A 144,179-nucleotide genomic window follows, 5' to 3' on the forward strand; every position below is an offset into this window, starting at 1 on the left:
CCTGAGCCGAAGTCTGACACTTAACCGACTGAGCCACCCAGGCGCCCCTAAAAATTTGTTTAAAAAACATTAAAAAAATTAAAACTTACCAGCTCAAAATGTACCATCAATTCAAACTTTTAGTAAGTTTCTTCTGTGTATAGCAATCATTAAAATCACTACTAAATTTAGGGATATATAGAAAATATAGTCAGGCCCACAGTGAGGTATACATACACCTTGTATTGAAAACACACACACACACACACACACACACACATTTAACTTTTAAAATAATTTCTGAGATCTACTTCCAGGTGAATAAGTCATGAGAAAAATGAATAATTATGCCTGAGGACATCTGAAAAGATAAACTTATATTAAGCAGTTAAGCTCTAATAGGATTATACAAAGTAGTGATGGGAAAAAGAGGTATTTCAAGTAGAAAGATAATGTGTAAAAAGACCTGACAGTCTAGAAGTTCATGTTCTTTTGCAGAACAGGGAGTTTCCTAGTATGGCTAGATCTTATGGCTTATAATAGGAATGAGAAAAAAATAAAAAGCCTTCCTTAATGCCCCTAGTCAGTCAGACATTTTCTCTTCTGTAATTCCACAGAAATTGTATGTGGATTTTCACTGCATTTATCATATGACATGAAAAAGTATTTGTTGAAATATGTTTCTCCCTTTTAACTATGAGCTTAGTATATGGATATTTGCTGTTAATAATATATCTGATATGTTATAGAAATTCAAAGAACATCTCTTGAGTCAAAGAGTCTGGAAAATTAAAGTTAGAACCAGATTCAGAACGCTCTGTCTCATATGACTAATGAAAAAGTTTAGGGTTGGGTCATTTTTGCTTTCAAAATTTTTTGCTTTTTTGTCATTTTGTTACGAGGAGGTTCCTCCGAACAATCTGAATTTTCACCTTCTCGTCAAAATCGGAAACACTTGGCCCCCCGTGAGGTGGTAACACGCAGCTGAAGTTGAGTGGCGGCTGCCACCTTTCACGGAACTGTCTCTGCACATGCCACAGTCCCCACCTCTCCCTCTTGTCCTCCACTCAGCCCATTTCATCACTTTATGTTATCTGCTTGGCTGCTGCAGACTCGTCCGTTCTTCCCTCTCCTTTGCTGCAGTGCAGGGGACTACCAGTAAACAGCGCATCCTCAGGTATGTGTTTTAGAAATATGTTTTGGCAGCTCTTGGAACTATTTAACTGTAGAAGTAGGTCAGGTGGTAGCATATTCTAATGTCAAGTGTTTAGCAGGATTCTAAACTAGCTTTATATGCTTGATAAAAAACATGTATGTATATTATTGTTCTATAATGTCCTTAGGAGAATAAAATGGGTTTTATTGTTAAAGACAGAAAGAAATTTGGCCCCAAGGTGAAGGCCAGCTTCTTATGTCATGGCAGGGAAGAAAATATTGCAAGTTGTCCATAGGAAATAGACTTAATTGTAAAACTGAGAAGTATGATTTTACTAAAAACTATGCTCAGCTTAGAGGTGATGAAAATCATTTTGCAGGAAGCAGGAGAGATAGAATAGACCAACATGTATTTACAAGCAAACAAGTGTTTATGATACAATGCAGATGATCCTCGAATACGCAACATACATTACACTTTGCCCTTCTTTATGGATTTGGGATATTTTTGGCAGATTGTTTTTTTTTTTTACATTATTCTCCGAATATAAAAATCACATAGTACAGGCTAAGTAGGAAAGATGATTGTTTACCACTCCCTTTTTTTCAGAGGTATTTTTATCATGTCTTACCAGCATATATTTATATATCTAATCCTTTCTCCAGGATGCTACATAGAGTTTTGCGGACAAGTGTTTTTTCCTTCCTTTCCTTAACAACACCTCTGGTTGAAAGGTGTGTTTGCAGTGCCAAAATTAAATATTCGGGTTCGTCAAGTACTATAATCTGTGGTACAGAAATGGGTAGGTGGGAAAATACTGAAATCTCAGCTTTTTCTTGTTATCAGGTTATGAAAAATGTTGACAAACATTTGGAAGAAGTGAGAGCTGGCAGGAGTGGGTTAGGAACTGGTAGCTGCAGAAAGACCAAAGAAAATTGTCAGCTTCTCTCTCTCCTGACATTTTGCTTATGTATAGAGGAAGGGTTTATATCCCTCCTATTTTTTTTAACATCCCTGCATAATTCGAATGGAGTGCCTGATGAGGACGTACCTGCGTTTTGAAAATTTATGGGGAAAGCAGCATTTTTGCATTTCTGCTAAATGAAATGACAGGATTGGCTCCAGGTTTCTATTCCCAGCAAAAGCCTCAGGTTCGTCTGTGACAGGACTCTCCATAGAGGTTATTTTTACCTGGCATGGCTGTGCTGTTACTGATGCTGCTGCTCTCGCTGGCAGAAATAACTTCTCCTGTGGGTGTCTCGGGCAGAATGAAAGCTGGGTCAAGGTGGAGAGGTGAAAAGAATCGTGAGTAACCAGGAATTTTTACTCTTGGTGCATTTCTTTCTCCTTTATATTTTAGAATGTATCGGATCTGCCTAGCTTTGCAGTTCACAGCATTTCCAAGAGGTTGTTTTAAGACTTAAAAATAATTTTACACATTAAATATGCATGCAGAATAAATGGGCTCCACCTTCCATAGGCTCCACACATCTGCAATATTGTTCTGTATTTCATTGCAAGACTTTTGCTTGGCTTTCTTCATTAACTCTTACAATTCCTGACACTTGTAAAGACTGAGCAGATAGATCCAAAGGCCATGTATGTAAATTAACATTACCTCTTCTACATAAAGTTCAAATATGTTGCTGACATTTGTTGATATTCAAGTACTAGTTGTCTAATACGATTCCTACATCTAAGCATCCTGTTTTGAGGGTAATAAGGAAGGAAAGTTAAAAATAGCAAATGTCGTAGGAACTCTGATTTGAATAACTTAAGAGTTGAAGCTTTACAGTCGGGAGTTGCAGGTCGATACATGGATCACTCTGTAGAGTCAGTAAGTCCTTTATTCTGTGCCTATGAAAATGCAAGACCTCCACAGTTTCACCATTACATTTGTTTATGTACTTAAGGCATATAGAGTTTACATTACTGTTATAGTTTTATAACTGAATCTGTTTCTGGTATCATTGGAAGAGAGGGAAATGCATTTGACATTTGTTTCCCTCTGAGCTAATTGGCCAAATTCAGCCACTGTCCTTTCTCCTTTTTACCATCCTATCAGCCACCACAGACCCCACTTCTGTGTGTGTGTGTGTGTGTGTGTGTGTGTATGTGTGTAGAAAGCTTACACATAGATTTATTCATCTTATCCAATTTTAGAAGTAGAAGTATTCCTCTTCTCTAAGTCTCTTGTCAAAAAAGAGATGTAGAAACAGACCCAGAAATCTGGAGGATTACTTCTTTTACATGTCATTGAATGCTCGTTGGAGGCATGCCGATGAGCCTATTTCACTGGAACTTACCCCAGAAGATTCTAAGTAACCTTAAAGCTAATTGCTAAGCTGTGTCTTTTGCTTCAGTCGTGTCTTTGGCCAATTTGTGGTTCTGTTTTACTGACTTGAGTAGGACCTGGAATGTTCCGATCGAATGATCAATGAAAACCGGAAGCTACACACAAGCTGGAAAAGTTACAAATTTAACCACTTAGCTTCCAGTCAAATTTCACAGTAATCAGTTATTACTGGCATTTTGTCTTCCTTTCTCTTTTTTCCTTTAATCTGTCTCTTTTTTTTGCCTCTTGTGATTTATAAAAGGCTTACCTAAGTGTCCGATATTTACAAATAGGTTATTGGTCTTATTGATGATTTCTTCTCTGGTAATGTTCTCCCTCGATGTTCTAAGGTGGGACCGTGAAGTTTAAATTTTGTATCCCCACTGGAGAATTCTAAAGGAGGAATTCACTTTTCCCCAAAGTCCAAGACACATCTGTTTTACTTTATACCTTGGACTTAAATCTAATCTATTCCATAATATTTGTTATAATTTTTACCTGTCTAGCCTGATAGGTTTATAACATTTTCATATCCATTATATGGTAGTATATCTACAGTAATCTCATGATTAGCAAGGATACATATGAATACTTCCATTTAAAAAAGAGGAAACTGCTATACCAAAAAGTTAAATGACTGACTCCAGAACATTGACCCAGTTAACTTACAGACATAGCTTTATAACAGAAGTGTTTAGACCTCTAATTCAGCACGCTTTCCACTGTGTACAGCTCCTTAAGTAAACCAGTTGACACTGGAAAGCCCATATACCAATTCCTGACAGAGCTTTCTGTCCATTTTTAAAACAATATCCTCAAAATGAATCAGAGGATATGCAATATGTTACTTTTTCTTGGAGGCACTCTCAAAGTCTTCTTTCTGGTTGGACAAGAAAAAGATCTTTATGGGACCAGTAGCAAGCTACAAATAGCAATTTTGAGAATTTCTAAAATTAAAAAAAAATTTAGGAAATAATGTTGGAAAATATTGAGGATGAGGCTATGGTCAGAAAAAAAATGGGGATGGAATTATGATGTACTAATTACTGTTAATATAGAGGTACACTTTTCTGTTTTTGGATTATATGACATCTCAAGAGGCTATTAAGCTATAATTTCCTGTATTATGATTGCTATGGTAGTTTCCAATGCAAAAAAAAAAAAAAATCAAAACCAAACCAAAACCCCAAACAAAACAAAAACCAGAGGAAAATACAAAATCTTAAACTCTTGTCTTCAACACTTTACTTTTTAGATAAACCTCTGGGAAACACAAAATTGAGTAATCTAACCACACCCTTGCTTTGCATAGTTTGGATGAGGAGAACAGAGGCATTTCACTGAGAATTTCTCAGCTAAGAGAATACCTGTGAAGTTACAGGCCAATTGATTCCCAATATGAGTAAATTATGATAGAAAGCTTATATTCAACTTAATCTCTTTCAAGGCAATTTGTGACATATATTTAAAGGGATATTACACTCAATGAGCATTTACTTAAGTAAATGGACTCTTCAAAAATACCTATCAAATTTGAGAGTATAGATCAGTATGTGTGTTTGTATGTGTGTGTGTGTGCACATACATGCGTATATATATATATATATATATGCACATAAATATATATATACACAACCATATATATTCAATTCTTTAGAATATGTACAATTACTGAATATGGTCTTATTCTTTGACAGAAAGTATTTATCTTCCAAAATATCCATCAAACTATTATTGCAACTAATATATAAATGTAAGCTATAGGAAGAAAGGTATATAAATATAGTAGATCCTGTAAAACATAATCATTTTCACCATTAAAAGTGAGTTTTGGGTGACTGGCTGCTCAGATGGTTAAGCTTCTGTCTCTGGATTTTGGCTCAAGTCATGGTCGAGCCCTGTGACAGACTGCACGCTGACAGCTGGAGCGTGTGTAGGATTCTCTCTCTCCCTCTCTCCCTGCCCCTCACTGGCTCCTGCTCTCTCTTTCAAAATAAATAAACTTAAAAAAAAGAAATCCTCAAAGTTTTTGTTTTTTTTTTTTTTTTTTTTTCAACGTTTATTTATTTTTGGGACAGAGAGAGACAGAGCATGAACGGGGGAGGGGCAGAGAGAGAGGGAGACACAGAATCAGAAACAGGCTCCAGGCTCTGAGCCATCAGCCCAGAGCCCGACGCGGGGCTCGAACTCACGGACCGCAAGATCGTGACCTGGCTGAAGTCGGACGCTTAACCGACTGCGCCACCCAGGCGCCCTAAGAAATCCTCAAAGTTAAAAAGAGTTTTCCTTAAGTATTATTATTATGTAAAATATTGACCTTTTTTTTTTTTTTTTTTTGTTTTGTTTTTAATTTTTTTTTTTCAACGTTTATTTATTTTTGGGACAGAGAGAGACAGAGCATGAACGGGGGAGGGGCAGAGAGAGAGGGAGACACAGAATCGGAAACAGGCTCCAGGCTCCGAGCCATCAGCCCAGAGCCCGACGCGGGGCTCGAACTCACGGACCGCGAGATCGTGACCTGGCTGAAGTCGGACGCTTAACCGACTGCGCCACCCAGGCGCCCCAATATTGACCTGTTTTTAAAACGCTTCTGAAAGCTTTTCTCTGAGACAAATTTTAAAATAAACATATTCACTATTTTTTTAAAGCTGCCATATCACCCATGGAAAAGACTGGCTCATAGTCATAGTAGAATAGATAGATAGATAGATAGATTTGAACCTTTTTTTTTTTCACTGCAAAAATGTGATTTTAGTAAAGCACAGGGACATGACCTGTGGGCAGAAAGAGCTGCCCCATAGATGTGATCCTTTAGATTAATTTAGCAAATATTATATATAAAGAAAAAAATAAATCTCTACTTTACAGAACTTCAACAACAATATGACAAGGAAAAGAAACAGAACATTTCACTATACATCAATGGTTAATGATATATATACCCATCACCCATTTAACCCACCCCTAACACCCAATGCCATCAATCATCAGTGTGTTCTCTGTATTTAAGAGTCTCTAATGGTTTGCCTCCCTCTCTGTTTTATCTTATTTTTCCTTCTCTTCCCCTATTTTCCTTTCCTTCCCCTATTTTCATTTGGAAGTTTCTCAAATTCCACATATGAGTGAAATCATATGACATATGTCTTTCTCTGACTGACTTATTTTGCTTAGCATAATACACTGCAGTTTCATCCATGTTGTTGCAAATGGCAAGATTTCATTCCTTTTCATCACTGAGTAGTATTCTGTTGTATATATATATATATATATATATATATATATACACACACACACACACACACACATATATATACACACATACGTATGTGTGTGTATATATGTGTGTGTGTATATATACATATACATATACATATACATATACATATACATATATATATATACACACACACATATATACACACACATATGTGTGTATATATGTGTGTGTGTGTGTATATATATATATATATATATACACACACACATATATATGTATACATACACATCACATCTTCTCAATCCATTTGTCAGTTGATAGACATTTGGGCACTTTCCATAATTTAGCTATTGTTGATAGCACTGCTATAAATATTGGGGTGCATGTGCCCCTTCAAATCAGGATTTTTTTATCCCTTGGATAAATTCCTAGTAGTGCAATTGCAGGTCATAGGGTAGTTCTATTTTTAAGTTTTTGAGGAACCCCCCACACTGTTTTCCAGAGTGGCTGCACCATTTTGCATTCCTACCAACTGTACAATAGGGGTCTTATTGATATACATATTTTTTTAACCTACCACATCAATATTTTCAAATGAACTCTCTACAGTTATTTTTAACCATCTACTCCTTTTCTTCTATCAGTAGGCACAGGTCAAATGTTTCTTATAGTATTTCAGAGTTGCAAAATTTGTGAAATACTATGATTATTCAGGGCAGCATCCTTCAGAGGTGCTTTGAAATCATTTAAAATAAATTTTTAAAAGCTTAACACAAAACTTGATACTATTATTCTGTCTCCAATTTTATGTTCATCTTTGCCACTTTATTGAAAATATCATACACTACACAACCCCATAACTGCTTATTACTACAAACAGTTCTTTTTTATTTTTTCATTTTTTTAACTTTTATTTATTTTTGAGACAGAGAGAGACAGAGCATGAACTGGGGAGGAGCAGAGAGAGAGGGAGGCACAGAATCGGAAACAGGCTCCAGGCTCTGAGCTGTCAGCACAGAGCCCGACGCGGGGCTCAAACTCACAGACCGTGAGATCATGACCTGAGCCGAAGTCGGACGCCCAACCGACCAAGCCACCCAGGCGCCCCACTACAAACAGTTCTTAACTCTTCTTTGAGAGTACCAGTTTTGTAACACTATGAGCCATTCAAATAGGCTTACAATTTTTTTTTTTACCGACAAACGATGTTTCACCATTTATTCTTTGTCTCTTTTCTTCCCCAACTCTTCACATTTTATGAATTTTTGAGAAAAACCTCTTGTAAATAAGTACCATGTTCAATGATTTAAAATGGCCTATAGCTGTAATCCACAATACAAAGTGACAGAAGAGAGTCTTCGCTATTTCTCGTTCCCCTTTTATAGTCAAAGAGAAGATATTCTTGCAATGTGGATCGGGCCATGAGGTTGATCCCCCCAAATCAATAGACTTATGGTGAACTAAAGTATAAGTAGTAAGTTACCTCCAGTCAAAGATTAGTATCCAAGATAAGCTCAAGCAGCCTGAAGCTGACAGCACAATGCAGGCAACTGGGAAACCTGAGAAGCTGATAGGATTTGCCAGGGAGTAGCCACAGGGGTGACTGGGGCCTATCAGAGAAAGAGCATAATGTGCTTCCTGGAAGATGAAAAGGCCCATATGTCATAACATACACCTGACACTTTGCAGAACAGATCTTCCTTTCTGCAACCATGTGAGTTGCCAGTTGCAGTCCTAGGGTAGAAATCACATGCACTATGTTAACAGAGTTCATGGTACTCAAGAGGATTATCTTTTATTGTGATGCTTTAAAAATATACCGTGTGCCATACTGAAACTCTGGAAAATATACCGCCTTTCATTTTTATGGAGAACAATATACCGTTGCCTATCCACGGTCATCTGTGGTATGGCATTTTTGGAGGAACTAGTGTCTTTCCTACCATTAATTAGTTGTAAATTATAGCTGAAATCAATAATCATAATTTCAGTGGGACAATTCAGACACTCCGTTCAACGCAAGGTGATAAAGAATCATTTGGATATGTAAGCTATTATTTTTTAATAGAAGAAAGGCACAGTAAGTCTTCTTTAATAATTATAGCAAGAGCAGAACTGGAATAAAGTGGATTTGACTACACATATCTGTTTTGTAATTTTTTTTTAAGATAAGATACATTTGAGCTGAAGCCATTCATCATTTAGTAAAATAATATTTTGCAAAAATACCACAAATTTCATTGACCTCTAGTTTTATTAAATGGTCATGGTAAGTACACACCTTATAGATGACAAAACTCCTAATGTAGCAACACAGGTCTGTTCGACCTTTGTACTTTCCCATTTGGTCAATACTTGATTGTTCAGAAAATCAAGTTTAACTGGCGCTGACATATGACCTGCGTTCATTGGCTGACACCACATCATTGTATCTACCCCCAAGGAACTCGGAGACTGTAGCAACATAAAAACAACCTTGTTTCATCCCATTTCTCCAGATTGCTTGCCTCTTGTCTGAAGAGGAATGCAAATACTAGATGACGGATAAGGGTTTTTACCCTTAGCTAAGTTTGGAAGACTGATGTGTCCACTTGGAGCTTATTATTTTCTAGTTTGTATTGCACTGAGCCTCTAACACACAGTGAGGGTGGATATGGTTGTTAATATATATGTAGACAAGGTAGAGGAGGCAACGCTTATAGAAGATGATTTTGCCCATAGTTGTATCGCAGAGGTCAATAACTTACAGCCGTAGCATATGAAGGGAAAGTAAATGCCTTGATTGTATGCATTCCGATGAACTTTGTCGCCTACAGGTCCTTTAGTCTCAAATCTGGGGACTGGGAGAAAGTGCTCAGCTGTTCCATAGATGCTTAAGAAAACAGCTGAACTCAGCTGTCACACACACAAATAGAAAAGCAGTTTTCCAGGTAATCCATTCTCAAACAGTTACACATTGAAGGAAGCAGGATTTCGAAGTAAACAACACCTTGGACTTCATTTTGATAAAACTAATAGAAATTAAATGTGTACAGGGGCGCCGGGGTGGCTCAGTCGGTTAAGCGTCCGACTTCGGCTCCGGTCATGATCTCGCGGTCCGTGAGTTCGAGCCCCGCGTCGGGCTCTGTGCTGACAGCTCAGAGCCTGGAGCCTGTTTCGGATTCTGTGTCGCCCTCTCTCTCTGACCCTTCCCCGTTCATGATTTGTCTTTCTCTGTCTCAAAAATAAATAAACGTTAAAAAATTAAAAATAAATAAATTAAATAAATAAATAAATAAATAAATAAATAAATAAATGTGTACAGATACTATAAAATGGTGAGTAATCCAACAGAATGAACAGGATGAGTACAACCTCAGTTTTGGTAAGTCCAGTGTCCATCCCAGCTTTTGCTCTAGAGAAATGATCCTCAGGTATTCCACCATGATGATTTTAACGAACTCCTCTGTAATTATTTCAGATAAAATGTTTTGGTCCTAACAAATTTATGAACAATTTTGAAGAGACTAAAAGAAGGGAAGGCTATAAGATCCCCCCCCCCTCGTCTTATGGTACAAATGTGAGCCAACAAATTGGGCTATGTACCTTATTTCTGTCAGTTGACTACTATTTTCCAACTGACTTTGATTTTAAAATTAAAGATTTGAAATCATAAAAATTTAGCCCAAGGGTATCATAAAGCCACACCTAAAAATATAATGTCTTTGAAAACTTATTTTGAAAAAGAGACAAGTTAAAATTTTTACTATTCACTAGTCCTCCTAGAAACTACCTATTATTTGCCATTTGAAATTGTTCTTAGGTTACAGAAGTGTTAAAAATTTTTATGTGCTAGAGCTCAGTTAGTTTTGGACAGGGTAATGAAGTAGAACAGTGTGCCTAAGGAAATGTGGTGATGAATATATCATTGCTGTAACTTGTCCAAAATCCCTGCCAATGTAGCCACATTTTTTTCTATGAATCTGTTTAACACTCTCACCATTAAGATTTTCACACTATATGTCACGGTGGTGGTGTTTAATTAATGTAAGAAAATGCTGAGCAGACTCAAAAGCAACATGGTGTTGGTTCCTCTCTCATTTTTCCCATGAAGAAAATAATCCCCTAAATTATTAGCATTAACATCTCTAGCAGAGACAAAGACAGGGGGAAAGAATGGCGGTTCTTTATAATAAGAGATAACTGAAAAGTGGGTTGAAAGAGAGTGAGCAATAATCTGAAGACAATTAGGCAGCTCATTAACCTGAACCATTCAATGGTTAAGTCATCATAGAGTGACATTGTAACCTGAACAAAGTTTATAGGCTCTACCTGAAAGTTCCTCAGTCCCTGCCATGGCAATTTCTTCTTGGATAAATGCGGTCATTATGAAAATAATGATCAAAATCATTTACCATGAGAAGAAATACATGAGTTAAAGTAAAACAATGGTCGGTCCAAACCCAAATTTAATTTTGGGGAAAGCACTTAAATCTCCACTATGGGGGTGCCAGGGTGGCTCAGTCAGTTAAGTGTCAGACTTCACAGCTCAGGTCATGATCTCTTCACGGTTTGCGAGTTCCAGCCCCTCATTGGGCCCTGCGCTGACAGTGTGGAGTCCGCTTTGGAGCCTCTATCTCCCTCTCTCTCTGCCCTTCCCCCCTACTTGTGCTCTCGCTCTCTCTCAAAAAATAAACAATAAATAAACATTTAAAAAAACATTAAAATAAAACACATTTAAAAAAAAAGGAATCTCCAGTATGTTTCAAAGTCATTGTCATATGGAGTCTACAAGAGCAGGTACCCTGGAGTTAGACATACCAAAGTCCAAAACCATCCTTCTACCTCGATGTTGTGAGAACTGACATGATCTCTCTGTGTCTCTCTTTCTGTTAAGTGGAGATTACCATATGTTCTCTCCAACACGTTGTGAAAATCTACCCCACTGGTTGGGACGTTTTGGAACATAAATATTCTAAAAATGGTGAATCTGATTGTTGTGATTATAATTGCTTATTGGTATTGTGATTATTAATTTAAAATTTTTATTTCCTCCGAATGCCTCTTTATCTGTTGCACATTCATCTCTGTAACATTTATCAGCGGGAAGATAGCACTTTGCTGAGAGCATATTGCTTGATTGGTACAGAACCTGTATCACTATATGCCATGGGAAAATGTAACATAAAGATGGCGGTGAAAGAAAGGGTGATATCTCTCTATTCCAGTCTGTAGCATCGAAAGATGTTAGGGAAAGGACAAAAGAGAAAAATAATTAGGGTATATTTTTTTTTTAATTTTTTTTTCAACGCTTATTTATTTTTGGGACAGAGAGAGACAGAGCATGAACGGGGGAGGGGCAGAGAGAGAGGCAGACACAGAATCGGAAGCAGGCTCCAGGCTCTGAGCCATCAGCCCAGAGCCTGATGCGGGGCTTGAACTCACGGACCACGATATCGTGACCTGGCTGAAGTCGGACGCTTAACCGACTGCGCCACCCAGGCGCCCCATGGGTATATTTCAACGTAATAAGAAATTTTCTCCGGAAGAAAAATAAAATTCAAGTCCAACTACAAATTTCATCTTTTTTATGTTTACTTTCTCTAATTCTCACATAAATTCATACGGTACTGTGGCATAAGTGCTGAGAAAAACAATTATCTTGTATTTTGAGATTTATACTCTCAAAACTTAATATAAAACACACTGACAAGGGGCGCCTGGGTGGCTCACTTGGTTAAACATCAGACTTCGGCTCCTGATCATCAGTTTTGTGGGTTCAAGCCCCATGTCAGGCTTTGTGCTGACAGCTCGGAGCCTGGAGCCTGCTTCGGATTCTGTGTCTCCCTCTCTCTCGGCCCCTCCCCTACTTGTTCTCTGTCTCTGTCTCTGTCTTTCTGTCTCTCAAAAATAAACGTTAAAAAAAAAATTTGAGGACGACACTGACAAATCGGTGATATTTCGTATCAAATGATTGTAAAAATCAAAAAGAGTCAAGATGTGGTTAACAAATACAAATTGGTAATCAGTTAAACAATATGTTATACACATTGCACGCACATACCCACCCGCATGTACACACACATACATATATAAAATCTGAGTATAACTATGGTTTATCTCCTGAAGAGTTACTTGAAACATCACATAAGGTTCTCATAAATGATGCCAGGATTAAATGTGGAAGAAAATTAGCGAAATTTGTATGTTCTGTTTTGCCAAAAATTCATTTTATTTTTATTGCTAAGTAATATATTTTCATTTTATATGCTAGAAAGTATTGAAGATGTTTTGGTTTTATTTGCAGAGTATCCATATTTATCACCCCCTCTTTTTTCTGACATTCATGATTAAGTACTAGGATGTGCTTCAGTGATCCTTGATTCAGCAGGGATTATGTTTGTGTTTACAAATACAGGTTGAATGGGTGTGAGTATTCAAAGTCACTTAAATTCTTTCAGGAACTTAATTAATTAAAATACCTCAAACTTAAGGGATCCTGTCTCTTTCTCTTCATCATCTGAAATGTTCATCTATGTAGGGGTACCTGGGTGGCTCAGTCGGTTAAGTGTCCGACTTCGGCTCAGGTCATGATCTTGCGGTCCGTGAGTTCGAGCCCCGCGCCAGGCTCTGTGCTGACAGCTCAGAGCCTGGAGCCTGCTTCAGATTCTGTGTCTCCCTCTCTCTCTGCCCCTCCCCCGTTCATGCTCTGTCTCTCTCTGTCTCAAAAATAAATAAACGTTAAAAAAAAATTAAAGGTTCATCTATGCAACATTAGACATTTTCTAAAGACCTTAATTTTCCTTCCTCTGTTGTTAAACATTCCTTATGAGGAACAAAGTAGACCCAACTCACATTTATAGTATCACTCTCAGGAAATTTTGAGGGGCATGTAGAACACTGAGGGGCATGTAGAAGGAAAATAAATCCATTCTTATACCTTTTAGCCTTTAAATTATAGCTAACTGTGGCATCTTCATATTAAAACCCAATTTAGCAACACAGTTTAGAGACTGGTCTATAATAAGTAAATAAATAATGAATTAATGGATACTAGGGCATTTGCTTTTTTTTAAAAAAAATCATTGATTCATAAAAACTAACCACTAAATAAAAAATATAATTTACAAATGATTAACTTTTAACAAAATAAAACAAAGCAAATGATTAACTTTTGACTAGAAACCCATTTTGAATTTTCTTCATTATCTCAAATTTTAAAATGAGTATATATATTTCCTCAGCTTTTAATCTGGGTTCTGGTAAGAATTCAATACATATTCATCAAGTAATAATTGATAACAGTGATATTTCTTCTCTTTTTGTCAAATTGTATTTCTAAAATTAAAATTATTTATTACAAGATGAGTGGGTTCAGAAAAATCTAAGGAAACTAAGGAAAACTAAGAGGATAACTTAGAACTATCTTTACCAAATCATCGACTTACTAAATAAACCTCAGTCACTTAGACACCAATTAGCCAAAATTCTAATATTGATTAAAGAAAAACAAATACTTTATGTCTTTATCTACTATAGTATCCTTATTTGTAGAAACATTTACTTAGAATATACATTTTGAGAATTTACATATTTTTGCCCATATGAGACCCATACTGTATAAATTGGCATATAGTATTCTAATATAAATGCTTGGAAATCAAGTTCTCATTCTTGGGGCACCTGGGTGGCTCAATCAGCTATGCATCTCACTTTTTTTTTTTTTCCAACGTTTATTTATTTTTGGGACAGAGAGAGACAGAGCATGAACGGGGGAGGGGCAGAGAGAGAGGGAGACACAGAATCGGAAACAGGCTCCAGGCTCTGAGCCATCAGCCCAGAGCCTGACGCGGGGCTCGAACTCACAGACCGCGAGATCGTGACCTGGCTGAAGTCGGACGCTTAACCGACTGCGCCACCCAGGCGCCCCTCATCTCACTTTTGATCTCAGGTTTGTGAGATCAGGTCATGGCCTCACGGTTTGTGAGATCAGGTGCCACATGGGGCTCAGCACTGACAGCACAGAGCCTGCTTGAGATTCTCTGTCTCCCTCTCTCTCTGCCCCTCCCCTGCACTCATTCTTAAATACTAACTTGTTATCAAACTTGAGAATAACTGAAAATTACTCTTGTTATGAAAGTTTGCCCTGAGGTTTGTAAAGTGAAGTAGCAGTAAATTAATAAAATAGAAGTGCAGAAAGTTTTAGTGTGTTAAAGGGAGTTGAGTTAAATGTGTTCACATAATAATTTTTACAAAACCTAAAATGTGAGGGTGGCTTGGGGGATTCATATACAAAATTTTATCAGATGTTGTGTCAAAAGAAATGCAATTAGAACATATGTTTCCCTGATATTATCAGTTGTTAAATATGCAGCCTGGGGTGTGTGTGTGTTTGTGTGTGTATGTGTGTGTGTGCGCGCGCGCGCACGCGCGCGTGTGTGTGCGCGTGCGCGCTGGGGGGGTTGTGATAGATCTATTTCTCATAGAGTGGTTCAGGAAATTCATAGAAAAACTTGGAAAAATATTTTAACACTTTGGTTCGTATGTATAGGAAATAATGTAAACTGTTGAATTTATTTTAACTGATTGCAGTATTTTTATAATTTAATAGTTTGGCTGAGAACTCACATTTACCATATTTTGACATAAATTTACATTTGGTGACATAATTTGGAGAACTGATCAGCACACACCAAGCTTTTCTGAATAAGTAGTTAAATATATAACCAGGGTAAATGTACACCCAATAAACTTAAGTATTATGAGTCTGCTTGGCAACACAAGGATCCAGTGTGAGTGAATCAGCAACGTAGGTCTTTAATATCATTTTTGGATCATGTTTGGAAAACACCTGTAAAAATTCTATCACAATTTCAAGAATAAAGGACAATGTCAGTGTGTTTCACAGTCACATTCATGTAATGTTCTATAAACAGAAAATGAAAATATCTACAGGTGGAAAAATATGAAACACCTTTTCATTTATGCTCAATGCAGTGAGCCCATGCTCTTCTGTCAACCTGAAATCATCAGGGGTTTTTTTCCTATTAAAAACAATCTTGATGATTTAAGGTAAGTTTTATAGAGTGTTAGATATGTGGTCATTTTCAGCTTGTAAGTATTTTGAGGTATTCTGGCAGTTCTCAGAGTGAACGTGCATATGCTAGAATGTGCATAATCAATCATCTTTGATTCCAAAATATGGGTTTAATCGGGATAGATTCACTCATTGAATAAATTAATAGACCTGGAAGAAGTAATAAGCATGTAAGCTCTGTTCCTATCAGAGGAAAGAATGTTCCAAAATTAGGGCACAGTAAATGCAAAGCGTTGACTATTTTTTTTTTTTATGAAATTTATTGACAAATTGGTTTCCATACAACACCCAGTGCTCATCCCAAAAGGTGCCCTCCTCAATACCCATCACCCACCCTCCCCTCCCTCCCACCCCCCATCAACCCTCAGTTTGTTCTCAAAGCGTTGACTATTAAGAGCGTGCGTGGCTTATTTGTGGGAGTGTGCCCGGAAGTCACTGTGCCTGGAGATGAGAGGGAGAGTAAAGGAGGAAGCCATCATGTAGGGCTGGATAGGCCAATGTAAAGATTTGAGATTTTACTCTAAATGGAATGAGAAGGCCCTGGAAGGGTTTCAACAAAAGAATGAAACCATCTGATACTATCATAGAACCGTTCTGGTTATGTATGCGCACAAAATTACAGCATCTCACATTTCTCTATTTAATATTATGTCAGAGGAGCTACCAGCCTGTATAATCACACATCTGGGAATGTGTTATTGATCAGAAGACCCCAGTGGGCAGGCCTGACTGGACTCTGGCACCATGACCTACACTCTTTCTTAGCATGAGCGATGGTTCTCAGTGGGGGGTGCTCTAGTCCTCTTAAGACAGATATTCTCCATGGAGAAAACTTTGACCACAAGAGTGAGAACATTTGATCATATGATGTAAAAAAAATCACGCTTTTATATGTATAGAGCACATCTATGTTAAAATGTCATTGAGAAAGCACCATTAGGATAAAGGTATTTAAAAGGTTCTTTGGGGGGTGGGTGATAACAACAAATGAAAAAATGGGAATCACTGCTCTTAGGGATGGTTCAGAAATCTGCATGGACATTTGTTTTTTGTAATTATCAAAGAGGATTGGTGTCAGCATTTAGTCAGTAGAAACCAGAGATGCTACGTGTCCTGCAATGCTTAGGGTGGATCTCCCAAATGAAAAATTTTCAAATAGCCCACTAAGAGTCCATGTAGGCAAAATTCTGGTTTTAATTATCCAAGTATAAAAGTTAATTCTTTTTTTTTTCCTTCCATAGTCATTCTTACTATACAACTACCTTATGGAAGGAGGGAAGATTTATTTATTTTGCTCAGATCATTACATCACAAAGGTTTCATTTTTTTTTTGCATTGGATTCAATAACTGTCACATCCACAGTGTTTATATAGGCACAAACATCTGATTATTTCACTTCTTCAATATATGACTTTTATGTATATTTAAATCCACATGATTTTACTAAAATTCATTTAAAATTTTTTTTCACTACATGAGAGCTTATCACATACTTATTTTCAGGACAGTAAAAAGTATACTTAATAGGGTGTACTGAACGGAAGGAAGAAGCAGAACAGGGGAGACAACTCTTGATTCTTCAAATTGTAGAAATGAAATGTTTAAGAAAAAACGTTTAATCTTATTCTTGCACTATCAGATAGAAATTTGGCAGAGGATAATAATAATTAAAAACTAATATGGAAAAGTAAAAATTGTTTCCTTTCTAAATACTAACCAACTGGTAATTGCTAACTATGATTTTTTTTCTTTAATTTATTAAATGGACCAGTCCTATTATAAATACTTAATCCATTTTAATTTATTTAAATTTTTCAGTACCCAGAAGGTTTTCCTGTTTTACAGACGAAGAGTATGAGGCACAGAGATTAGGTAACATAGTCCAAAGCACATTGCTAGGAAGTGCTGGCATTTAACTAGAACGCCCTTGGTTCAAGTTATATCGTTGTCATTTGACTGGTATCGGGCTTCCCCAGTTTCTGAACGCTTGTTCGGTTTTATGGAATATTCCAGTGCACAGTATCTCAGGCTTCCTGATGTTGCATGGGTCATGCTTAATTTGTCCAACTGCTTGCCTACTTGTTCATTTGGCTGCTCGTTTTGAATTTAAGGTGAAGTTGTTCATTTTTGTTTCATAAACACGTAAGGATTTTTTTGTCAAATTGATGTGTCTGATCACTTAAAGTTGGTCTTAGTGACTCTTTTCTGTCCAATACGCTGACCCTTTTCTGATGTTTCTCCAAAACTAGAGTACCCTGGGAGAGTTTTGTGTAATATCACAGATGGTAAAATATTTACCAACTGAAAAATAGTATTGATCGTTGCAGCAACACAGCTAATGAATGTGTCTAGTTTCTGAACAGCATGTTTGGCTGCAGTCTTTGGAGTCTATTGATTAAAATCATAGCAAACCCAACGAATGTGTATATGCCTTAAGACTTCCAAAATGCTTCTAAAGTTTTATAAACTAGAAGTATTCTTGCATAATATATTTGAAGAAATTACTGTTTCATTCAATATATTTTTAGTCTATTTTTCACAGAGAACTTTTTTTCCCTCTTTGGTCATCAGCGAATATGTTGAATGAATGACAGATGGACTGATATCTAATGACAGAGGGTTAGTTAAATAAATTGGAACATAGTCCTAGTAGAGTCCTACAGCAAGTAAAGTGATGTTATGAAGGTTTCTCCTTTATTAATAATATAAAAACTCATACTGTGATATGCAAGAAATAGGATGTAAATTTTTTATTTAGTGTACTTTCCAGCATATAAATAAAAGTGGATGCCTGCGACAAGAAAAATATTAGAAGGAAATGTATGTAGATGTTAACACTGATCGGAATTGTAAGAATATTACTTCCTTCTTCATATTTTGAGAATTTATTTTTTTTTAATTTTTTTTTCAATGTTTATTTATTTTTGGGACAGAGAGAGACAGAGCATGAACAGGGGAGGGGCAGAGAGAGAGGGAGACACAGAATCGGAAACAGGCTCCAGGCTCTGAGCCATCAGCCCAGAGCCTGACGCGGGGCTCGAACTCAAGGACCGCAAGATCGTGACCTGGCTGAAGTCGGACGCTTAACTGACTGCGCCACCCAGGCGCCCCATATTTTGAGAATTTATACAGTGTACATATTATATTGAAGGAAATAATACTTTGTAATTGTTTTTTTTTTTTTTTCCCACGTTTATTTATTTTTGGGACAGAGAGAGACAGAGCATGAACGGGGGAGGGGCAGAGAGAGAGGGAGACACAGAATCGGAAACAGGCTCCAGGCTCTGAGCCATCAGCCCAGAGCCCGACGCGGGGCTCGAACTCACGGACCGTGAGATCGTGACCTGGCTGAAGTCAGACGCTTAACCGACTGCGCCACCCAGGCGCCCCAGGAAATAATACTTTGAATGTATTTCTTCATATGTATTTCTTTTCATCTGCCCTCTCACCAAACCAGAGAATTTTTATCCAATGGGGTCCTGAAACGTGGAGATTGATGATGCAAAACATTGAAACGGTTCTGCTCTAAAACACTAATACAAGACACTATCATGTTGTTTCTTATTATTTTATATTATTTAAGTTTATTTATTTTGAGAGAGAGAGAGAGAGAGAGAGGCAGGGAGGGAAGAGAGAGAGGGAGAGAGAATCCCAAGCAGGCTTTACACTGTCAGCATAGAGCCGGTTGTGGGGCTAGAACTCACAAACCATGAAATCATGACCTGAGCCAAACCCAAGAGTCAGACACTTAACTGACTGAGCCACCCAGGCACCCCTCTAATTTTAACTATTAAAAATAGAAATGATATTCTACTGATGCAGATCCCATAAGTTCTAATAGGAATAGTTAATATAGGTAGAATTGCATTTTGTGTCACCATAAGACATGCATTTTGCACTAACAAAATAGAATTTATATATCAGAAAATACATACAGAAAGATCTATTAAGATAACTAATTATGATCATGATTCCAATTTTAAAATATTTTATTTTGTTTTAATGCTTACTAGCACCTGCCTATTAATATCCTTAAAGATGATAATAAGTTTAATTTTCATAGAAACATTTCTATCAGGAATAGGAGGTCCAATAATAATTTCACTTACTCCATTTCACCAAGAAAGAATATTACGGTTATTAAATTGTATCCATCAACAATATTAAAAATGCATTATGAATAAAATGTAATACTTTATATATCTTCATATATAGTTTTCTTATTTCCAGAATGTTTTGTCAAAGAATATATGAATATATTTTTGACATACATACGTAAATATACATGTATACATGCATATAGCACAGATATAAAATAGAAAGTATATACAGTGAATTATTTCATTTAATGTGTTTTATTCTTACATTTTATTAACTTTGATTTATTTTTGAGAGAAAGAGACAGAGCATGAGCAGGAGAGGGGCAGACACAGAATCGGAATCAGACTCCAGGCTCTGAGCTATCAGCACAGAGCCCAATGTGCGGCTCGCACTCATGAGCGGTGAGATCATGACCTGACCTGAAGTCAGACTCTTACCCGACTGAACCACCCAGGCACCTGTTAATGTGTCTGATTCTTAAAGAGCCCTGTAAATAGCAACTAGATATTTAGCAATTTGCTAAAGTTTACTTAGTTTATTTGTGCTTTCTATCAAAATTAATTCATCTTACTGCATTGTTTTTTTTATGTGAATAGGAAGATCAAATGGTGAGGGCATTTTAACTGGACATATACACATCCTTAGCTCCTCCTTAAATACAAGCTACATTACTCTTTTCTGACCTGAAATTTTCTCTTTTGTGCCAGCTCTCTTCCAAAAATTTTAATTAAACAATAACAACAACAAATTCAAGCCCACAGTTTGTTCTCTATAGGTAAGAGTCTGTTTTGTGCTTTGACTCTCTCTCTTCCCCCCCATGTTAATTTTTTTTCTTAAATTCCACATAGGAGTGAAATCATAGGTATTTTTCTTTGACTTATTTCACTTAGGATAATAGTCTCTAGCTCTATCCACATCATTGCAAATGGCAAGATTTCATTCCTTTTTAAGACTGAGTAATATTACCTTGTATATATATACCACAACTTTTTTATCCATCCAACAGACAATGGGCATCTGGGCTCTTTCCATAATTTGGCTATTGTTGATAATACCAGTTATAAACATCAGGGTGCATGTGCCCCTTCAAATCAGCATTTTTTGTATCCTCTGGGTAAATACCTAGTAGTTAGTAGTGCAATTGCTAGGTCATAGGGTAGTTCTATTTTTAACTTTTTGAGGCACCTCCATACTGTTTTCCAATGGCTGCACCAGTTTGCGTTCCCACAAACAGTGTAAGAGGGTTCCCCTTTCCCCACATCTGCTGATTCCTGTGTTGTTAATTTTAGCCATTCTGACAGGTGTGACGTGATACCTCATCGTAGTTTTGTTTTATTTTTCTATTCACTTAAGTTTGCATCATAACCATGGCAGCATCTTCAGAGTTCCTCCACTTTATCCCGATGGTCAGGTTTTATTGACCTTCCCAGTACAACTGGAATTAGTTACCCATCCCTTCAAAGCTGACATTTGGCATTTCCCTTCCCTTGCTTGTTGATTATATAACGTTTTGTCAGACACATCTACTTGTTAAATGTTTGTTTGTTTATTTATTTATTTATTTATTTTGAGAGAGACAGAATGAGAGTGGGCGAGGGGCAGAGGAAGAAGGAGAGAGAGATTCTTAAGCAGGCTTCATGTTCGCAGGCTCAGGATAGAGCCTGACTCAGGGCTTGATCCTGCAACCATGAGATCATGACATAAGGCAAAATCAAGAGTCAGATGCTTAACAGACTGAGCCACCCAGGTGCCTCCAGACACATCTATTGCCTGTTAAAAAGGTATCCTGTTGGGGCGCCTGGGTGGCTCAGTCAGTTAAGAGGCCGACTTCAGCTCAGGTCATGATCTCGCGGTCCGTGAGTTCGAGCCCCGCGTCGGGCTCTGTGCTGACAGCTCAGAGCCTGGAGCCTGTTTCAGATTCTGTGTCTCCCTCTCTCTCACCCTCCCCTGTTCATGCTCTGTCTCTCTCTGTCTCAAAAATAAATAAACGTTAAAAAAAATTAAAAAAAAAAAAGGTATCCTGTTGATAAGACTCCACTTAAGCATAGCCCCCTTTGCATTGATACATTCCTTTCCCATCAGTTCTCCCATGTCTGCCATTTGTGATGGAAGTCTTGGCAGGTTATTGTAACAATCACTTTCTTTAGGGTACACCTACTCCATTGTAATTTTCAGTAATGCCCAAGATTTTAATTATGTTCTGTTATAAAGATTCCCAGATTTGCTTTTTAGTTCTCACCTCTATTTAATACCAAACTAATAGTTTCCAAGAACCCAAATATGCTTATTTTTGTTTTATTTTCCTTCGCTTCTCTGCACATCTCTCTTCCGTGTCAAGTGGCTTTAAACTAATTAAATAGTGTTTGCATTATATTCCACATTAGGCCTTGTTCCTGTGTTCTCTCTGTTAGGTTTATAGATTTTAGAATATCCTTCTCTTGACCTCCCTAAAAACTCTTTTCACATTCCTTTCTGGCTTTTGTTCCCGTTTTCTTAACAGCAGTGGCCGATATCCATTGTTTCTTTAGCCACAATATTTTCTTTTGTCTTAATTATTTTCTAATTATACATAAGTAGAGATTTAATAGGTTTTCCAGGTTTGCCAACATTTACTCCATACTTTCTGGTTCCTCTCCTCTCTCACCAGCGACATGGCCAATCCTCTGCTGTGTTGACTGCACTCAGGTAAAATGATTTACTATGATTTTGGGGATACTTTCATTTGTTCCTCTTACCATAATGTCACCTAGAAAACCTTAAGCCAATTCAAAACTACTCCTAGATAGTATTGAGAATTGTTAACCAGGATGGCTGGGTGGCTCAGTCGATTAAATGTTTGACTCTTGGTTTAGGTTCAGGTCATGATCTCACCGTTTGTGAGTTCGAGCCCCTCATCATACTCTGTGCTGACAGTTCAGAGCCTGCTTAGGATTCTCTCTCTCCCTCTCTCACTACCCCTCCCCTGCTCATCCTGTCTCTTTCTCTCCCTCGCTCTATCTCAAAAATAAACTTTAAATGAATTAAAAAGAATTTTTAACCCTTTATCTTTCATTATAAGAGAAAGAAAATATACATAAGATATATTTTGAGCCCATCTTAGAAAACTAAGTGCTGCTATAGATCATTTAATGCCATGTTTCAGTGTTACTGTAAAATTCCAAATTACTTTAGGTAGTGAAATCTTTGAGAAATTCTGATTGAGAAATTCTTCATAGATTAAAATTTCAAACAGTATTAGGAATTCATTGAATTGTCAAAATGATTTTTAACTATTGAAACTAGAATGACTGTTCTTTTGAACGTTTGGCATTCTAAAAAATTTTGAATGAAGTTTATTTACATGTAACTCTTTGCTCTGAGTAAATAAATCCATGAATTCCATGATAAGACCTACAATGGAATTTTCTTTCTTTAGATAAAGTTTTAGAACTAGTCATTGCCTTAGAATGGTGCTGTGTATATTGGTATAATGAGTTGAAAACCAAACATTTTATTTTTATTTTTTTAGTTTTTTTAAATTTATTTACTTTTGAGAGACAGAGCGAGACAGACCATGAGCAGGGGAGGGCCAAAGAGACGGGTGAAGGGGACACAGAATCCGAAGCAGGCTCCAGGCTCTGACCTGTCAGCACGATTTTATTTTTATTTTTTATTAATTGTTTAAAATTTGTTCAAACTTGCCATATGCTGAGATAATAATAACTAGCATCTAAAAAGACCAGATTCTTATTCATTTTCCATCCATAGTCTTATATAGCTACATATACTGTGGGTTATATGAAAACAGTTTTCAAAATAATTTTAATTGTCAAACTGTTAATTTGCCATAACTCTGTTTTCTCAAAGTATCAGTAGGGTTTACCTTGCACATTAAAGTGCATAAAGGGCTATTCTCATGGGTAATTTCTTTGTCAATGTAATAAACTCATAGATATGTGTCACTATTAAAATCTGCATATTCAGATAAGGAAACTAAAGTATAAAAGTTTAAATATAATCTATATTCATACACCATATTTACCTACAGTAAATAATTGAGCTTGACCTTAAAGCTATGTCTTGTCACTTTTAATTTAATGTTGTTTTCTCTAAAACTCTTTGCTGAAGATACATGCAGCTACTACATTGCATAACTGGTTCTACACAGCAGTAAGCTACAGAAGCTGTAAGACTTCAGAGAGACATGGCTTGATGGCAAATGTAGAATTATCATAGGACTAACAAATCACACAGAAAGGGTTATCCAAAAAATTAAGTCTCTTCTTTGAAATAAGAAAAGTATTTGGAGAATGAGAACATTACTACAGAAGTCCTATAATCTTACTCGTAAACCTCCATATATATATGTATATGTCCATATATATATACATATGTGTATATATATATATATATATATATATATATATATATATAATGTCAAGCTAGCTAACATACAGTGTATATAGTGTGCTCTTGGCTTCAGAAGTAGAGTCCCGTGATTCATCACTTATATGCAACACCCAGTGCTCATCCAACAAGTGCCCTCCTCAATGCCCATCACCCATTTTCCCTGTGCTCCTGCCCCCCGCCATTTATCCTCAGTTTGTTCACTGTATTTAAGAATCTCTTATGGTGTGCCTCTCTCTCTGTTTGTAATTATTATGTTTTTCCTTCCCTTCCCCCAGGGTCTTCTGGTAAGTTTCTCAAATTCCACATATGAGTGAAAACATATGAGATATGTCTTTCTCTGACCGACTTATTTCACTTAGCATAACGCCCTCCAGTTCCATCCATGTTGTTGCGAATGGGAAGATTTCATTCTTTTTCATTGCCAAGTAGTATTCCATAGTATATATGTATGCCGCATCTTCTTTATCCATTCATCTAAACTCCACCCTTTAAAAATCAGACTACTGTCCTGGGCTCTGAAAAGGAAGTTCAGTATTGGCAACAGACACTTACAGTGATGGCAGACTCTCATCTGTCAATGCACTCTCTCGCCATGAAAGGTTTCAGTGAGATGATGCTACTTTCTAAAAGGTGCCAAAGGTATTAGGTTCAATGTGACCTCCTCAAATTATGTGTCTGCACTATTTTCTCTAAAAAATTCAAAACATAAGTATAAATAAAACATTAAGCCCTTTAAGCTATGCATGAAAAGTGATATGTCCATATAAGACCAATATAATCAGTTAAAAAATAAATCCAGTCATTAAGAGAATTTATGATTGACGTTGAAGAATTATTCTATTACTTTGGCTTGTATATATCTATTTATATATATGTACCATATTGATATATATTTATACATATTGTATAAATAATACATTAATATGTTCATTATCATGTATACTTATATAATATATATTATATATTAATATAATATTTATATATTATTTATGTATAATATATTATTATATATATTTATATACCATCACCCCACCAATTGTCCTTTCAAAGCCACGGTGTTGTCATTTGTAGTCATCCCTTGGGTCTGTCTACTTCATTACACAGCACTTATCTTACACAGTCAATTTCCTGTCAACAGATTATGTTCTAAATGTACTACAGGATCCAAAGCAAATATGTTTTTGGTTATAGATCAGTTAGTTACTTTTTATCTTTTCTTTTTCTTCAGCTTCCTAATGATTACTCCAATGTCCAAATAACTATATTAAGTCATTTGACCTCAGTTTCTTCATTTATGAAATAAAGGGCTTTGGACCACTTGCTGACTGTTTAGATCTCTTTTAGCCCGACATTTTCATTCCTTTCTTTCTTTTACAACTGGAGATGCCACAAAATTGATTAACACTGAATATGAAAGGAGTTCCCAGTTTGTTGTCTCTGAAATGATTCTACTTTTCTTCCTAAAACATAACAATGTAATTGAATGTTTCAAATTATTTACTTAAATTTAAGCCTAATTCTAAATTACAAAATTATTAATTTTAAATGGCCTTATATTACAGTCTGTCTCAACATTAAAAAATGTATGTATCATACATGAAATGAACATGAATATTAACATTATAACATCAAGATAGGGCGCCTGGGATGCTTGCATTTCAGTCGGTTACATGTCTGACTCTTGATGTTGGCTCAGGTCATGATGTCACAGTTCATGAGTTCGAGCCCTGCATCGGGCTCTGCACTGACAGTGCAGAGCCTCCTTGGGATTGTCTCTCTCTTCCTCTCTGTCTGTTCCTCCCCTGCTCTTTCTGTCTCTCAAAATAGATGAATAAACTTAAAAAAATTATAGCATAAAGAAATAATACTGTTATATTCTCCAATTATGTACTCCCAGTTAAATATTATATGAGTTTCTTTATCCTTAAAATGGATTTCTCCTGGATTATTATTTAAAGTATGCACAAGTTATTCTAATTGTGAATAAAAGTATTTTATTTTTTATTGAGATGTAATTGACCTATAACAGTATCGTAGTTTCGTGTGTACAACATAATGATTTGATGTTTGTATATATTGCATAATGATGACCACAGTAAGTCCAGTTAGCACCCATCACCAAACATAGTTACAAATATCTTGTGTGTGTGATGAGAATGTTTAAGAATTACCTTCTTAGGAACTTTCAAATACGCAGTAGAGTATTATTACTATATTCACCATGTTGTACATTACATCCCCATGATTTATTTATTTTAGAACTGGAATTTATTTTAGTACCTCTTGACCCTTTTCAACATTTTGCCCCACCCTCTGCCACTTGCAACTAATTTCTTTTTTTTCCTTAGGTTCCATATATAAGTGAGATCATATTGGATTTCTTTGACTTCTTTCACTTAGCATAATGCCTTCAGGATCCATCCATGTGGTCACAAATGGCAAGATTTCCTTCTTTTTTTTGCTGAAATATATATATATATATATATGTATATATATATGTATATGTACATATATATATGCACACAAACATATATGTGCACATGCACACATACACACATACATATACACACACATACAATGGAATAAAAAAGAGATGTGGTGTATCCATTGTATTTACCTACTTATCCATTGATAAATACGTAGATTGCTTCCATGTCTTAGATGTTATAAATATACTTGCACTGAACATGGGGGCACATGTATCTTTTCAAATTAGTGATTTTGTTTCCTTTGGATAAATACCCACAGATGGAATTACTGGATCATATGGTAGTTCTATTTTTACTTTTTTGAGGAACCTCCAAACTCTTTTCCACAATGGCTGCGCTAATTTACATTCCTAGCAACAGTGAATGAGGGTTTCCTTTTCTCCACATCCTTGCCAACACTTGTTGTTTCTTGTCTTTTGGATAATAATCACCCTAACAGGTGTGAGATATCATCTCGTGGTTTTGATTTGCATTTCCCTGATGATTAGTCATGTTGAGAATCTTTTTGTGAACCTGTTAACCATCTATATGTTTTCTTTGGAAAAATGTCTATTCAGATCCTCTGCCTATTTTTTAATTGGATTATTTTGGGGTTTTTTTGTTTGTTGTTGTGTGAGTTTTTTTATGTATTTTGAGTATTAACTCCTTATCAGATTTATGATTTGCAAATTTTTCTCCCAGTCAGTAGTTTTCTTTCTTTCTTTCTTTTTTGATGTTTACTTTGCTATACAAAAGTTTCTTAGTCTCATCTAGCCACACGTTTATTTTTGCTTTTGTTGCCTTTACTTCCTAAAAGCTATTGCCAAGATCAATATGAAGCTTACTACCTATTTTTTTCTTCTAGGAATTTTATGGTTTTAGATCTTATGTTCAAGTCTTTAACCCATTTTGAGTTAGTTTTTTTGTGTGGTATAAGATAGTGTTCGAGTTCCATTTTTACCATGTGACTATTCAGTTTTTCCAGTGCCATTTGTTGAAGAGACTGTCCTTTCCTCATTGTATATTCTCAGCTCCTTTGTCATAAATTAATTGACTGTATATGCACAAGTAATGCATATTAAATTCTCATAGCCAGTCCTCATTTGCTGTTAGATTGAACCATAGGAAAATGTTGATATTCAGCTAAACTTTTTTAAAAAGGCAATTTTGTATGGTTCAACCTAAGTCATGCACAAGCACCTGGTCGGTAATGCCTAAAATCCCTTAACTTATGTATATAAGTTACATATAATTTATAACTAAGTACTTAAAAGGGAAGAATACAAGATAAAAATATTCACATTTATATTTTGGAGTATGGAATTAATGTATATGTACACATATGTTTTACTGACTCTGCATTTCTAGTATTTTTATTGGTCTTGGTGTCTTCTGCTTATGTGCATCCCTAGTCCTGTATTGTAAATGCTAGAGTGTAAGGACTGCACTTAATATGCACATGTATTGCTCTCTAGAGATAATGATGATTAAGTTTAGACATATGTTTAATGACATATTGACTTACCCAAAGATAGTTTTAGAAACAGACTCTTAACCATAGAGAACAAACTGATGGATAGCAGAAGGGAGATGGGTGGAGATTAAAGAGGCACTTGCTGTGATGAGCACAAAGTGTATGGAAGTTTTTTTTTTTAATTTTTTTAACGTTTATTTATTTTTGAGACAGAGAGAGACAGAGCATGAACGAGGGAGGGTCAGAGAGAGAGGGAGACACAGAATCTGAAACAGGCTTCAGGCTCTGAGCGGTCAGCACAGAGCCCGATGCGGGGCTCGAACTCATGGACCACGAGATCACGACCTGAGCCGAAGTCAGACTCTTAACCTACTGAGCCACCCAGGCGCCCCTGGAAGTTTTGAATGACTATATTGTACACATGAAACTAACGTTATACTGTATGTTAACTAACTGGAATTTAAGTAAAACTTCTCAACAATCAGGAAACTAAGTACACCGTCTATAAATTTGTAAAATGTCAAAAATCAGAAAGATTGTATTAAATTTTACAGTCAAAGAAATGATTTCGGTTGCTATTAAAAGTTGAGAAATTGCAAGTCCTAAATATATAGTTTTATATCAAAGAAAGAAAATTTTAATAATGGAATTCTCACAAAATTTATTTTTTAGAGAGTATAGTTTCTCCCCCTTTGGGTAGCAGAGAAACTCTTCAATATTTCTAGCTTTGACCAAAACATTTCTTAATAGTAAACTATAGTGAATTAATTAGGCATGAGAGAGAGAAATAAATATCAGTAACTAAAACAATAGTCATGTACCTTCTATGGTGATCTAAACATGCCCACATATCACATTTGAATTTTACAGTTGCCTTAATGAAATGTGTAATATGTACTATCAAGAAATGCTGTAGTCCACTAGCATTTATTCCATCAGTATTATTGTAGAAAACCAATACTGTACGTCTACTCTTTATTTAACTTATATTCTCTAATGTAAGATCGTCACCCTACTTTAATCTAAAAGTAGCAGGGAAGGGGGATGAACAAATGGAAAATAGAAGAGTGCAGGACTCTGTCTTGTAAGAAACTGAGAAAGAATGAAAATCTTTATGAAGGTGAATAACAATATTAGACTTGTTTTTAGGAAGATCATTTTAGTGGCCTTATGGAGACTATAGTAACCAGAAATATATTGGTAGCAATGACCCTTAGAAAGGCTGTTAATATTTTCCCGAAAGAAAAAAAAAAAAAAAACCCTACACTATAGAGGTTGGAAAGAAATACCAAGACTGATGACAACTGTGAGATAGACTGGATGCCTAACATGATTATGATAATCATATAATTTGTTATCCACATCATAACATTTTTGAGAGTAAAAGAGATTTCTATTAATAGTGAAGATGAAATGGCAGGTATGAATTGGAACTATCCCAAGCAAACAGGGATGATTTGTCATTCGAGTCATGCTGGAAAGAAGAATGAGAGGAACCTTTGGGAATTTCAGTGGCATAGATGGAGATAGAATTTCTGAAGATAGGAAATTCAGGGAAGTTAGTTCCAGGAAACTTTCCTGAGTTCTGTTTTCTGATCTCATGCATTAAAATAAAAATATACAGCAGGCAGCTTGAAATTAGGTCTGTATCTATCTCTGGAATTAGATAAATAGTAGAAATGTACATCAGAGTCCCTGGCATACTGGGATGGTTGTGAGCTTTGAAGTAAATAACATCATCAGGGGAAAAAAGGTAGAGAGGGCAGAGACCAATGGTCTAATATATAAAGTGCTGGGAAGAGTGGGGGTTCACAGAAGTCAAAAGACGATAGAATTTGAGGACACACACAGAAATAAACAGTGTCAAGTGTTGTGTTGATATAGAACGGGTACTAAAAATGGGCCACTGAATTTGTCATTTAGTTGATCATTAGTGACCTTTCAAGAGCAGTTCAGTGAATGACACAGAAGCAGCTAGATTTCAACAGGATGACAACAAATTGAGGAGTTGAGTAATTCCCAGTAGATACAGTATCGACAACCTAAAATGTAGCTTTTGCTATGTGCGTATTTTTATTGTAAGTGCTTTACATTAAATATTTTAATGCAATCCTCAAACTGTCCTTATGAAGAAGTAGTTGCGTAAAATGACTACTAATAAAACGTGGAACATAAATTCAAATCACACAGACTATTTTAGAGCCTGTTCTTTTAATCCACTGAAGATTGGCTATTTTCTCATCTATTAAGAATAACCAACACAGCACTTAAGATTGTGCTCAAAATTGCCACAGTTCTTTTGAGTTGTTAGGGAGTGATCATCTGCTCAAAAGGGGATTGCCAAAATTCCCACATCCTTCAAAGTGGAAAGCTATGTTGTTCTACATCAGCATCTCTGAGTTTCCAGTATACTGTACCAGAGAGGTACAATGACATCGGAAAGGCATATTAATTCTACCTGTAACCAATGATTTATGAGGCAAGGATGGAAGACAGGCCAAGTGGGGCAGTGACTTCTGGACAGAGAAGAAAGGTCTTGAGTAATTTGTCACAGGTAGACACGGAAAGGGTAGGGAAGAGAAACAGTCTACTAGGAAGAGTGGAGAGGATTATGTTTCAAAGGGAAAAGACGAGACTTTTTCACATTTGACTAGGTTAGGCCTGATGTTGACAGCTGTTCACAATTTGTGACCTTGAGCAAGTCACTTAATTTTTCAGTCTCTATTGTTTTGTTTGTAAAATGAGAAGTTTGATCCGTAATGTTTCTTCCAGTTGTAACTTTAAAAAATAGGTTTAAATATTTGCTTAGGCTTTGCATTATTCTATTGGATGATATACTGTCTCTGAGAAAAAACCAAAGTCCTATTATTGCCTTGGGGAAAAACCACATGAAAATATTGAGGGGGTAATGAAATGGGTCATAGTGTTTGAAGTTTCATATGAGATCTTTTCTTTGGTCATGCTGTAGAAATACATTTCTCCTTTTGATAACCAGACAGGCCACTAATACATTGCCTGTTGTAAAACAATGCCACCCACTTTTGGAATAATTTTCTCCCTGAAGTTAAAATCCATTCAAATAATTTCCTGCATATCATTCCTATCCTTCCTACTTTAATGTCTTTCTCCTGAAGTGCTGTTAAGAGAAGTTTAAGGCAGTAACCGATTCATCTGACCTTATAATTATGCGGCTTACAGCATTCTCTCCAAAACTGTAATTATTTCCTACTGAAAGTAACTTGTTCTGCAAGCTTTATTCTTCTAGTAAAACACAAAATGGTTTCTTTGGCCGAGATCTGTTTGTCCAACCGATATGGCAAAGCCTTGAGGGGAAGATAAAAGTTACCTGTTTCGATAGTTGGTAGGCCTGTGCCACGTTTTTGGATGCTCATTCTGGGATTGCTTCTTTGATACTTTCTCAGAGAATCTGAGAATTCTTTGGGTGATAAGCAATAAATGGACCACTTTGCGGGGGGTGCTTTACTTCATTTTCCCCCTTTCAGGGGGAATGCTGAATGAAAGCTATCTGGGCTGCTGGTGCAGTTGTGCATGATTGCTTTGTAGTGATTCAGCCTTAAAATAGGAGGTGACACATCTTCATGTGGGGACACACTAACTAAGGAGCCAATTTGGATAAAGATTAAGCGGAAAATTATGCATGTTGGTTTGCCTTTTGGAAGCCGCAGTTTCATTTTATTGGTGATTTCCCTCTCCGTTTATCATAACTTTGTTTAAACCCAAACGGAAACATCAGTTTGCAAACATGATAGTTAAGTATAGAAAACAATTACGGTAACTCTCACTAACTGATTCTCAGTTACGTCTTATGGCCGTAATGACATATCTCTCTGTCCCTCTTATGCACCTAGGGATAACATCAGCAATGAACCCCACTCATCAAAAGTTCATACCTCAGATTAATTTAGAAGGATATCATATATGGTTTCTATAGGTAAGTATCATTGCAAATTATAGTGAACATTTCAGCTCTGTGCATTACTAGGAGAAACTATGACAATGGGCTGTTATACTGGGGTAAGAATGGGGGAGTGGGACATTCTGGAAAGTTGCTGACTGAAAACATTAGTATATGGTCAAAAAACATGTTACTCCTCACTTTATAATTTGATTGGGGATGAATGTAAGACCTTTGCTGTGGTCTGTTGCTGTTATTTTTAATAATGAGAACTATGCTATCTCATTAAAATGGTGCTTTGGGGTATCCTTAAAAATGTCTTCCTCCTTTTCCATCTTTGAATGTGTCCTTTCAGGTCTTCAGAACACAGCTGTCCAGATATGATACTATCATCCATTCCCTGAAAGTACCAAAACTAAAAGTATTGCTTTGTGAAGAGGGCAAATATATACTGAAACTGACTGCCAGTCCTACTGCATTTTGTCCTGGTCACATTTCCCACATTCCCTATCTCCTCAGGCTTCCAAAACCTCCCTTCATCATTGCCCCAGCCTGAGGCATGTATGTGATGATATATACACTCTCCTACTTTACTCTGGAAAGTAATCAGTAGTAATCATTTTCATCTTGTCTTTGCCAAATCTGCCAAAGTGTATTCATCTAGATCTCAGCTGTATCTGTATTTTATCCATGCTTCTATCTCCCTTCTTTCCTGGTGCAACAGAAAACAACTATTTGTACCGTACAACTATTTGCATTAAAAGTTACTTTTGCTCTGAATTGATCATCTCTCACTTGAATGGGAATATGTTTTCTTCAGTCATTTTTCTTTTCAACATCATTAATATCTCTCTTTCAAAAGGATCATTCATGCCATGCTCTAGGATCCTTTCTTTAAAAGGGAGGGAGACATGTCTCTCCTTAGAATAATGTCTCTTTTCATCGTCCCCTTTTCAGCAAAACTTCTTAAGAGCTATTTATGCTTCCCCTGTCCCATCCTCACTACAGTCTCTCCTCATCATATGTGATAGGCACCCGCACTAAGCAGGGCATTGAAACCAATTCTACTCAGAACATCAGCTGTCTACATATTGTCAAATACGATACTTACCTCTCATCTTACCATGACATTTTAGCATCATTTGACAATTGTCCATTTCTTTTTAAAACATTTGCATCTCAGGGCACCTGGGTGGCTCAGTCGGTTACGTGTCCAACTCTTGACTTCAGCTCAGGTCATGACCTCATGGTTCATGAGTTCGAGCCCTGCATCAGGCTCTGCGCTGACAGCATGGAGCCTGCTTGGGATTCTGTCTCCTTCCTCTCTGCCTCTCACCGGCTTGATCTCTGTATCTTTCTCAAAATAAACAAAAATAAACTTAAAAAAAAAGAAACATGAAGGCATTTGGGTGGCTCAGACAGTTAAGCATCCGAGTTCAGCTCAGGTCATGATCTCACGTCTCATGGGTTCAAGCCCTGCATTGGGCTCTGTGCTGACAGCTCAGAGCCTGGAGCCTGCTTCATATTCTGTGTCTCCCTCTCTGTGCCTCTCTCCACTTGCACTGTGTCTCTCTCTCAAAAATAAATAAACATTAAAAAAAAAAGAAACATGGCTTCCACTACACCATACACACCTGGTTGTCTTACCTTGTCCACTACTCTCACTCAGTCTCCTTTTTATGTTCCTTCTCTTCCTGGATCTAAATGTTGGAGTAACCATGGGCTTGGAGCTTATTTCCTCTTGTTTACAACCTTTCTCTAAAAGATCTCTTATAGTTGCCTGCTTATAAATATCACTGTGTGTGTGTGTGTGTGTGTGTGTGTGTGTGTGTGTGTGTGTAATTCCCAGTTTTGTATTTCTAACTCTGGACTTCCTTCCTTCCTTCCTTCCTGCCTTCCTGCCTTCCTGCCTTCCTGCCTTCCTGCCTTCCTTTTTCTATTTAAGCTCTCCATAATCCTATATCCAACTATTTTTGAGATATTTCCAATTGAATATAAAGTAGGCATTACAAACACTATGTGGCCACAATAAAATGTTTAATTCTTCTGCCTCTCCATTGCAACCTGGCCCTTCCTCTATCTCTGCCATGCCAGTGTTCAGCACTTCCATTCACCCAGAAGCTTATAATAAAAGTATGGAATTTATCATTTATACCTCTTCTTCTCTCTCATCCAATCATTTGACTCTATTTCCAAAATATATCCTAAATTAATGGACCTCTCTCCATCTCCACTATTATCATTCTGATCCATGGTTCTACCCTTACAATCCATTTCTCACACAAAAACAAATCAATTTTATAAAACCTAAATAGAATCACATCACTCCACTACTTAAAGCTGTCCAATGGAACACTTGTTTCATTCAGACAGAAATTCAAATGCCTCATTTGGCCTCAGGATTCTTTCTAACCTGGACCACACCTATTGCTCTAAATCCAGCTTCCACTAGTATCGTGCACTACTGTTTTTCAAGGTGACCATTCCTGGTGGTAATATTGCCTCACTTATTATCATATGACTCTGTTTTGTTTTTACATTAGATACGATCACTATTGGAAATCAAATTATGCATTTCTGTGTTGTCTTACTTATTTTCTGTATTCCCTAACCTCAGTTCCGTATTTGCAGCTCCATTTTCCATAGTGGGAATGCTGGCCCCGAACCGTATCAATATATGCATTTATTAGTTCTACACTACAACATACATACAAAATATCTACTACTAACAAAAAAACATACTAAGTGCATTTCGGATTCCTTTGTAGTTCTTTTTGTCCTTAGAATCTATGCTGCTGAAGTCCAGTCAGGACCCTATAATCAGAGTCGCATAAATTCTTTTTCTCTGGGATTATATTACTTGCTTGATACAGAGTTGATATTTCAGTTCAAGGTTAGCTTTTCATTCCTTTTTATTGAATATTGTTTTTGAATATTGAAAACATTTATATAATACACATGTCAAAAGTTATGCTCTAATAAAACTTGCTCCCATTCAAATTTTAATGCATTAGAAATCATGGCAAACATATAATTATTAATTTTTATTTAATCATTTAATGAAAACCTGCCAATTCTTTCATTGTTGTACTTTTAGAAGTTTCTTGTTCTTTTTAAATTATGCCGACATCAACAAAAGTGTCTTTTTAAATATTTATTTATTTATTTATTTATTTATTTATTTATTTATTTATGTATGTATGTATGTTTATTAATCAGAGGGAGAAGACAGAGCATGAGCAGAGGAGGGGGAGAGGGAACAGGAGACACAGAATTCAAAGCAGGCTCCAGGCTCTGATCTGTTAGCACAGAGCCTGACGCGGGGCTCAAACCCATAAACTGTAAGATCATGACATGAGCCGAAGTTGGAGACTTAACCAACTGAGCTACCCAGGCACCCCCAAATGTGTCTTTAAAAAAGTATCGATACTCTAATCTTTTACTCTAACTGTGGTACAGAATATTTGCCATTATGAACATAGTTTCTGCTATTTATTGTTCCTCTATATCAGATAACTTCACCTGTAATTAGTATATTAGGATTAGTCCAAATTTAGGGGAATATCAGCTCTCCAGATGATAGAGTTTCTCTCCACATATACACATAACATGAAACATAACAAATTCCAAGCTTGGACTTAGGTTCCTTTCCCCCCGTTTTATCTGTGCATGTGGATCTTGTTTAGCTCAGTCTAAAGTGGGCTTAAATAGTACCTCCCTTTTGGAGTATACTACAGAGCCATTTATTCACCTGACCAGAGTGATTTTTCCAGAAGTAGCCTATATTCTAATTTATTAATGGTCCATTTTTTAGATTCTTTCAAACACACAATCTTAGGAGATACTCTATTTTCTTTCACAGAGTTGTCTTGTGAGTGAAGATATTCTGGCAGACACATTTTCCTCTCCACTTGCCCCTCTCACTCATTCCCCCAGAGAAGCTGATTAGGGGTTTGGGAGGGAGAGAGAGCTACCGATGGACTGGAGAGAGTCCCCGGATCTATCTCTATAGATATCTCTATCCCTGTTTAATCATACAAACACATAAAGTCTCATTTAAGTAGTTAGATAAATACTGTGTATTCCCCTCTTAAAGACTTTACATTCTAAGTGTATCTAAAACTTATTCGTGTGTTGCATGGATAGTTATAGCATAAGGCAGAACAGTACATGGACTGTAGCAGAAATGCCAAATGTTCTGGAAAAGATATGGAAGGTGTTAATTTCAGTATGAAGGATCAGTCAAAAGATGCTGTTAACAGTGTTTTTTTTAAGAGATTAACCAAGAAATTAGTTGTGAATGTTTCATTCAATTTAACAAGGATGTATCAGCCATGCCTATATGCCTATACATACCACATAGCATAGGTATATGGCACTATGGGAATCACTGGGTAGACAAATATTAGGCAAAACAGCATCAACTTGCAAAGAACTGTAAGGTCACATCGACTCTGCTTTGATATCATCTTCCAAAGCCATTATCCTACTCCTAATTTATCCTATACAAGGCAACCAGAATAATGTGGCTAAAGCAAAGGTTTGAATATTTGGTCCTTTTACTCTAAAAGTTTTAATGGCTTTCCAACTTCTCATTGCACTTCTGTTTTTCATTTATAAAATACCTATATGCATCATTGTGCTGGTGGGCATAGTAAAATATACAAAAATAGACAATAGAGAATAAAAAACAAATGAGATAAAAAATGACATCAGGGGCACCTGGGTGGCTCAGTCGGTTAATCATCCAACTTCAGCTCAGGTCGATAGTAAGTCCACCATCAGGTTATGATCACACAGATGTTGAGTTTGAACCCACATCAGTCTCTCTGCTCTCAGCTCAGAGCCTGGAACCTGCTTCCGATTCTGTGTCTCCTGCTTTCTCTGCCCATCCCCCGCTCATACCCCAGCATGCTCGTCTTCTCTCTCTCTCTCTCTCTCTCTCTCTCTCTCTCTCTCTCAATCTCTCAAAAAGAAATAAACATTATTATTATTTTTTAATAAGGGTAGCCTGGGTGGCTCAGTCAGTTAGGTGTCCAACTTCGGCTCAGGTCATGATCTTGCGGTTTGTAAGTTCAAGCCCCGCATGGGTCTGTGTGCTGACTGCTCGGAGCCTGGAGCCTGCTTTGGATTCTGTGTCTCTCTCTCTGCCCTCCCCAGCTTGTGCGCTGCCTCTCTCTCAAAAAAATAAATAAATATTATTTTTTTAAATGAGATCAATATGAAATAAGTCATTTCAAAAATATCTTGCTAACCATGATGGCATTTTACTATAATAAATATTTGAAGGATATATATTATTTGAAGGCAATATACATATATACACATATATACATGCAGGTAAAGTTGTATTTTAAATAGCACTTTGAACACAATCTTCTTTTGATTTTTGTATAGCAATTGTTTTTACTCAATAATACTGACGGGGGCGCCTAGGTGGCACAGTTCATCAAGATATGATGATCGGATCAAGTTCAGATCATGATCCCCCCGTTTGTGAGTTTGAGCCCCCCATCAGGCTCTGTGATGACCCTGCAGAGCCTGCCTGAGATTCTCTCTTTCCTCTCTCTGCCCCTCCCTCACTTGTGCTTTCTCCCTCTCTCTTTCAAAATAAATAAATAAACATTAAAAATTAAAATGTCATTGATGAAGAACTCAATCTAGTATTCATAAGTTACTGCTACTACTATTTCCATTGCTATTTTCTGGTCTACTGATACCAGAAAAAAAAATTAGGTCCAGTATTATCTTTTTACACCCCAAGACATAACCTTTCATACTGTGTAAGATGTGTGTACTCCATCACACTGGATAATTAAGCCCAAAGTCCTGTCTCCGGCTTCAAAATTCTCTGTGACATGACTCTAATCTATTCACCTTAGCACAGGCAGTTTATTTGGAAGCGGAGCTCCCTATCCCCTGACCCAGGCAGCCTCTATGCATCAGTGCTTTGTCCACGCTAGGCCTCCACTTGCCCACCCTGTCAGCTGTAACAGGACCACGAGGAGCATCTCTGAACCATGGTTTGCTGCCTCACATCCAGCACAGTAATTGACAAAGAACATAGATCTCATTGGGAGCTCATTCTTGACCTTACCCTATTGGTCGATAGTAAGTCTTCCATAATTTCCAACAAGTGGGATTTTTGCTCTCGTATCTGTTATGTCTTCTTCCGTTCATAAATGGACCAACCTCAATACTACCAGCATAGCAGTAATATTTATTTTTTCTTCCTTGCTGTCTTTTTAATTCTCCATTACATGGTAAGTTTATATGAAAATAATATATATAGACACATATATAAGATATATAAAAATATATTATATATGATATATTATATATATTATACATAAATATAATATATACAAATATATAATATATATTATTGTATATAAATACATTGTATGTAAATATACAAAATATATAAATATAATACATATATTATATATAATAATATAATATATAAAATATATATACATATATATGTATATGTATGTATGTATTTGGGTAAATGAATCAGTAGTTGAACAGAATCTCTGGAATTCTGTATAAACTGCTATTCACAGCAGGCTCTTTCCCCATATATTTTTAAGTAAATCACACATTCTGATGTGCTGTGTTTGTTTCTAATTAAAACATCCTCAAATAGCTCATGTGAAAAACAATCTCAGGTAATAATAGTGGGTAAAAAAATACTGTGATCCCATAGCACCCAGGCATTTGATATGGGGAATCTTCAACTATTTTCCTGAAATGGTCAGAAACAAGAAATTCACATTGGCACATTGGATTCAATATCCTGCCCTGTTCAATTATTTTACAAAAAGGAATCATTAAAATGTTTAATTTGTAAAGAGCATTTTAATTGTTTCTAAATCTGCAACATGCAAGCTGACTCCTTATTATAGCTTTTACCCCTTGAAGATCTATATTTCTGGAAGCTATCTCCTTGAAGTATTCTATTTCTTCACTAGAAAATTTGCATATCTGTTTTTGTTTGCTTATTTGTCCATTTGTTCTTGCATCTGTCAGTTAAGTCATTTTTACTTTTTTCTATATTTTACCAGCTAGCAACTCATTCACAAGGACCCAGTGAGAGTGTTTCTTTTCACAGTCCAGCTCTAGCCCAGGGAGGTTTCATAAGTAGTTTCAAATTCACGACTGATTATTGCATGAGAGTTTCAGGTTTCACATTTTTATCCAGCAAACTTTATGTCGCCTTTAGGATTAGCTGGTCTTGTGGAAAGATAACCCACGGAGGCACAGAGATATTCTCTGCAGCCATGCAACATTACAATGATGATACTGACTTATAAAAAAAAAAAAATCCTGTTCAGCAGGACTTTATCTTGACCAACATACCAGTCCCTATGCTCTTCAGCTCCGGTGCCATGGTCATAAACTTCTTGAATTTGCAGCCCTAAAAAAAGGAATTTCCAAATATTTGTGACACTTGCACAAAAGAAGCTATAGGATTTAGGATTTACATACATACAGAAAACTTAAAGGTAACTAAAACCATCTAATATTTGATAAATACATAATGGGTTTCTTCTCTGTTGTTTTTTAATTCAAACTTAACTTCAAGTGTCAAAATTTAAGAAATACAAAGTTCTTATGAATGAAAATTATTCTCACCCATATTTGGGATGGATCTTTCTGAACATATGACTATAGACAAACAAGCATTCTTGGGCACTCTTCATTTCAGAGTAGCTGACCTTAATTTTAGGGCAACATTATTGTAATTGTCACAGTATCATCAAATTGAAACTAGTCTGCCAATGAAATTTGATACAGGAAGAAAGCAAGAGAAGTTACTGAACTTTCCTCTATAGGACAAAGTTTTCCAAGGAATGACTGACTGCACCTCATGCCTTCTCTTCTTAAAATAGGTATTATGAGACCATCTTATTTTTTTAATTATCTTTTAAGTCTATTTATTTATTTTGAAAGAGAGAGAGCCAGCATGAGCAGGGGGTGGGGACAGAGAGATGGGGAGAGAGAGAATCTCAAGCAGGCTCCACACTGTCAATGCAGAGCCCCTACACAGGGCTCAATCTCAGGAACCATAAGATCATGACATAAGTGGAATTCAAGAATCGAATGCTTAACCACCTAAGCCACCCAGGCGCCCCTGAGACCATATTTTTCTTAACAGATTCATAATGTATACTTCTATGTAATCATGAATATGTCCATAAATACTTGAAAACAATGTGTGTGTATGTATAATTTTCATAACCTAAACATAAATAGATCTTAAAGCAACATTTAGGGCGTAATGTCATATTTGACTTGCTAAAAGGGATTAGGCAAGTAAGCCTGAGAAGGAAGTATTCAAAATTAAACTCAGCTTTATTGTTTAGTGATAAACTCTCATATAGCTCGTAATATAATAATTTAAAAATCTGTTCTGGGCCTAATTGAATTTTCTCTGATTTATATGCTCTCTTTATCATAACTTCTTAATTTTTTCCAATTATTATGTAACTGGCCTTTACTCCCTGATATAAACATCTAACAGATGAATGGCTATTTATATAGTGTTTTCATCTCTACGCATGTTCAGTTGGATATATGTCTTATATTTATTTTTTCTATGCATTTTCAGACATAAATCTAAGAAAATAATTTTGATCATTGTGCTTTCTATGCATATGTAGAATTCAAAAATAGAATGTTAAACTTAGAGGATACAGTGTGATAAAACTATTTGAAGAATAACACATTCAAACTCAGTATCAGGTATAGAAATAGTAGAAAGAGTCTTAACTTCAAAAAACAAAGTAATGAAAGTATTAGCTATTTTCTACAGCTCTGGGATATTATTAAATTGTCAGTTAACCCACCAGCATTTTCTTTTTGGCATCAGTTGACTGCTCTGAATAGCTTGTTGATAAGTGAATAAGATGTTTTGATGCACTGCATATGTGATATATCCAGTCCATCTGCTATGAAAAAAATTGAAATTATCTCTAAATTAAACCAACAATCCCCCAAATAAACAACTAAATAAATATATAAGGCATATGGCACAAACTGTTACTTTGGTGTATTGTCTAATCTTTTTTAAAAAAAATCACATTTACATTGTAAATCACACACACACACACACACACACACACACACACACACACAAAGCAAAACAAAACAAAACAAACAAACAAAAAAAACCGAAGCTACTCACAGTTAAAGGGGCAGTTAACTGACCTGTCCCATCTTCTATACCAGCAGTTCATTTAATGAAACTTAACACCTGAAGGAAGAGGAAATTACTCGTGTAGAAGCTAAATGATACATGAGCTATGTGAGTACATGGGTTTTGAAAGGGATGTGGAAACTGCCATGCCTACTTTTCTTATCCAGGTTTGCTATATAGCTTAACAGACTAAAAAATGTTTCTTTCTGGCGACAATTGGGCCAAGGAAAAGAAAGGTGGAAAATGTGGCTTAATTCCAATTCTCAAAGAAGAGCAGAACTGAAAGGAACAGAGAGATGAGACTAGCTGTCATGGATGTGTTTATAATACACCATCTTTAAGAATCTCATGAGCCCGAGCCACCAGGTCCATTTTTTACTTAGTTTCTAACTGTTCAATGCCAATTATTACATTTCAATTAGAAAAAACATAGATAAAATTACTTACTCTCACATTTTCAAACATGGACAGTGTTATAGAAATTTTTTTCTCATCCTATTATCAACTTTTCACAGTTAAAAGTTGTGTGTGTGTTTGTGTGTGTGTGTGTAGGTAAATAAATAAATAAATAAATAAATAAATAAATAAATAAATAAATAAAAGGAAAGAAAGAATACTTACAGCTCCCAAGTGGAATAAAATCAGTACAAAAGCTCTATGCAGCTTTCGAGGTAGTCAAAAATAATGACATTTCATTGTATGGCATCGATCTTGCATACTTTAACTTTGATTTAAAAGGAAATCTTGGCAGGCAATTAACCTACATATAAAGATTTGTATAATAGGAAGCTCTTTTTGAATTGCTAATAGGTAATTCCTTTTTTCCCTAGCAGCCCATTGAGGACTCCTATTTTTTAATGTGAACTCTGTCTTCCATCATATATTAGCATCAACTCTTTCAGCTGTCCTTGGTATCTAGGATTACATGAGTCCTCCCTAGAGCTGTTTCCTCTTTCTGTTTCTTAGGAGGTAGATTCTGAACAAGGGGAAAATAGCTGAAATACAAAGGCCTGCTGGAGAATGCCAGCATCTAAATACATATCTCATCGCTTATGCACCTTGACAACTAAGAATTGATTAAAAGGAATTAGAATGGAAGGAATATAATAAGATAAAAAAAAACGCACAGAAATTAGATGTCATTGTTTTAGAGAAACAGACACCATATATCATGAGAGACCAGTTATTAGTCAAAAAACTTAAGGGTATAAATTGAGACTGCAGTGAAACTTGGTTCAGTGACCACATGTGTAAGAGAAAATGTTAGGAAAGTATCGGCCTTACTAAGAATCATAACTTCAGCTTAAATTTTAATAACATCTGGCCTAGGAAACATTAAGTCTTTCCTTACATTAAGTCGTTCCTTATATCTTGGGGCTATATTCAATATTGTCAAATTATTTTACCAGAAAATTGTTTAATTAACAGCATCTATTGTAACTGTGTCCAACATCTTAAGCCTTTGAAAATCAAAACCTTTGAAAATCCGGTCATATCGTATCTTTCAAAATTTATGTTCCAAATGCCTTGCCACACAAATCTATCTTAGCCAAATGAGTCTGTCGACTTTTCTTTAAGTATCATTATTCCTACCTCTATTGATTTTTTTCTTGCCAAAAGTCATTAATTCTATATTGTACAGTAGGTGCATTGTCACTAAGTGCACTGCTTTTCAAATACATCCTTGATCAAGTTTTTTTTTTCCTAGTTTCAATCACTATTCCAACTCTTTGATGTTTAGGAGAAAAGATTGGGGTATAGCTCCCTGATTGTGCCATTCAAAGTGCTACCTCTTTCTCCAACTTAATGTGAGATCTGATTCGATGATCTGTTCTTTTATCTTCCTGCCTGATGAAAGATGCAATAATATAGGTGTTAAGTGATAAGAGTTAGACTAAACTGGTGATAGTAAAATGGAGAATAAAGATATCTAAGTAAATAGAAGAGGTGAACTGAAGATTAGAAAATGATTGTGAAACATGAGAAAATAAGGCTGTGGGGATAGAGCTGGGTTTTATGGAGAAATAATGAGTTCCATTTGAACATATTAAATTTGAAGAGATATACAAAACTACATTTGGTACATGTATTCCTGATAATGTGCATATCACTATAAACATATATTTATACATGCATGTTAACGTATAGAGTTTCATATATAAGGCCATGAATTCTTTCATTTATAGGCAAAGTAATAAAGCTTCAAGTATGGTTTTCATAGTATACAGTTTTGCCTTAAGTCCTGTTATTGGACCTTGGTCATGATCTGAGTGCACTTCCATTATATGAGGCTAGAGGTTAGGTAAGACATTAGGGTGGAAGATGATACTAAAAGTGACATGAACATAGAAGTGGCAGTTGAATACATGCAGGATAAACTGGCACAGTTAGCCAGGAGGGAGAAACAGTGACCGTGTCTCACACAGCCAAGAATTATCCTACTGAAAAAAAAACAAAAACAAAAACAAAACCAAATTACTTTTGGATCAGTTAACTATTGTTGCATCACAAATCATACTAAAGTTTATGGTTTATAACAACCCATTTGTATTATTTCACGAAAGTCTAGAGTCATCTGGGTGTCTCTGCTGATGGAGACCACACTCAGCAGCCACACTCACCAGAACTCAGCTGAGTTTGTTCATGCATCTTCAGTCAACTGGAGAGTTGGCTGAAAACTGGCTAATCTAGGAAGGCCTCCGCTGGATATTTGTCTTAGTTCCACATGGCCCCTCATCCTCAGGCAGGGGATCTTAGTCTTATTATTATAGCAGGGGCATAATTCCAAGAGAGAATCAGCAGAAGTGCTCAAGGCTTCTCAGAGCCTTGACATGGCAAGGGCACACTGTCACATTGTTTTAGTTAAAATAAGAGTCAAAAGGCCAGCTCAGATTTAAGGTGTTAAGTTGCTTGTTCAAGTTTGCACAGAAAGAGACATAACTGGAGCTAGACTTCAGGCCTTCCCCTGCTCCAGTGCTCTTTGCATTCTGCTGGGCACCAAAGTATCATGCTACACTGAATCAAGGATGCAACAGTATTGCAAATAGTTGTTCCTGCAAGAAGTTTACTTTTCTTCTGAGCATATAAAGTGCAAAGACATGGAATTATAACACTTAATGCATGCAATTAAAAAAATAGGAACATAAAAAAAAGACCTCCCAAGGCAGCCTCTGATTAATTGCGATAAGTAACAGAATTCCACAGAGAAAGAGATTAAAATAGCTTGATGAAATGCCTTATTAATCAGTGTTTTAGAACAAATTTTGGAGCATTTTGTGAAAAAGAGAATACGAGAAGAATTTTTTATATATTCTCAGGATCAGTCATAGATTCTCCACCCCAGTGCATGAACTTACATGTAAGGTGAAAGCCAAGCAAACTCCTGAGAAATTCAGGGACAGAAACAGGAAGTTTTAATGGAGTGGGAGGTAACAGTGCTGATTCTAAAGTGCAGCTAGGAAGGCATGCCTGGTGGGGGCGCTGCAACGTTAGACACAGGACAACAAGACTTCGGACAAGGTGGAGGGCATGTGAAAAGAGACTTCCCAGACCAGCTACTTACTTCTGGATGCTTATAAGGCAACCCTACTTAAGACCTAGAGTGGTGTGTGTGTGTGTGTGTGTGTGTGTGTGTGTGTGTGCGCGCGCGCACTCGCACGCCTGTTGAGAGGGGGTAGGAGGGAGAGAGGGGGGAGGGAGGAACAGGTGGGGAGGAAGTTGATTCCATATCTGCCTTAAACAAATATATAACTTAAAAGCACATTAAATATTTACTTTCTCTGCAATCAAAAGTGTAAGTGCATGGAGGAGGTAATGTGGGGCGGTGGTGGAGGTGGGGTTGGAGGTGCACTGAGGAAGAATTCATGAGAGTCAGCATCAGAACCGTCCCGCCAATTAGTCAGGATTTTACCTTTTTACGGAAACCCTGCGAATCTGCTTTGTTAAAATAGTCCAGTCCTTGGTCTATATTGTTTGGATTATCAAATTTTAAACATTTGACATGTTCAGGTTTATCGTTGATGTGCTGGCAGGAACACATCACTCAATCTGGAAATTAAGATAACAGAGGAGGGTGGCTGGAACACACAGAACCAGAGCAGTTGGGCTCTGATGAGCGAGGCCGCTGTGTATATCAAGGGAACAGCACTTAGCTGCTCTTAATGACCACCTTTCCTCATTAGTGCAAACTGTGATGAATTACTAAGTGACACTATGGACAAAATAATATATGACACCGAGATAATGAAGAGTATAAACATGCATGTGGGGCAGAAACTACATCTAATAAATTAATTAGAAATAAAGTAGGGAGTAATATTTCAGAATAAAAGAAGTACAGTTCTCCTACTGGAAAGTGGTTCTGCAATGGTTTTTCTGCTCATTGCTCAATTAAGTCCCTGACTACTACTAAAAATCATTTTGTATTAGAATAATTGTATAAATAGAAACATTATCTAAATACCCTTGCTGTTTCCTTAAAGATATTTGGCAGGATTTGATTATTTGTACAATGTTATATTCTGTCAAGAAATTATTGGAGAAAAGCTGTTAAATTTTTAATTTCTGCCAGAACACTTTAGGTGGCAAGAAAATGAACTTTTTAATACCCTGGCAACCGATTAAATAACATCTTTAAATATGGCTTGACATTTATTTGAAAGACTTGTGTATTTTTTCCTCTTTTTATTAAATTATGGCTGTCACCACATAAAGATGAAAAGAATATATTTTTTTAAAAGACCGCAAATATAATAAGCAGCCATCAGGTTTGTTCAGTCTATTGAAAAACTTGCTTTTCTCAGCAGGTTGACTTCTTAATCATCTTATCATCTTAGAGCTCTGCTATATATTTTGCTTAATGATCTAGTCATATATTTTTAATGTTCCCCAAACAGTGCAGTTGTTGATGGTATGTGTTTCTGCCATTTGATGAATTAAAGTGGAGGCGGTTACCCTAAATCTTGGCCTCCTGTTTTTGATTTCCCTTGAAATAATCTCTTCGTCCATTCTTTTCTAACCAGGCCTCTCCTCAATTAAACACAAGTTTGAATAATAACTATTAAACTCGTTTTTCCTACTTTGAAATAATCTCTTCGTCCATTCTTTTCTAACCAGGCCTCTCCTCAATTAAACACAAGTTTGAATAATAACTATTAAACTCGCTTTTCCTACTTTTAAGCTTAAAATACTACTCATTACGTATTGTCTTTTTAACATGGAGTAAATGAGTGGATTTAAATTTTAGAACTTGAGGCATCAGTAAACATATTTGACAAAGAGTTTCTGACAAAAGCTTCTGAAGACGATCATTCTAGAGACCTAAGTCATAATGTCGGCTTCTGGTGGACCCTTCATTAGTAACTAGATGTAAGCAGTGTTATATACAATGCAGAGGTTTGGGAAAGAAGAAGGACTGTGTAGTTTCTACATGGGTCCCAATTGATTGGGAAACTCAAAAATGAATTAAGTTCAGTCTTAGATAAGAGTAAGAGGTTTTGAAAATATTTGGAAGATATTAAAATATATTTTAAAATATATTAAAATAGCAACCTTTAGCTAAACTTAAAATAATAAAGTTAAATGCATTGGAAATAATGTATAATATGGATACTGATTCCCAAAGCAAGACTAACCCTCCAGACCATTTCATTTTAATTTGAGTATAGTTGACACAATGTTACATTAGTTTCAGGTGTACAACCTGCTGATTCCACAAGTTTATACATGGCACTAGGTTCATTAGGAGTGTAACTACCAACTGTCAGTATATAAGGTGTTACAATATCATTGACTATATTCTTTATGCTGTCCCCTGAATTATTCGTTTTATAACTGGAAGCCAGTATCTCCTGCTCCCCTTCACTCATTTGGCCCATCCCCAAACCCCTCTCCTCTGGCCACTATCAGTTTGTTCTTTGTATTTTTAAATCTGGTTCTGCTTTTTGTTTACTCATTTGTGTTTTTAGACGCCACCTATGAGTAAGATCCTATGGTATTTGTCTTTCTCAATTTGGCTTATTTCACTTAGCATAGCACTCTCTAGGTCCATCAACGTTGTCACAAATAGCAGGATCTCATCCTGTTTTATGGCTGCATAATATTTCAGTGTGTGTGTGTGTGTGTGTGTGTGTGTGTGTGTGTGTGTGTGTGTTACATCTTCCTTATCCATTCATGTATTGATGGACGCTTGGGCTGCTTCCATATCTTAGCTATTATAAATAATGTTGCAATAAACATAGGAATGCATGTACCTTTTCAAATTAGTGGTTTCATTTTCTTTGGGTAAATACCCAGTAGTGGAATTGTTGCATTCTATGCTATTTCTATTATTAATTATTTGAGGAACCGCATACTGTTTTCCACAGTAGTTGTACCAATTTACATTCCCAGCAATAGTGTATGAGGGTTCCTTTTTCTCATCATCTTTGCCAATAATTGTTATTCTTTGTCTTTTTAAATTTTAGCCATTGTGACAAGTATGTGGTGATAGCTCATTGTGGTTTTAATTTGCGTTTCCCTGATAATCTCATTAGTGATGTTAAACATCTTTTTATGTGTCTGTTGGCCATCCAAGACTATACACAAAATAAACTTAAAATGGAGTTTAAACTCAAAAACTCTAAATGTGAGACCTAAAATCATAAAAACCGTAGAAGAGAGCATAGGCAGTAATCCCTCTGATATTGGCCATAGCAACATTTTTCTAGATAATCTCCTAAGGCAAGGGAAACAAAAGCAAAAATAAGCTAACAGGACTACGTCAAAATAAAAAGCTTTTCACAGCAAAAGAAATCATCAACAAAGCAAAAAGGCCACCTACTGAATGGGAGGAGATAATTTGCAAATGATATATCTGATAAAAGGTTAATATCCAAAATATATAAAGAACTCCTACAACTCAATACCAAAATCAGCAATCCACTTTAAAAATGAGCAGATGACCTGAACAGACATTTTTCAGAGAAGATAAACCCTCCAGACTTTTTGATGTCACTTGCACTCTAACTTCTGTGAAAATTCATGGCACTCAGGCCCAAATCCAGTCTATAATGTATACTTGCTATGCACTTCTGAGGAAGCTCTTAATTCTTTCATATGCATTTTAAGCTTCAAATACAAACCAGCTACAGTATCATGTTTTCACATTTATCAGTAGTCCTTTTTGTAAATGTAGAACTCCCTGTTTTCTAAGTAAAGTTTGTAATACTATTATTATCTAGTAGAACTGAAGAGAAGCATCTCAGATGTTCATCAGTGTTCAGCTTTTGGCTTCTAATTAAATCCGTACATTTTTCAGCGGCCAACTGTGGCTTCATGTTTCAGACACTCTCAATGCCAGTGGAAAATGGTGATTTAATAGACACGTGCCTGTTAATGGTCTGCTCAAAGCCCTGGTAGATCTTTCAAGCTATTCCAATATATAAATAGATCATCTGATCTAAACTTCTAATATCCCAACAGATTTATTTCACATTAGTTGGTGTGCCACATGCTACTGTATTTGGAGTGAAACAGGATTTGGGAAATAGGAGGCTTGGGTTGAAGGTCTAGTTGTATCATTTCCTGCTTATGTGATGTTAATCGCTTAGCTTGTTCCAGCTGTAGCTTCCTAGTCTGCGAAATGTGAACGCTGTCAGTGCTGGGAGGACTAAAGACCGATGCTATTCTATTTAACCATCTATAGACATCAGCTTTTCCTCTTCCAGGGGTATTCCCAGTTCGCCTAAGTTTCCTCTTGTGAACTTCTGTCCTGGTCCCAACCTGAACTGCAGCCCTGGGGGCCCCTAAGAATCATAGAATTTCTCAGAAGGAGATAGACCAGGCCATGCGTTATCTTCAGGGCCACTGGCTGGTGACTCTTTCAATTCTGAGCCCTGGAACTGAAGTGTCGATATTTCTGTTATTGGGCCTTTTGCCCTTGTCCTGGAACTGGCAGGGAGGTGCACTCTTCTGGCTAATGAGCAGTCACAATCTCATCGTTAAGAAGTAGCAATTTCACTTCACCCCATTGGGCCGCAGATCACTCTGCTGCTTGGAGTCCATCCACAGTAGGCCCAATCCTTCTAGCACGAGCCTGTTGCCTTTCCTCACCTCCTCAAAACTATCTTGTTCTCATCAGACCGTTGAGTCACCAACTTACTTGTATGAGCCTTAACAACCCATAGAAGTTTCCCCTGCCCCTCCAACTAAGAGGCATCTTTCACATACCTAAGCGTGAGATTCATGTCCAGTTTATACCACTTTATCATGCATTTGTTGGCTATCTGAGTTTCCCTAATAGATTTGAAGTCACAAGTTTTTTCTTCCTGTGATGTTTAAGACTATGTTTTAACTACAGTTGACAACGAATAAATTAATGTTGAGTAAATGAATCAGAGAATGGACAAATGCATAAATCACATTGAAAATCCTCCTTAAATACATATCTTTTCAATAAGAACAAAGAACTGTAAGGCAAAAGTTTACCACCAAAGCTAATTGATTGGTATATTTTAATTCTCCTGGTTGCAAATGACCTTCAAATGTTTGTCCAATGAAAGCTATTGAAGATGATGACAGATTTTCTCCAGGATTGAATTTAAACCACGTTTGACTATCAAGTAAAGTATGAAAAAAGGTATTATTAATTTCTATTAATATGAACAGGAAAAATGAAATACATGCCCAACCATTATTCCAACTAAGAGCTGAGTTCAGATAACTTTTAAAACATCAAATTTTCAAGATTGCAAAAATAAAAAAAATCTTGAACTTGAGATGCTGCATTCCTGCATAAGGCAATTAAACAGCGATACCATAAAATATCTTACAAATGGTCAATACTTGTATATCAAATACCAGCTTATGTGACAACTAATTATTTTATGCATGGCTCTTTAAAATATGCATGTATCTTAAGGTTCAAAATAGTATTAGATTAGACCAAAATTGTTTATATTTTAATGACTGTCCCTCCCAAAGAAGTGAAATATAGATATTATGTTTTTCTTCTTTTTAAAAAAAAAATGTTTATTGATTTATTTTGAGAGAGAAAGAGAAAGCACAAGAGGGGTATGGGGGAAGAAAGTGAGAGAATCCCAAGCAGGCTCCACGCTGTCAGCACAGAGCAGGATGCGGGACTGGGTCCCACAACCCTGGGATCATGACCAGAGCTGAAATCAACAGCCGGATGCTTAAACGACTGAACTACCCATGTGCCCCTCTGTTTTTCTTCTTTTTAAAAATTAATTGCTTATTTTCATTGGTCAGTGTCACTAGGTAGCTTGGGGATAGGTATCCTCTTTTCCAAAGAAAAGAAACAGTCTTGGGGCGCCTGGGTGGCGCAGTCGGTTAAGCGTCCGACTTCAGCCAGGTCATGATCTCTCGGTCCGTGAGTTCGAGCCCCGCGTCGGGCTCTGGGCTGATGGCTCAGAGCCTGGAGCCTGTTTCCGATTCTGTGTCTCCCTCTCTCTCTGCCCCTCCCCCGTTCATGCTCTGTCTCTCTCTGTCCCAAAAATAAAATAAACGTTGAAAAAAAAAATTAAAAAAAAAAAAAAAAAAAGAAACAGTCTTGCATTTTAAAACATGTATTCAGGGGCGCCTGGGTGGCGCAGTCGGTTAAGCGTCCGACTTCAGCCCGGTCACGATCTCGCGGTCTGTGAGTTCGAGCCCCGCGTCGGGCTCTGGGCTGATGGCTCAGAGCCTGGAGCCTGTTTCCGATTCTGTGTCTCCCTCTCTCTCTGCCCCTCCCCTGTTCATGCTCTGTCTCTCTCTGTCCCAAAAATAAATAAACGTTGAAAAAAAAAATTAAAACATGTATTCATCATTTTATGTTTAAAAACATCTATGTGAAAGAATGTCTGAGCTGTAACATTATCTATTTTAATATGTTTTTATCCAGGTGTCTGTGAAATTATTTTCAGACTCTTAACATGACATTCATTTGCATATTCCACAAGGGACTAACATATTTGGAACTGTCACTCCAATAGGATGATAAATTAAATTCAGCTGAAACATTAGCCTCTATACCCTGAAGGAACAAGTTCCAAACTTCACCCCTAAGTGGCTCCATGATTGATACCTCTTCTTTTGTCCCACTTCTTATAAAGTTCTTTCCATTCCCAATTTCACCTGTAAGAGGCTTCATGACTGATACTTTTTGAGAAAAATTCCACTTTTTAGAAAGTGCTTTCATTCCCATCACTTTTCTATGTTAATGAACTGAGACTTGTTTTTGCTTTTAATATAAATGTATGGCATTACTAAATAAAAAAATAAGAATGATGGTCCTATTAAATAGTCAATATGAGATAAAAAGCCAATTAAAACCCCAGATGGAAGTGATGCATGAGAGAAAATAGTATAAATGGATAACAGTAATCAGTTGATTGGTTTATAGATCCAGAGTTCCTCAGGGGATGTTTTAAATCCAGATAGTGGCCTAGAATGCTGAATTTTCCATTTGGGAGCTTTTATTGAACTAAAAGATCCTTAGAAGGCTATGTTCCCTCTTGGGTTCACATCCAAGGAAGACTCAAAGTGAGTTAATTCAGTCAGGGTCTTGAATAAATTGCACACGATAAATTCACTTTAGAAGATCTTGTCAGATAAGATGGAAGTGGGCCCATTATAAAATTCTAAAGATCAGATACGAAGCCATAATTTTAGGGCAATGGCAGAATTTCAGTGGTTCAATATTTGACCATTTATTTATTGTTCTCTGTAGAATTGTAGTCATTCTGTGTATTTCTGTAGACTACAGGATGATACTGCTCCCTTGACTAGCTATGCTTCCAAGGTTCGACAATAGAAACACATTTGCGATGTGTTATTCCCCTTCTCTGTACGCTATTCAAAATTAATAACACTGTCTCTCAAGTGTTGTAAGAGAGATCATAACCCATAGATCATTTGCTATCTGTATTCTGGGTCAGAAGTAAGGCAAAATAAAAGAATAAAGGGTAGACAGGGGAGTCAGTCAAAAGACACATAGCTTACATATAGGACCTATATATATATATATATATATATATATATATATATATATATATATTTCATTGTTAAAAAACATAGCAATGTAATACAGTACTTGAAGTATAAAGCAAGTTGAAGCCGCCATCATTAGCTTTGCTTCTTGCTGGTTACAAATATTGAACACTTTGTTTTAATGAAGGTGAAACAGTTAGGATTTCCTTGTCTGTTAAGAAAAACCCTAAACCTTAGTATTAAACATAACTTCAGCCTATGTTTTAGTCGATTTATGCTGCTATAACACAATACCGCAGACTGGGTGGCTTACACAACAGATATTTGTTTCCTCACTGTCTGGAGACTGCCAAGTCCATGAGTAAGGTGCTTGAAAATTTGGTTTCTGGTGTTAGCTTGCTTCCTGGTTTGCAGATTATTGCCTTCTTGCTGTGTGTACATGTGATCTCTTCTTTGTGCACACTCAGGAGGCAGAGAGAGAGAGAGAGAGAGAGCGAGCACTCTGCTGTATTTTTCTAAATGGCATTAGCCCTATTGGTTCAGGGCCTGACCTGTATGATCTTAACCCTACTTAACCCTACTTCCCTAGAAGCACCATTTCCCAATACAGCCACTAGGAATTATGGTTCAGCATATGAATTTTTTGGTTCTCATGTACTCTCTCAATCCTCAGTGTTTAAGTATTACCCCTTATGCCTCACATTCCCTCAAAAACCAACATATTTTGTTTATGTTTGTGCATTTGTATTTTGGTGTTAGGTACCTTTATATGAATTTAAACTTTCCTAAACCAGATTTATGTTTACTATGAATAATCTGGCTTTTCTTATCTACTTTATTTTCTCTTGTACATCATTTTCTATCTTCTACATAAATGGAATATATCTACACAGTACTTTAATTTCTTTTACATGTCTCTAGATTCTCTAAAGGATATATTGGTTTATATTCATGTGAAACTTGAAATTCTGTCTTCATGGAGATAGATATTCAAATATGTTTCCAGAAGACATATCTTGCAGGCTGGTTAGTTATTGTCACTGAATGCAAATCCTAACATTCTGTTGGAAGAAATAGAGGAGATGAGAAGAAATTAATGTAGTACATTGGTAAGACTTGGATATCAATCCCAGCTTGACACTTTGTGGATGTATGATCTTGGGGTGCTCATTAAGTGTTGAGCCAACTGAGTTTGTGTTTCCATTTCACAAAAATTTGGAAGTTTATATAATAGTTGTCCTACCCATGCATAGGGTTGTGGCAGGGATAAAAGGAAACAAGATATATGAAAAATAACACACAAAAGTTAGTTATTGTTTAAAGAAGCAGTTAAGCGTAGGAACAGGTTTCATATATTTTCCTTGTTTTAAAAGAAATATAAACAAGTATGGAATATGAACTGCATACATTCAAAAAATTAAGTATAGCGGGATTCTCTTCCACTTCTATCAGAATTTGAAAATTCCCACTTCTATTTTTAACTTACATTTTATCTACATTTTTACCTTACATTTAAATTTAGCAACTACATGCAAAATTTTTAGAAATGAAAATTTGATGAATTATTTTTAGTAACGATTTCAGTTTTACTTGAAAAAAAATTAAGGAATATTAGTGACAGACCTTTTCATATTACAGTGTCTTTTCCACAATGGCATACTGTTAGAAATATACAAGAAATCTGCACATTCATTTAAGACCATCTCCACCCCCTCAAAAAAAAACCCTTTCAAAAAAAATCTGCAAGAAGTAAGAAATTATGAAAATGGTTACATTTAACTGTGCCATGAAAGCTTTTTCTGAGAAGTTTGCTCACTGACCTACAGATGGCAGAACAATGTAGCAAATGGAAAATAGGTGTTTTCTCATCGTACTTGGAAAAATCAAAGCAAAGGATTATCTAAACTACCTTTGTGAGAATTGTATGAGGTCAGAGAAGGGAGAGTCAGGAAAGGGAAAAACCCACTACCAATCACTTTTCTTTTTTTGTGTGGATTTTGGTAGGCAAAATCCGGGGATCTCCTTTGTGTTGAAATAGACCAGAAGCCTGGTATTCAGTAAGTGCTATGAGCTGACTTTTCCTAAAATGTGTAAGGGAAGTTGCTTGGGTAAGTGGGCCAAAGGGATTTCACACATGGAACTTATTTGGGTTTTCTCATATTGTATTCTTTCTACAGGGAGAATTTAGATTTCTGTGTGACCAAGAATTTGCAGATTTTTTATAGCTTGCTAGGTTTTAAAGCAGAGAGAAGAAAAAGACAATATCTTTCTGAATTTAGTTTTGTGGATCTCTTATGTCTTTACATTAAGTAGTGCAATTGGTTTTAGACATATTAATTTTGATGATGTATATAAGAGAAAAAATTTTCCAATTCGCTTCTCGCTGTTCAGATTGCCTTATAGATTGTGTAAACTCACTTCTCTATGAATTCACAAGGTATTTGAAGGTATTAGTTATGCAAAATAGGTGTTTTCCTGCAAAGTTTTGTGTAAATTAAACATGTATTAGTCAAATCAGATTAAAGAAATGCACAAAGGAATAGGTATTCCTTAAGGCATCATTGCTGAGTCTGTGAAAAGAAAGCTTTTATGGTATGAAATGTGAACTAATATTTTAATCTGTTCGGGCGTGTCCAAGCGACTGAAAGTACAACTCGCCTGTATTTAGTAATTTTTTCCTGGGTGAGACAAGAGCAAAAACAGTGGAAGTGGATTTAAATGGTCAAACTCAGAACAGGTAGTTGAAACCACACGCTGAAATCAGAGTCGGATGTCGGGGAGGAGTGAGGACAGCGGAGTGAGACAAGCAGCTGAGGGTGCCTGGGGGAGAAACGGCGGTGGATGTTTGCAGCAACAGAACCCGTTCCTGTGGTTAGTTAGGGCAAGCCTGGTTCCCAGGCATAACAGTCTCACACCTGGCACAATTTTAGGAGGTTGGTTTGTGGGAGCGCTGAGCCCCCAGAAAACTCCATCACCAACCCTTGAGCCCACTGAGTTCCGGTATCCATGGACTGCAGATACAGTCTACTCTCTTTTAATGTGCAGATGGTAGTAATAGCATCTATCGCTTGCATAATAATGTGCAGATATTTTTAGAAAGTGATTTTCTACAAAGTCATGCTTGTGATCCTGGCAAAGCGTCCCTAGGACTTTAGTATGAATGAGTTTGTCAGGTCACTATTGAAGCCACACGGACTATTTGGTTGTGGCCAAAGACAAAGGAAAAGCAAAGAGAAAAGTGCAGAAAAGAAAACGTATAGTATTCATTCATCATTTGTTCATCCATTCAGCATTCTCTATATGCTGGGCAGTGTACTGGCCAAAAGAAAACATCATTCCTGTCTACTTTCGTGAAATGCAGAGCCTCATACAAGAGAGCAGTAGTAACCTAATAAACCCATAACCCTCAATTGCACATTGCCAGAAGAGTGGAAAGTGTTGATCAGGGAAGGCCTCTGAGGAAGCGTTATTAAACTAAGATTTAAATAGTGATACATACTCAAATCTACAATGGTGCTGTTATTGGCCACAGTCATTGTCCCTGATCATCATCCATATTTTATAGTGGAAGAAACAAAGTTGCTTTGAGGTGAATTGTCCATTCACACGGCTTAGTAAGCAATGAATCTGAACCAGGTTCCCAGCTCTAGTATGCTTAACCACCATATGCTGCTGCCTCACAACAGAGAGGGAACAGCCAGCATTCTGACAGGTCTCTAAAGCAGAGAAATCTGAAGATAAACTTCCAACCCTCCGTCCTTCATAGGTCTGCTTGCCCCTCAAGTTGTACAGAATACCAGAGTCAGCATCATTGAAGCTGTTATTATTGGTTAGAAGCTCTGGGACTAACTGCACACATGTTGCCTGAAAATAATGCTTACCGCAAGGAGAGACTTGCTGTAGGTGCCCCTGAGCCAGAGGTCACCTGAAAGCTGGAAATTCTCTTAGCCCATTTGAAGTGAGCCGGCCTTTATCTCCTTGTGACAGAGACCAAGGACAGTGAGTCAAGAGGGAAAAAAAATTTTACTGTACTATAGATGACACTTCCCGCGTGTAGGATTTTTTAATTGTGTTCAGCTATTTAGTGTAATTACACCTAATCACATAATTTCTGTAAATTGGTGAAGTGACATAATTTAAGTGTTTAACAAGAAATGTAGATTAAATAATTATAATGTATAGCTGCAATTTATGGGTAATGATGGGCAAATTTTAAACTTTGCAAAATAGTGTAATTTGAGCCTTCATGGAAATATCTCACCATTTCTCTTTCCTATTTCTGACCAAGTGCAACAGCTTTGAAAGCTACATAATGTAAACTTAAAGGCTTCTCTCTTTCTAGGACATCCTTAATATAGAGTGTTCCTAAGAGACTAATGTGATTTTAGCCTCTCCCCAGAAGTCTAATATGAAATTAACTGCCTCAGAAGGAATTCAGAATTCCAGCTGTTTCTTAAGTGAAATGACAATTCCAAAGTCTGAAAACTCTAGAAATAAATGGTGACTTTGACCCTGGAGCTGTCATTCATATGTTAATTGTTAAGTCATACAACACATATTTATCTGTGTATCTGTGTCTATTATGTGTCATATATTGTGCCAGCTGAGTGCTGGACATTCTATAGTGAACAGAGTCCAGGGAGGCCAAAAAAGAGAGGGGATGAGTAAGTAAGGCATGTCCAACATTGTCTTATCAAGAGAGCAACTAAGATAAGGGTCTTTCAACAGGGAGTTGATGTTGGTGATTTTTATGAGGCTTTGCAGTAGAGTGGTGAAGGTCAAAGCCAGAAGGAGTAGGTTGGGAGACAATTGACGTGAAATAGACCACTGCTTTTAAGAAATTTCATAGTGAAGTAGAAGAGTGAAATCAGATAGTAATTGACAAGAGGTGTTGAGCTTAAGGGAGACTACTGTCCTCCCACATCCCCCATAGGACAAGTTTATTTGAACCAAGTTGGGAAGCACAATGATAGCAAGATTTTATGAAAAAAAAAAAAAAAAAAACATTCATGCCAGGTTTTTACCTGATCCGTTTTTCTCATTCATTCATCACTCCAATCCTGTGAGGTATTTATTTGCTACTATTATTCCCATTGTAAGGTAAGGAAACTGAGGTTGAAGACATTAAATATCTTTCCCTGGATTGCTAGCTGGTAAGCTTGCCCTGGATTGTAAGCTGGATTGCAGCAAGACTGTAAAGAGCACCAGGTCTGTCTGATTCCAGAGTCAGCCTAAGCAGATTCTCTATAGGTAGAATTAAACATAAAAGGATGAGGGCTTATCATCAACAGTTCCAGGTCCCTAGAAGTCTGGAATAGATGTAATCCAATGGAGAAGTGCAGAGAGAATACCCAGTTATTCAAAGCAAAGCAATACCATTTTAATAGAAGGGAGAGCTAAAAGTAGAAGTACAGATGCAAGTTGAAAGATTCAGTGGAGGAGATCAGTGGTACTTTCATGCAATGGTTTCTATTTTTTTATAAGTTGAAGGTCCTATGATGATAGAGCAGAGATATGAAGGAACCAAGATTTCAGACTGAGGGGGAAATGGTGCATAGTCTTAACCCCTGGAAATGGGAGAGGGAGCTACTACAGAATTGTATTTGCTTGTTCTCCTTCAGGACCAAGTAAAGGTTATTGACAATGAATTTAATACATATGTGCAGATGTGCGGGCCAAGAGCTGGACTGATACGTGGTTGTGGTTTTGCCAAGCAAGTGAGAAAGGAGATTAATGGCACATGGAGACCGAGAATAGTGGTACAATGTGGCTATGGTCACAGATGAACCTTAGACTTTAATCATAAGGCGAAAGGAAGTGAAGCAAGGAGAGAGTCAATAGACAAGATGGAACTAGAAGATTCTCAGGACTGGAAATTCGGATGCATTCCATGTTTATTTTTGTTTGCAAATTGAATGAGGCTGTAGTTAGAGTGAAGAATGACTAACTTATTTTAGACCTCAGCCAGAATGGAAATTGCCCCCAGGTATTAGGAGAAAAGGTAGCCCCTAAAGGATACTATTTCTAAGAATGTTTACTATCATGGCTTCAGTGTTGCATCAGGTACCACAGTATATCCTCAGCCAATTCCTTAGAAAAGTCATATACATTAAGGAGATGTACATGCTTAAACATGTTAAAACTAAACTTTTATGTGATTAACATGAATGTCACAAAAACGTTTTGTATGAGTTTTCAATGTCAGTAAGTTTTTTGATAATGAAAATATTTTAAGTAACAACAAAAGCAAAGTATGGTTAAGAACCAATGTTATACAAAAACCGGGTTGATTAATCCCTGAAAATTGTGACTGTATAATTTAAATTATGACAATACATGGTTATCAATGACTTAAAATTCATAATATGCTAGAATGAAATAATTCACATATTTAAAATGAAAACTTTATTTTTAAATCTTCATTATATTCAAATCCTTTAGAATTTGGACCAAGGTCCATATGGTGAAAATTGCCTCTGCAAATGATCACCAAAATGATTATTGTTATTTTTATTATAAATCTGATATGGGGGCTTTCAACTTGTAAGTCAGAGGAAGGGAATATGAGGGTAGATATGTCTGCATGAGCACATAGGTGCATGTCTAAATATGCATAGGTGTTCACATGTGAGCCTGTGCAGGAGCACATGTGTATGCCTTGTGTACATGTGTGTGCATATCTATCGTAGGCCCTCTGGTATCATTCTTTGCAAAGAATTAGCAGTCATGATTTAATTATGCACATTATACTTATGTGGGCTTCCAGGTAAAATTTGTCGAGTAACCATACCATGTAATTTTCATTTGTACCTGATCATGATATGTTATCTGAAGATAGTCTGTGTAAAAGTGGTTTCAAAAACTTATGAAATCATTGGTATCATCAATGAGGAAATTTAAAATAATTTAAAATAATTTAAAATGACAACACTACCACAGTTCCTTACGTTTCTTTCTTAATTTATGTGTCATGGTCATGTTGAATACAGGGCAAGAAAGGAACAAAGGGTCTCACTGAAGAGTGAGTGGTTTTTGAGAAGGAAAGAAATTGCAGCTGCTTCTGTGTTTCCGAGGCAGACCAAGAAAAGTCATCATGCTTAAGATTGGGGCAAGAGAGGCTGCATGAGTGGTCTTATTCATAGCTCTGTGTTGCACATATCCATATTGTTTCCTCTGAGTGGCTGAGAAAAAGAATGGCTCTCCCTTTCCAATAGCTCGTTTGGAATATATAAAAGCCTTCCTCATCAGGCTGAGAAAATTACATCACTGATAAGTCAACCTTCTGTACCCTTTTGGATCCTAGTCTCTAGATAGAAAATGTGGCATTTTTAGACATTAAGACTATTTTGGATTCTTTTGACTTCCTCTAAGAGCAATTGGATCTGATGCAATGGGCTTTTCCCTTATCTCCTGGGCTATGAAGAGCTCTTTCATCATCACGGCATTTGAGTTGGCAGAGTCCCTGGAATAGGTCAGAAAAAGCTCCTGCAGAGATTTTTATATTAGAGCATTGTTAGCTAAATTAATCCTTTTGCCTAGATTTTCCTCACTGAAGAGAAATTTTGTAAAGTTAATTGGAGTCTCAGGAAGAGAACTAACAAAAGGCAGAACTTCAGTGGGGTCAAACAGGCATATTATCTCAAAACCAAAAAGATGAATTATAAGGGAGGATACGTGGCTTTTAACGCAATTAAAGCCTGAAAGGAAACTTAATTTTATCTAGTCCATTCTTTTCTCCTCATGGTAAGAGAGTTCATGAACATCTGTAGAGGCATACATTTTTAGCTATTACCCAGGATCTGCAGTGAGAAAAAATATATAGCTTTCCATGGAGTCTTCTGGTTATCAAGCAATTTGCTTGGTAACTTCTTTTCTCCAGCTTAAATACCATGTTTGAAATTCTATCAAATTTTTGTCTAGTCTTTCCTATAAGAAAACAGAAAAAAACAAATTATCAACTTTTATTGTGAATTATTAGCCCTCCTACTTACGATAACCTTAAGCACACTCTTGACTCTGAAAATATACTTTATTCTACTGTATTTTAAAAAACTATTTGATGATCCTTTCCCAGTATAAGGTCTTGTTTATACATCAAAGCTACTTTCTTATATATTTCACATACTGTCTTTGATGATCCTTTCCCTGTATAAGGTCTTGTTTATGCATTAAAGCTACTTTCTTATATATTTCACACAATGTCTATGTCTTAGATACACAATTTCCTCATTCCTTACTAAATCATTAAATATTAAGCTTTTATTTTAGTGCAGTTATTGTATGTTTGTCTCATTATTGTACACTGAATTAAATCTCTTTAGGAACTAAATTTACATTAAAAAAATATATATATATGTATAGTATCTATCATAGGCACCCTCTACTGACATTGATCAGAAAGGATAATCTGTTAACTGGTTTCGCCACTAGATGGCACTGATCTGCCTTTGGAAGTTGCTAAGGACATTTGCTTAATTGAGAACAATTACTATTTTAATCAAGAAATATATCACCTTTTTTAACCAATAGGCTTTTAAGTTTGAAATGAGTTTTAGTATTCACAAATATCTGCTATTGCTTAGAGCAACCGTAAAAAGTTAAGAGACCAACAACAAACAACAAGTGAGTATTGCTCTTTTCTATACTAACATTTTTATCCCTTCAACTTTATAGTTTATGCCAAAAAAGTAGAATTCAACATTGAATTTAAACATTTTCAGGCTTGCCAGATTTCATTATTGTCTTCTAAAATGTTGTCCATTCCTTTTTACTATTGATCCAAGAGTTAAACTTTTTAAGTTCTTTAATAGACCCTAGTTATTTAAGTGTGACTATCAACTTCTTTTTAGAGAAGGTGTTTGTTTGCCTTTTCTCCTTTAGCTACCTGTAACAAATCTCATATAATTATTTGCTTGTGTCCTGTTTACCTGAATTTCTGGTTCAATCAGGATCACGTTTTAGATAGGAAGTTAATTTTTTTCCAACACAAAGATGCATAATAAGAAAATGCTATTATTTTTAAAAGACAGCCATTTATTCCCTTCAAATTGAGATTCATTGTAAAATATATCCAAAGAAATACTGGAAATATTTGTCTTGGTTAAGCCTTAATTTGCCCTCATGTGGATGAAGGCTGGCAAATATGATATAGCAAATTAGCTTAGGATATGACATTGCCATTAGCTACCACAGGGCTTCAGAATATCTACATCAAGGTTCTTAACCCTGGAAGTGTGCATCAGAATTACCTGTGGAGCTTCTTAAAAGGATAAAAACACAATCTCCATCACAGATCTATTTATTGAATCAGAAACTATCGGTTGGGAGCACAGCCATCTGTGGTTAAAGGCTTTAATGACCGCTCTGGGATGCAGCCAAAGATAAGAATGATTGGTCTTCAAAGAGGAGATTTGATTCAAGAGCATCATCTTATTTAAATATCCTGCGCCATGGCTCAGCACTCTGGAATCTGGAGCCAGCTTGCTCCCAGCATTTTCACTCATTAGCTCTGTGAACTAAAGAAAGTTAGTTATGGTGCTGTCCTTCAGGTTTCTTGACCACATAATGGTGACAATAAGAGTATCCATCTTATAAGAGGTTGTCCTGAGGAATAATAGTTCTAATCCATGTAAAATGACTGAAACTTAGTCCTCAATAGGGAAGAGCTGTTGTTGTTGTTGTTGTTGTTGTTGTTGTTGTTGTTGTTACTGTTGTTTTTATCATCATCATCATTTGTACTGTTGCAAACATATAGCTGCTCTATGTATTGATAAGCTTCAAGTTTGTATAAATTTACTTTTGTAATTATTGTATTTATTTTTGCTATATTTAGTTTTAGTTTTGTACTACATTGGGTGAGAGTCACGTGGATTAAAGTTTATAAAGACAAAGCTGGGGAAGGTGAAGTAACAATTATAAAAGCACACAAAGGGTGCCTATGTGGCTTAGTTCGTTAAGCGCCTGACTTTGGCTCAGGTCATGATCTCATGGTTCATGGGGTGGTCATGTTCTCGCTGTTTGTGTGTTTGAGCCCCATGTCAGGCTCTGTGCTGACAGCTCAGAGCCTGGAGCCTGCTTTGGATTCTGTGTCTCCCTCTCACTCTGCCCCTCCCCCACTCATGCTCTGACTCTCTCTCTCTCTCCCCCTCAAAAATAAACATTAAAAAATTAAAAAAAATAAAAAAAATAAAAAAAAATAAAAACACAAAATCTTCACAAACATTTTACAAGCGTTTAGAGTCAATTCACTTATGGATGGTCAAGAATTGATTTCATGTTGTTTTCTTTCTTTTTTTCCATTGTCATTTAAGATTTGCTCAGAACTCCCATTTATAATTTTTTTTAAAAATAAATGTATTTCATGTGTAAAGGATTTACATTTTCATATGATCATCAAGACATTGGGCCAATATCATGTAATTAAGAGATAACTGAACTCTTCTTAAAAGAAACATTTAGTAATTAAAACTTACTGAAACCTGAAGTTGGGAATGTTTGAACTCCATCCAAAACTTTGTCAGAGCACATATATTATGATCTTTCATACTATTGTCTTGGGTGCCACTGCCATATATGGAATCCAAAGAATATTCCACAATTCGCCTGAAATTATCTTTCTTTTTTTCTTTATCTGGTGATTAAAGTTTCTGAAGGAGTCTCAGCTCAAGGATCACTGACTCCAGAAATCCTCAGAAGATCCCCAACCCACTAATTCCAAGGTCCATACTCCCTCTGTTTTTAGGCCTCTTGTGTTTATATATAGCTGTTACATCCCAGTTGGATTATACACTTATTGAGAACAAAAAACCATGACTGATGGAACTTAGTAATTCTACACCCCCTATCATGTGCTTGTTTATGTATTTAGGTATGTATGTATTTATTTATTTAGAGAGCACAACCAGGCGTGCACGAGCAAGGGAGGGGCAGAGAAAGAGGGAGAGAGAGAATCCCAAGCAGGCTCCATGCTGTCAGCACGGTGGGGAACCACGAGATCATGACCTGAGCCCAAATCCAGAGTCGGACGCTCAACCGACTGAACCACCCAGGCGCTGCCCCTCATGTGCTTTTTTTTTTTTTTTTTTTCCCCAACGTTTTATTTTATTTTTGGGACAGAGAGAGACAGAGCATGAACGGGGGAGGGGCATAGAGAGAGGGAGACACAGAATCGGAAACAGGCTCCAGGCTCCGAGCCATCAGCCCAGAGCCTGACGCGGGGCTCGAACTCACGGACTGAGAGATCGTGACCTGGCTGAAGTCGGACGCTTAACCGACTGCGCCACCCAGGCACCCCCCTCATGTGTTTTTTAATAAAAAAGTTTACCATGTTGCTTATAATTTTTTAGGCTAAATGGGTGATGGGCATTAAAGAGGGCACTTGTTGTATGAGCACTGAGTGCTGTATGTCACTGATGAATCACTAAATTCTATTCCTGAAACCAATATTACATGATATGTTAACTAACTACAATGCAAATAAAAAATTGACACACACACACACACAGATTTTTTTTTTGGATTTTCTCATAACCCTACATATGTTTATATTAATAAAACTGGCAAATTCTAGATTAATAAAATGAGGCTTGGAAAATAATTTTCATAGTTTACTTGATAGGGTGGGCAAAAAGTGAACAAATATGGCATTTAGAATGAAATAAAACTTGAACTATAAGGATCATGGAAATTTGAAAATTAAAACCCTTGAAATAAGGTCAACATTAACCACCAATCCAGCAATAACAAAAACTAGTGTGAAAACAATTCATATACAGACAGAAAATGAAACAACTTCAATTTATGTATGTGTCTATATCTGTAGCTATATCATTTTAATGATTGACCATATATTTTCTGCGAATGTTGACATTACATGTGATAGGATGTCATATATCAAATATGACGTAAAATATTTGTTTGGAAGTTTAACCAATTATTGAAGTAAGTAGTTTTTTTTTCTTAACTATGTATATAAGCAAAATGCATTTCTTGATGTTTATGTTTCAGAATTTCGCCATTTTTTTAAAAGCAGAGAGAAAGTAGAAAGGCTTATTTTGACTTTATGAATTATAGGAGCAAAGTATGTTTTTGATATTTATCAAGGATTTAATTGAGTGATTCATTTGCTGTTTCATCATTATATTGTTATAGCATGTTGATGTGTGATTTAGTTTCCATTAAGTGTTGCTAGAAGATTAATCTAGTTTAAGATGCTGACTAGGCAAGCAAAATGTTTGCTCACTGCAAGCATTTTTATAATTAACTTAGCAGCACAGATAAATAAAGAGGTAATCTCATAGTAACACGGAGGACTTGATATGACGGGTGGTCTAAAGAAGTACATTTTAAATAGTAATTCATTGATATATAAGTGGATATTTGTAGAGGGAAAAGGAGCTTGATGTTTAGCCATGACATGTCCAAACTTGCAGTATTTTTCAATTTCATGGCCAAAAAAAAGGTTGAAGGCAATAAAATACATGGTAAGTAGTGCAGTACATTACTGAGTTATTATGGCAAAATGTGTGAATGGGTATAATATTATATACTCATTCGTGCCCTCCCGTATGCAGGAAGACTACTATTCCATTGTAAAAATTATAGATTAGGTTTGAGAAAGAAGAGATTTAGTTAAAATTCCTACATTTCTGAAGTCTGTCTCCTTTTTTGAAGTGAAACTAGGTCTCAAATATGCAAGTACTATTAAAAATACTTGAAGTAAGACTTCATCATGGGAAAATGTAAGTAAAGCACACCCAGACACACCTTGGATTCCAATACATGTGTTGAAATCTTAAGACAGATTTATAGAAGCAAAAAGTATTATCTGGAGAATCAGCAAATTAAAGGGACCTTCCCCAATCACAAAGCACTATTGGCTTCATATCCTTCTAGGATAACCAATTATGACGCCCTAGGGACACCTAACAGCCTTCTGAAATCAGATCCAAAGTGGAGACAGAGATCATAGTCAAGTAGAATCTTTTCCCTGACCTTTGCTTGTTACTTCGGACCCCTGATGACTAACACTTACTCCTGAATTGTACTTCATTTCCCTGTACCGGTATATATAGCGCTTGGTATATAGTGTTTGGTTTGTGCCAAACATTGTTCTTAGTGTCTTACAGCTATTAGAACATTTAACTTTGTAATGTTCATATGGGGGGTATTATTTTCACAATCACATTTTACAGATAAAGAAACTAAGGCAAAGAGAATAGCCAATATGACCAAGATCGTGTAGCTGTATAAGTAATAAAGCCAGAATTCAAGCAAAGAAGTCTGTTCCAGAGACGGCTCAAAACCAATATTTGAAACCACCAAAAACAGACTAGCAAACAGACTGTTTGTTCTTTGAATGTAAAGAAGAAACCACAAAAGTTTATATGTAGAATGCTATCTTTTAATTTCATTTTTTGCTCCTTGATCTATAAATGAAATTTTATTCCACTTATTCAGCCTAAGAAAATCAGGAACTAGATCTCATATTTCATATGTACAGAAATACCTTCCGGCTCCACAACCAGAGAGGGTTAGTGTTAGATGTTAGCAATTACACTTAAATGAGACTCATTTCAAACAAAGTCAAAATTAAGGAATCTGATTTGGCGATATATCATCATGGTTTTAGAAGTCTTGTATTCTCTCCAAACCACCTTGTCCTCAGGGGATTCATTACTTTACAAGGAGGCTTGTGGAAGGTCTAGTTCGGATTCGTATTTTCACTGCGTAAATGTGGCCTCTCTAGTTGCAACTTTCAGTTAGGTAAATACTTTAGATAAACAGCTCCATTATTTTTTCTGTATGACTGAAGATAATTGGTTAAATTATAACTAAATTCTATATTAACTATGATCTTCTTGTAATTACCTCAATTAATGTTTTTAATTGACATAATGATTCACTTTTTAGCTTAGTACCTGAGGCATTTCCATTAACTCTCTGCCATGAAACGCATATTGTGATTGCTCACGGGAGAAATGTCCAACACGCTTGCTTGTCCCTTAAGTGTATATAGAAGCCTCTCGACTTACAAACTGCTAAAGTCTGAACAGTTATTGTCACCCCTTTATAAACCAAAAGTAATATCATTAAAATGTGTGCTTTTGCTACCTGTTAGAAACAGGCAAAGAAGACAAAGAAGAGCATGTTTTTGAAGGATATTCTTTAAGTTAAGGGATTTTCTCTCTTTTTTTTTAAGTTAAGTTGATTTTTATTTAGAGAGAGAGAGCATGTGTGTGCACAAGTGGGGAGGAGCAGAGAGAGAAGGGAAGAGAGAGAATCCCAAGCAGACTCCATGCTGTCAGCATGGAGCCCCATGCGGGACTCAAACTCATGAACCGTGAGATCATGACCTGAGCCAAAAGCAAGAGTCAGACGCTTAGCTGACTTAACCACTCAGGTGCCCCGGTTAAAACATTTTCTTAAACTTCAAGGTAAAGTTCCTCATTTCTTCTATGTAGTATTCTGATCTTATGTTGATGGTCATGAAGACAAACTCCTCCAGAAGCGGATATAGAGGGACAAATTAATGAATCTAGAAGTTGCACACACCCACCCTATCATGGCTTCCAGATTGCCCAGCTCATGTGAATACATAAGAAAAGAAATCAATCCCTTTCAGCCAAAACTGAAGGTGCCTAGGAACAAAGAACTTTTGTATTAATCCAGAAAAAGGAAATGGCCTAAAGCCAGAGCACAACTAGCGGAGTCTTGAAAACATTGTATTAACTCAGGGAAGTTGTAGTTTTCTGGTTGGTCTGATGAAACTTCCCTGAAGGCCCTGAAAATCTCTTCTGGTCATTGATTAATTCCGGTCAAAGATTAATTTTGTTAGCCTGTCTTCTAAAATGAAAAAAACGATGTCTTCTCGCCATTAAATAAAAATATAAGTACTGTGGATGTTGTATAAATGGGAAACTGACTTTTGGAGTTCTTAGATATCAGGTTATAGACCCGCACCTGTGTGATACTACTCTCCTGGGTAGTATTTATGGAAATGCTATTTGTGGGTAGTGTTTTTGAAAATAAAATGCATTTATGAAAACGGTGATTCCACTCACTCACATGGTTTCCACTAAGATCTATATGCCAGTGACTCCAAAATCTACATCTCTAGATTTGACCTATTATTTATTATTAATATTATTGTTATTATTATTATTTCTAAAGACCCTTAAGTAGGGAAGAAATATATTAGGTTTAGCAAATTCACTGCTTAGTGGTGTCCATTACCAGTTTGAGTAGATAACTCGTGAGCTGTGGCAAATGTGTCAAAGGAGGCCAGGAAGTAAGCGCGGAGCTGATGACAAATCTGTAAAGTTGGTCAGTGGTGCTGAAAGCACTGCTGTGATTGGAAACCTTGAACTGTTGTTGTGCCAATCAACATATTTAAGTGATATAATCCCGAGCACTCAGATGTGTAATTGCAGAGCAGTGATGTGGGGTATGGCACTGATCTGATGTTGGGATTCTAGTAGGCAGCTCTGTTGGCATGATGGGATGTGGAGTTATTGGGGTACGTGTGTGAGGGCAGTGCAGATAGTAATTCAGACCTTTGGAAAGCAAAGGAGCAGAAAAGGTCAGGAGGAAGTTGACTGAGATCACATGAAGAAGGCAAGAGCCTGGATATCTGGATGAGACCAAGAGGTAGTCAATAGTGCAGAAAAGAATGGGGGAAAAGAAGTAGTTCTGACTGTTCCTTATCATTCTCCTTGCTGTATAAACTGTGGTGAGGATCAATTCTGATCGTATGTGTTAAAAGTTGAGAGGAGTCCCTGGCACATGGTGAGTACTCATTGAACTCTATCCAATAGTGGTGGTGGTCTTGGTGGTGGCAGTAAGTAGACATAGTGACAGCAGCAGTGGCATTGTAGTGCCTTTCCTAGACTATGGAAATAACTCATTTTTTATTCCTTTGGAACCTAACTTCTGGTACATCCTCCACACTTCCACTGTGGATAGCCCTCCGCCTAAAACTCCTATGAGCTTCCTAGTGACTTCCCATTGACTGAATAAATCAGAATTATTTAACAAGGCATAACAAAGAACCCTCTGCATTTAGCCCTAGCACTTTTGGGAACTGAGGGATTAAGCAGGTGAAAGATCATCGGATACAACCATATTGCAGTTCCCATCACTCTATATGAGAGTAAGCAATCACATGACTAGTCCAAGTATGGTTTCTCATACTTGGAAATTAGTGTGTGTGTGTGTGTGTGTGTGTGCGTGCGCGCATGCATGCATTTTCTTCTCTGTGAAATTAATTCATTCAGATTCAACTAGTCAGAATGAATTTTTCTTTCTCTTCTGATTTAATCATATATCTACTATAGCATTTCTCGCATAACTTAGCAATTTGTCTGTCTCTCCCACTAAATCCTTAACAATTTGTCTCAAGGACTCATAATAGTACTTCATATCTAATATCAACTAGCTAAACATTTGGAAAATAGTGAATGCTACAGTCTGAACATAAAGAAAATAACACATTCGATGAACTATATCATCTCAATGTACTTTAGCTCTGGTCTCACACTTCTGTTATGCACAGACACTTAGGAAAATAGTTTGTCAGTAAAACAAACTGCCTACTTCTTACTGAAGAGTTCATGTTATTCAGTTGTACAAGTTTAAAGGTTAATATTCTTAACTCCTTCTAAATACTAAAATATCAATAGATTGACTAATTTAAAAATAGCTTCAGTTCTCTTCAATATGTGTAATAGTTTTATTCTGTGTATTTGAATTTAAAACGTGTATAAATGGGAAATGGATCTGTCAAATTTATAAGCAATGAGTGTTCATAAATCTTTTTAGTTCATGAATTAAATGATAAAGGCAAGAGAACAGAAAAGCAAAATATAATTTGTCTTGACATTGTGCAGAATTTTTTTTTCCTCTATGACTTTCTGGGATGATTAGAGTATTAAAGGAGAATAAACCTAACAGTTTAATGGGATACTTTCATTTCTAGTTAGTAGTCCCTCAATTCAAACTCAAGAAATGCAGCAAAAGAAAGATCTTGCAGGAGGATGCTCTGTTTGAAATTACCTTTGGTGGGACTTTTGTGTAATGGAATTAAGTCAGCAGGGACAGAAGAATGCTTAAAATGGCAGCTGGCTTCTTCCTGTTGCAAAGACATATGTCTTGATTTGTAATTACCAGAAAAACAGGTTGCACATACTGTACTTTAAATCATTTTCCCAGCTACGGGAACTAGTACAGACATGTATGCAGAGGACACACGGCACTCTTCTTTTAATTTCTCAAAAGTTTTTTTTTTTTTAAATCAGATCCCTTTAATTAGAAATAATCACTGGATAATTAGTTACCTTTTATATAGCTTTATCTTTCATTAAAAAAAAAAGGTCACGATGTCATAAAAATAGACATAGTATTCAAACAATTGAATTGAACTGGGATGAATCAAATACTCACCAAAAATCTTATATGGAAACAACTATGGGAAATGTTATCCTAAAATGGTTAGGAACTTAAAGAACCAAAAATTTGATTTTGGAAAAGTAAAATCGCCTTTTGGCATTCTATTTACCGTTATTCAAAATCCAACAAACAAATTAAAAACAACAACAACAAAAAGAATTTTGCTTAATGTAAGGAACATAACCAGAAATCTATGGGCTGTTTAATTACTACCAACTATACAGGCAATTTAATTTTTTTTTATTTGAGGGGGAAACAGGGGAGAGGGGCAGAGGGAGAGAGAGAAAGAATCCTAAGCAGGCTCCACATTGAGTGTGGATCCCATTGTGGAGCTCTATCCCATGACCCTGGGATCATGACCTGAGTTAAAATCAAGAGTCTCGCACTCAACTAACTGAGGCACCCAGGCACCCAGGCAATTTAAATTTGAATGAAATTTTGACATTTAAAAGAATATCAATTAATGCAGTTGATTATTTATTTATTTATTTATTTAGCAAAAGGGTCTTTATTTGTAAAATGCCAAAGGGGCCCCTGGTACAACAGGACAGGCAGGCCAGCTTCTCAGCGGTTGGGGACATTTAGGCAGATGTGCTTGAACAAGAGGGTACCCTACCAGTCCTCTGTATCGACCTGGGCTGTCTTAAGGACAAGGGACACTAGCTCAAAGACAGGATAAGCTTCGGGGGCCCCAGGCTCCAGCAATTCTGGAACAGGCTCCTCCTTGGTCAGCACTTGGTCAGCCACTGGTGGCCCCCCAAGGCTGCTGGGGTTACGCCTCTGGGATCCTCTTGCTGCTGCCTGCAGTTATGTGCCTGGGATCTCTCTCGTCCCAGCTGTGGGGGCTGAGCATCCTCTGAGACCTCTTCCAGTGGTCTCGCAGGTGACACAGGGTGGCTGGGCTGGAGGGTGCCCCCAGTGCAGGACTTGGTGCCCTTTTGCAGGGAGCCTTCATAATAAGAAACTCTGGTTGTTCTCATTTGGATACTGAAATATCTGGTTAATCTTTCATTGAGACCCAGCAGGATCAGAGGATCACCCCTGTGGGGACTGGAGCCCCTGCCCCACCTCTCCTAGCCTCGAGATCTCTCTGCTGCACCCCCCTCCTCCATTGCTCTTCCTCCTGGGGGTCCATCACTGAAGAAAGGAAGGGAAGTGTCACCCAAAGTCAGCCAGTGCTTCTCCCCTCTCTGGCCCTTCTGCATGTCCGCCATTACCTTCGTGATATCCTCCTCAGGCTAGTTGAGGATCTCAGCCCACATGGTGTGGCTGGTCATACAGGTGCTTCTGGGCTGCCTCCCTACCGGGTGCAGCCTTCTCAACCAGCTCCCTTCTAAAGTTGTCTGTGCCCTCCCTTTACAGTTCATCATTTATTTTTATTTTTATTTTTTTTACTTTTTAATTTTAGAGAGAGAGAGCACATAAGTGCAGGAGAGGGGCAGAGGGAGAGAGAGAGAGAATCTTAAACAGGCTTCACCCTCAGCCCCGAGTCACTGGATGAAAGGCTTAATCCCAGGACCCTGGGATCATGACCTGAGCTGAAATGGAGAATCTGGGCTCAAACAAATGAGCCACCCAGGACCCCCCACAGATAGATTATCTTTTAAAGTAAACCTCTCCTGAGCACCTGCCTGCCTCAGTGGGTTAAGCCTCTGAATTTGATTCAGGTCATGATTTCCTGGTTGGTGAGTTCAATCAAGCCCCCACCTCAGGCTCTGTGCTGACAGCTCAGAACCTGGAGCTGCTTCCAATTCTGTCTTCCTGTCTTTCTCTCCCCCTCCCCCACTTGCTCTCTCTCTCTCTCTCTCTCTCTCCCCCCTCTCTCTCAAAAATAAATAAATGCTAAAAAAATATTTTTAAAGTAAACCTCTCTACAAAGTTGAGTGATCATTGGTGGCTCCCAAAACTACTTCGTCTAGTTTAATTTTACTTCTCATGGTTGTCTCAGAGATCAAAGGAAATAATATGTTTGAAATGCATGGGACAATACAAAACTGTAAAGCAAAATTATTTATTTAATCACAGTTTGCATTTGTCTGGTAGAAGCCTAAAATAGCATTTGTAAGAAGATTTTTATGAGGTAATTCACGTACCTTGCACCTCACCCATTTGAAAAAGTATATAGCTCTCAGTGGTTTAGAATACTCCTATACAACATTTACCATGGCCAATTTAGAACATTTTCATCATTTCAAAAAAAATCCTATGTCCTTCAGCTATTGCACATCTATTTTCCAGTTCCACCAGCCCTAAATAACCACAGATCTACTTTCTGTTTCCATAGAATTGCTTATTCTGTCTATTTCATATAAATGCAATCATGTAAAGGTTTTTTGGTGCCCAGGCTCTTTCTTTCTCTTAACATCACGTGTTGAAGGTTTGTCCAGGTTGTAGTGTGTATCTGTACATCATTCCTTTTTATGGCCAAATAATATTCCATCGTGTGGATATACCATGTTTTTAAAACCATTCATCAGTTGATGTTGTTTCCACCTTGGCTTTTGTGATAAAGGTGCAGAGAATATTTGTGTACAAGTTTTCATGTGGGCATAAGTTTTCATTTTTCTTGGGAGTGGAATTGCTAAGGCAAAACTCCATGTTTAACATTTTGAGGAACTTCCAGGGTGTTGTTCAAGTTACTACACGATTTTACATCCCCACTAGTAATGTATGAAAGATCTATTTTTTCCACATCCTCACCAACACTTGTTATTGTCTGTATTTTCCATTATAACCATCCTAGTGGGTGTGAATTTGTATCACATTTGGTTTCAATTTTTAGTTCCTTGATGACTCTGATGTTGAGCATCTTCTCATGTGTTTATTGGCCATTTGTATATCCCCCTTGAAGAAATGTCTATTCAGATCCTTTGCCCATTTATTAGTCTATTTGTCTCTTTATTATGAATCCTAAGTATTATTTATATATTTAAGTGCAAATTCCTTATCAGATATATGATTTACAAATATTTTCTCACATTCTTTGGGTTCCATTTTCACCTTTTTATGGTGTCCTTTGAAGCACAAAGTGTTTTTGGTTTTGTTTATTTTGTTAATTTTTATTTTATTTTTGAGAGAGAGAGCAAGAGCAGGGGAGGGGCAGAGAGAGAGAGAGAGAGAGGGAGAGAGGGAATCCCAAGCAGACTCTACACTCAGCACAGAGCCTGACATGGGGCTTGATGTCACGAACTGTGCGATCATGACCTGAGAGTCAAACACTCAACTGACTGAGCCATCCAGGCACCCCTGAAGTACAAAGTGTTTTAATTTTGATGAGGTCCTATTTATCTGTTTTCCTTATTGTTGTTGACACTTTTGTCATATCTAAGACTCCATGGTAATATCTGAAATCATGTAGATTCATCCCTGTGTTTCTTCTAAGAGTTGTATAATTTGGGGGGCGCCTGGGTGGCTCAGTTGGTTAGGCATCTGACTTCGGCTCAGGTCATGATCTCACGGTTTGTGGGTTCGAGCCCTGCTTCTGGCTCTGTGCTGACAGTTCAGAGCCTCGAGCCTGCTTCGGATTCTGTGTCTCCCTCTCTCTGCACCTCCTCCTCTTGCACTTTGTCTCAAAAATAAACATTAATTTTTTTTTTTAAAAGAGTTGTATAATTTTAGTTTTTCTATTTAGGTCTTTGATTTACTTTTAATTTTTGTATATGCTGTGAAATAAGGGTCTAATTTATTTCTTTTGCATGTAAATATACAAAAAGTCCCAGCACCATTTGTTGAAAAGACCAATCATAGGATTTTCTATAGATTGCTTACGATTTTCTATAAATGAGACAATATCAAGTATGAATAGGATAGTTTTGTATTTTTTTTTCAATCTGGATGCCTTTGATTTCTTTTTCTTGCCTAGATGTCCTTGTTATAGGTTCCAGTACAGTATTAAATAGGAGTGAAGAGAGCAGACATCTTTTTCGTTTTTTCTGATCTTAGGAGGAAAGCACCTAGCCTTTACCATTAATCATGATACGGGTTTTTTGTAGATGTCCTTCATAAGTCTGAGGAAAATCTTTTCTATTCCTATTGTTTTAGTTTTTTTTAGCATGGAAAAGTTTTGAATATTTCCAAATGTTTTTTCTGTGTCTATATAGTTGATCATGGTTTTTGTTTTTGTTTCTGTTTTTGTCCCACTTACATGTTGTATTACCTTAATGATTTTTTGGATACTAAACCAACCTTGAATTCCTGGGATAAATCCCATTCAGTGCTGTGCATGTGTGTGTGCTGCTGTATTCAGATTGCTAGTATTTTGTTGAAGATTTTCACAAGGGATATTCATTTGTGATATCCTTTTTCTTTTCTTATTATGTCTTTGTCTGGTTTTGAGTATCAGAGTTATACTAACCTCCTAAAATGAGTTGGGGAGTTTTCCTCCTCTTTGTTTTTTTTAAATATTTTGTGAAAAGCTGGTATTAGTTTTTTCTAAAATGTTTAGTAGAATTCACCAGTGAAACCATCTGGGTTTAAACTTTTGGGGGAGGGTATTTTAAAATTTCTAAGTTAGTCTCTTTGCATGTTAGAAGTTCAAGTGTATTTCTTCTTGAGTCAGTTTTAAAGTGTTTCTTTGGGGCGCCTGGGTGGCTCAGTCGGTTAAGCGTCTGACTTCAGCCAGGTCACGATCTCGCGGTCCGTGAGTCCGAGCCCCGCGTCAGGCTCTGGGCTGATGGCTCAGAGCCTGGAGCCTGTCTCCGATTCTGTGTCTCCCTCTCTCTCTGCCCCTCCCCCGTTCATGCTCTGTCTCTCTCTGTCCCAAAAATAAATAAACGTTGAAAAAAAATTAAAAAAAAAATAATAAAGTGTTTCTTTTTAGGAATGTGTCCATTTCATCTAAGTTATTTACTATACTGGCATATATCCTACTATTGTAATTTTTTAAAAGTGTAGCACTGTTCTAGCTTATATTTCTGATTCTAGTAATTGGAATCTTCTCTCTTTCTCCCCCCCCTCCTACTCCCACCCCCACTTTCTTTTGCTCAGCCTAGCTAAAGGTCTGTCAATTGTGTTGAATTTTTCAAAGAATCAGCTTTTGGTTTCATTGATTTTCTCTATTTTTTTTCTTTTCTGTAGTTCAGTAATTTCCACTGTAATCTTTATTATTTATTTCCTTCTGCTTCCGTAAGTTTACTTTGCTCTTCTTTTTCCTGTGTCTTAGGTAGAAGGTTAGGTTGTTTATGTGAGATCTTTCTCTCTCTCACTCTCTCTCTTTCTGCATATGTATTTATATGCATATATGTATACATGTTTATATGTATATATACTCTGTCTATATAGGCATTTATAGCTATAAAATTTCCCTCTGAGCATTACTTTAGCTGAGTCCTCTAAGTTTCAGTACATTGTATGTCTTTAGTTTTATTCCTCTCAAAAGTATTTTCTGATTTCCCTTGCGATTTCTCCTTTGGCCCATTGGCAATTTAAGACTGTATTGTATAATTTATACATAATTATGAGTTTCCCAGATTCCTTTTTGTTAGTGTTTTCTAATTTCATTCCATTATGACTGGAGAACATTTATTATTGTTATTATTATTATTATTGTTATTGTTATTATTATATTATCATTATTATTTTAAATTTCATGAGGTTTGTTCTATTCCCGGCATATGGTCTACCCTAAAAAATTGTTCTATGCACAGTTGAGAAGAATATATATAATTCTGCTGTTGTTGAGTATCCCATAGATGTCTGTTAGTTCTAGCTGGCTTATAATGCTATTCAAGTCTCCTATTTTCTTGTTGATTTTCTTACCAGTTGACTGTCCATTATTAAAAGTAAGGTATTAAAGTTTCGAACAATTATTGAAGTGCTGAACCCATATAAACATTTGGTTAATGCTATATTTGATGAAGAAGTTACTGAAATTCTCTCTGGGCTTCAATATCCTCATGAATATGAACAAGTCTTTACTTCATGGGCTTCTTAACACTCTTTGACTCTATCACTTTTATTAGACATAGGTCATAAATGAAACAAATCTGTAACTCATGAATGCTTATGCTAAAATACCACAGATATTCTAGTTCTTTTACAAAGGTGTTTCAGCGTTACCTCCTCAAGTAGAGTCAGAATCTGAAATCAAAACAGAGACTTGGCTAGGTTTTGTGGCCAGCTATTGTGCTTGGCCAACAATAATATGTTGTTTGAATGTTTTATTAAAGCTGAGGAATGTTAATATGTAGATTCAATTGATATTATTTTTCCAATGAGACTTTGGGGTTTTAAATTGAATTATTTTTGGTCATAATTAAGCCTGTCTTGGAGAAGAAACTTGGAACTTTGATAATAAATCTCGTGTGTTCTGTCCCTTTGGAAATGGGTGGACGCATGCAAACATTAGCTTCACCACGTGCATATGAAGTTTCTAACGTATTTGTCTCTTTTCCCCTCAAAAACATAAAGTATATGACTCACTGATAACTTCTGCTGACAGCCAAATGACCGTCTGAGATGGTTGTCATTAGAGATTGAAAACAGTTTATAATTCAAAGTTCAGTACAAACATGACCTCCGTTGAGAGGCCTTCTGCAAATCCCAGTTAGCATTACTTGATTCTGTCTCCAAATCACTGTGTACGCACCTATATTATGACACTTTCTCCACTGTTGTGTTTCTCCTATCTTCCCTCCCCACCTGAAAAAAAAAAAAAAAAAGGCTGAATGTTTGGAAGGAAAACTTTACCTCACAGGTAAGAGGTGCAAATAAATGCATATATCGTCATTTTGACTGTGATACAAGATGTTTCTGATATATGTGTTATTATCTATGCATACCTCAATGTAACAAAAATAATATGGTCTGTACTCTGTCCTACCTGAGTCTTCTATTCACAGCGTACTCCATGGGGTTTTAAGTTCATGGTTCACTCAGTACCCTTGTTGAAAATGAACCTCTTTATTTATTATTGGTGTGCTCAGGTGAATGAGCCAACTACTTTTCTTCCTTGACATTGGAATGTTATATTCTACGTTTGTCATTACACTTTAGCGAAACTTTACCCCATTTTCTGCTTCTGCTTGTGGTGGTTCCCAGTAGGTTCACCTGTTTGCCAGGGATTCTCTGACCCTGCCTCAACCGCAAGGGTTCCGAGATGTTTTTGCCAATATGCAAACTGCGTTGCCATCTATTGTCTGTACTTCAATATACTGAAATTGTCTGATGGATCAGATCTTACTTAGAAGTTAAATCCTTTATTAATTTAGTGACAAAGAGCCCTATTTACCTATCACATCATTATTATTTGGTACAGTTTGTTGAGAGGATAATTTAGGCTGTGCCACAGGCAAACTAATATTTGACCTTGACTGTCATCAAAAATATTTTAAGTCCAACAAACATGCCGACACATTAGAGAGGTTTAGATTTTTCACAGAATCCTAAGGCATAGACACACACATTACTATTTAATGTATGTTTATTGAAATACTTAGAAAATAAAACTAAACACAAAGAAGAATTACAACACCCCCTATTCCTTCTGTATTATCAATCCCTGAATATAAATATTGTTAAGATTGGGGTATATTCCTTTCCAGACCTCTGTCTATAAAACAATCTATATCTACACATGCTTTTGCTGTACAAAACAAAAAACAAAAAACCTACGTACTATTTTTTGTATTTTTTTTTACGCATCACCATACTATAACTCCAAGAAAGCATTAAATTAAATTGTATGTTTTGACTGTCTACATTTAAATCATATATGATTATCATAGCCTGAAATAAAGTAACTATTAGAAAACTTTCATCTCTAAATGTAAAGTGTAACTGAGCTCTTCTTTCTGAATGACTGTTTAAAATAATCATTAGTAAAATACATATACATATGATTCTAAAATATGTGTCATTTTGCAAAATGATAATTTTTATATGATACGCTTCAGTGATCTAAGATGGTGAACATATTTGTGTAGCTCTTTTTTAGGAAATAGAGCTTCATATCGGAACCTTTTTAATTTAGGAAATCTTACTTAAAGAGTCGGGCTTCATTTAGAAATTTGATGCTCACATAACATTGTACATCTTTTAAGAAGTGACTTGATCCCTACACAGAAAAAAAGAGAAGAAAGCTTGGGAATATTCACTTAGATACTCAGCATTTACGGAGACTACTATTTGAAGCATCATGTGTTCAGACATAAGAAAAAGAAAAGTACTTTTTTGAAGAGTTAAAAAAGTACTTCATGTTCTGATAAAAGTCATATAAAATGCAACTAAGAACCAGCCTGCCTGTTTAAGACATAATTTTCTACATCATCATGACAACGGAATTCAAAAGCAATTCCAACATACTTCTATTCATCCCACTGAGGGATGACTATATTTCTCTACAAATATAAATAGTAACCAACATATAACCATTTACATCAAAAGCAAGAAAATAAATTCAACAAATGTATATCGGTCATCTATTTATCTAGGATTTGTTATATATGCATTTGCATATATGCATGCATGTATATATATGCATATATAATATATGTCATAAATTTATAAATTTATATCAGTGCATCTATTTATCTAGGATTTGGTGTATATGAAACTGACTTTAATCAGACTCTTCTCAAAAATTACTCTTGACCTAATTCTCAATGAATCCCCCTCATATTAACCTATCATTAGTATTTGAATATTTTGGCCAGTTGTAGAATCTACTTACTATATTTCAAACGTGTGCTCAACCAAAGCATCAAGTATCTACAAAGTACCCCAGTATGCGAGGGCACTATGAAACACTGAGAAATATTTTTAGAGTTTTAGCAACAGTGAAAAAGCCACAGTAACCTTAATAAAAGTGGCAACAGCTTATAAACTGTCCAAAGCTGAAAGACCTGTTTCAGCAAAATTGCTTATGGCCCTGGAATGCAAGACAGAGCAAGGAGAGGGCCAGAGAGGTGACAGCTTCACCATGGAATGCAGTCACTCGAGTTATCACCTCACGATTAGGAAGTGGCTGTGGTTGGGTTTAGATAATTCCAGTGAAAGCAAAACCATGTGGGTCTTTATCTCTCTTCCTATTTTGTTGCCCCAAAGACATGTTTTGAAAGCCACTGGGTAACCTCCCACTCATAGGTACCGTGCAGGTAATTAGACCCGAGAGTGGAAGTGCCTCTAGTGAGGCAGTCTGGGATCCTTTGCCCCCAGAGAGCAAAAACCAACTAGATGAAACAAAGAGGGAAGAGACATGAAATAAAAGACTGTCCATAGCTGTCAGATTCTTCATTGAGTCACATGTGCCCTGCTTATACCTCTGTTCCTATCAGCAAATGCATCTCAGAGATTTTAAATGACTGAGAACAAGTGGTGGTGGGAATGGTCTAATGCAGTAGAAAGATGGCAGTAAAAAATGATTTCAGGATCAAACAAACCATAAGGAGCCACTTGGTTCAAATCCCAAATATACATTGTCAAAATACATCGAATGGTACTTTCCACAACTTTTTTATGAACAAATTTCAAACATACCAAAAAATTGACAGAAAAATAAGTGAACGTTTATGTTCCTCTTTCTGTATTAAAACTTAACATTTTATCACAATTATGTCATCTCTTCTTTAAAGATACATATGCATATGTGTACATTGCTTTCCTTGCTCTGTCATTTGAAACTAGTTTCAGACTTCAACATGCATATCCTAAAGAAAAGTGTTCATTTTTCTAACCATAATTAGATCACAGTTTAGAAGAATAACAGTGATTCTATTATATACTGGATAGCCCATGCACAAATACCCCAAAAGTCCTGAGAAGGTATTTTATAGCTGCTGCCAATGTTATTTTTTTTAATGTTTATTTATTTATTTATTAGATAGAAAGAGAGAGAGAGGGAGGTCATGGGCAGGGGAGGAGCAGAGAGAGAGGGAGAGAAAGAATCCCAAGCAGGCCCTGCATTGTCAGCAGAGAGCCCGATGTGGGGCTCAAACTCACGAACCAGGAGATCATGGCCTGAGCTGAAATCAAGAGTCAGATGCTTAATCAACTGAGCCACCCAGATGCCCCAGTATTATTTTGAATTTTAAATTATAATCCAAACTAGATTCACATATTGAATTTAACTGTTATTCCTCTTTATTTTATGGTTTCTATCTTATTACTGTCAATATATTGGGCCAACATTTGTTTGCTGTGGGAAGGTGAGGGCTGTCCTTTGCATTGTGGGATGTTTAACAGCATCACTGCATTGTACCCACTAGATGCAAGAAGTACTTGCCCCCACCCCAATTTGTGACAATCAAAGTCGTCTTCAGATGTTACCAACTGTCCTTTGGGGAACAAAATCACCTCAAACGGAGAACCACTGTTCTATTTTAATCTGGAAGAGTACTTCTGTCTGCACCTTATGGAATGTCACTTAGCCATGCCTAGAAACACATCTATATTTTATACCTGTATTATCTCAACATATACCACATCCATCCTTCTGTGGACTGTTCTAAAATTATGAATTTCAATAGGAAACAATCAGCCTCTGAGAAATCATAAAAATCACCTAAGAAACTTGCCAAGTACCAATTCCTATACTTTTCTCCTAGATATTCTGAGTCAGTTCTGGATTGGGACCCTGGAAGCTGAGTTTTTGTAAGCACTCCAAGGCTTCACTGTCTCAAGTCAAGTTCGGGAAAAGAAGCAACTTATGTCTTCTGACACTTCTTCTGTCCACCACTTAGTGTGGGGACACCTATGTCTTAGACCCTATATTTTCATGTAAAACAACATCCAGTATTTAATGGCTCCAGATGTCATCAATACTGCAATACTTTCAAAATATCTGTGTTTAATGCTGAATACTCCCACTAGTTCTCTCATTGTCTCAAGTCTATTTCTGTGAGGACTTTTGTTCATTTTGATTCTAATATGTTAGTAACACACCTCAGCATCTTTCCTACCATGAATGCTTTTCTACCATGATTTTTGCTATGATAAAAGTTGACTTTAAATTTCGATTGTCATTTGTGGCTGGTGGGTATGCAAAATGGTACCTTCACTTTGGAGGACAGCTTGGTGGTTTCTTAAAAAACTACACATGCCATCCAGCAGTCATTTACTCAAAGGAGTTTAAAACGTATATTCAGACAAAAAATCTCTCCATGAATGTTTATAGCAGCTTTGTTCAAATTGCCAAAATTTGGAAGCAACCAAGATGCCCTTCTGTAAGTGAGTCATACATAAGCTGTAGTACATCCAGACCATCGACTGTTATTCAGCAACCTCAAGAAATGAGCTGTCAATCCTTAAATGCATATTACCAAGTGAAAGAAGCCAATCTAAAAAGGCTGCATACTGTATGGTTCCAACTATGTGACATTCTGGAAAAGTATCAGTGGTTGTTAGGAGTTCAGGAGGAGGAAGAGATGAATAAGCAAAGCACAGAAGATTTTTAGGGCTAAACTACTCTGTATGACATTATAGTGGTGGACACATGTCAGTATGAATTTTTCCAAACCGGTATTTTGTTCAGCACCAAGAGTGAAACCAGTGTAAGCTGTGGATGTTGGGTGATAAGGATGTATCAACATAGGTTCACCAATTGTAACAAGTGCACTGCTCAATAGGGGATGTTAATAATGGGGGAGGCTGTGGGTATGTAGTGACAGGAGGTATATATGAACTCTCTGTACTGTTGCCCAGTTTTGTTGTAAACCTAAAACTCCTCTAAAAAAGAATATCTATTATTTTTTTTCTATTGATTGCTCTATCATGTTTTCCTGAGTCCTAGTTGGCTGCCATATAATCATTGTACTCTTTTTTTCCCTCCTTTATCCCCAAGTATAGCTACCATGTTCTTTTAATTCTTCCTCTAGAGCAGAACTTCTCGAACTTCCATGTGAAAAAAAAAATCACACAGGGAACCTGTTAAAATGCTCATTCCCAGTCCCCTCCTGACAAGAACAACATTAAAGAGTTTAGGCATGTAGTATAAAAATATGAATTTTTAACAACATTCCAGGTGATTCTGAAATAGGTGATCCAAGAACCAAGATTTGAAACCTCTTGCTTTATAGCATCTGACATATTCATCGTTTTGGCCTTTTTCCTATGACTTCAGACCTATTCTGTTCAAACAAGGGTTACAATAACTTCTTTGCTGGTGATCCTAATTCCTGTCTCCTTTTGCTACAATTATTCCTTTGTAAGCTGCTAAAATAATCTTCCGCAAATGCCATTTTTATCACATCACCTTCCTGCTCAAGAATCAGCTACTCCTACTATATCAAGTCTAAACTCTTGGCTTTTAATTCAAGGTCTTCTGTCAACTGGCACTTTTGTACCTCTCTAATTTTATCTTTTCCCACTACAGACTGACTCTCCCCTCTAGCTAAATCTAGCCAACTTTCCATTCTATGCTACCTATTTGTGTGCCTTTGAGTTTCCCATCAGTTAGAAGGCCCTCCTTTCTCATTTATTCCCAAGTCACCTGCTTCAGGAAAATTTCCTGATTACATTTTCCACCTAATTGTTATGCTGATTGAACAAAAAATAACATACCGGACTATAATTTTCATGGGTAGAAATAACAGAAGAAGCCTCTAATGTAATAAAGTATGAATGGTATGTTATTTTTCCAGTTATAAAAAGAATGAATTACTGCAATAAAAATATAAATCAGAATTTTGATGGAAAAGTATGTGAAATAAAATATTACAAATAAATGGGTTAAAAGTTGAATGTAAGTACGGTAGTTGGAGTAAACATTACAGTGAGACAACAAGACAGAGAGAGCCAGTAGGAAATGAATGAATGAAGAAAAATATGGTAGTTGGGCTGCCTAAGTGGCTCAGTTGGTTAAACATCAGAGTTCGGCTTAGGTCATGATCTCAAGGTTTGTGGTTTCGAGTCCTGTGTCAGGCTCTGTGCTGACAGCTCAGAGCCTGGAGCCTGCTTCAGATTCTATGTCTCCTTCTCTCTCTGCCTCTCCCCCACCCACACTCTGTCTGTCTCTCTCTTCCCCCCCCCTCAAAAATAAACATTAAAAAAAGAGAAAAATACAGTAGTAACTGCTAAGATGTGAAATGAATGTGGTGATGGAGTACAATGTCAGATGGAAATGACACAAGAAATCGAAGCCTCAGTTGCCTGTCCAAATTAATCTGAATCCTCCCCAGAAACCGTTTTGGTGGTGCATGGACATTAGTTTTCTTATTTTACAGCCATAATTCCTGCATCCAACCAACTACTGATTTCTTCAAAGCAGTCATTTCCTGAGCTTATGGCGCAAAAACACTTCTACCAGAGATTCCATTCCAGTGACATGCTGCATGCATACCTAATGCATTCAGTACACCCAGATTTATTTCCAGATGGTTCTATGAGTTAGGAATTCATGAGAGTTACTGATTTTCCATGCCCTTACCAATACTTGGATTTACCTATCTCTAAATTTTGTTAATTGAATGGGTGCATGATGACATCACATTGTGATTTTACTTGCATTTATATAATTACTGAGGGATCAGTGTATCCTCTAAAATACATCAGAGTGATTTATTTTGGCTTCTCTATCTAGGAATTGTCTAATCAAATCTGCCTAACTCTTATTCTGTTTACTTCCTTGTATTCACTCTATATCAGCCATGTTGAACTCTAGAAGTCCCCCAGAAATACTAGGATCTTGCTAGCCTCCTTAGGTTTGCACATGTTTTTTTTTTTCTTTTCCTGCCAAACTCCAATATACTTCCTTTTCACGTTTTAATTATAACACTTCATGGAATTCATGAAGAGTGTTTATGTATATTTTTCCCACAAGACCTGGTCTTGAAAAGAAAAGAAAAGAAAAGAAAAGAAAAGAAAAGAAAAGAAAAGAGAAAAACAACTTTGCATTCCTAGCTTCTAAGAAATGGGAAATAGTAAAAGGTAGTACAAAGATACATTTCTGGCTGAAGTTTTCTTCTTAACATCCTAAGAGGAGAGATTTTCTCTCTCTCTCTTAAGGTGAAGAGAGCCCAGACAAACCACCATTAGGTGTACATTCAAGGGGTCTGTCGGACTCAGAACTACAACTCACAGTCGTCTGTATCCTGAACCCAGAGCTCTCACATTTCCCTTTTCCTGGTAACATGAGGTTTTGAGCTCCAGAAGTTCTCCCTTCCCTCACTCGGGCCAAGATCCAAGTTCACCTGAACTGGCTTGTACCTGAGGCAGTGAAAGAAAAATCACAAAAGCAGGAGTCAGGCACTCTGCAAACTTGGATCTTGCAACATAACTGGGGAAAATTGCAACAGTAAGAAGCAGGCTCCACAGAACAGAGAAATGGAATCAGACATGCCTTTGGGGATGAGGCAGGTGCTATCTTTTGGGGTGCATCCAGATGTAAGATAGACAAGTCCATTAAATTGATGGAAAAAACTCCAGCCAGACTCATGTAAATTGGTGTCGAGAAACTCAATGATAGACACTGGGTGGTTGGGACAGCAAGTCACTTCAGACAAGGTCAGCAGAGCAAACAGGCTATCCCACCTGCCAAGTAGGTTGGTCCAAGATGCAGGGAATGTATAGATTTGGAATTAGATGGGTCTGTCATTAAATTATAATTAATTTATAGTTAGCCAAGAGAGAGAATTTAAAGTTAGCCAAGAACAAGAAATATTCTAGACCTACAGAAACTATAGTGTTAAAGACACAAAACAGGAATAAAAGATATGTTCCTTAAATAACTATACAAGTTGTAAACTTTATTTATTCACTTCTATAACAAATATTTTTGAGTGCCTTCTAGAGGTTGCACATGGGCATTGATCAAGCATACAGCAATAAACAGCCCAAAATCTTGGCCCTCAGAAAGCTTAACATTTTACTGGGAGAATGTGGACAATACAAAAGTACAAAAAAAGTAACGTGTATAGTATTTCAGATGTTGATAAGTGCCAAGGAGAAAAACAAAGCAGAAAAGAGAAGTGGGGGTGTCCTCAGGGAGGGCAGGATTAGGTTGTAATTCCACATTTGTTGACTAGGGAATAAGACAATTGTACGTGCGTGCAGACGGAGAGAGAGTGAGCCCTGTGTTCGCCAGCAAGTGTAAAGACTGTAGCACACAGGTATGTTCCTGATGTTTCTGTGGAAAAGCAAGGAGGCCAGAGTGTGTGGAGAAGAATGACTAAGGGGAAGAAAGGGCACAAGAAGTCAGAGGTGTAAGACTAGGGAAGATCAAATAGGACCTTGCAGTCTACCACCAACACGTGGAGCAGAAGAGTATTATGAGCTGACTTGCACTGAAAATTATCATTGCTTCTGCTGCATCGAGAAGAGATGGAAGGGTGGAAGCAGAGAGAACCGTCTGGAGGCTATTGCAATAAACAAGCCGTGCGAGAGTGGCTCAGATCGTGGCTGGAGTAGTAGAAAGAGCCAGCAGTGTGAAGAATCTAGGCATCTTTTGGAGATATAATCAGTAGTATTTGTTGTTGAACTGGAGGGTTGTTTGTGGGGTGAGAGGATGGGTCAAGGTTTCAAAGTCTTGAGCCTGAATGGCAAGAAGAATGGAGTTGCCTGTTACCGAAAAGAAAAAGGCTGCAGGGATGTAAAATCCGAGTTGTTTTTTAATGTGGTGAAATTGAGACATTATTAGCTATGCACACAGACATGTGAAGTTGGCAGGTGCACACCACAGTGTGGAGTTCAGGTGAGAAATCGGAATAGAAATATAAATTTGAGAACGTTCCTTGGTATTTAAATTCATGAGGCCAGAGGAAATCATCAAGCTGATGAGTATAGAAATGGAAAAGGGAAGAAGTTCAGTGTGTGCATAGAAGTTGAGAAGATGCTGGCAAATAAAATGAGACTGAAAAAGGGCAGACAGAGACGTAGGGACAAAGCCAGGAGAGGCACGCGTCCTAGCATCCACGTAGAGACGTATCAAGGGATGGGAAGGATCCAAGGACAAAACTACAGTGAATTTGGCAACATGGGAGAATATTTAGTATGTGACCTTAGTATCTTTTGTTGCTGTGGTTCTGTTTTCTTTTTTTACTGGACATAATTTTTGCCAAAATTCAGGGAATATTCAATGTTATTAGCGATACAGGTTGTAAATAAGGTGAGCAAACAGTAGAACACCATTTGTTGGCAAACATAAGGTGTGCCTATAGAGATTATACTAATTTTTTTTGTCATGCTTATCCTACTAAGGAGATAATCCTCAAAAAGTAGCTTTTCAAACTATGTTAAAAAATGACAACGTCATTGGGGCATCTGAGTGGCTCAGTCGGTTAAGCGTTCCAGCTCCATCTCGGTTCAGATCATGAACTCATGGTTTGTGAGTTTGAGCCCCAAGTGGGATTGTGTGCTGACAGTGCAGAGCCTGGTTGGGATTCTGTCTCTTCCTCTCTCTGTCCTCCCTCGCTCTCTCTTTCTCCCTCTCTCTCAAGAAAAACTCTAAAAAGAAAAAAAAATGACATTATTAAAATTATTTACTGCCTCCTAACCAACATGAAATAAAATATTTAATTTTTATCTTATTATATGATGGAATCTTCTGCAATGTGTAGTCTTGACTAGGTTATTTTTAGTTCCTGGAGAAAATCATTAAAAATGATTATATTTATTGAATACCACCAAGAGCCAAGAACTTCACATGAATTTTGTAATTTATAGCTCAACATAGGTGTTATCATCATTATTTTCAAGGGGAAGACTGATCTAGACTCTTCTGGGTAACAGCTTTCTGTGTGAAGCTCATATTTAATACAACAGAGTAGGAGAGTAGGTTCTCTTGGAACAAAGACTTCTATAATTTTGTATTCATAGTTCACTCACCAAAGGTCTTCACCATGTTTATTGAATTACGTTAAACGAAAATAAAACATACCTCGAAACTATATGGTTAACTCCAAATCTGGTAAGTAGTTGACACAGTTACTGGCAAGAAAAATTAGAAATAAGCAAATATTTTGTGCAAAATGATCATACTGTGTGTGATAAAGTGATACAACAGTAAGCAAATAGGCAATTTCAGGAATGAAGTTGGCAGTTTTCTGAGAATTGTTCATGAGAGTAAAATAAATCACTTTTGAAACCATGACTGGTTCTGTTTGACAGAGGCAAAAGGATATTAAATGTAATTTTTAAAGGTAGTCATCTGTACAATTTATGCCTGAATTTCATAAGTAAATTTACCTCTTTGTTGGTGTAGGATTACTTAATTCAGGTTCCAAATCAACAAATAATAATAACATCAAGCAATTACTGGAATTTTTAACTAGATAAAATTAGAAAGTCAATGAATTTTATTTTACTTTTTATAATTTTTTAAAAATTCTGTTATAATTAAGGTACAGTGTTACATTAGTTTCAGGTATACAATATAGCGATTCAGTAATTCTATGCATTACCCAGTGCTCATCAGGATAAGGGTACTCTTAAACCCCTTTGTTTCAAGCATCCCCCCCTACCCTCCTCCACTCTGGCAACCACCAGTTTGTTCTTTATATTTGAGTCCATTTCTTTTTCGTAGTTCTTTCCTTTGTTTGTTTTGTATCTTAATTAAATCATATAGTATTTGTCTTTCTGTGACTGACTTATTTCACTTACCATTATACCCTCCAGATCCATCTATGCTGTTGAAACTGGCAAGATCTCATTCTTTTTTTATGGTTGAGTAATGTTCCATTCTATGTAGACACCACATCATCTTTGTCCATTCATCTATCGATCGACACTTGGGCTGCTTCCATATTTTGGCTATTGTATATGATGCTGCAATAAACATAAGAGTGCATATATCCTCTCCAATTAGTGTTTTCCCATTCTTTGGGTAAATCCCCAGTAGTGGCATTAGTAGATTATACGGTAATTCTATTTTTGATTTTTTGAGGAACCTCCATACCGTCTTCCACACTGACTGGTGCAGCAGTTTGCATTCCCACCAACAGTACATGAGGGATACTTTTTCTCCGGATCCTTGCCAATACGTGGCTTTTGGTGTTGTTTTAGCCATTCTGACAGGTGTGAGGTGATCTCTCATTATTTTTTTGATTTGCATTTCCCTGACGATTAGTGATATTGAGCATTTTTTCATGTGTCTTATTGGCCATGTGTATGTCTTCTTGGGAGAAATGTCTGCTAATGCCATCTGCCCATATTTTAATGGGATTATTTGTTTTTCTGAAGTTGAGTTGTATAAGTTCTACATATATGTTGGATACTAACCCCTTATTAGATATATCATTTTCAGATATCTGTTCCCATTCGGTGGCTTGTTTTTGTTTTCTTGATTTTTAGAAATTAAATGAATTTTAAATTGTAAAGTACTGAAAACAATCCAAATTAATAATTATAATTGATTTTGACCTTTTTACATGTAGGGCTGAATGCATTTTTTATTATAATTTTTACCGACTTAACATCATAGCCTACTATTTCCTTATATTTTATAAACTATTTATGCAAACTATTAGCTAATAAAAGTCAATTGCTAATAGTGTAGAAAATAGTGTTAGTGTTTCTTGATTGTATTGAAATCTTTTTAATATAATAATTTATTGAAATAATTATAATGACTTATATTCTTTTCTCTGTGATAACATCCCTTTATTGTGTTACAATTTCCAGGTAAATATTTGCTGCTGCAATATTGCAGCAAATATTTTAGCATATCATGTGGGGATATAATCATGCTATTTGGCTTATATTCAATTTGGTTACATAAGTATTTCTATATGCATTTTGATAGAGTATCATTATAAGAAAGCCATTTCTAGATCATTTCTATATCAATATGATTCCAGCATTTCCTGTTATGAGTTTCTTGAGTAAACATTTTTTTCTATGGTGTGACATACATATATAGAAGAGGATTATAAAAATACTGTACTTAATGAATTGGTGCTAAAGATCTTAAATATTTTTTAGATTCTGATACTTCTAAACTGGTTTCTTTAACTCTTTTAAAGTTAATTTATAATAGCAGACCCATAAACTTTAGTAAGATCAAAGAGAAAACAGTTTTGCTTTTTCTTAATATAGCAGAAAATAGTGAATTAAAGATTTGTTTCATGGGCTCTGGGGTGGCCCACATGGTTAAGTGTCTGACTCTTGATTTCCGCTCAGGTCATGATCTCATGGTTTGTGGGATCCGTGTTGAGCATTAAGCCTGCTTGGGATGCTCTCCCTCACTCTCTCTGCACCTCTTGCCCACTCGTGCTGTCTCTCTCTCCCTCTCTCTCTCACTCAAAGTGAAAAAATAAATATTTAATTAAAAAAAATATTTGTTTCAAATTTGAAAGGATTATTGAATGCCAAAAATCTTTTAACCTACTGGGGTTTTCCAGTATATCTTTGGATCAAAGATTGCTGGATCGAAGATATATCTCAACATTTTCAGGTCCTCTCCATTGAGTGTGCGCATTCATATACATTTGTTCCATTATTAAACGTGGATTTATTGAGCACCAACTATTTCCAGGCACTGCATTAGGACATACAAGTCACCCAGGCAGAAGTCCTGCCTTCATGGTTCTAATACTTCAGTTGTAGAGAACAGTTAAACTAAAGAAAAAAACGATAATATGTTACAGGGGAACAGGTCCTATGGAACAGTATATACGATATAAATAGACATAGAAAGTGGTGGGGAGACTGGAATATTAAACGAGAAGGTCACAGCAGACCTCCCTGCGTGAAAAATAAGGCAAAAGAAGGACAGTTGTGTGCCAGTCTGGAAACACCTATATAAATTTTATCATGTCCCGGGCACTATTTAAATGCTTTTCCTCCATTACTGCATTTGATTCTTACAGTGAGCTTGTGATCTAGGTAATAACTCCATTCTCACAGTCAGCTTTTGATCTAGGTAATAACTCCATTAAAATGTTTTAATGTTTATTTTTGAGAGAGAGAGAGAGAGAGCGCTCAAGTTGGGGAGGGGCAGAGAGAAAAGGAGACACAGAATCCAAACCAGGCTCCAGGCTCTGAGCTGTCAGCACAGAGCCCGATGCAGGGCTCAAAAACCACAAATTGTGAGATCATGACCTGAGCTGAAGTCAGATGCTTAACTGACTGAGCCACCCAGGGGCCTCTATAACTCCATTTTATAAATGAGGAAACTGAGGGAGGAATAGCTATTTGGCCAAGGGTGTAGGCTATTAGCGAGATTTAACCCAGGCAGCTATTTCCACATTCTATGTTTAAACATAACCAAAACATTCCAGGCATAAGAAACCACAGGGGCAAATGTCTGAGGTGTGCAAGTGTTTGGCGTGTTGACAAAGCAGCCCTGAGGACAGTGTGGGTGGATGAAGGAGGAGGGATAATGTGAGGCTGGGGTGAGGAGGGTGGTATGCAGATCATATGGGACTTTGTGGCTGATGAAGACTGTGTGAGAGACACTTAAGACTTGATAATTAATAAGGATTTATGCTGTCAACTTGGCTAATGTTTGTGCTTCCGATCAAAGACATTTCATAGAGTAAGGAGAAATGGCAAGAAAACAATAATAATCAAAAAGGAAGGAAAATATATAAAACCTCTCAAGCTGACTTTTGTAATCATAATGTACCTTTTATTTTTTTAGTTTATTCATTTAGAGAGAGAGAGAGCGGGAGAAAGGGAGAGAGAGGGGGAGAGAGAGAGAGAGAGAGAGAGAGAGAGAGAGAGAGAGAAGAGCAAGGGAGGAGCAGAGAGAGGGGGAGAGAGAGAATCCCAAGCAGGCTTCATGCTGTCAGTGCAGAGCCCAATGCAGGGCTTGATCTCATGACCACGAGATCATGACCTGAGCCAAAATCAAGAGTCAGATGCTTAACCAACTGAGCCACCCAGGCGCCCCATATAATGTACCTTTTAAATATTCCCACAATATTTCCTATCCTCCCTCTTGTTCTTTTTTTTTCTCTAGTGTACTTATCACCACCTGACCTAACAATATATTTTTAATAGATTTTATTTTTTAAAGCAGTCATGTTCCCAACAAAATTGAATGGGAAGTACAAAGAGTTCCCATGTATCCCTTGGCCGCCCCCCACCCCCTCACCGCCCTTCCCCGCCATCTGCACAGCCTGTTCCACTGTTAATATCTCCACACCAGAAGGTACATTGGTTACAACTAATTAACCTAACTGACACATTCTTGTTACCCTATGTCCACAGTTTACATCAGGGTGATAGTGTATTCTTTATTTATCTCCTGACTTCCCTCACTAGAATATAAAATCCATGAGGTCATAGAATGTGTCTGGTTCATTGCTTTATCTGCAGTGCCTAGAAAAACACCTTGTGAATCATTGATACTCAAGAATTATTTAGAAATTAATTAATTAATTCAAACAAGACCTTTGTTACCAGGAAAGATCACTTAAGGCAATGTGGCAAAGTGGCCATTTTCACAACCCTGATAAAGTGTAGATTTTTGAGGCTATTGGAGTCTAATGGTGGAACAGTTTCCATTACACCCTTGTTTATTCAATTACTGTTTACTGAGTGAGTGCCTGCTGCAAGCTGTCATGCTTCTGGAGGCATATCTAGAGGGACACAGAAGTGGCAAAATGTATCCATGCACCTTCCAGTTGTATGTTGTATTCTAGTAGACTACCTCTTGTTCTAGAAGTTGGAAATTGTGTCAACTCTCTCTCTCTCCCTGTTTCCTTGTTTGATGGCAAGCTGTGAATTGTTTCAACAGAGAACCCTAGAATATTTGTTTATGATATAAACCCACTTGTCCCATGGTACACTCATTTTTAAGATTCACTTGTTGCAAATGCACATGTTAGATTTTCTGGGACAAGACTGGCCTTCAGTATCTGCCTCCTTGTATTTTTAAATATGTCAGTACTTGTTAGAACCTGTATGCTAATTTTTTTTCTTCTGAAATTAGGTCACTACACAAATAGAGTCACAATCTCAATGTCTGAGAATGTTGTGCTCTTTCATTATCACCAACAAACTTTAGTCAGACAATGACTCTAAGGCAGGAGAGAAACTGGTAACCTATTGTCCTCAAAGAATTTATTCAGATTCCAAATGCTTTCACACAGAGGGGGGATTTCCTAGGCATCTGGAAAATCTACCTCTGTTATTTGGCATACTTTTCCTGTAATACTTTTACAAGCTGTAACTGCTCTGGGTGAAAAAATTTCTTAATCACCATTACATGCTTTGTACTAGAAGGTCTACTATATTTGTTGCCACTGTTAATAAACTAATCCAGATAAATAATTCAGAAAGTTGAAATTAGCACATATACTTACTAAAAAGACAAGAAATTTATTCCTACTTATTAAAAGAAAAATACCAAATCTCTTTTTAAATGGTTTGCTTTTAATAATATATTTCATACAGCACTTGCTTATATGACTGTTTTTAGTCTTAATTATTTCCCAAGTAAAAACAAAACTGAATAGGTAAAGTAAATCTGGATAGTAAACTAGAGAGCTATGAGGGGGGAAAAAACTTGTAAGACTCTCTAAAAGGTGAAATAAACGTTATCATATCAAGATCAAATTGTTGACTTAATGGTAAATTCTAGGGTGCTTAATTTCTCATTAAATTTGGATTTACATTTTTATGGTCTTGGAGGTCATAATTTATTTATGCTGAAATGTTCGTTTTTCTAAATTGCAGTGCTGTTCTTTCAAGCATAACAATTTGAAAATGCACTTCTTAGCACACTAAATGACGCCAACTGTTTTATCAGTGCTGAGATTTATTTTTATTATTACTATAGTTAGTTATTCCATCAAGTCTAGAAAGATTCTTTGAGCCAGAGGAGCCTGGTTCTTATTGTGATGCCTGCACATCAGATGTATTTGTACATGCATGGCACATTGCAGGAGTTATAAAACTGAAGAACTTTGGAGCAAAAAGGGCTCATTCAATGCAATGATTTACAAATCATTATTTTACAAATGCAGAATCAAAGGACCGGAAACTGAGGATCATTTCCAAGAGGCATGTAGTTAGTAAGAGACAGAAGTAGGAGTATAACCTAAGTCTTAAACTCTGAGGCCAGTGCCCTGACTACACAAGGTTGTTATTTCCAGTGCTGGTCTCCGTACTTCTGATGTAAGTAATATTTCAGTGGTCTACAGCAGGAGTTGGAGGCTTTTTTTCTTTTTTAAATGCCAGGTAGTAAATGTGTTAAGCTTGTGGGCCATACATTCTTTGTCACAAGCATTCATTTCCGTAGTTGTAACGTGAAAGTAGCAATAGACAAGGTGCGCATGCACACACACACACACACACACACACACACACACAAATGACTGGGGCTGTGTTCCAATAAAACTTTATAAAAAATAAAATTTGAATTTTATATAATTTTCATGTATTACAAACTAGTATTCTTCTTTTGAGTTATCTCAACCACTTGGCAATAAAAACCATTCTGAATTTGTGGACTGGAAAAAATAAACTGTGGGCCAAATTTAGCCCTTGGCCCTTAGTATGCCAACCCTTAGTCTAGAACAAAGGTAAGGATATTTTAAAGCATGTTGCCTAGAATTTGTAGAAAAACAGGATATCTACTGAGAAAATTTTAAATTTCATTTAAATTTAGATCATTGTTCTTAAATTACTAATTTTACTAATGCACATATTAATATATTGGCACCTATAAATTTAATTTATACACAAAAATATACACAGTTGTTGAAAGTTCACTCAATTTTTTTTTTAATTTTTTTTTTCAACGTTTATTTATTTTTGGGACAGAGACAGAGCATGAACGGGGGAGGGGCAGAGAGAGAGGGAGACACAGAATCGGAAACAGGCTCCAGGCTCTGAGCCATCAGCCCAGAGCCTGACGCGGGGCTCGAACTCACGGACCGCGTCACTCAATTTTTTTTAACAAATAATGAGTTGCAATAAAAAAAGATTTAAAGTCCACTGATCCAAAACAAAACAAAGAGAACCAATGATCAAAGGGAGGGGGACAATAAAAGAGAAACAGAGAGAGAGGCAAACCAAGAAACAGACTCTTGAGAACAAACTGATGGTTACCAGAGGGGAGGTGGGTGAGGAGATGGGTGAAAGAGGTGATGGGGATTAAGGAGTGCACTGGTGATGAGCACCAAGCATTGTATGGAAGTGTTGAATCACTGTATTGTACACCTGAAACTAATATTATGCTGTGTGTTAACTAACTGGAATTTAAATTAAAAAAAAAAAAAAAGCTTAAAAAAAAACAAACCCACTGGTCCAGATAACAGTAATGTGAAACCAACAAGGGAAATTGAATAAGAGAATGAATATATAATCTTGCATAAGTACAGGATGGGAATTCTCTGATATATAAAACAGAGGTAATTGTACTACTTTCACAAATGTGTCAATTAAATGAAGTATTACAGGTCAAGTACCAATATGGTGCTTGGGACTTACTAGATACTAAATAATAATTAGTATTATTATATCTCATGTGACAACAGTTCGGGAGTAGAAAGTAGATACTTAGACATAACAAAAGAAAGGAAGGAAGGAAGGAAGGAAGGAAGGAAGGAAGGAAGGAAGGAAGGAAGGAAGGAAGGAAGACTGAATTAATTGTAAAGAAAATACTGCAAAGTAATAACATATTTGCTCCAGACTTCAATGACGCATTACAATTTTCAAAGCACCATCAATTGCATTTATTATAAATTTGATACTACAACTCTGTGTACTAAGTAGGGCCAAAATATTTTGAAGAATAAGGCATTGTTATTTCTATTTAACCAGAAGAAACTAATTCCTAACTGAAATGATTGTGTCGATCTAGAATACAGGCCTTCTAACTTGCACTTGTTAAGGGAAATGAAATAAGTTAAGCCACAATTAAACTTCTGGCTTGTTCTGCCACACGTAATGAGAGGGATATTTACAACCTGGATACAAACAGGAGAGTGAGTTTTCTGTTCTTAGTAACTCATGAAACGATTAAGGGACCTAAGGATGTTTGACCTAGAAAAGAAAAGCTTTAGTGTAGAGAGGATAATTCTAAAAAATTTTCAAGACTTGCCACATGGAAGAAAGCGTAAACAGATTATTTTATTACACTGAAGAGAGAACTGGAACCAAAAGCAAACAGCTTTACACAAAATGCAAAGAAGAATTTGTAAATGTCGGAATAGTATAACTATAGAATTGTCTGTCCTTCATAGAATGAGTTCCAGAACCTGTAAACCACCTGTTAAAGAGGAGATTCTCATAAATGAAGGAAAGTTGTACTGGGTTTCTTTTATTGCCCTGTCTATCCCTAAAAAAATAATAATAATAATCCTGTATATTTTTTGGATCATGGGTTACAAAAATCTTGTATTTAGACATTGATTTTATGTGTATATAATGCTATCTTGATTTTCAAGCATTTTACTTTAAAATTGTGCCTCAGTATAGCTCCTCAGTTTTACTCTCACTGAAAAATGCTGCCAGTATCTTTGAACAAATCATGGTAAACAGATTTAAAATGTCTTTCACTTTAAACATTTAAATTATTCCTGTATTTAAGATTGACAGGAAGGCAAAATAAGGTTGTTTTCCTATGAGTTTTCTTACTAGAGCTGCCAAATGTCCTTTTAAAATACCATTTTTCAAAAGATGGTGATATAAATTGGGGCATATCACAGAAGGAGCCTATGCATATTCATACAGGTGATGCTACTTTCATGAGACATTTGCACTTAAAGTAAAGTTTATGCCAGGTCTAACTCCTTTGATCTAAAATAACTGATGATGTAGCTTTCACTTTATAGACGGGAGATTGTGGTACTCAATCCACCAGGTTTTGATACAAAATAAGGCAACACATTCAACTAATAAATCATATTTTAAATGTTTTTGCACAATTTGGATTAAATGCATTTCGTAAAGGCTCTTGATTGTGCAAGTGACGTAACAGAACAATAAACCTTGGCTCTCTCATTAGGTCTACATTTATTATGTGGGAAATTTACATTTGTTCTAGCCCACCAAAGCAAATGAAAATGTGAGCAGATCCATGATACACAGTTTCATGCAGAGTTGTGTTTTTTCATTGTGGCATTGTTGGCAGGAATTGAAAAGAAGCAGATTTTGTCTGTTGGTTTTTGGCTGTCATATGAATCATTCCCAAAGAATGAGCCCTTAGCTAAGGATCAGTGAGGACTAGAGAATAGATTGTGGGGACTCGGCTTTATTCTTTACCTTTTGACTGTGAAATTTATGGCTTGACGCACAGAAAAGTAGCAAATGGTGATTTATTTCCACAGGATAGAGGACATTACATATTTTCCTGTTCTCTGGCCATATTTTTAAAATTTATTTTGAGAAATTCATCTTTAGTTATAAAATATTGATTAATGGCAATGGTACATGTTTGTGTGATTTGAGTATGATGACAAAGTTGAGGATCTCAGGAGCTCTCACTAAGTTTAAAATGAAATCAGGGGCACCTGGGTGGCTCAGTTGGTTGAGTGGCCAACTTCAGCTCAGGTCATGATCTCTCAGTCCGTGAGTTTGAGCCCCACGTCGGGCTCTGTGCTGACAGCTCAGAGCCTGGAGCCTGTTTCAGATTCTGTGTCTCCCTCTCTCTGACCCTCCCCCGTTCATGCTCTGTCTCTCTCTGTCTCAAAAATAAAGAAACGTTAAAAAAAATAAAAAAATAAAATGAAATCAAACAGCCCAAGGACACTAGCTACTTTTTATGGAATGCTTAGTATGTTTTCTCTAATAGAATGCCATATATAAAGTTTTTTTTCTTTTTTTAGCAAGAAGAAATTTATATTGAAGCGTGTATTTCTCTGAGTAAATATCCGATTGCCCAAATTAATTTCAAATTTATATATTTTATATTGATATATATTTTATATTTAGTGATGACCATGTTGTTCACTTATATTTTATTTGACCCTATTTAGAGTGTTTCTCATAGAATGAGATAATTTTCAGAGAATTTTTCGGAGAAAGCAAACCTTGAAATCTAAGTATTTCTGAAGCAAGGGCTGTAGAGTAACCCCAAATACCTTTCCTGATGACTGGATTACTTTCTTAAAAATGCCTACTTGTTGCATTTCTGTGTCTATAATTTATATGTAATTTATATGTTTCTAGCTTCTTAATGCTAATTATGTATTAAGTAGTGTACGTAAATGAACTTATTTGAGCAACACAATGACCGTCTTTACTGAGGAAAAATAGGAGGCTCGGAGAAGTTAAGTGCCTTGCTAATAGTCACACGGATAGGATAGTAAGTAAATGGCAGAGCTGGAAATTGAACCAAAGAAGTTCAACCCAAGACTCAATACTTTTCACCCCTAAATCATCCTATGCACATATTGGAATCATTCTGTTTCATTTGTCCTTGAGAGGTATAATCTTTTATAATTGACTTGCATCACAAAATCATACAATAACCCCAAAAATATAAATAACATTTAAGAACTTTAAATAAATAATCTTTGTTCTCGATGAAAGAGAAAATTACATGCAGTTCTCTATAGAGAGCCCTCAATGTAGCTGACACTTCAGAATGATTTTTCTCTTTACGTTTCTCTCACAGTGTTTTTTTTTAATTTTTTTTTTTTGCTTACATTTTCAACCATTGAAACTCCTTCAAATTCCATTTTATTATGCCGATATTTATATAACTTTTTAAACAAGAAGATGCTGTTGGACAGTGAGAATGTACTGTTTTACCTTATTAGAAAATGTTTTATATATTATCATGATTCATTTATGTGGTTCATTGTGTCTTCTCCAAAGTGTAGTATGTGACATGTGTCTTTTACTTTGAGGGGTGGAAGATGAAATAAAATAATGTGTGGGGATACTGCATGAGATTATTTGAGGCATCCTATTGGATTTAACAAACCTGGCTATTCAACCAGCATTTGAAGAATTTGAATATAGGGCCTGTGGGCCTAGAGAGTTTAAAATATGGTAATGCCCAACTCTGTGCATTCAAGAACAAATTACCTTTGAACAAATTAAAGTAATAATAATTGTTGAGTACGTAGAATTTCTGGAATCTATACAGACAGTCTCATTTGATTCACATAAGTGATCTGAGAAGTAATCAAGAACAATGGTACCAACAGTTCTGTATTATAAGGGGGTTCTCTGTCCACTTTTTACTCTTTCCAAGGCCACACCACCAACTCTCAAGCCAAAGTCTCTGATATTTTCCTGTCTGATCTTCCCTATTTGTACTCCTGTCTCTGTGAGAGCCATTTTCTTCATGGAAGCCAAATACAATCTTTTTCTTTCTTTCTTTCTTTCTTTCTTTCTTTCTTTCTTTCTTTCTTTCTTTCTTTCTTCCTTCCTTCCTTCCTTCCTTCCTTCCTTCCTTCCTTCCTTCCTTCCTTCCTTCCTTCCTTTCTTTCTTTCTTTCTTTCTTTCTTTCTTTCTTTCTTAAAGTTTATTTATTTATTTGGAGAGAGAAAAGAGAGGAAGGAGCAGAGAGACGGGGAGAAAGAGAACCCCAAACAAGCTCCGTGCTGACGTGGGCTCGACCTCATGAACTGTGAGATCATGACCTGAGCTGAAATCAAAAGTTGTATGCTTACAAGGCGAGCCACCCAGGTGCCCTTAGCGTAATCTTTTCAAAAGCATAAATCAGAATATCCAATTTATTGCTTCAAACCCTCTGGAATTTCCCATTGAACAAAAATGAAAATGTACAGGTTTTATCTTGGGCCACAAGGCACTGCATGCAACACGATCCTGACGTCCACTCTGGTTTTACTTGGTACTGTTCTCTCTTGTGCTCACTGTACCCTAGCTGTGTAGCCATCTCTCTCTTTCCAACACTCAGAACATACCCTGAGGCTTCTGCATTTGTTCCCCCTGATGGAAATCTTTCCCTGGAACTCTCATCATTCAGGTTTCAAATTCGTGTCACCAGTGAGGCAGGCTCTTTTGCCCTTCTAGCATCTAAAGTAACTATTCTTCAGGTACCTAGGTGGCTCAGTCGGTTTAGCATCTGACTCTTGATTTCAGCTCAGGTCACCATTTCAGGGTCGTGGGATCAAGCCCTGCATCAGGCTCCATACAGCATGGAGCCTGCTTAAGATTCTCTCCATCTCTCCCACTGCCCCTCTCCCCGATTCATACGTGCTCTCTCTCTGTCTAATAAAAATAAAAATAAACTAGCTATTCTTTCTTCCCCCTGCCCACTCACACACCCTAGGTTGTTTAGATCTTAGGGTGTTAATCTCTTCATAGTCATTTTCTTTATATATATATTGAGGATTTGAGGGTGGGGATGGCCTAACCAATACTAAGAGTTTTCTATCTATCTTTAATAGACTATGAATCTTCTCTCTGATTTGTTGTTGACTTTTCAGTACTCAGCAGATAGTAGGTGCTAATAACTATTCACTGAACTCAACTGTTGAATCTTTTTCATCTCAAAAGTCTCCACATTAATCTCTGTGAAGTTCCAGGACAGGCATGATCAGAGTGGGGGAAATGTCAAAACTGTTCTTTTACCTAAAGTTGCATGCCAGTGTGAGGCCTTGCTGAGAAGAGGGCAAGGCTGATTGTAGTCATTTTTTTTCCATTTACATACCTCTGTGGTTTTTTCTTAATTGGTTTGATTACTTAGGTAGCATCTGTTAGAATTTCACAGTTAAAGAATCATAATTTCCTTTTTAGTGCTGGACTGTTCACACTTGTGCAGTTTTGTAGGAACTTGTCTCCTCAGAAGAATTATGGTAGTTGGGCAAATGCTTGAGGATTTACCAAAGCAATAAACAGATTAACACTACTGGGGGGCACACATGTGTACTACTCAGTTAAAGAAAATACATTATTTGGAACTTGAACTACCTCTGCCTTGCAACACTGGCTGGCTGTTTTACGTCGGGGCTCTCTTAATAGAGGAAAAGCTTGAATTTCCTACAAGTTGATCCAAAAATAAAAAAAAAACAGTTATTAAGAAGCAGTTTCTATTCTGTGCTATATCAAAATATATGGCAGTTTATAAATTCAACAGATGATGGTCAGTTCCATACTGATGGACAGTAGCATAATCGTAACCTTATGTAGCATACTGTGTCGCCCTTTACAAACAGTGTTTAACAGTCGCATTTGTGCTTTGACTTTAGAATTGATGATATGATTAGTAAATCTATGCATGGACAGATGCATGCATAGATAGTTTTCTGTGGGCACAAATGCTTAATAAACTAATTGTATGTTTAATTCATCATTTTAATTGGAAATTAGTATAGAAATCCACCTCAGAAAATGACAAGCTATAGTAACTTTAAAAATCACATAGACATAGGACATTAGACATTAGAAATCTGACATAGACTTCTGAAATAATAACTGAAGGACATCCTAAAGCAGAGTGACCACATTTTTTCCTGCCCAACTCATTTACCACGGTTAGAATAAATTAAAAAAAGAGAGATTTATGCAAATTTGAAAGGTATATGTAATTACTTTTGTCTGTTTTGTTTTGTTTCTGCTTTAGGAATTTGTATAAAACAAGGATTATCTTAAATGACATACTTTTCATATCCTTTCTTCCATTTCTTTATTCTCGAGAGATTGCTTGAGTACCTATATATCACTGCCCATCTGCAGGGATGTGATTAAAAATATACACAGTGCTGAGAAAAATCTGACAGGCAAATGAACCAATATGGGACTAAATGGTCACTATTACTATCCTGCTGTCAATAAATAGGGAATACAATTTGAGCTGTATTTTCTAGTGATGGGAATGGCTTTTTTTGATGATCCCATTTATGATCTCTGACCTAATATTTTTTGCTAGCAAGTATGGGCATTTGTCAGGAACAGTGTTTAGGTGTATGGTGTTTTTTCTCATCTATGTGATACTTTCATATCCTACAATTCCCCAGGATTCATTTCAAACATCTTGTCATTCTTGAGTCTTCCTGGACCTCCCAGAGTAGTCTCTCATTTATGTGTCTGTATAGCTCAGCATAGTCATGGAAATTAACATACCATTTCACACGTGTTAATTTTCGGTTTGGGTTTACGTTTATTCCCCATCTGATTCTCAACAAGCGATTTCTGGCCTTCTTTAAGCTGAGGCATTTTTCACAAAGAAGACTGTGTCCATGCCATTTGCTTTTCCACAGTCCCTTATAAAATACTTTGCATTCATGTGGCCTATGCAGAACTACCTGAGTACCTGGGCTAAGTTAGATTGATAGCATATTTTGTTCAAGTAAACCACAGCCCCAACAGCTTTTAATCCAAATTTTATGCACTTTAGGTACATCAGTGGTTCTCAAATTATGTTTCCTGGACCAGCAGCATTAGCAGCATCTTGGAACTTCTTAATGATGCAAATACTTGGACCCTAAACCCATCATACTGAATCTGAAACTGGGTGTTGGACTCAAAAATCAGATGATTCTGCTGAAGTTTGAAAACATTGACCTAAGCTAATAAGAATGACTAATGACATACATAGTCAATCATACTATGCCCACCTGTGGGTTTGGTTTGCATTTATTCATGAATACGACCCATGCCTCTGAAGAAGAGCACCCCTAAATATCCAGCCCTTCTTTTTCTGCTTTGGTCCACATGAGAAACAGGAAGCAGTACTACCCGAGGAAACAAAGTTACAGTTTAAGCTGAAAGAGAATTTTCCTGGTCTCCAAACTTGCTCGCCATGAGGTTCATACCATTCTAGGCTGTGATAATAGCGCTTTGCTTTCAAAGGAGCACTCGTCCTCTTGCAATTCTTGCTGAATTGCAGTCCGCAGTTTTGGATAAAGGTGTGAAGGCGGAACCTGGGCGGCTCAGTCAGTTGAGCTTCTGACTTCAGCTCAGGGCATGTTCTCATAGTTCGTGAGTTCGAGCCCCACATCCGGCTCTGTGCTGACAGCTCAGAGCCTGGAGCCTGCTTCGGATTCTGTGTCTCCCTCTCTCTCTCTGCCCCTCCCCTGCTCATGCTCTGTGTCTCTCTCTCAGAAATAAATAAACATTAACAAACATTTAGAAAAAAAAGTGACGAGAAAAGGAACCAATGTGTATTGAGTGCACACTGCATGAATATGTGTATAAGAATTATAGTATCCTATTGCACATATGAACAAAATAATTGTCTAAGTGAAAGACTGATACTCTCACACAAAAAGAGAAAATCAGTTGGAGCACAAAAGATATTATGTGTAAAATAGCTGGAATGGTGGGTGGTACAGAGTAAGTGTTCAATATAGGTTAGCTATTATTATTGCAGATCATTTAGATTACTTAAAAGAATAAAAGAGAGCCTGGACTCATAGGAAAAACTGTGGATAAACCCTTTCCAAAATAAATACCCCTCTACTAAAATATATTAGCAGTATTTAATGATTTCAGTCACTTTTGAACTCAAAAGAAGAAAAAAGGAAAGATAAAAGAAAGGCAGCATTTCTTCTGTTCTCACTTCAGTTAACATTACAAATTGATCTGGAACAGAAGGTTGAAAATGGGCATCAGTTACTTTGCATCTGCAAGTGGCAAAGTGAGAGCTTCTAAACATTCCTGTTTTGGAGGCTAGAATTTAACACGTCACATATTTTATTGGAGAATAATACTTCAGTTTAGCTTAATCAACACCTTTTACCTCCCTTAATTCCTACAATAGTTCAAAACCCCAAATATCTATGTGGTATGAAACATAAGCAGCTTCAATAATGTCACTTAAATTTGATAAGAATAGGGGCACTGGGGGGGGGGGGGGCTCAGTCAGTTAAGTGTCCAACTTTGGCTCAGGTCATGATCTCACGATTCATGGGTTTGAACCCCACATCGGGCTCTGTGCTGACAGCTCAGAGCCTGGAGCCTGCTTTGGGTTCTATGTCTCCCTCTCTTTCTGCCCCTCCCCTGCTCGTGCTCTGTCCCACTCTGTTTCTCAAAAATGAATAAACCTGGGGGCGCCTGGGTGGCTCAGTGGCCAACTTCGGCTCAGGTCATGATCTCGCGGTCTGTGAGCTCAGAGCCCGGAGCCTGTTTCGGATTCTGTGTCTCCCTCTCCCTGACCCTCCTCCATTCATGCTCTGTCTCTCTCTGTCTCAAAAATAAATAAATGTAAAAAAAAATGAATAAACCTGAAAAAAACATTAAATTTTATAAGGATAATGATGTGAGCAATTTTGCATCAAGTTGACAGTCTTAAATATCCTGTTGTATTTTCTCTATAGAACACACGTTCTTTCAGAGGCAGTACTTTGCTTTGTGATATACATCATGTCCTCCGTACCTAGAAAAGTGTCTGACACATAATAGACACAAAAATATTTGATAAATAATTAATGGACTAGATAAGATAATTTGTGTGAATCCCCATTATTACAGAGCAAATATTTAAAATTTTGGTTTTTTTTTAAACTTTTAAGGATGTGTTATTTATCCTTCGTGGTCCAGGATATGGTACTATTTAAAACATCTAAAACATAAAACTATACCATGTGTCTAATTTTATATCTTTCATTGAAAACATGCTATTATTATATAGAACAAGATTGAAAATACATTTCCCTATAAGTATTAAATTTAAACTTGCCTCAATTTAGGGTAATGGTGTCATGAAAATAACCTAGATGTGTAAACAAGAAAACGATGGTAAATATCAGCTTGCCTCTATAAGCAGGAATATTTCTAAGCCTGTTTCCTCATCTGTAAAGCAGAAATGATAATAAAAAAATCTTGCTCCGTTATTTTAAAGATTTAATAGAATCAAGCATGAAAGCATCAATATTAAATGTAGTTTTATTTAGAATATGTAACATAATATAATTAATATAATATAAAATTAATATATTAAAACAGAAGGTTCTACTTTGTTTAGTCCTATATTAGAGGATTAAGGCATTGTTTTTGTCTTACCTTGCAGAGGATGTAAAGAAAATTTAAATGAATCTGGGATAAGAAAAGTACTTTTAATATTAAATGAAGTGAGTCAAAAGGTACAAATTTACAGTTATAAAATAAATAGTCTTGGGGATGTAATGTGAAGCATGGTGACCATAGTTAATAATTCTGTATTGTGTATTTGAAAAGTTGCTAAGAGAGGAGATCTTAAAAGTTCTCATCACAAGAAAAAAATACTGTCACTATGTGGTGACAGATGGTAACAAGCCAGAAAGTAATAAAATTTTTAAATAAGTATAAATTATATTCAGCATATATTAACATATTAATATGTTACAAAACATTGCAACTGTTTCTCCATGAAACTGATTATTCCAAAGTTAGAAAATATATTAAAGGTCTACCTTACTTACATATTTTATCAGCTTTTGACTTTAAGCAAGTGATTTAATATCTCTGAGAATCAGTTTGTTATATATAAAAGGAAGAATAATAATAGCTACCTTATGGAGTTGATGGAAGGATTAAGAATACTATGGAGAACACTCAGCAAACTGTATTATTTGAGAAGTGATAATTTTTATTAATCTACTAAAGTACTTACAGACAAATTTTGTGGTAGGCATTTGTTTTTCTTTTTTATTATATTCAGAATTTCATGTCAACCATAATTATAACAGAAAAAGGAAATCTCAGAGGCGCCCGGGTGGCTCAGTCGGTTGAGTGTCTGACTCTTGATTTTGGCTGAGGTCATGATTTCACAGTTCGTGAATTTGAGCCCCATGTAGGGCTCTGTACTGACAACGTGAAGCCAGCTTGGGATTCTGTCTCCCTCTCTCTGCACCTCCCCTGCTCGCACTTGCTGTCTCTCTCTCTCTTTCTCTCAAAATAAATAAATAAACTTAAAAGAAAAACTCAGAGCTTACTATTAGAGTTGTAGCATTTTAATGGATTAAGTTGTTGCATTACGTTGGTTTCCCAACTCCCCATTGCCTCCCCTCCCCGAAACCTCCATCAATACGCTTAAGAGGGTACTGAGGTATCACTGATGAGCATCAACACCACATTAGGATCTAGATATTTTATACTACTCATTTTGATGACTACTACTAATCAGAATGCTTGAATTTCACATACTCCTTGCTCTTCCTCCCCTACCTGATATTTAAATATTCCTACACTTCAGGACTCCATAGTTGATCACTGTCCTTTATATAAACTAACTCAGTAGATACTTTCTCCTGATCATGCATGTTTAAATTTTTTTTTTTTAACGTTTATTTATTTTTGAGACAGAGAGAGACAGACCATGAACGGGGGAGGGGCAGAGAGAGAGGGAGACACAGAATCTGAAGCAGGCTCCAGGCTCTGAGCCATCAGCCCAGAGCCCGACGCGGGGCTCGAACTCACGGACTGCGAGATCGTGACCTGAGCTGAAGTCGTAAGCTTAACCGACCACGCCACCCAGGCGCCCCAAGATCATGCATGTTTAAAAAACATCCACGAATGTCTCCAAATCTCTATATCCATCCCAGACCCACCCCCTTCGCTTTAGATACATTTATGAAGTCCCCCATTTGTTTTCACAAAGAAAAATTATTTTTAAATGTAATTTTATCTCCCCTGACCTTTATTAACACACTTCCCCACAACCCCAAACCTTCCAAGCTTAATTCAGAAAATATTATTATCACTATGTTCTATAAATTCTATTTCCAAAATATTTGTCAAATCCAAATAGTACTTACCTGCTTACTATTTCCATTCACACAACCAAGATTTGAACAATCATCATTGCCCATTTATACTAACAGATTAATCTTCCCAATATTCTCCTCTGAAGTCAATTGCGACCTCCAGAATGAGGTCTTCCCTGACCTCTATATTTAGATGTAGACCCATTTTCAATTTCATGTCCTTGCTTTATTTATTTCAATGAAAAAATCCCCACCAGTAATTATATATTTTATTTATTAGTTTATTGTATATATTCCCAAAGGGATATGAGTTCCTTGAGGTCAATTTCAGTGCCCAGAGCAGCTACTGACAGATAACAATTGTTCAAATATTATTTCTTGAATAAATATATAAATGAAAGATACTATACTCAAAATTGTAACTCTTCTTCAAAGCTAAGGTATTATACTCAGACCAAGCTCCTTCATGTAAATAGACTTATCCCAATGACATTAGGATCAATCCATCAATCATCCATTGTGCATCTTCAGGCCTCTGTGAACTTGGAATAGGAGTAATTTAAATTCATGCTGAGACACTGACAACTCAACCTGTCCCCAGCTTCACCACACATATATCTGTAAAAGTGTATCCATGAATTCATTCATTCATTCAACATTCACTTGTAACTGTGCTAATTGGGATTTAAAAAAAGAAAAAGAGTCACATAGAACACCCACTCTTAATTATTAGAGTATTTTGACTGTGATCATCTTTATTTAATTTCAGCAGAGTAAATATTAAAATTCATAGACACATACATAAGAGTGGTAAAGGGAAAGTCACTCAATAAGACTGAAATTGTCATTTATATCCCCCAAATTGTGTTAAATTTTCGAATGTTTGTGTATATTCCAAATATGGCAGTTGGAGAAATATATAATTAAAGTGTTAGTAATATTCCAAAGAGATTTTAAAATATTGGCAGAAGATAGACTCTAAATACTGTTTATGCCTTTTCACTAGAAAATCTGACAAGGGCCCAGATTTAAGAGTACCATTCTATTTCACAAACTTTTAGCCCTACTCTTAGTGTGCAACCTTTCTTGCGATTAAGGCCAATGGGATTGTCTGCAGGAAAAGGATTTACTGTATGAAGCCAAGAAAATTGTATTATTTCTTTTAGTGCTTTTGGGAGCTTTCTTCCAAAACTGTATAAATCCCTTTCTACGTAATTCAAATAGAAAAGACTCAGATTCTAGTATTTCTGAATTTCTGATCTCCCCATAAACAGAATGATTACATATGGTTAATCTTTTAAAGATTATAAGTTATGTGCAGAGAGATAGAAAGAATCCTGTGGTCATTATGTAGATGAACAGTCCTCTTTTAGCCCCATTTAACTAAATTCTGACAACCCAATTCATGATAGGTGGGAAATAGGCCTCTGAGAACACTGATTTCATATGTTGCTAGGTTACTAACCAGTTAGAGAAAACTAAATAAATAAGAAAGAAAAAATACTTTTGCAGTATATCATCTGCAATATGCATTTTTGAGTCATATAGCAGCTATTTAAAGTTACTTCAGACAACTAGACACTTGAGGACAAGAAATGAAGATACATGAAAGAAGGTATAAGGCTATAGAGTTGTGTGAAATTCAACAGCTTAAATTCGCAGGCATTATTTTTAAAGATCTTAATTCCTTTTGTCTCTACCTAAGATTAGAATAAGATACAGCCCAAACTTCAGATTTTAGCTTGATGCCTTAGAAAGCTAAGAAGCTTTGGTATTTTGTATACATTTTAAAAATGTAGATTGTTGGGGCCCCTGGTGGCTTAGTCAGTTAAGCCTCCAACTCTTATTTCAGCTCAGGTCATGATCTCACAGTTCATGAGTTTGCACCCCAAATAGGGCTCTGTGCTGGCAGTGTGGAGCCTGCTTGGGATTTTCTCTCTCTTTCCTCCTCTCTGCCTCTGTCCCTCCCCTGCTATCTCTCTCTCAAAATAAATAAATAAGCTTAAAAAATATAAATGTAGGTTGTCCTTCGATGATTTCCTGATTCTACCGAAATCTCATACTCTCCCATAAAAGCTTAAAGTTGGGGCCATATTGTCTATACTTGAATTGTGTGTGTGTGTGCGTGTGTGTGTGTGTGAGTGTGTGTGTGCATGTGTGTGTTTCTCCTCATTTTCAGTTGTCTCCTAACATCTTAGATTTGGACTATTTTCATTTTCCTTTTCTTATTTTAATTTGGGTGATGAGCTTCCAATAAGAAAAAAAAAACTGATACAGGCTCCTGAAGACCTGTTCATTTATTCCAATAAATACTAATTGTGCAGCATGAGTTTCCATAAACTCTATGTCACACAGTCTTCTAGGTGCTATAATAGAGCAGTGAACACATAAAAAATTCCTGACCTCATAGAGCTTACATTTTAGTGGAGACAATAGCCATACGCAAGATAAACAAGAAAATGTAGAGCATGTTAGATAGTGATGAATGTTAAGGAGAAATGTAAAATTCAACTGGGCAGAAGAATAGGAAATAACAGAGTTGGCAAATGTGATTTTAGAGAGGATGGTTAACGGTGTCCTCACTGAGAAGTTGTCTTTGAACAGAGATGAGAACAGAGAGGTAACAAGGGTCAGATCATACAGGCCCTTATGGGTTATCGTTTACTCTGGGAATGAAGCTGCGATGGTGGTTTTGACCAGAATAATATTAAGTGACACACATTTAAAAAAGATATTCGATTATATTGAAAAAAATATATTGAAAAGAAAGGATGGAAGCAAGAGACCAGTTTGGTAGCTGTTGCAATAAGCCAGGCAAGAGGGACGAGTGACCCCAATCAAGATGGCAGAAGCATTCAAGGTGAAAGTGATCAAAATCTGGATATGTTTCAAAGGTCGAGCAGACAGGATTTGCTGACACATAGGACGTGTAGCATGAAAGAAAGGGAGGGAAGGGAGAGAATTATAAGAGGAAGAGGGTAGTCAAGGCTTGTTCTGATTTTCTGCCTCAGTGACAGAAAGAATGGCATTTCAAGTTCTGAGATAGAGAGGCTAAAAGAGACCCAGGTTGAAATATATTAGGCTTTAAATACCTATCAGCCTGCAAGTGCAGATGTCAAGTGGATGGTTAGACATAAAAGTCTGTAGGTCAGAGGAGAGGTTCGGGCTGGAGATAGACTTTTGGCAACCACCAGCAAAATACAGAGATTGCATTTGCAATCCTGAGTCTGGATTAGATCTTCAAAGGAGTGACGATAGGACAAGGGAACCATGGAATGAGGAAACCTTAAAGGTTGGGGGGAAAGGGTGTTAACAAAGACAGGAAAAGCTGTGAAGGAAGATGGAGGGAAACCAGAAGGCAAGTGAAGAAAAATGTCTAAAAAGAACAGTCACCAACCATTTCAAGGAAGATGGTGACTGAGAAAAGTCTTCACATTAAATCTAAGATGAGACTTGATGGAGCAACAAGGCAATTATTGGTGTTCCTGATGGGAGCAAACATGCCAGCGTGGTGGGGCAAAAAGTCTGGTTGGAATGGATTCAGGAAAGAATGAAAATATATAATCTGGGAGCAATTGTACACCACTCTTTTCATGGAGTTTGGCTGAAAATGACAGGGGCTAGAGAGAGATGTGGAAACAAAACAAGGTTTCTTGTTTGTTTAAGATATGGGAAAAATAGTATGCTTGGAAGCATGGTTTCATATTAAGAAGATGTTTTAAAGAAAAAATTGTGATGTTACAGGCGACAGAGTGGGGAGAATTGTCAGAGTATTCCCAGAGAAGAAATGGGATCTGGTGAGAAAGTCAGCATTAGAGAGGAACATGGAAAAATCCATCCCTGGTAACAGGAGAGACATATTTGTAAAAGTGTATTCATTACTCATCTATTTAAAATGTTTTTGTAAGTGTGCTAACTGGGATTTAAAATAAAGAGAATCACATAGAATAACCACACTTAACTATTATAATCTTTTTTTTACAAATGTTTAGTCATTTTGAGAAAGAGAGAGAGAGATAGAGAGGACACAAGCAGGGGAGGGGCTGAGAGAGAGAGAGAGAGAGAGAGAGAGAGAGAGAGAGAGAGAATCCCAGGCAGGCTCCATGCTGTCAGTGCAGAGCCCAAGGGGTTCGATCTCACAAACCATGAGATCATGACTGAAGCCAAAATCAAGAGTTGGGCACTTAACCAACCGAGCCACCCAGGTGCCCCATAAGGGAATCTTTTTGCTTACTATTATTTGTTTGTAAAATTCTAAGCCAGGGAGCCACAATTGTGAAACATGTATATGTTTTAAAATTTTCTCGGGATGCCTGGGTAGCTCAGTTGGTTGAGCGTCAGACATCAGCTCAGGTAATGATCTCACAGTTTGTGAGTTCGAGACCCACATGGGGACCCACATGGGACCCACTTCAGATTTTCTGTTCCCCTCTCTTCTGTCCCTTCCCTGATCATGCTCATGCTTTCACTCTCAAATATAAATAAAACATTAAAATAAATTAAAATGAATAAGTAAATAAATAAAATTTCCTAGCAGCCACATTTTAAAGAGTAAAAAAAAAAAGCTAAATTTAATTTTCATAATACAAGTACACAAAATCTTATCATTTCTATGTAAAATCAATATAAAATTATTAATGAAATATTTTATGTCTTTAAAAACCAATGTGCATTTTACATGCACAGCACTTCTGAAATGGCTCAGTAGACTCATGAAGCTTGGCGACTACCACGTTGGATAGCACAAGTTGTAACTAATACATTTTGTCCATTATTATTTATTGGGCCTCCCTGTGCCAAATACATTTCCAAGTTCAAAGGATACAACCATGAACAAAATCAATAACTCTGCTTCCAGGGGCCTTATCAGACTCCATAAAAGGAGTAAATAGGATAATTGGAGATCGTATTTGCTAAGAAAAATGTGAGGTGAACAGCTGGGGAGATGCTATTTTGGGGAAGGAGGTCAGTGAAAGTCTTTTGGAAGAAGTGAGATATAAACTGGGCTTCATGCTAAGATGTGACAGAGAAGGGCCCCCTGTAAATATTCAGGGCTATAGCTCTCCACACAAAGGGAACAAGAAGGACAACAGTTCTTAGGTTGATGAGAACTTGATATGTGTGAGAAATCAAAAGACGGCTCTTAAAAGCTTATGAGCAAGGAAGTGGTATATACAAAATGAGGCCAAAGATGTAGTTATACTTTTTATTTAACAAGTTAATCCTAATATAAGTGAGAAAAGGTCATTTTTCTATCCCTAGAATTCTAAGATCCAAGCTAAGCAAATCTTACATAAAGCCAGCTCATTATAGTAGAAAAAGATTTAAATCCTATCTCTGCAATTCCGTAACAGCATGTTCGAGCAATTTATTTAATCACAAGTTCTATTAGCTCATTTTAAAACTGGAATTATGTTATGTACTCCAAAGTGTTAAGTAGTGATTTATACCTTATAAAGTTGCTATTTGGATTAAGTTAAATATGTAAACACACTGAAACTGAATGTAGCATAGATCAAGTCCATCATATGTGTTACTATTATTATTACTGAAGACCAGTAAATGTGATATCCCTCAGCTATTACAACTAAATGAGAAATCACATTAGCAATAGATAAAGATGTCAATGCCCAGTATTAATTCAATCATTATCAAAATGTTGCCCAGATACAAAGCAGAGGAAATGAGGATGTCCTGATAGCTGTGAACGATTAGTCATGAAACAAGCTTGGTGTATCAAATAAAAAAAAAATCAATACAGACATTTTCATCTGGTGGCTTCAGGAAACAAATTAAAAATGCCAAAGAGAGGAAGCCCCAATGGATTGTCATCACACACTTCGGTCGAGAGTATAAATTCTTCTTTTTTTCATGTCAAGAAAATTGATAACACTTATTGGTTCCATTTGAAAATGGACTTTGGAACATAGATGACAACTATTATTTCATAGAGTCTGAACTTGTGCTACAACCTTAATGGAGTACATGGCATGGATACATCAATCTCTGAAAAACTTAAGCTAGATCTGTAGAATCACATGGAATGGAGAGGACGACAAGCTCCCAGTGCTTTCAGCCCCTGACAACTGAGATTTCTGTTCCCAGATTTACCATCCTGCCAGTGATGAGTGAGCTGCCTTATTTGCCTGGTCCTATGGAACTATGGTTTCAAAAGGCCCAGCATCCTGGGAGAGGAAGGTGAGGGAGCACACTGTCTTGCAGCTTGATGAATAAGGTTCTTCCATACCAGCAGCTGCCAAACAGATGAGCAGCTTTAACGGAGTCGGGGTGCACAATGCAAGCCGGGCCCAGAACTAATCAGATGTAATTAAGACAGACATGTTATGGTCCAGTAGTGTTGACAGGGTCGGGATTCCTGTAGCTTTAAATGAGGCATGTTGTAATTAGGATCTAATTGAAAATCTGGAAGTGATACAAAACCTTTACCCTTCAGGGGCTAAGAGGAGGTCTGTTTGGGTCCTGGTGTGCACCTTATTAGATTGTGAATGCTCAATTAGACAGTTATATACGAAAATGAAGCAAATAGGACAACAGCTAAATATGGTTCAAAGGGGCACGATTTAAATTCACATCTGTTTAGATAGGATTCAGAGTGGTACCTGAATTTCGGATTTAGAATTTGTCTTTATTTCATATATACTTTTATTTTATGTATGCTTTAGCACATATAAAGTATACACACTTTATTTTATATATACCGTTATATTGTGGCTATTATATATAGCCAAAAAAAAATGTTTGAGCAATTTCCTGGACACGACATTTCATTAAATGCTCCTGATTTATTTGGAGAGGTATGCTTATCCAAAATGTCTTCCAATAAATATGTAAAAGATATTCATATTTTACAATTTCACATGACATTTTAAAATTCTCTTTTTCTAATACAGACTGCCACAAACTTCACTATTAGGCTTTTTCCTTATGCTCATAGTGACTTTAAATTTTAAGTTTATTATAGTCACTTTAGCTCTGAGGTACCGTACCCCTTTTCCATGCTGCGATACATATAGATAAACATTAAAAAGCTTAAGTGGAGGGGCACCTGGGTGGCTCAGTTGGTTAAGCATCTGACTTCGCCTCAGGTCATAATCTCGAGGTTCATGAGTTCAAGCCCTGCATCGGGCTCTGTGCTGACTGTTCAGAGCCTGGAGCCTGCCTCTGATTCTCTGTCTCCCTCTCACTCTGCCCCTCCCTCGCTAGTACTCTGTCTGTCTCTCTCTCTCAAAAATAAATAAAAACATTAAAAGAAAAGTGTAAGTAGGGGCGCCTGGGTGGCGCAGTCGGTTAAGCGTCCGACTTCAGCCAGGTCACGATCTCGCGGTCCGTGAGTTCGAGCCCCGCGTCAGGCTCTGGGCTGACGGCTCGGAGCCTGGAGCCTGTTTCCGATTCTGTGTCTCCCTCTCTCTCTGCCCCTCCCCCGTTCATGCTCTGTCTCTCTCTGTCCCAAAAATAAATAAACGTTGAAAAAAAAATTTTTTTAAAGAAAAGTGTAAGTAGATCTGGATATTCCCCTTCACAAACTTTCAGGTAATTCTTCTTTAAATCACTCTGGTTACTACTTAATAACATTGTGGTTGTTTTCTTTTGTGTTTGTTTGTTGTTGTTTTTAAGTTTTTATTTATTCTTGAGAGAGAAAAAGTGTGAGTGGGGGAGGGGCAGAAAGAGAGGGGAGGGAGAATCCTAACTAGGCTCCACACTGTCAGTGCAGAGCCCAATGCCAGGATCAATGCCATGAACCGTGAGATCATGATCTGAGCCAAAGTCAGATGCTAAACCAGCTGAGCCACCTAGGCGCCCCTTGTTTGTTTGTTTTTAAGCATTGAATCTCCAACTTAGAATTGGGACAGTGGTCCTCTGTGGACATGCATTAGCTGCATACTCATCAGGAAATATTTCCTAAAGATATCTCTTCAGATTTGTAAATTGTTCTCTAAATGCAGTACTAACAGCTAACCTTGAATATTTTCCAATTCTTCTTATGTGTGAAGGTTGGCAATGGACCTGATTGTCACACAGCAATCCTAGTGAAAAATTCAAGGTAACATCAACTACTATGAAATGTCATTTTGAAGACCTTATCGATTTCCAATTTAATCCCACAGAGAAACAACCTAAAATGCCAAATAACAGATTCTGGTACAAGTACAATGCTCACCTTCTTCGTGCCTTCAGGGCTTCTTTCAAATCTGATCTTATCAGAGGAGACCTCTCAAACCAGACTGTGTAAAATATCCCTTCATCCCGTGGTCTGACCCTAGTTTCTTCCTTTTCATAGAACTTGTAGCAGATGACGTGTATGGTAATAGTTTAGCATCCTATAGTGCCTGTTTCTGTCTATGAGCAAAGGAACTTTGTTTTCCTCACTGCCATTTCCATATAATTCACACAGCACTGGGCCCAGAAAAGGCCACTGGTGAATTTATTGAATGAATGAATGAATGGGTGAAAGTGATATAAAGTCACTGCCTGCCTTTGGTGGTTCATCCTGGAAATTTAATTTGAGTTTTACAGATGGAAAACTATATATTTTCAACACAAGTAAGTGTGCAAGTTTTCCGTGCCTAAACGATTTCATTTTTGTCCCAGCTGTGGTCCTTAACCTAAGTTCTTTGAAGTGTGGAGTGATTTGATGTATTGGCTTTTTATTTATCCTTTGAATTTTAATTTTTCCTGTAACCGTATTCTTCACGTTACAAACCAAAATTATGTAGTTTCTATTTTACCAATTAATTAGTGCGTACATTTTTCAGTGGAAAAAATAACCTTATAATTACTTATAATAAAATAATGTAGTATGTTTAAGGAGACAGACCGTTTGTTGCGCTTGTAACCTGATACAGTGATGGTTTCCTGAATGTAGCTGTTAGCTTTGGGAATTTGTAGGTGTGAAATTAGCCACAGAATCTAGAAATATTTTACCTATAAAAAGGACATTCACTGTTGTTAGGAGGTAAAACAAAAACAAAAACAAACTTAATTTTTTTTAAATTTTTTTTAACGTTTATTTATTTTTGAGACAGAGACAGAGCATGAATGGGGGAGGGGCAGAGAAAGAGGGAGACACAGAATTGGAAGAAGGCTCCAGGCTCCGAGCCATCAGCCCAGAGCCGGACGCAGGGCTCGAACTCACGGACCGTGAGATCGTGACCTGAGCCGAAGTCGGCCGCCCAACCGACTGAGCCACCCAGGTGCCCCAAAACAAACGTAATTTAAATCAGAGTTCTTGCTTTCCATTATAAAGTTGTTTCTAGTACATATGAGCGTGTGTGATTAACATAACTTCTATATTTTTCTGTTTTTGTTACTGTGATGTTGTTCATATAGATATAGATATTACTTCCAAAATGGATCTGTTCACTAAATGGATTTTCCCCAATGCAATTAGCCCAAACCTGCAAACAAATCTACTTTATTTTTACTGTTTACTGGCTTTCCATCTCTCCACCTGACATATTACCAAGAGATACCCTTCCTTTGTGAACACATCATTGAAATCGTTATCAAAAAGTATAACAAGAAACATAACATTTAATACATTTATTTTATAGGAATTCTGTGATTTTACCTAATAAAAATAATTTGAACAAGTTTGGATTTATCAGAGAAATAAATTAAAAGAAGTATTAAGAAATTAAACCACCCATTAAAATACTGAAATGTAGAGCTCATTTCAGTTTATATTCCAGTGATATTTTAAAAGTTATTGCACTATTTTCTGAGCTCAGTACACTTTCCAGTTGTTTTTACAGAATGGCAGCTTGAATTTCACCAGATGTGAAATCATTTGGTTGTGTAAACACGTTTTTTTCCCCCTAAAATGCATAGGGTTTCTATTTCACTTAAAAAAAAAGTCTGGAAATGGATAATGTCTATAGGTTGAACTGGACATCTCAGAGGGGTCCAGGGCTCAGATACACTGAGGTGATTTACAGTCTGAGGTAAACAGATTGGCTCAGATAACACTGGCTGATCGATGCTCCCCATCTCTCCAGCAGGAAATGTCTTGGGGAGGCAGGGGAATGACTTTTGCAAGTCCTTCTTCAAATTCTGAGCTTCCCTGACCCCCTCTCTCCTTTTCCTGAAGAATTGAGGTGTAAGGGAATAAAGATTCTTTCTTTCACTTTGCAAAATTTTTCCTAGTTTTTTTTAATTTTTCACATATTTCTACTTCAGAGAAAAGAACAACTGACTGAACCATTTGACACATTTGCATTGAATAATCTTTCACAATAAATATTGAGCTATCTGTCCCAACAGTACAGGCAAATGTGCAAATACTCCTTTTACATTTTTATGGGGTGTTATAAGTAATTGAAAATGATGTTTGCAATAAAGGTTCCATTTTACCCTTTAATTGGTTCTAGTAAATGAAAATTGCTTCACTATTTAACCAATTTTTCCATTCCTTCTGGGGACCTGTTTCAAGAATTTCAAACTACCTTATCACATAGATGGAATATGTTGTTGAATGCTGTGATTGTCCTGGGAATGAAAGAATACCATTTATTGATATCTTGAGAAGGAAAGAGCTGAAAAAAAATGTTGCTTGCCAGATTGAAATCTGAGCTTCTGAATTTTAAATTCCATTTTATTTATTTTGTTTATTTACCACCTATCTTCTTCCCCTCCCAACGCCACATTCTGTTAAGAATGTGTAATAGAATTTTTACAACCATCATGAAAAAGAGTCATTTAAAAACTGTAAGTTTAAAAAGGCTGGATTAGTAAAAGAAACTCAAAAAAGGCGTTACGAATACATCCTGTTTTATTTTTATGTATTTTTCTATTAAAAAAGTCTGTGCAGTCAGTATCAACTTGCTTATTCCTCTGAGAAAAACTATCTCAGATTTATATCCTGTTACTAATTTTAAGCATCTGCATATCTGTTTCAGTAGCGTTTTGGAGACTAAATACTCTGCAAAATTGATTCTGATTTTAACACTCACTTCCAGCTGCTATTCTAGGGCCTTTCCATTTTCCCAGCCTTCATCTATGTACTTTAAAATTGTAACATACAAAGAAATTATTTCTATATCTTATGCGCTAGTAGTAGCTCTTTTTTTCTAATGTTGGTATGAGAATGTGGTTGTTTTCATGTCAACCTAACAGGACAGCTTGTTTACGCTGCTCTATCACTACGGCTGAATCTTTGGACCAGTTTAACCCTTCTCAGCCACAGCTTCCTTATGATCTTCCTATAATAATAACCTTCATCTCACCAAATGGTATATATCAAAACAAATGGATGGTCTGGAGGCCTCTGATTTTTAAAACTATCATGTAAGTTACTCATCTTCGTTGAATCACACTTCTGAAAATATTTTCTACAATATCTCTTTTTCAAAAGAAGGATTCTCTTTTCCAATTCGTATACATAAGGAAAGGATGAAATTTCAGTCTCCCTCGAAACATGGGTATTTGTTGATGAGCGAATCTTGCCATGGAGACTTTAAAATGTTGAAGGAAAATTTCGATAGGTATACACATAGTAAAATGGCTAAAACTCAAACAATGATGATACCGGGTATTAGCTAGGATGTGCAAGAAATAGAACTCTCCCAGACTTCTGGGGCAATTATAATTTTTTGGAAAATAGGTGAAAAGTTTGGGAATTTCACAGACAGTGTCTATTCCCTACTACATGATCTGGTCATTCTACTTCCTAAGTATATACCCAGCAGAAATTAAGGCTTATGTCTACATAAAGACATGTGCTAAAATGTTCATAGCAGCTTTAATTATAATGACCCAAATCTGGAAACAATTCATATGTATATCAATATAAGAATGGGTTGAAAGTGGTATATCCGTACAATGGAATAGTACTAAGCAATGAAAAGGAATGACATCTTAATACACACTAAATTATAGATGAATCTCACAAAACTATGCTGAGTAAAAGAAACTAGGGAAATTATGATTATATATTATATAATTTAATTTATATAAAAGTCTAGGAATTGCTGGGGCACCTGGCTGGCTCAGTCAGTTAAGCATCTGACTTTGGCTCAGGTCATGATCTCATGGTTTGTGAGCTCCAGCCCCACATTGGGCTCTGTGAGGACAGCTCAGAGCCTGGAGACTGCTTCGGATTCTGTCTCTCTCTCTCTCTCTCTCTCTGTGCCCTTCCCCACCTTGCACGCATGCTCACACACACACACACACACTCTCTCTCTCTCTCTCTCTTTCTCAAAAATAAATAAAACATTAAAAAAATTTTAAAGTCTAGGAATTGCAAACTAATGTAATAGAAAGTAGATTGATGGTTGCTTGGGGTGGGGAGGAGGCATGAGATCAGAGAAAAGGAGTACAAAGGAGTACAAAGAAACTGTTGGAGGTAATGAATATGTTCATTATCTTGATGAGGGGGAGGATTTCATGGTAGATACATATGTCAAAAGTTATCAAATTATACATTTTAAGCATGTGCAGTTTACAGTATGTCAACTATACATCAATACGCCTATTTGTGTGTGTGTGTGTGTGTGTGTGTGTTTAATAAAAGGTGGGATTACTACATGGATTCTTGTCATTTTTCTGATACACACATACCTTTATCACCCCTTCTAAATTAAATACAGTGCAGTCCATAATTAATCCAGTCACTAACCAGTTGGTTACTTATTGGGTATTAATCAACTTTCAAGATAGAATAAAGTTATCACAGAAAAAAACTTCATTTGGATTAATGATTCCAGCTTCTTTTGTTTTAGTTAACCAATAATCCCTTGAATCTGTTTAATGCTGTACATATCAAAGGGATTTTACAACTAAAGTCTCATTTTTATTGTTTAAGACAAAGGAGACATTAAAAAAATGGAAACTGAGGGCTATCAAAAAATCTTTGTCCACCATTCTTTTAGAAGCTTTGTGTTGTTCTCACCTAAATATGGGACAAAAGCGTTATTTTTCTTTACTTGCCTTGCTCCAAACTTTCAGGGGTAAATTGAATTAGGAAATTTCTTGGGTAGTTTTTTTTCACACAGAGCAAAAATGGATTGTATTCTCCATACTTATGGGTGAAGGAAAGGATTCTTATCATGGGTTCAAAATTTCTCTATAGCTAACATAAAAAGATTTGTAAACCAAATTCAGTACCACATGTAATCGCCCATACACATTCCCCAGGTTGCCTTGTAATTTCTTCATGCGATGCCAATTTAGGTGGCAATAGGTGATATGAATAAAATATTTTCTTCTTTGTGATAAATTATTTTAACTTCCATTATATAAGATTGCACAGTGTTGTAGATAAAATTTACACTTCAAAGAACACAGGAAACTCTTTAGTTTTTCTTCTTCCAATATTACTGGTCTTAAAACAATGTTTTCTTTTTAATGTCTAAATATATAATACTTGTTTTGTCCTATCATTTCAGACAAAATGTATTTAAAGGAGAAAGACAACCAAATGGGAGAGGGTGGACTGATTACAATTTGGTCCAAGAGGCTAGCCCTACATAGGAAGTGTGAAATAATAGATTCCTAAATGAGGGAGTTAGGGAGATGTTTCACGTTAGTAAAACAATTTTTTAGACTATACTTACTACATATCTGACTCTAAAAATAGCATGAACTAAGTAGGAATAAATATTCTAGTCCAGTATTTTAAAGCATCTTGACTTCTTTCAGGGTGGTGCTCAAAAGCAGAGAATAAATTGGGGAGAATACTGTTCTCAGCTTTCATCACTTTATTTTGACATAATGAACCATATCGGGTGGTGAGCAGTGTCAATGTGGGAATGCTCAGGAGGAAGCAGAGTTGTGTGTGCAAAGGAGAGCAGAGGTTGATTAGATTATTCAGACGTGTGTATGGCATATATACTTCCTGTACGAACATTCAGTTCCTGGAATTTTGTCTGGCCCCTTCATTTTAGTTTGGATAAAAATAAACCCTGGGTGGTGTGTCTGTTCTCATTAACCATTTTACTTATCTCCTGATTGGAATATTGTGGAATGTACCTTGCAAGACAATATGGTAGCTGATGGAGAGTGGGTAGAACTCAGACAATCAAAAGAGATAACATTTTATCTATCTGTTCAAAAGTATCATGCTTGTATAGTTGTATTCTATTATATTAGTTTAATGAAGTTAGATGTCCTTTTTTCTTGTAAGTTTGTTTCCAGGGTCAGCTCCAGAGCCCAATATTGCCCATTTCTTATTTCCTTTAGGTATGCATTTATTTAACATGATTAAAGAATAGCTATCAGCTTTTGAAGATAAAAGGGAAAAAACCCTTCTTTTTTACTGTTGGTTTGGAACATTTATTATATATTTTCCACTCATTGGAATAATCATTTGTCTTTTATTGTTGTTTTGGAAAATTTATTAGATGTTTCCATCCATCGGAATGCATATGATTGTGTTAAGTGAACTAATGAAGCATGCCAACGGCAAATATCAATTCACAGTAAAAGGTTTCTCCAGTGGGTGAAAAGCTACAAATAGGTATTTACCTTTAGGCGTAGAATTTTAAGTTATTACAAACAAGGAGTGTTCCTTAGCACAAAGGATTCGTTTGAAGGAAAGTATAAGCACAAGCCTTCTGGTTGGAAGTAATTAATTTGTAATGCACCTTGCTACTTTTATTTACAATTCTAAACTCTCTTTAAACTTAGGGATGGATTCCATTGAATTGGCAAGAATTCATGTAAATATGTATAAAAAATATCTTTTCTCATTTTAATTTCTTCCAATTAAAAATTATTATTTTACCTCATGTATAATATTTCCTCCCCAAATGTGCATATGCATAGCAAACACTTTACAGTTTTAATTGCTTTATTTTCAAATCATATCAAGTAGGAAATGGTAACTATTAATTTTTAAAGTTTGTACCTTTGGAAGAGAATGTATTATAACATGCATGACTTATTTCTGTAAGAAATGATAATGACACCACCTTCACCATGGGTTAAAAACTCAGCCAAGTGCTTTGCCTGTCTTCATAAATCCCAATAAGCCACATATTAATCCGCTTTATTGGTGAGGAACTTGGGATCCAGAGAAGTAATTGACTGAACATCAGACACTCAATTTTCCAGTGAGAATTCAAACTGGGTCTCTATAATTCCAAAGCTCAGGCTCTTTTCTCTAAATTCCACGTATCTAAAGAAATTTATTGAGACCATGAAGACTGATCTCTGCTCTTGTGATCTAAACTTCAGTATACCTGATGATATACATTTGGTGATTAAAAAAAGAAATACAGCTGTATTACCTCAAATGATATACTATGTTATCATAATGCTCAGGAATGGAAAGTTCAGTCATGCCAAAAGAAGGTAGATTCTTTGTGTGTTTTTATTAAATCTGTTAGATTTACATGAAAACATATTCTCAATACAATGAACTCAAAGGAACTGTTCACATCCTATATATATATATATATATATATATATATATATATATATATATGCTTGAAATCTTTGTAGTACTGAGGTGTTTTGGCAGGAACAAGCTTTAACCTCTAATTTCCTTATTCAAAAGAGTTGAAAATGGAAGTTTTCAAGTAAAACTCTTCAGAGATAATGGAATTTCTGCAGTAGTATCATTAAAATCCATATTATCTTTCTGCTTGTTTTTTTAAAAATCTGCTTTAATGAAGAACTTTCACTTATATTATCTACTAATTTTAAATAATTTCAAAAGTTGTTTTACAAACTTTTAATCCATTAAAAGAAGCAAAAAACAACTTATTGGCTGGTGATTGTAAAACTATTTTAGAGGAAGTTTAAGACTAAGCTGGCATTCTGTTTCAGAACATCCCCAAATTAAACAAAGAAATTCTATTCCCATGCTAAAGTAATATTTCATTACTATTTGCTAGAAAGAATGGTTCAGTCTTTTCAAAGGGACCATAAAATAGAAAAATAGACAATGTGGACTACTGAAAAATTCTGACTCTTCAACCCTGCTTCCTGAGGGGAGGCATATTATCATTTATAATGTGATTGATCCTTCACAATCTCACCAGGGTCAGGGACCATTTAAACACACACACACACACACACACACACACACACACACACACACACATCAAATAAGGAGTGTAGAATGAACTAGGTGGGGGAGGAGGGGAATGTACCTTTAAACCCAAAGGCTTTTTGTTCGTATGTTGCCAATCAATCACACCAGCTGGTGTGGTTATAGGTTGTTCTTGATGATCTGTTTTCACAAGATCCTAAGAGAATTCTGATCGTAAAAGGACCAACTCCTCCTCCCAAGACGTATATAAAGTAAACTGATATATTTTAAAATATATATACATATCACAGAAGTCAGCTCTAGTGAATTTAATTTAAAGAATTATCAGTATTAGAACAATATTTCTCTATTTCACTAATCCCTGTGCAAACGATTTCACATACAGTGACACACTGAAGTCTAAGACGTTGGACTTTCTTTTGACAGATCCTATAAAAAAGAGAAATTGACTTTTGTAGGCTTTCCTAAGAGTGTATCCTTTTAATGATCTTCATTGCCAGTTGCCTTCCGTTACAACATCCAACAACATTATGCAGACTTGGATTTCAGAGGCGGGATGCTAAAGTTGCACCTCCAAAACATTGTTGATTAAAAGAAAATCCTAGCAGTTGGTTTTTTAGAGGATCATGAGTCATCTTCCCTTCTAACAATATAGTAACAGAGTCTCAACTATATTTCAGTAGACGAAATATGTCAGTAAATTTAGAACAATTTCTTTATACAGCTTGGAGAAATGGTATTTTGTTTACATGAAGCATCCATTTTTCATTTCTCTCTTCCCATGGGAGGTAACATAAATCAAAACAACTCAAATGTTTTTAATTTCAGTGTGAGATCAGCAGCTGTTCCCCAGAACTCCAGTTGCCACAAAAGAGGGATTTTTTGTGAGTCACAAGTGAGATAGACAATGTAGCGAGATCTAGTTACATACTATGATATTTAATGTGCATATATGCCCATTAGAGATCATAATAACACAGAATTGTGTTTACTTAAACTCACAGTTTTGCAAAAGTCAAACAGTTATGTAATTGTCCCTATAGCACTGTGAATCATGGCGGTAGAGAAATGTAATCAATTAGTGACAAGCCCCTTTGATGTACTCTACAGTGGGTTGACATAACAAATGACCCATTGAAGAGCACTGGGCCCAACTAGACTGCTTAAAAGGAAATTGAGTTCAAGTGAATATTTCCAACAGTTTATTTTGAATGTTTATACTTTATGCAGTCCCCCAAAAATGTGTAATTAGGCTATCTGCTTAGTTTTCCAGAGGAGAGAGAAGTAAACTCGAGGGTTTCATCTGAACGCCAACCACATCTTTTATTTGAAAATAAAGAAATCAAAAGCAAACTTGTTAAAGCCAAAGCAGAGTTGAGAATTAGACTTTGGGATTTTGTGAGTCTTAGGAATTAAATTTGCCTTAAAAGACTATGATAACATAACATTTTCAATTCTGTTGTAAACACGTGGCTTTAAAAGCTAGTTTTCATAAGATTAAATGTACCAAAAGGAATATGCAGTGTTTTACAGTTTGATCACCTTTTGGAGTAGCTACAAAAGATGGGGGATGATAACTGGAAAAAAGATATGGTTCTGATTCAAAGACAGTGATTCCATAAGCACTTAGCATTAATTTCTGAGCCCTTTTCAGAATTCAAAGCCTCTTTCAAGAGACTGATCTGACCCCCAAGGCCCGCAGCCTCTTTTCATATAACGTAAACTCCAAGTGGAAATTTGGCCTACAATTAAGCTGGTCCCCTTAAATTGCTTCAGAATAAGATGTGTCCATTTCTATTGGAAATCTTTAACCTCCACTTCTTAAGAATCCCACAGAACCTGCTCAGGCTTGGGCTAGCAAGATTCAAACGGAAAGACTTGGTTCAGCAATTGATGGGCATTAAGTGATCCCATAACTCAATGTTCCTTCTCTCATAGAAACTAAATTACATTTTAGAATGGAAATTCTATTGCAAAGTCTACACATAGAATGCTACCTTTAATCATTTACGTCTTGTATATGCGGTAATTGGCCAAACTGTGCTGCTTTAAATGTGAAGTTATGTAGATGGTTCATTTCCATATATTCTACCTTCTAGTCTAAGAAAAATTGATTATTGATGCATCATTGAGTTTTATTTTAACTTCTAAATGAGGTAGTAAATAAATGTATCTGTGTCAGCACTCATGTGCCTTACCCAATGCTTCTCGTAAGAAATTTTTGACACTGTTTGATAGGAGGGACCTTTACCCCTCCCTCCATGGAATAAACTTGAAAATATGATTCTCTTCTTCAACTTGATTGCCAAAAACTAGGTTTAATGTTCAGTCATAGCTACTGGATTTGCATGTATGGCTTTAATACTTGCTTGTGTCTTTTTTTTTCTTTTTGGCAAACTTGTTTTCCATTTTTTACTTCTATATATGCATATGTTAACAGAACCATTTTGATATTAAAACACAGAACTTAGATTTAGACATATGCAACTTTAAATTCACTTTTATTGAAATCCACCAAATCCATAGCCTTCAAATTTTATGTATTTTGATCTTTTTATTATTCTTTTGGGAGAGTGGGACAGAAAGGATTCTACTTCATTAGAAGAACTCTTTAATAACTGCCTATTTTTTTCTTCTGAATTAGGTTGAATTTGCTATCTTGATGGTTTTAAATAATAACCATATGACAATAAAAATTACTTACTTGAAGCTATACAAACTTCAAATAAATTATATGTTTTAAAGCCTGGTGCTCACTATTAATTCATCCTTTATTTTGTGTGATAAGCACTTTTCAAAAGACCAGGATTTACAGGATGTTCAGGCCCAAATTATCTGAACTATTGAATTTCAGATTAAAATATCATAATTTATTTTATATACAGTTTTGAATCCAAGAAAATAAGAACTCACAATCAATTATTCTTAATTGCTAAAAATCAGCTTTGCAGAGAGAATAAGTATCTTGCCCTCCTTTTAAATGTTTGGTGAAACTGATTAGATTTCTTGCTTCCATGTGGAAAACTTACTGTCATTTGGGGTGAGCTGTCATGGGAGTATGCATAAGTGTGGAGAATCTAGTTGATTTTAACCCATAAAAACCTTTCCAGAAGGAAAGGTTATAGTAGTCTATCTAAAGGTGACCAGAATTCACAAGCATTTATGTAACGATAATATATTTACAACCTACGATATGCCTGGTACTATGCTGGACACTAAAGATATAAATGTGACTAGAATAGCCCTTGTCATTGAGGAACTACACTCCACTAAGGGACCCTGAGGGGTAGGGGTTTGAGAAAGTATATAATTAGAGACACGGCCATATCTAATAACTCTTAAAATGTTTTGTTGAAGAAGTGCCAGCTCCTTGGGAGAAACACAGAAAATATAATGAGGGGATAGGCTTAAGGTAGATCTTAGCAGATGAGTTTGGAGGTTACCAGGCAAGGAAGGGGAAGAGTATCTGGCATAGTTAAGAAATAATATGGGAATTGTAAAATATCACCAAAAAATGTAGAAAGGTAGGTGAAAAAAGTTTGATGTGTGTTATATTATAAGAATCCCAGTATACTATTACTGGGTCCCCCAAAGTTGCCAGTATGGTGAAAGTTTTTTATCAGGGGTAGCTCAGAAGGAACCAACAAGAGAAAAAATTAAAGAATTGCTAAGCAGTGTTGTGGTTCAGTTAAATTTTGAAAACGAAGCAATTGGGAGAATTCTGAACATTTAGGAGCTCAGTTTTCATTGTGGACAAAATGGAATAACATTGTGGATTAACAAACCAGTATATTGAGATCACAGAATTTAGATAAGATGGAATTATGTCTGATGACAAAGTTCAAATTTAGTTTAGGCTCATATTTTTTGGAACTCAGAGAGTCATAGATAGCTTTTCCACATGGATGTTGAAATCCCTCAGGATAATGGCAGGGAATAAATAGAATAGGTCAATATCTTTTGTTAATGTGGGGAGTAACTAGGAGAGAATCAGATGACAGCATGGGGGAAATGTCAGTTAATTGGATGGTATGTGCCTCAGAAAAAGAAAAATATCTTTGCATAAAAGGGAAAGGACAGTCTTTTAGAAGTCAAAGCATGAAACAAAAAGAATGTGGATCCTGCCTCCAAATCGCAAGAACCAAAGAATGTACAAATTTAACTATTCTTTCTTTAAGAACATTACAGGATTGAGAGTTCTTTGAATAGAATCAGGTTTTAGTTAATGATAATATTAAGATAACATTCTAAGAGAAGCCTCAGGATGTGTAAACAAGAGAGTTCATAGTAGAGAGAGATGTCTAGAGGACAATATGGAAGGACTTCAAGACTGAATAAGGATGTAGAGCCCTGAAATAAACAGATTAAGAGGAAAAGTCTGGGTTATATAGAAACACAGTACTACTGAGATGAACAGATTTGATATTAAGAAATAGGATAGAGAGGCTTAAGCATTTTAGGGATCAGATGTACCCTCAGAGATGCCATTTAACTATTCAAACTTCATCTTTCCCCATCGACTGGCATTGGTGGAAAATGAAATCTCAGCCTATAAGTAAATGATAGACTGCTTATTATAATGCTCTTTGATAATAGGAAGCATTTTTTTACCCTAACAAAACATGACATAAAACAAATGTCTAAGCTGATGTACGTAATTATAAATTTACGATAAGGTATGGTTCTGGAAATATTCTCCCTGCAGTCATGATGATTATTCCTTGTATGTTATTTCTGCCCTCCACAAAATTTATATTATTTTAACCAGGAGAATTGAGAGAAAGATAAAAGATAAATCAGGCAGCTCAGCTGTTGAACATTATCTACATTACCAGCACAGCAACACCCAAGTCAAATCCAACAGTGTCTGAAAGTCAAGAATGAAACAGCAGAAGTCATCAAACTTTTAAGACTGTAGGAAGATTAAGAGGCAGCCATTGGTTTGAAGCTACCCTCCAATGAAGAAACCTTCAAAACAAATCTGATTTTGAACATCACTATTTGTCTCTCTGTTTGTCTCTGTCTCCTCCCTCTTATACACACACACACACACACACACACACACACACACACACACACCCCACACACACATATTCTGTCTAGTGCTGTGTTATTTTACTGATTTAATGCTAATTGTTATGGCCTTCACTAACTCCAGGCCAGAACATGAAAAATGAAGTTTATCTGCTTGATAGTAGTCTTGAAATCACGACAAGTGATACTATTACCCAAGGTTTGGAATTTTCATTTTTTATTACCATTTTAATAATGAAGGAGATTTTTAATGTATCTTTGTACCTCTAACACAGGAGGTACTTACATTCAGAAGGACTTTTGATTGTCTAGAAAAATAATTTCACATGCACTTAGATTAAACATTCTGGATATTTCTAACTTTTTTAGTAAAATCTTTGTACCTCTAACATAGGCACTTACATTCAGAAGGACTTTTGATTATCTAGAAAAATAATCTCCCATGCGCTTAGATTAAACACTCTGGATATTTCTAACTTTTTTAGTAAAGTCCTTGTTGACTCTAACATATGGAGCAAAACCTGCTGAGAGTCAAGGAGTTCCAATTTACATTTCGTAGCAAGGCAAATGTTGTTTGTTATTGGATTACAACAGCATCAAATGTCCTTGTCAAAATTTAATATCATTTCCAAAAGGGTATATAAAAACTAATAAAGCATTTCCTTTTGGTATAATAAAATGGTTCTATTATACAAATGTGAGTAACACAAATTCATTTTATTGGGGTTCTGCACACTAAGTACTATCTAAAATGAGTAGAAATTGGAAAAAAATGTGGGGATGTAAAAGGACAATAACAGGTGAGGAGAAATAAAATACTCAATGTTAATAATAGTAATATATATTTGAACAGAAGGGTGAAGGTCATTTTACTGGGCAGCTGTAGAATACTAAAGGAAGCTGGTCCAATAACACAGGTTTTGAAAGTAAGGAAAGATTGATTGTTCAACAGTGTTTCTGCATCTGGCCTCCTTGATTTCAAACATTTCCAGATTTTTATTCAAGATTGCAACTGGGCAAAAACTCTGTGCTTAAGTTTGCAATTAAGAAAACACAAACACACAGCAAACACACATTAAAAGAAATTATAAGTTTGAAGTATTCTGAAGAATGCTAAATGTTGAGTTGCATGTATTTTTTTTTCTGTAGTCACTATAACTGTGGCTTATGCTTTAACGTTGGAAGTATTGTCTTTAAACTTACCATTAAGAATTATGAGACTCCATCAAAGTGGGTCATTCAGAAAAGAATAAAAAATGAGGTCATTCCAAAGGATTTCCTTAGTTTCAGAAGTGGAGTAATAATAATAGTAAATTACAAGTATCAGGGGAATATACTTTTAGAACTTTTAAACCTTTCACTAGGAAAAAGGAAATGGTGGGGTTTTTTTTTCCTGTTATTATCAGGTGCATAATGTGAAAATTGAGAAAGACAGAATTTTTTTTTTACTTTCAATGGAAAATACTTAGAAATCTTAAATTAATTTAATGTGTCATACAGAGTTAGCTGAATCTGAAAAAAAATAAGTATTTATATCATCTTGCTTAGACACACAGACAAAATAGAAAGTCAAGCGTTCCTTTGTTTCACGTTGAATGACCAAGATGTTCTCATTTATGTCCATCTGAGTGCAATTTAAATCAACAATATGTATACATCATGGGTACATATAGGAGAGACAAAATAACTGCAAAGAGATGTAAAAGTCACTACCCTGAGAGCTGTCCCTTAAGTTAACAAAATAGACACATTTATATATTAGTATGTTTAAGATACTTTCCCTTTCTTTTGAAATTTGGCCCATATGATGAAGTGAGGAGGGCAGGAAAATTAGTGAGGCACTAAAAATTAGTGAGGGGGCAGAGGGTTGGGGAAGACTGACATAGGTAAAGAAGGGAAATGAACAAGATTATGGGTCATAAACACTGGATAAGACAGTTTAACATGAAAATTTTGGTAGTATCGCTTTCATAGTATTTAAAGAAAAGGAACCATCTGGAAGATAGGGTTAACTATTTAGTCTCTGTGTTTCTTCTTTCTCTCAAGCCTGTAAAACACACTAGTGAATGGAAATGCAAATGACTAGCGTGTTTTTTCAATATGTTTGTGATAGCATTTTTCAATATCTTCATCAACATGGGAATATACAATGATAGAAGTAAAGGAGAATCGCAGAGTATGCATATGTCTGGGAATGACTGGGGACTTGGCTTCATGTGCCATCTGTGACTCAAAACTATTCTTGTTACCCAGGCAATAGCCAAAGCAGAGAGATTGATTGGTTATGCTATCAGATTGAATGTCAGCATCCTAGACGCAGGACAGAGGATACATCTGCAACCATGAAGAGCAGAACTACACGAGTTCAAAATATTTCCAAACCTAGAAATGTTTATGTAAATAATTTAATTCAGATGTTGAACTAGTCTATTATGTATCTTCTTCAACAAACTGAAGAATTTAGTGTTACGGTTACATGATGTCATAATCCTGAATTTTTATAAGATTGAGTGACTCATTGTTCTCTGGAAATCTTCCTGAAATTGGCATGCAAAAGGGACATATATGGACAGTGATGTCACGACTTACATGCAAAAGATGATGGAGAAATGTTTGGAAAAACAACTTATGTTGACTCTAAAAGTCATGTGGATTTGAAAAATATCATACCGTACAATGAAATCCTTGTGTTTATCTGGAATTTACGAAATGAATATCAACTCTAATTATTTTCTGTTTAGGTATGTGTTGTGGTATTATTAGTACAATTACACTGTAATATTCATATAAATTTATATATCTTTAAATATATATATACATATATATATATATATACACACACATCATAGATCTGTTGTGTGTGCATGCACGTGTTTGCACATGTGTGATTGCACACTTCTTCAGGCAGCATTTTGGGAAGCCCCTCAAGAGTTGAAAATCCATTCATTCCTCATACCTCTATCCTGTCTCCCCACAGTTCCAAAACACATATGAGTTTAAATGCCAATGAATAATTAGGATTAGTATGCATAGGAGTCCAAGGAGTTTTACTATGAGTATAAATAAGTTTCCAGTACTTTGCTGTTGAATCTTATTTCTGTGTGCCATTTAATAGGGGGTAAGGTTGACATCTTTTAGTGGAATTGAGTATAACTGTATCTCCATGAATTATTTCTTCAAAATGTGAACAAAGTAGAGAAAATGGTTGGGTATACGGAGGAAAGTGTCACTGGGAAGTAAGGAGTTTTTACTTTTGGGAGTGTTTATTGATTCAACTCTTTCATATTTGATTTTCTTGCTTACATATAGGGGTACTGGCTTTATGGTAAAGTATTGATGACTTCCAAATTTATACATAGCCAGCATTGAATTCACTTACCACAATTATCCCAAGATAATGCAAATGAAATTGGCCTATTTTCTCCTCATTTTGTCTTATTTTTTCATCGTGTTTTATCTCTTCCTTCACCTTGTGTGTCTTGCATTGTTTTTTTCTTTCTATTTCATGAACCTATGTTTCTAAATGTTAGTATCTTAAGTGTAAACTATCATAAATAATGAAGTTTAAATATATTTATCTGTTTCTCTCAAAGATCCAATATATTAAGTTTATATTATCTGACTTCTTAGAATTGTCAGCCTTATGTGTGTTAGGTTATTGAGAGACACAGGGCTATAATACTCTTTGCAAACTATTACTCAATTTCCTGTATCCTCTCCCTTAGGATGAATTTCCCAAAATGACTGCAGAGCTAAGGAAAAATCCAGGGCTTTGATATGTTTCCTTGGCCCTGCCTCCTGTTTTACTGTGCACCTTCACTGAATGGTCCCATGATCAAGACTTCTTTCATGCCTCTGGGTACCACATAACACATGACCATGATGGGCCAGATAACATTCCTTACATTGCTAATATTAGGCACAGGTTGAGTGCATGGTTAAAATGAGACACTAGTATTTTGGGTTTAAAGGACTATTCATTGTGAAGTAACTGTACAACCTTTGGCCTATTTAGTAATGCTTTGGGAAATTACAATTATATACAGGTGCAGACAATATGTTAAGAAAAACAGTACATAGGTCGGTTAGCTTTCCACAGTTTCATGTTCTTCCATGGGGGCTATAGATTTTAACCCAAGTGAATGTGAGATTTAATAACTCTTCTCCCCCTTGCTGTTTTTTTTAACAGCTAAAATATTACCTTTGAATAGTTTTAATCCGTTAGCCATACATAGACTTTTGACTAAATGCTTTTGAATAACATGTTGATTTATAAATCACTAGGAATGTGAAAATATTTTCAGTATGTTCAGTTATTCAACAGTACCTAATAGAATTATCTAAAACTCAAATCAAACAGTGAAACCAGCTTTTTGGGTATAAGTAGGCATGGAGATATTAAAAAATTGGGAATAACAGGAGACAAATTTACATGGTAAACTATGTGAATAGAGTTCTTTCAGCTTTATTTCGTCACCTGTTCTAAATGTTTTTGAGTAATTAAGTTAATTTAGAAGTCATATTTTATTCCCTTTATCCATAGTTTCACTTTTTAAAAAAATTTTATTTATTTTTTGAGGGGGAGAGGGACCGAGAGAGGGGGAGAGAGAATCTTAAGCAGATACAGGCTTGATCTCACAATTGCTTGATTATGACCTGAGTCAAAATCAAGAGTTGGACGTTTAACCAGCTGAGCCACCCAGGTGCCCTGCCATAGTTTGATTTCTTAATCACCTTATTTCCATTACAAGTGAAGATTCGTGAATTTAGATAATTAACCAATAGCCATAGGTTTGCATTTGCTTTAGACACAATCTCCCTTCGATCAAATATAGAAATTCTTCTAGGTGTAGTTACACTGTTTCCTAGACTTTGTTAATTTTATATTTAGCTTGATAATATTTTTATGTCAATTCTAACTCAAAATTATACTTTCAAAACTTGATCACTATCATTTTCTCAATTCACCTTTACACTGTAACTATTTTACAATTACCAAAATTGAGACACAGGTTTATATTGTATCCTACAAAGTATTTTTACTATAAAGATGTAATTATTTTAATTTTTTTAAAAAAATTTAATGTTTGTTTAGTTTTGAGAGAGAGAGAGTGTGTGTGTGAACAAGGGAGGGGCAGAGAGAGAGGGACACATGGAATCCAAAGCAGGATCCAGGCTCTGAGCTGTCAGCACAGAGCCTGATGCGGGGCTTGAACTCACGAACTGCAGAATCATGACCTGAGCCTAAGTTGGATGCTTAACTGATAGAGCCACCCAGGTGCCCCAAGGTATAATTATTTTAAATAATAAAGAATAGTTTCTCAATAGTTCACCTATGGTCTTTTAAAGGATAAACTTAAGAAATACTTTATATTATCATATAACATTTGAACAATGATTGTTTTAACCAAAAAGAAATATTCACGTATGTTGAATATTTATTTAGACTCTTCTCCTTCTACCACTATTGTCAGATCTTCAATTCATCCACAAATCTGAAATAAAGCACCTTCACAGATTTAGAGCAGCATTTGGGGTATATGCAAGGTAAATATTTATTTTAAATTTGACATCGTGTGTGTGTGTGTGTGTGTGTGTGTGTGTGTTGTGGATAGATCACATGAGAAAAACCTATCTTCAGAGGACAATGCCTCTTTAATAACTTCAGTGCATAGCCTTATTAATAACTCATGGATAAATGTGGACCTCCTAGATGCCCATTCTTCCAAAGTGAGAAGAACATCTACTCAGAGGTAGCAGATTGAATGGAAATATGAAAAAGACAAAAGGACAATCCTGAAAATTTCTTCAATTTTAAAACCGAATCTTCACCATATGCCTAAAGTAATTGGATTGGGCCTGAAAACATAATATACTTAATGGTATTGTTTCATTTAATCAGTATCGGCAGGACTCTGACATGGAAGTGAGCGAGAGATGCAGTGCAGATTTTTGAGACACATTAAAGGGTGTAGACATTTTAAAGTCTAAAAGAGAATCATGGATGGGATGCTTAAGGGATGTACCTGCTAATTGGGTATGAGGAATTGTTTAGAATTACCCCAGAACTTATTTAAACATGGGACCAAGTTAATATAGGTGTAAACGGACGCGTGCACAGGATTTCCAATGTTCACAAGGTCATTCCTGTTCTTTTCTGTGTATCAGGTTCCCTTTAGAAATAATAAATAAATAACTAAAGGGGCGCCTGGGTGGCTCAGTCAGTCGCGTGTCTGACTTCGGCTCAGGTCATGATCTTGCGGTCGGAGCCCTGTGTTGGGCTCTGTGCTGACCTGCTTCCGATTCTGTGTCTCCCTCTCTCTGCCCCTTCCCCGCTCATGCTCTGTCTCTCTGTGTCTCTCAAAAATGAATAAACGTTAAAAAAATTTTTAGAAATAATACTAAAATATTACAGTTAGTCTGGACTGTATCACATGTATATGACCATGTTTTGTGAAATTGTAATCATTAGTTGGCTACTCTCCATTGTTCAGTGATATCATATCTTTTGCTCGGGGATACTCTCTATGGTTTTAAATTATAGAAAGACCACTGGCCATAGTGAAAAAGGTCTGCATTGAGCCGTGGTTCTTCCTCTTTTTAGCTTAGTTATATATCCCTTTGCCTGTTATCCATATCCTCTGGAGGCACAGCAAAAACTCAGTGTGTCTAAAATTGACCTCATCATCCTTAAGTCCAAATGTCAGTTAAGAGTAGAACATCCACTGAATTCTCCAAGCTAGAAGCCTATGACCTATAGACTTCTCATTCACCCTTGTGAACGTACACCCAATCAGTCAACAGGTCGACACATGTTACCTTCTAAATATTTTTCAATTCATTCCATATCTCCCTCTACTGTCACTTCTCTTGTCCCAGCTCTCATCACATCTTTCCTGGGCATTGTTCTTAGTGTTTCCCACCATGAAGGTTCTGTGAGAGCAGCATCTTATCTGTCTCACTCAGATCAGTCACTGGAACAACAACAACATAAAATCTTGGTTGAATGAACAATTGGATAGATACAGAAGAGGATTCTATTTTTGGTGCTCACACACAACTTGTTCATTCTGTATTCTTTATCTTGAATGTCCTTTTCTCTTTTCTTCACCTTTATACTACCTTCACAACTTAGTTAAGATTTCATCACCCACAGAAAATTCTCCCTGAATAACTATGTTGCACTGACTCTGTATCTCCCATAGCATGCTGTGATTATAAATCTTAGCAAATACCACACTTCATTGCATTTTTCCTTCCACATGTCTGTCTCTACTTCTTGACCACTAACTCATTGAAAACACTCTTGTTCACTTTTATATTCCTGCTCTAGTGCAGGGTCAAACACATATTTTAGTATTGTGTCTTGAATAATGAGCAAAGAACACGATTGTTTATTTTGTTGCCTGGGACAGTAACGTACACATAAAAATATTTAATTTAATTGGCTTGAACCATATTACTATGAACATCTTCCTGGGTATCTCCAAGGCTCAGTTCTCTCATCTACAATATAAGATGTTTGCTTCCTCTGGTAACTGTCACGTACACAAATGAATGAGTGTAATAATTTTCTTCTCAACTGTGGAGAGTTGAACAAATCTAGTTATTATCAATTTATTTTTTTTTATTTAATTTTTTTTTCAACGTTTATTTATTTTTGGGACAGAGAGAGACAGAGCATGAACGGGGGAGGGGCAGAGAGAGAGGGAGACACAGAATCGGAAACAGGCTCTAGGCTCTGAGCCATCAGCCCAGAGCCCGACGCGGGGCTCGAACTCACGGACCGCGAGATCGTGACCTGGCTGAAGTCGGACGCTTAACCGACTGCGCCACCCAGGCGCCCCTAGTTATTATCAATTTAAATAGAGTGCAAAGCAGAGTAGGATATTCATTAGCAATATTCCTGACTAAATAAAAGAAAATTCAGTCTAATTAACTGGAACATCACAATGCAAACTTCCATATGTTCCATAGAATGTTTGTTTTTTTTCCAGGCTTACATTATTTTTCAGAGTCACCTCATTTCCTGAATTTTTTAAATTTGTCCTAATTTGGAAAAAAAAAAGATTAAAAGTAGTTTCATCACCTGATATAACATAAGTGAAGTGGAAAAGTATGTGAACAAAATAAATACATTTTCATTTTTAGATGCATAGACTGCTTTTAAGGAATTTCTTATAATTTTCATATTAGTCCCAAATCAGATGTCTTATATTTTACTTAATCAAAGCTTTGCTACTCCAAAACAATGTATCTAGTAGCACTGATTTAAGCTTTTGTTTTAAAAGTTTGTTTATTTTGAAAGAGAGGGAGAGAGAAAGGGAGGGGGGACAGAGAGAGAGAGGGAGGGAGGGAGAGAGAATCCCAAACAGGCTCTGCACTGTCAGCACAGAGCCTGACGTGGGGCTTGAACCTACAAAACTGTGAGATCATGACTTGAGCTGAAACCAACAGTTGGTCGCTTCATCAACTGAGCCACTCAAATGCCCCCAATTTAAGCTTTTTAAGCACAGAAACTCAGTATTCACCTATTGCCTTAGCATCTGTTGTAGGAAAGAACACCTAATTAGAGATTAGATATTTAGAAGCTATTGTTAGGCACATCGTTTTTGCCAGCTGGAATATCGTCTGACAGCAACTCAAAAGCCAGATTAAAATGAAAGGAAGGTGAGCATGATACTAAAATATAAGGAAATCTTACCTATTTTCACATTAATACTAGTTTAAATCATGATTCCCTTCCCCCTGAACAGCTGTAGTTAGCTGAATTGTATCTGCTTTCTCTGTTTGTCCTGTGGGTCTTGAAAGTAAATGAGAGCTTTTGTACTGGGTTGTGTATGTGCTGCCTTAAATGTATTACATTTTCACAAGTGGATGTAAATCGTCATAAGTAATCATGGAATTGCACTCATAGCTCTCAATGTCTTTCTCATTAGCTAACGACTATTATTGGATGCAAGGACTATACACTACAGTCTCCCCTTATTGGAGGTTTTAGTTTTTTTTTTTTTTTTTTTTTAATGTTTGTTCACTTTTGAGAGAGAGAAAGAGAGAGAGAACAAGTGGGAGGAGGGGCAGAGAGACAGGGAGACCCAGAATCCGAAGCAGGCTCCAGGCTCTGAACTGTCAGCACAGAGCCCGACGCGGGGCTTAAACCCACGAACTGTGAGATCATGACCTGAGTCAAAGGCTGAGGGCTTGACCAACTGAGCCACTCATCCGCCCGTCCCCTTATCCCAGGTTTTGCTTTCCGGTGGTTTCAGTTACCCAGGATCAACTGCGGTCTGGAAGCAGGTGATCCTCCTTCTGATGAAAGGGCAGAGGGTCAGTAGTAGTGTAATGCAGTGTCACAGTGCTTCTGTCATTTCCCTGTGTCCATCTCATCGCGGGGGGCATTTGATGATCTCACATAATCACAGGAAGAAGGGTAAGTACAGTGCAGTATTTTAAGAGAGAAAGACCACAGTCACATAACTTTTATTAATACTTACACTTTTTTCTATTTCATTAGTTTTGTTTTAAATTTCTTAGTGTGCGTATCTTGTATGCTTTATCATCGGTATATTCCTACAGGAAAAGAGTGCATGTAGGATCCAGATCTGTCTGCAATTTTAGGCATCCACTGGGGTCTTGGAATGTATTTCCTTCAGATAAGGGGAACTACTGTATCCCAAGGGTTCTGGCTTTGCTGTTTTATATTATAAATCTTCCTTATTAATGCTCTCAATACTTTTCTCCTCTTTTCCCAGTACATATTAAAGTGCTCAGTAAATATATATATATATATATATATATATATTTTAGAACTGAAAGGTAATTTTTTTCCTCCCAGCTTTTATTTAAATTCCAGTCAGTTAACATACAGTGTAATATGAGTTTCAGGTGTAGAATTTAGTGATTTAACACATACAACAGCCATTGCTCATCGTAACAAGTGCCCTCCTTAATCCAATTCACCTATTTGGCCCATCCCCCGACCCCTGCCCTTCAATATTTTTTGAATGTTGAGATACTTGACTTTAAAATTTTTTTAACATTTATTTATTTTTGGGAAGAGAGAGACAGAGCATGAGCGCGGGAGGAGAGAGAAAAAGGGAGACACAGAATCCGAAACAGGCTCCAGGCTCCGAGCCGTCAGCACAGAGCCCGACTCGGGGCTCGAACTCACGGACCACAACATCATGACCCGAGCTGAAGTCGGACGCTTAACCGACTGAGCCACCCAGGCGCCCCGAGATACTTGCCCTTTAAAAAATATAGTCTTATATTTGCTCCTATATTGCTTAACATACTGATTAGAGTTATGGGGGTGTACAGCCCTTCACACTCATTTATGTTTTCATTTCTGTATTCAATATTGGGATAGATTTCCATGCCATCATTTTTACTCGATAGTTTATTCCCAAATCTATATTTCCAAATACACTGTAAAATACATTGTTTAATTTTTAAAGTTTGATAATTAAGGGCTTGAGTTTTACTTGTTATTTATTCATTCATTCATTTAACAAATATTCATTTAATGACTCCAATATGCCAGCTGTTGTTATAAATGCTGAGAATCTTATCTAAACCTTTCCAGCCCCAGATGAAACTAGTGGGAGAATAGGAAAAAAAAAAAAAACCCACGACATATTTACATATATACATACAAGTGTGCATATATACATGTGTACATGGATATATACATATGGATATACATTGCATTGTGATCTCATTGAAGAGGACTAGTTCTCTCTGGGGGTTAAGAAAGGTTTTACCCAGAAGGCAATCAGTAACTTGAAGGATCAATAGGAATTTGCCTGGAATGAAAGAGGAGGAAACCATTGTAGGCGAAAGGAAGCTGAGCAATACACCTTTAAGAAGTTCTAGTTGCCACCAGCAGTTTTCTTGTAAATGGCCTCATATTTTCCATTTGACAAATTTATGTAAGCTCGTTTATTGTGGCAAAGAGCTTCAGCCACCAGTTGGACTAATTTGTTTGGCCAATTGTGTATCAAAGCCAGCTGCGGAGTTAGAAACAAGAAAAAGAGGCTGTTCTCAGTGTTGAATCATTTGAGGTAGGACCAGTGGTTATGATCAAAAGGACACGGAGGAGACTTGAAAAATAAGAATAACCTTGACAGATTTGATCACATTTGCTTCCTAATAATTAATTTTGGTAATAGTTTACAAATGTGGAGTTTTCTTTGCAGATGAGGTGATGAATGCATGGCACACAAAAGCTGAGTAATTTGCTTTGAAAATACATGCTCATAGCTACTTTTCTACCTTCTGCTAAATAATAAAATTGACCAGTTAATTGGCTATGGCATGATAATAGGGTTTCTTCTGGATCTAAAACTCCATTATTCCCATAGCCGTTTTAAATGTTAATATAAAGTCATGATACAACAGTAATTTCATTTTTAGAGTGAAGGATAGTAGCTATTTGCTATTAAATATTATTTCTTTGGTGTTAAAGAATGAATACTTACATAAAATAAATACTATTATTGTGTATCAGAGTTCAGAAAACCTTCCTTAGCCATTTGTCAAGCCCAAAAGCACTCTCTTGCTGCATTGTGGTCCAGAGAGATTGATATAAACAGAGCTAAGTACACTGCATTGCAAATGGATCAAACTGACTGGCTTAACCAGAGGTTGTAAACTGGCAGTCCTGTAGCAAAATATGGCTGGCAGATGTATTTTGTTTTGCCTGAAACATTTGTGAATGGTGGGGGGAGGGGTGTGGGAGCAGGAATTTAACAATTAGAAGATTTGAAGCTGAAACTCTGATTTCTGGATTCTCTTGCAATATGGAAAGGTCTGATAGCGCTGGTCTTCCTTCCTTCATTCCTTCATGGCAATGATTCAGTTGGAGCTGAGTAAAACCACCGGCTGCCTACTTTTCAGTGTTGAATGCCTTCTAAGTTTTCCTTAGTCTTTACTGGGCCACTATACAAATTTATCTCTATTTATTTATTTATGCGGAAATTTCGACACTTTCCCTAATGTTAAAGTCATAAATATTGACAAATATATTCCTTCCCCAGGTGTACTAATTGAAGATCCCATTGTTATTAGGGTTAAAACAATTTACTATGTTAAAATCTTATAAGATAAAACAAAAGAGAAAAACTTCTTTCATAACTTTTAAATTCCATGAGTAGTGGGCTCCTGGGTGGCTCAGTCAGTTAAGCATCCGACTTCTGCTCTAGTCATTCATTATATTGCCCTCTGTGGGTTCAAGACCCGCATAGGGCTCTGTGCTGACAACTCAGGGCCTGGAGCCTGTTTACGATTCTGTGTTTCTCTCTCTCTCTCTGCCCGTCCCCTGTTCATGTTCTGTCTCTCTCGCTCAAAAAATAACATTAAAAAAACTTAAATTCCATAAAGTGTGTGTGTGTGTGTGTGTGTGTACATGTAAGTGAACACATTGTGTTTTTTAACCTATCCTGGAGAAGCATCAAAGGCTCTTGTGTGTTACTTTTCCTGGCAGGTTCTGTGGTGGTTAACCTGTGGGCAGGGAAACAGAAACTGCAATTCGCCTGTGTTATCTCTGTAACATCACACACTCTGGATCCTGATGCATCAGACACTCTGTTTATTCACAGGCTATCTTTACTGCAAAGTGATTTTCAAATAACTATTCTTTTAGGAAACAATTTGGATACATCTTTATCTACTACTTCACTAGTGCACTGAAAGTCTCATTTGTGAGGAAACGTGAGATATGGAATATAGGATTTTAGGGTGGAAATGGCTCTTTCACTCTCTGTTTATGGGAATTGTTTTGTTCTTGAGACTTTTGCCAGAGTAAACACATCTGCAGCTCATATTCCACAGTATCTCAGGGAAGAACAGTGTCAAATTTTGTTAAAATACAGTGCTAATGACATTCTTAGCTTCCATGTATTCCTCTGAGATTTCATAGACACATTTTTAATTTTTAGCAAATCTTGAAGCTCACCGTTAATAAACTGGAGAAGTACAAAGAATGGACCCGAATAAGTGTATGAGATACCAGTGTTCTCAGCACCATTACATTATTGACATTAATCCTCATTAGTGAAATCATTCTAACTAAATTGGATTGCAAGCTCTACATATATTTCTTCCTTTTGTCTCCAAACAGTAAATCTTTTCCTGTGGCCGTATTACACAAAGGAGATAAAAAGGAAAGTAGTAAAGTAGTGATACAGTATAAGTAAAATTAATCTCATTCATTCATTAAGATATTAGGCTTACTCTCAGGTAGACCCTCTGCTGTACACTTGAAATACTAAGATGGATGTGACACTCACCTTGTCCTCTAGGGGAAAAAAAAAACATATAACCCAGTGTAACTTCTTATATTATCTCCCTTTATATTTTTATATCACAGAATATGATAAAGTGAATAATTTGAATGAAAATGAAGCCGAGAAAATTTAAATACCACAAACACATATATTTGGAAGTTAACTGTAGGTGTTAGCCTATTTTTACACGCACCTGCTTTCTCTAGTTGGAAGAAAAATTCATCTCCTACAGACTATGCAGGGCATTATTGGATAAATGCGTCTCTCTTAAAGGTGGGCAATAGTCTAGAGAAAAAACTAGAAAAAATGTTTACATCTATAAAGATAAGGAGTAGTGTTACACTACATTTTTTATTATGAAATATTTGAAATGCATAAGAATGTCCAAAAGCTAATACAGCAGACATTTGTGTAAGCAAGCATATTTAATGCTGGTATTTTGGAATCAGAATAGTTTGTTTTGACCTATACCTACAACCTTTGTCAATCAATCTTTTTCCCACAGCAAAGGCAGTTGGAATAAGAATGTTGCAGGTGCTGTCAGCCAAGCAGAGTGAAGCAAAGTTAGGGACCGAGGAGTTGGGGGAATAGGCTATGTGATTGTCTAAAGTCACCCAAAGGAGGTGGATTCAAGTGGCCAATGCAAACCAGTAGCAGCGGTTAATCAAAACAGGAAAATGCCTTGACTTTGGGTCAAGCATGAGCTTGAGACCAAAAGGTGAATTTGAAACCAAAATGATATGTAAAAGGAGAGTGAAGATATACAACTCAAAACTATCAATTAGGCTGATGTGACCAATCTATACTGTTAATATTTTCAAGTGGCACAGACAGGGACAAAATATGACCCAGTTCGTTTAAATGCAAATGTTTCTAGTTTTGAGATTAACAACAACAACAACAACAACAAATGTTTGGGACCTGTAAATATCATTCTCAATGCAATTTCAAACTTATGGAATTATTGTTTGGTGTTATAGCAGGGGTGGGGTTTTTGTTTGTTTGTTTAAGTCCATAGTTTTGGTGTATATGAACCCTGAAGCATCACAAGAACAGGAGCACGATGACAGGATGACATTTATCTTATGGCTTCTTTCCAATTAAGTGAAGGATGGCATTTCTGTCAGAACTCATAGCCACTAGAAAGGAACCTTGCTTCATAATGTATCTGTGATCATGGTTCCTTGTATATAATCATTTTCAAGCGAAGTTGGCAATGACTTTTTCTGATTGTTTTTCTTTTCAGTTTATGGGTAGTGAATGATTACAAATGTATCGTTCTCCTATTTTCACCTGAAATCTGATTTTTTTCCAAGCATTATGAGTGACTCCTAATTTGCTTTGACAGGGGTAAGTTAATCAGATTTCTGTTTCATAATTGTAGTGTTCTAATATCATGCCAAATAAATATTCTTAATATTCTAACAAAGTAGATCAAATTGAGAATTATATTCAAAGTAACAAACACTTACGGAAAGGTGACAGAGTTACAGGAGTTGCTAGGTTTTAGGAACAAGACTTAAGGTACCACAAAGGACACCTGTGACAAAAACCTTCTAAAGTCTTGTTGCATGTAGTCACTGGACATCTTGCATTATGACTGTAAACACCAAGAATGAAAGCTTCAAACAGGTTGATTTCTCTGCAGTTTACATAAGTGAGTCTTTTCGAGGGGAGTTTTCAGCAATTCAACAGTGGGGTGGCAAAAACAAAAAGAAAGGTTGATACAGAGCACAAGATTCTCTCACCCCTCCCCCCATCATCCTCTCACCCCCCGCCCCCCACCGCCATCAACCTAGACCAATTACTCAACTCCTGCCGTTTCTCAACCTTTGTAGCATGTTGGCCACCAAGTAAGACAACAAAATGTTGCAAGATGTGGAACGGTTTCAAAACTTCTGAAAACCTAGAGATTCATCTTGACTAGATCTAGGTCACTTATATACTTATTTGTTTGTTTGTTTTTATGTATTTATTTTGAGAGCGAGAGAGAGAGTATGTGCATGTGAGTTGGGGAGGGGCAGAGAGAGAGAGAGGGAGAGAGAGAATCCCAGGCAGCCTCTGTGCTGATAGCACAGAGCCCTATGTGGGACCCCAACTCATGAACCGTGAGATCATGACCTGAGCTGAAATGAAGTCTGTTTTAACAGACTGAGCCCCCCAGGCGCCCCTACATCACTCTGTTTTTAGAAACCATTTCTGGAATTCTGCTCTAGAACAGACTCAACTCTGAGTATGGAGTGCTAAGATTGGTTCCGAGCACTTCCAAGTATGGAGTCACACAACCTGACTTTTAGAACAACAGAGTCCTGTAAAACCTTTTATAGTGATGGAAAAGTTTTATTGTAGCTTTGAAGTACTTGAAATATGGCTGCTATGACTAAGACACTGATTTTTTAAATTTATTTTCATGAATTTAAACTGAAATGGCTACATACGATAGTGGCTGCCATTTCAGATAGTGTTCTTTGATTATATAGAGTTCACATCTTTCTCTGCCAACACCAAGAAGAACAAAATATGCAAACAAAACATCAAGTGAAAGGGAGAATGATGGGAGAAACTTCAAAATACATTAAAACTCTCTTTTTTTCTATGCAACATGGGAGAGCAAACTTCTAAATAGTTACTTATTATGTCAGTGTTTGGAAATGATTTTTAAATGTTGAAATGTTGAGCCAAATAAGTGCAAAGTTTATATCCACTTAGATTAGTATAAAATGGATGGGGCACTTTTTCAGACAGAAAGCTATGATGCCAGTTGGTTATGACTTCCTGCAGCTGTAACCATCCATTGCCATTGGACATCAACCAAACCAGCCGACTCAGTGTTTGGGCATCAATGTATTTTATATCAGATAACAATGTGCTTTAAGATTTCTGTTAGTGATTCTGGGAAGATGGCGGCGTAGGAGGACGCTGGGCTCACCGCGCGTCCTGCTAATCACTTAGATTCCACCTACACCTGCCTAAATAACCCAGAAAACCGCCAGAGGATTAGCAGAACGGAGTCACCGGACCCAAGTGCAGACGAGAGGCCCACGGAAGAGGGTAGGAAGGGCGGCGAGGCGGTGCGCGCTCCACGGACTGGCGGGAGGGAGCCGGGGCGGAGGGGCGGCTCGCCAGCCAAGCAGAGCCCCCGAGTCCGGCTTGCAAAAGCGGAGGGGCCTGACGGACTGTGTTCCGACAGCAAGCGCGACTTAGCGTCTGGGAGGTCATAAGTTAACAGCTCTGCTCTGAAAGCGGGAAGGCTGGAGGACAAAGGGAGGGTGAGCTGCGGAGCCCCCAGATGACAGAGCTCAGTTTGGCGGGGAACAAAGGCGCTCGCCAGCGCCATCTCCCCCGCCCATCCCCCAGCCAAAATCCCAAAGGGAACCGGTTCCTGCCAGAGAAATTGCTCGCTCCGCGCAAACACCCAACTCTGTGCTTCTGCGGAGCCAAACCTCCGGCAGCGGATCTGACTCCCTCCGGCTGCCACAGGGCCCCTCCTGAAGTGGATCACCTAAGGAGAAGCGAGCTAAGCCTGCCCCCCCTGCCGCCGTGCACCTTGCCTACCCACCCCAGCTAATACGCCAGATCCCCAGCACCACAAGCCTGGCAGTGTGCAAGTAGCCCAGACGGGCCACGCCACCCCACAGGGAATCCCGCCCCTAGGAGAGGGGAAGAGAAGGCACACACCAGTCTGACTGTGGCCCCAGTGGTGGGCTGGGGGCAGACATCAGGACTGACTGCGGCCCCGCCCACCAACTCCAGTTATACACCACAGCACAGGGGAAGTTCCCTGCAGGTCCTCACCACACTAGGGACTATCCAAAATGACCAAGCGGAAGAATTCCCCTCAGAAGAATCTCCAGGAAATAACAACAGCTAATGAGCTGATCAAAAAGGATTTAAATAATATAACAGAAAGTGAATTTAGAATAATAGTCATAAAATTAATCGCTGGGCTGGAAAACAGTATACAGGACAGCAGAGAATCTCTTGCTACAGAGATCAAGGGACTAAGGAACAGTCACGAGGAGCTGAAAAACGCTTTAAAGGAAATGCAAAACAAAATGCAAACCACCACGGCTCGGATGGAAGAGGCAGAGGAGAGAATAGGTGAACTAGAAGATAAAGTTATGGAAAAAGAGGAAGCTGAGAAAAAGAGAGATAAAAAAATCCAGGAGTATGAGGGGAAAATTAGAGAACTAAGTGATACACTAAAAAGAAATAATATACGCATAATTGGTATCCCAGAGGAGGAAGAGAGAGGGAAAGGTGCTGAAGGGGTACTTGAAGAAATCATAGCTGAGAACTTCCCTGAACTGGGGAAGGAAAAAGGCATTGAAATCCAAGAGGCACAGAGAACTCCCTTCAGACGTAACTTGAATCGATCTTCTGCACGACATATCATAGTGAAACTGGCAAAATACAAGGATAAAGAGAAAATTCTGAAAGCAGCAAGGGGTAAACGTGCCCTCACATATAAAGGGAGACCTATAAGACTCGTGACTGATCTCTCTTTTGAAACTTGGCAGGCCAGAAAGAATTGGCACGAGATTTTCAGGGTGCTAGACAGCAAAAATATGCAGCCGAGAATCCTTTATCCAGCAAGTCTGTCATTTAGAATAGAAGGAGAGATAAAGGTCTTCCCAAACAAACAAAAACTGAAGGAATTTGTCACCACTAAACCAGCCCTACAAGAGATCCTAAGG

The 144,179-nt window shown here is 36.6% G+C and overlaps 1 protein-coding gene across 1 annotated transcript; it reads right to left on the minus strand.

Annotated features, from left to right (window-relative positions):
- Positions 1–2,282: 2,282 nt before the first annotated feature.
- On the minus strand, positions 2,283–87,662 carry LOC116738298. The gene is given in 5 exon segments (XM_032594594.1): positions 2,283–2,554; positions 8,508–8,653; positions 70,344–70,461; positions 70,506–70,965; positions 87,552–87,662. Coding segments are annotated over 5 exon segments (1,107 nt in total).
- Positions 87,663–144,179: the final 56,517 nt, after the last annotated feature.

This window comes from Lynx canadensis, chromosome C2 (assembly GCF_007474595.2).
Source record: "Lynx canadensis isolate LIC74 chromosome C2, mLynCan4.pri.v2, whole genome shotgun sequence".
Taxonomy (NCBI): Eukaryota; Metazoa; Chordata; class Mammalia; order Carnivora; family Felidae; genus Lynx; species Lynx canadensis.